Below are 144,179 nucleotides of genomic sequence, written 5' to 3'. Positions count from 1 at the left end.
ACATTTCACAGCTTCCTCCAAAATATGAAGAAGCACAACTGTTTTCAACATTGATAATAATTAATAAATGTTTCTTGAGCAGCAAAAGACTGATTTCTGAAGGATCACGTGACACTGAAGACTGGAGTAATGATGCTGAAAATTCAGCTTTGATCACAGGAATAAATTACATTTGAAAACATATTTTTTGTGCATTTTTGATCAAATATATGCAGCCTTGGTGAGGATAAGAGCCATCCTTAAAAACAATAAAAACCCCAAACCTTTGAACGGTTAGACCTGAACTCAGTAGAGACGTAATAAAGGATTTTCAGCAATACAGAGTTGTGTGTTCGAGTCTCCTCAGGCTGTCTAGGAGTCTAAACACTTGTGTATTTCCCAGATCCAGGGGACGTGCAAATGTCTCATACCAGTCATATCTTAATGACATCACTACAGGTAATTAGTCAAATCTCAGCCTGATAAGACATTTTCATGTCGTGTGTGAAAGAAAAACTTGGTTTCAGCACATGCCTTACAAAGACACCAACCCCGATTAGCATCTGCTCAAGACGACAGCTAAACATCTGCACGGCCCTTGGGAAAAGTCTGTACTCGCGATCCCTGGTGCGCCCTTTGACCCCGGCAGGGGCAGAAGAGAGATCTGCGAAGCTCTTGGCGAGCGTCGTTGCAAAGAAAGAAGTAGAAAAGAGGGTCTAGGAGGGTGTTGAGGCTTGTGAGCCCGTAGCAGATTCGATAGTACAGGTAGAGGGAAACTTCCACTGAACATTGGTCTTTTTCACTCTCCGTAAGAAGCAGGGTGACAAATCTGTAGCCGACAACCAGATGATAAGGAGCAAAAATGACAATGAAGATGACAGTGATGACAACCAGGGTGGCGACGATCCTGCGGCGTTCGTGATCCGGCACAGACGGGGAGTTTCGTAGAGTCAACCCGATTCGGGCCGAGGTGTACCTGAATGTGAATGAGAGGAAAGAAAGGCCAAAAGGTTAAGATGATATAGTTATGATTGTGTTTACATTCCTTTAAAGAGACAGACGTTGTATCTGTGTTTGTCATCTTTGCAATGGCATTTTGCCGGTATGCTGATTCATTCCTGGGGCTGTGTGTGCTGAGACAAGAAGTTTCTAATAAGCTTGCATGGGCAGTGACAAATGAGAGCGTGTGCAATAGAGGTGAGAACCAGTGAGTGACATTTCACCAACTTTACAGGAGGGCCAAAACAAAATATTTCCATTGTTTGATCTGACTTTGATTACTGATTCCAACCTTTTTATTATGAAAAATGTGAACACACATGGACAGTATACTTATTGAAGACTTTTTTTAACATTTATTCAGATTTTTTTTAATTAAATAAATATGATCAATGAGTTGTCAACATATGTTTTTACATTGCTTTAACTCATCAAAATTAGTTAAGCAATTTTCAACTTTTTTATACGTTTTACAAGACTCAACACTTTTTTTTAAAGTCAGTTTAATATAATTTAAGTTGAAATTACTTAAACATCCAAGTTGACTGTACTTAAAATCGAAGGCAGCTTCCTTTTCTTTCTTTTTTTACAGTGCATTAAAGGAGAACTCCGGTCAATTTTAACATTGAGCTCATTTTTTTGTACATTTGGAGTGCTGTCAATACAGAGAACAACGACAAAAATCGGTGTTGCCTACACCGAGTTATTCTATTTTTAAAATTTGCACCCTGTTGACTTCAATGGGGCAAGTACTAAACCTGCTTTTAGCCTCTTAACATCCTTGATGTGTCATTACAAGTGCACAGAAAATGTGAGTGATTCCTTCTGAGTGAACACGAGTGGATCTGACTGCAGTAGATGTGAAAGATATGTATAAAAATTATGTGATTTAAGCCAGTGCAAATACCTTTTTACATCCTGTTTTCGGTTTAAGTCCAAAGTAATCGATTGCCGAGTTCACGCGCATAGGTTTAGTTACCAATGATCACGCGCGTGTGGCGATAACTCGGCAATAAGTTGTAGGCAACACCGATTTTTGTAGTTGTTCTCTGTATTGACAGCACTCCAAATGTACAAAAAAATGAGCTCAATGTTAAAATTGACCAGAGTTCTCCTTTAACCGAATGATACTGAAGTAATGAATTGCATAACTAATTATTATTAACAACTAATTAATAACATTTAGCCATTTAACCAACTTAAAGTAGGCTCCAGAACTGTAGGTTACTAAAATATTGAAGTTATGAAAACATAACAAAAACAATGTGCGTCATAAAGAACGTTATGTTTTTGTACATTAGATAGATCACTATCTCTGATTGGCTGACTTGTAAAGTCTGGTAGAAGTCCATATAAGACTGCAGGACACTGCGATCCGTGTGCTCAGTGGAAGTACGTAAGTCTTTCTTTTCCACAGCAGTGATCCCGGGAGGACATCTGCAAACTTTTTAGGTTCCAAAAAATGATAAAATGATATGATAACCTCTGGTCTCCTGTTTTCCAACTTTAATGCTTGAAAAGCATTTTAAATGCTTGGCCAGACAGTTCATATTTGAACTGTGTACCTTTTGGATCCTCTTTTGTGTAGCGCAGACACTTTTTTTTCTCTGTTTCTCCCTCTGCATCCTTGGTTTTGTTTCAGACCAAGTGTGATGAAAAGGATACAGAAAGTCACTGCGACTAAGTTCAAGCACCATGGTCTTCCTCGCCATCCTTACAAGAGTGTAATACCCATCTGAACTACACAGGCCCATTCTCTCTGGCTGTCTCAATAGCTGCACGTCCAGATTTCCATGAGTTTGTAGTCAGTAATGGATTTTTTTTTACTGCATAGAGGCACTAGAGAGGACCGATACGATCTTCTTCACCGTCATGCCACATGTAGCAGTTTGCTCCTTTGCTGCTTTATTCACAGACTGTCAGGTTGTAGGTGCTCAAATCCCTTGAGTATTATAGACTCGCTCACGTTACTCCATGGAGTCAGCACTTGTTCGAGATCAAAAGTGACTGCTCTGAACAAGGACTGTTTTTGTGCACGTCTCATCATGTTTTTTTTTATGTTCTCGGGGGTCATGGTTTTGGATGTTTTCATTTTCTCCAACATCACTCCAAGAAATTAGCTTAATAATACATCTTCAGGCTGTCTGGCTTACATGTGGTGTCAACCATTTTGACTCATGTGGTATCCAGAGGCTTTACCCACAATACATTTCTCAGTGCCAAAAGAGCGTAAGTGCAGTTACGCCCTTTTAGCACCAATAAAAGCCTTATTAGTATGTTTAAAGTTAATTATTTTGGCTCATAATGAATAACTCCAAAATGATTAAGCACTGAATTGTGTCCTTTGAAAGAGCACATAAAGAGCTTTCAGTTGATATAGCCATTTCACCTAAAATGTCACTTACGCCCCTCTGGTTCTCACCCCTCGAAATCTAGTTTAAAACACGTGCCAAGTTCTTAGAAATGTACTCATGTTGTACTTCATGTTGGTTTCATTTTGTATGAAAAATAATTATACCATTTTTGACAAACGTTTTAAATTAATTATGCTTAAAAGGTTATGTAGTGAAACATAGTAAAAATAGATTTAAAATATAGTAGGGCTGTCAAACTGATTAATCGCATCTAACATAAAAGTTTATGTTTATATAATATGTGTGTTTATGTTTATATACTGGTTGCACCATGAAATAATAATAACAAAAATCAAGAAATTTCAGTCTTTTAATTGTGATCTTTTTTTCTTTATGATGTATTTTCTTTTATTTTTCTTCATGATGTAAATATTAAATATATTTTACAAAATTAAATTAAAAGCATGCTCATATTAGAAGAGGCAGTGTTAGTGTACCTAAGTTAGTTTTATTATACTTTTATTAATATTTTGGAGTTTCTTTCATTTTGTATATTTCTAGTTTTCACGTTAATTTTAGTTTCATTTTTAGAAATTTTGTTGTGTGCTTTTGTCATTTATTTTGAAAATATTAGTTTTAGCACTTCAACTATAATAATAATAATAATATTGTTTTCCATTTCAACTAAAACTTATTTCAGTTTATTGCCAAGGCAACATTTCTAATGTTCGTTTACTCTTATGGTTTTCAACTAATATTTATGTTTTATTTTATTGAACAGAAATAGTTCAGTCATGGCCAAAAGTTTTGGCAGTGTCATACATTTTGTGTTTTGCAAAGATTGCTGCTTCAGTATTTTTACATGTTTCTATGATATAGCCTACTGGAAAACAGTAATAAGCATTTCATAAGTTTGAAAGGCTTTTATTGGCAAAAACGTTCAATTATGCAAAGAGTCAATATTTACAGTGTTGACCCTTCTTCTTCACAACCTCTTGATTCACTCTGGCAGCTTCTAGGCCAAATCCTGTCTGATGGTGATCCACTCGTGCCTTATTGGGAGTAGATCACAATTTGAGGACTTCTGCTTGTCCACAAGTTCTCTTTGGGATTAAATCCAGGGAGTTGCCTAACCACAGATCTAAAAGTTCAATGTAGCCTAATGATCTCCGAGCCGCTTCATTTTAGAAAATGCACGGATATCCACCAAATTGCTCCTGGATCGCTGGGAGAAGTTGCTTTTGTGGAATTTTTGACACCATTCTTTATGTTGGGCAGAACTGTGAGAGAACCCACTCTCTTGGATGAAAAGCAATCACACACAAGGACGGTCTCTCAGGACTCATGGAAGCGTTCACCTTTTCTTCTCAGGAGTCAATCCGTTTCCCATATGTCCCAAACAGTCAGAAGGGGGCTTCATCAGGGAAAATAACTTCACAGTCTTCTGCTGTCCAATTCCTGTACTTTTTGGAGAATTTCAGTCTGTCCTTGGTGTTTTTCTTGGAGAGAAGCGGCTTATTTGCTGGCCTTCTTGACACCAGGCCGTTATCCAAAAGTCTTTCCCTCCCTCTGCAGATGCAGTCACACCACCTCCTGCCAATATTGAGCAGCTCCTGGTGCTTGCTGGACAGTCTGGGACGTCCTGAAGCCTTCTTCACTGCGGTTGAAGTTTTTGATGATGGAAAGTTCTGTGGATGATCTACTAATGACGCACAAATTAAAGAACAGAGACACAGCCTGACCAAAGTAATCTACCAGGAACAGCGCAAATTAGCATCTGGTAAATAATGGCACACATGCCAGTAAATTATAGCACACCTTATAAAACGATTAGTTACAGTTGTTGATTCGGATTGGTCAGTTATAGCTGTGTTTTATTCACGGTAAAACACGGCTATGACCGCTTCACCCAACGGTTCTATGTATCACTCAAGCGGCAACCTCCCCGTCTCTCTCTTGAAACCAACACGATAAACTGCAATTCGTTGACTGGCTGCTTGAGACTGGTGTCAAAAGTGAGTCAAATCTGTATCTCCCCCATGTTAAAATGCCAAATTTTACAGCAGAAAAAAACGTGTTTACAGCCTGGTGTCTTCCACCTTAGAAACATTGCTAAGTTACGTAACATGCTATCTGTTTCTGATGCAGAAAAGTTAGTTCATGCATTCATGACCTCGAGACTAGATTACTGTAATGCTTTATTAGCTGGTTGTCCTGCATCCTCAATAAACAAGCTACAGTTAGTCCAAAATGCCGCCGCTAGAGTTCTTACTAGATCAAGAAAATACGATCATATAACACCAATTCTATCATCTCTACATTGGTTACCTATAAAGTTCCGTATCAATTACAAAGTATTGCTACTGACTTATAAAGCCCTAAATGGTTTAGCTCCCGTGTATTTAACGGAACTTCTATCGCCCTACAATCCATCGCGCTCTTTAAGATCACTAAATTCGAGGCTTCTGGTCGTTCCTAGGATATCTAAGTCCACTAAAGGAGGGATAGCGTTTTCACATTTAGCTCCTAAACTCTGGAATGACCTTCCTGATACTGTTCGAGGCTCAGACTCGCTGTCCCAGTTTAAAACTAGATTAAAGACGCATCTCTTTAGCCAAGCATTCACATAATACTTACCTTTTATACTACAGTTGAATCAGATTGAATGCATTAATATTGCGAACAGCAGCTACGCTAATTATTTCCCATATGCTTTTCTGTTGTTATCTCGGGACGCTAGTCCCGAGGTAAATACAGATCGTCAGCTCCAGTTTGTATCCAGCCTCTCATGGAAACTACAGATTCTGCAACACCGGTGCAGAGACGACTCGGCGCCTGTGAAGAGACGACTCGACGCTGGCGATATGTTTATGCCCTAAATCAATACATGATTAACTAACTGTATTTCTATATGTACATTTCTGAAATGCACTTTCTGTGAAGCTGCTTTGAAACAATATGTATTGTGAAAAGCGCTATACAAATAAATTTGAATTGAATTGAATTGAATATGTGGCTTTGGTCTATACAGCTAATTTTGCCCTTCATGACAACTGTAATGGGGGGTGAATTTTTTTATAACTCATCCGTTTACATTATATTAAGCCTTAAAGTTCTGCATAATTAAGGGTGTCCACTTTTGCGTGGCAGGTGGATTCCCGCTGCAGTGATCATTAGTCATCATTAGCCGTTTGTCTGCTGTTTGTTAGCCATCACGTTACCTCAGCTAATTGTCTGACTGTAAAAAGAAATAAATTCGGGAGTGACGCGCTGCCAAGATGGCGACGGTCGGCCACGCCCACTTTAGGCTTCAAAAACGGTCTTCAGAGACCTACGGGTGACGTCACGGACACTACGTCCATATTTTTATACAGTCTAGTACTACACAACACCCCTAGCAACCACTCTTAGCAACATAAACATATGTTTGTTCTCACTGATATTGTTCTTTGAAGGTTTTAGAGTAGTATTGTTAGAGATCGAGTAAGCGATTGTACCTGCATTTAAGGCCGTGTGCCACCAAACGATTTTTAGCCAGCTGAAAACACTAGCCGCTCTGCTGAAACGCCTATGGTGCTTGAGAGCGCTTTGGCAGCGCAGCATTTTTTTCAGTTGAGACGCTTTGCTTGTTATGATACGGAATATCCACGAATATCATTTCACACATATTTTGTTTCTGTGTTGATTCTATATAAAAATGTCAATACAATGTAACGTATTTTCTCTGGCTCTTGTTTTAAATTATTTTGTTTTGTTATTATGCTTGTTGTTGTCATCTGTTGAAGTTGTACAAGCAGAAAGTGGCGGTTGGTCGGTGTGGTATTAGTCCCGCCCCTCCTCCACTGTGATTGGATGGTTGGGTAAAAAGTGACAGTGAACGCTGCGTTTTACCCAAAGTTGAACATTCTTCAACTCTCGGTGACCTGTAAAAAACGCCGAACCCTCAGCGCTCTTCAGCTTAAAAAAAAAAACGCTAAGTGCCTTGTTACGCTTATGCCGTTTTAAAAACGCGGCACTCCCATTGAAAACAATTGAAAAAAATACGCCAGCCGCATGAAAAAAAACGCTTTGGTGGACACACAGCCTTACAGTAGATATAGCATTTTCCTTCAGCTCAGTCCTATATTCGTAATAAAAAATTCTGTTTGAGTGTTCGCTGCGATATCTTGTCCTTTTAACAGTTAAGGGGCTTTCCCGTGCTCTGACACGCATCATTAGGCGTGTTTCCATTACAGATTTGCGCAAAACTTTTGCGATTTTTTTCTAAATGTCGACAAAAAACTATTGCGAAATGACAGCGTTTCCATTAACCGATGTTATGCGACTAAAACTTCAGTTTTTCCTCTCGCGATAAGTAAATCATTCCAAAAAACATGGCCACTGCACTAACCATTATTTTTAATCGAAGGAGATGTATGTGTGTTTTCCAAGCATTAATGGTAGGGAATTAACGACCCTTATTATACTTGTGAGCGGCACATATGAAGTGTTTCTGGGTGTTTCTCCCTCATATCTGCTTCGAGGTCTTGATTGTGGGATTTATTTGAGGTTTAGAATCCATTATTCCTGTAATTATTTTGTCTTATAAGAGTTTAATAAATAACTCTGTCTCGTATTCTGTCCAAACACACCGCGTCATCTACGTCAGGTGACCTGTAAATGCGCAAAAACTGCTTCCATTGCAGTTTTGCGAAATATTTCTTTTTCGAATTGCCTGAAAAACCACCTCATGCGAGTGTAAAAAAATTTTGCGATAAATGGGAGTTTTTGCGAAAATTACGTGTTTCCAACTTTCCATTAAGCGTATTTTCAATTCACAATTTCAATTTGCGCAATTTTAAGGCTAGGAATGGAAACGCGGCTATTGTCTTGCTTTTCCGTCTCCGTGTTCTCAAGTTTAAGTCCTTTCAATATAAAAGTCTTCTTAACTGAATGACTCACTCATAAAGTATTTTGCCGCCATCTAAAGGCAAAATATTGTAGGCTAACTTCTGTTGCTGGTCAGGGACTGTTTTTTTCCAGCGGAAGGAAGGCATTTAGTGATTTTACTACATGAAAGTTGCCATGATACATATTTTTTTGGCTTTCATATTTGTATTGTGGGGTAACTGGTAACCGTTAAAAAAATATTGTGTACGTAAATCACCTTGCAGGATGCATTTAAATACTCTCCTCCCATTAAGTTTGCATCTGAAATGGTCAGCCGCAAAAATAACCCTGTCCACGCCTTTTCACCAATGTTTTTTCACTGAGTTTCTTTAGTAAAACCTGACAGTAGTTTTTTAACATCAAAAGAGGGTTTGCGCTGGCGCAAGCTGTTAGTAAATCCGGCCCTTAATGTGTTTTTAAATAAATGATTAGATCTGGATCCAATAAGAGCATTATTTCATTGACCCAGCTGCACTGAAACTCCAAAACATGTGCCTTTCACTTACCCTAGTATAGAGCAGGGCATCAGGAACCCTAACGCAACTGTGGCAATTTTGAAGTAAGCGTATCTGGTGCTCACAGGGTACTGCTCCAGACACAGCTCTCTCTGGGGCTCGAACACAGATGGGTACAGGCCAGTCAGGCAGAACAGAAATATCAATGTCCACACTATTACACCGGAAAAGGCTGCCACACGCACTTTCCGTACGCCACGGCTGCTAAGAGGATACACGATCGCTAGACAGCGGTCCAGGGCGATGAGGCAAAGGAAAACGACGCTGGCATAGAGGTTAACGTAGAAAACGTAGCCCACTAGCTGGCAGGTCACAGACCCGTAAGGCCAGCGGTGGTCTCCCTGCAGGTAAAGGATCCACAGAGGCAAGGTGAGGAGCTGGAGAAGATCTGAAAGCAGTAAGTTGAGGATATAAACCAGTTGGCATCCGCCTCCACCAGACCGGCCGAGCTGGTACAGGCCCCAGAGGGACAGCAGGTTGACTGGGAGTCCGATACAGAAGGCAAGGCTGTAGATGTAGGTCAGACCCAATCGGTCATTTGCCAGAGGGATTTGGCAGCTCCCATTGGTCAGGTCTGTGGAGAATTTGGGGGAAGAATTGCTCAAATCTGAAGTGTATATAGCTCAAATAGGTTAACCATACACTCTAAAAAATGCAGGGTTGTTTTAACCCAAATTTGGGTATAATATGGACAAACCAACCGTTGGGTTAAAAATGTAATTTAAAAATGTAACCCAACAGCTGGGTTTGTCAATATTTGACCCAAATTTGGGTTAAAACAACCTTGTATTTTTTTGAGGATATGGAATGCACAATATATCGGCACCATATTGGTAATCCAAAGATATAAGACATTTTTGACATTCATATGAATCAGTATTATTTGATATTGGATATTTAATTGTGCATGCTATTTTTACATTAAAATTTACTTTGTCATGATCTTACATTCAACCTTTGAAAAAAAAAAAAAAAAAAAACTAACAACTGCTTAGTAAATTACTATACCATTCAAAAACTTGTTTTTGTTTTTTTTAAATGAATTAATACTTTTATCCAGCAAGGGCACGTTTAATTGGATCAGATCTGAGGGTAAAGACTTTTACTTTGTTACAAAAGGTTTCTATTCCAAATAAATGAACTTTCTAGAGTCCTGAAAAAAATGCATCACCGTTTCCACAAAACTATGAAGCAGAGCAGCGCAACTGTTTTCAACATTGACAATAATGATAATAATAAATGTTTCTTGAGCAGCAAATCAGCATATTAGAATGATTTCTGAAGGATCATGTGACACTGAAGACTGGAGTAATGATGCTGAAAATTCAGCTTTGATCACAGGAATAAAATTAATTTTAAAATATATTAAAATAGAAAACAGTTATTTTAAATTGTAATAATATTTAACAATTTTAAGTATTTTACTGTATTTTTTTTATCAAATAAATACAGCAAATAAATGCTACAAATGAGATTTAATTAAAAAAACATCTTACCAACCCCAAGCTTTTGATTGGTATGTTGCGATGCTTAATTTAACTTAAAAACTTTATTTTTAATTTATTCAAACAAAACAGTGCCAAATTTGAATGTCAATCATTCATAACATGAAAAATTTATCAGTCTGTATCGGGCAGAATTTTAATAATGTGCATCTCTAGTTGTTTTGTGTGTGTGTATGTGTGTGTGTGTGTGTATGTGTGTGTGTGTGTGTGTGTGTGTTTTATGCAGACGAATGATAACTTACTCAGAATCATGGTTTCTATGGTTGTGACTTATCCATGACATTTGAATCTTCAAACTCTTCATTAAACATGTTGATCCAAACCTCTCCACTCCTCTTAATTTTTCCAGTCACATCTGACAACGATTAAGCAACCTTAGAACAGAAACGTCACATGACATGATAATAATGTTTGCCATGATAATGTTTGCCATCAGATAAAACATTTCAAATATACAACAATCAACAAACTACAGTTCCAGAACCAATGCATCTATTTATTAAAAAAGAAGAAATATCCTCACCTCGATTAGGTCTGGAGAGCGTCTCCTGCATGTCCAGCTCCATGTGCATGAACCTGTATGTGTGTGTATGAATTCGAGTGGAAAAAGTGTCCAACCAGGGGCTTGTCTGGCTTTTTGATCATTTCCCCCAGCAGGAAGCCACTTCTACTGCTTTTGAGCAGCAACATCCTGAAGCCTTTCTCCTTCAGAACAAAAACACCCTCCTGCCTACAGGCCATTATGTGAGGCAGAGATATGAGAGAGTCCAGGCTGTTCTTTCAGACGGAAGGGCCACTGAGAGACAAGCTGTAACACCCTTACATTCGTTTCCATGTCCCCTGTGACACCCCTCTACCCCACGTTTACTGGGCACTGTTTTGATTGGTGTATCGACACACAATGTAAAAAGCAAACAATAGATGTTTTACCAGCCAAAGCACATTTGAGAACAAAGTAATCCTGGGGGTGGCAATTTTGGCCATGTCTGAGTATTTCAGAAACTCTGAACACAGAAGAGCATCTCTGAACACAGAAGAGCATCTCTGAACACAGAAGAGTGTCTCTGAACACAGAAGAGCGTCTCTGAACACAGAAGAACGTCTCTGAACACAGAAGAGCGTCTCTGAACACAGAAGAGCGTCTCTGAACACAGAAGAACGTCTCTGAACACAGAAGAGCGTCTCTGAACACAGAAGAGCGTCTCTGAACACAGAAGAGCGTCTCTGAACACAGAAGAGTGTCTCTGAACACAGAAGAGCGTCTCTGAACACAGAAGAACGTCTCTGAACACAGAAGAGCGTCTCTGAACACAGAAGAGCGTCTCTGAACACAGAAGAGCGTCTCTGAACACAGAAGAACGTCTCTGAACACAGAAGATCGTCTCTGAACACAGAAGAGCGTCTCTGAACACAGAAGAGCGTCTCTGAACACAGAAGAGCGTCTCTGAACACAGAAGAGCGTCTCTGAACACAGAAGAGCGTCTCTGAACACAGAAGAACGTCTCTGAACACAGAAGATCGTCTCTGAACACAGAAGAGCGTCTCTGAACACAGAAGAGCGTCTCTGAACACAGAAGAGCCTCTCTGAACACAGAAGAGCGTCTCTGAACACAGAAGAGCGTCTCTGAACACAGAAGAGCGTCTCTGAACACAGAAGAACGTCTCTGAACACAGAAGAGCGTCTCTGAACACAGAAGAGCGTCTCTGAACACAGAAGAGCGTCTCTGAACACAGAAGAGCGTCTCTGAACACAGAAGAGCGTCTCTGAACACAGAAGAGCCTCTCTGAACACAGAAGAGCGTCTCTGAACACAGAAGAGCGTCTCTGAACACAGAAGAGCGTCTCTGAACACAGAAGAACGTCTCTGAACACAGAAGAGCGTCTCTGAACACAGAAGAGCGTCTCTGAACACAGAAGAGCGTCTCTGAACACAGAAGAGCGTCTCTGAACACAGAAGAGCGTCTCTGAACACACAACATGTCAAACCTTGAAGCAGAGGGACTACATCAGCAGAAGACACACCGGTGACACTCCTGTCCACTGAGAAACTGAGGCTACGATTCACGCGGGACACCAAAACTGGACAATAGAAGATTGGAAAAACGTTGCCTGGTCTAATGATTCTCTATCTCTGCTGCGACATTCAGATTGTAGGGTCAGAATTTGGTGTAAACAACATGAAACTAACTGTGAAACTAAGAACTAGAAACTAATGTACTAACCGTGTACAAGAAAGTGGCTGACGAGTGATATAAAATGATGGTTAAATTGTATTAATTTAAATATGACCAATTTTTAAACATGGCTGTTTGTGTAGTGTGCTATGAATTATTCTGCAGATGTGAACATGTGGTAAATAAATAAGAGCAGGAAAGAATTCATGACCTGAGATAAGAAATACCAGGAAGTGGATTAGAACTGAAACAAGCAAAGATGTTGCCTATTGAACCTTTAATGATGATTAAAAACACATTCACAGTGGGAGAGGGAACAATATCAAGGCTGAACTGAGGATACATCTTGTTGGCTTCTTAATAGGCACTAGATTATGTGTTGAGGATCTGGTGAAGACACCACAGTTAGAATAGCATACACTCTTAGAAAGAAATTGCAACAGTTTTACCTTTAGGGGTACAACAGTTTGTCACTGGGGCAGTACTTGGGACATCTTTGTACCTTATTTTTATTTATTTATAGTAGTACTTTAAGGTGCATTTTGCTACTAATATGCACCTTTTAAGGGAGGAAATATTTTACAAAGATGTCCTTTTAAGGGTACTGCCCCAGAGACAAGCTGTTGTACCCCAAAAGGTACAATTTTTGCACTTTTTTTTTCTGAGAGTGTAGTTTACAGTACAAAGTATATATGCTTTATTATTCCATTTGCATTAGTTTTTTTTTATTAGTAGTGTTTTTTTAGCAGTCACAACCATTAAGTCAGAACTATACTTGTTAATACCTCATCTAATACTGTAAAAACATACACACAATATTGCTAAACATTATTCAGGCATTGCATGTATAACTAACATGTGGCCTACAGTTGGTTGCCACAGTAATGAAACAAGCGTATGTTCACCATGCATGAGACTATCAGAGCATGAATTCTCTGGGAATCAAACCCATGACCTTGGCAAGAATGCATTTATCAGCAGCAGATGTTTCGCCATTTCATCATAACTTGGGAAATCAGATTTCATGTGAAAACCCTAAATGGACCATTGTTGGATAGGAAAATATTTTTGCAAACTGCATGACATTTAATTTAATTTCACCCAGTTTTGCAGTAAGTACATCTAGAACAAGAGCATATCAAAAGCTCAGTTCAGTCCACCTTCCTCTTTTTGATTGACTTCCTGCAACACAAAAGCTTGCAGACATATACTGAGGTCAAAAGAGCGATCGCAGTGAACGCCAGTAGAAATGCCAACACATCTAGGTTGTGGTACGAGTACCAAGGTAAATTATTAGCCTCAGAGCGAAGATGAGCTGCTCCTTTGTGTCTGATGACAAACTCAATCCAAAAAGTGGCACTATCAAGAGGAGACAAGGGCCGATCGCGATGCAACTCTGACAGTTTGCGGATGCTGCTTTGGTACATCAGGTTCTCCAGGACGTCTTTGAGGCCTTCGAGGAATTCTTGCGACGTTAGCGTTGCGACTTGAAGCACTCGAGCCGCACTTCGCACCTGCAGCCGCAGAACGTTGTCAAACTGGTCAAAGAGGATCGGCAAAGCTAAGACAGGGACTCCATGGTAAATAGCTTCATAGATGCCATTGGTGCCGCCATGAGATACAAACATGCGAGTCTTCGGATGGCCCAGGAGATCATTCTGAGGAAACCACTCTAGGAGTAAAGTGTTGTTTCCCAAGGTCGAAGGTCGTTCCCCATGGTACCTCCACACGACTTTCTGAGGGATCGCAGCAAAGGCTGTAGCAATGGCTTCTGTGATCGTTTTAGGGAGAGCACCGACCACAGCTCCCAAAGACATGATAACTACTCCATGCTCTCCAGAGCTCTGCATAAACTCTTCCAGGTCCTCGGGAAGGGCTTGAGCCGGCTGACATTGAAAGCCACCGATGTAGACCACGTTAGGCATGGTGGGTCGTGGAAACTCAAAAACAAAGTCCACTCTCATCAACCAAATGTCAGCAGATTGTTGCATTGAGAGAAGATCAGTGCCAGGCGGGAAGTGGCGCTCAAGCAGTTCGCTGTAAATTGGCACGATTATGTATCGCTCCTGAAGGAGGCTGAACAGATGCCGTATGACATTTTCCGTCCGTTGCATGAAGCTCATTTGGTCGTGGAGCAATGAATTATACATTGGGATGTAGGATGGGGGTGATGGAGCGATTTGCATGTGAGCATCCCCAGTATTTAGCCAGCGTACATTGTAAACCAAGGGAAGGTGGAGGAAATTGGCTAAAAGGACTCCGGTTGGGAACGCCGGGTCTGTTAGAAGCAAGTCAAACTTGGCCTCTCGCAAGCGTTGGACAAGCGCTGCATCATCCAAAATGGTGGAAATCATTTGAAGCGCTGCGTTGTGAAACACCTTTAGTATGTTGGTGATATCTTTCTGTTGTTCAAAGAAACGAACGAAGGGCGACATCCTTTGTAGTGCTAGCGACCTCTCTATCAACATCTTAAAGTAGTCAGGGCCGACGTCTTCGGGCTCCATTGGGCTGACGGTGACGGTGTTGTAGAGAGAGGAATTCTCTTGGATGTACCAACTTTTAGACGAACGCACCACTGTGAGGATATGGCCGCGAGTGTGGAGATTCCTCATAATGACTTGCATGTTCAACCAGTGACTGCCATCCTCAGGCAACACCAGGATATTTCCACCATGACAGCAGGACGACACAAAGAGCAGACAAGTCAGTGCGGAGAGTTGTGTCGACCTCAAATCCATCTTTTAGAAAGCTGTAAATAGAGAGAGAGAGAGAGAGAGAGAGAGAGAGAGAGAGAGAGAGAGAGAGAGAGAGAGAGAGAGAGAGAGAGAGAGAGAGAGAGAGAGAGAGAGAGAGAGAGAGAGAGAGAGAGAGAGAGAGAGAGAGCAAGATGTTTACAATTTTACAGCCAGAGTATTTTCTCCTAAAATAAATAGTTAGACATTTTGCATATACAATAGATAAGGTTGTGATTGAAAAATGGAAATATAAACACTTGTGGAAGGCACAGGTTGGTCTGAATTGTATAAAAATGCTCAAAATGTGCCCCAAAATGTATATAACCTTAATTTATTTTATGCATAGCTTATATAATATTGTATTACACACTTCCCGGCCCAAAAATTGTTGCAAAAACAACATTGTCATCCTGGAATATGGCCATGATCTTCCTAAATGGCTCCTTCCTTCCTTCCTTCCTTCTTCCTTCCTTTGAGTCTAGGGTTAGAAGAACTGTTGCCAAACTGATGGTCAGTGAATAAAACATTATCATATAAGCTATACATCAAATAAATTAAGGCTATACATTTTGGGGCACAATTTGAGCACTTTTATACAATCCAGACCAACTTTAACTTCACATAAGAAATGTTTCATGTCTGAAACCACTTTAAAGTGCAACAAGTTTGACCTTGACCATACAACTTTTCAGAATTTCAGAATATTTACCAACAAGCATCAGGAATGATAAATGAGAGTGCATTAAAAGTAAACAGTCAGAACGAGAGCATGTTTGATCTGTCCTGCATCTACATCACTATACTGGAATTACCTGTTCCTGTTTTCAGATAATACTCCATTTGTTAGCTGGAACAAAGTGTATCGTAATAATCTCCAGATCTTGAGCAAAAGCAAAAACAAAAACTCTGCAGCTGTTCAGTACAAGATACTTGTCTCATCCTTGATGGCCGAGTCCTTACTGTTAGGAACTTCTCTCTTTTGCTTCCTTTCCTAAATCCCATATCCCCTCCAGCTCCTCCCACTGGCTTTCTCTTCCAACCTATCTGCACAGTGGAACTCAAATATGTGCATTCAGCTCAACAACAAACCTCAAACACTCTATTAATCCATGCCAAAAAAAAAAAACATACCATCAAGAGGCCTTTGAACAGGATATATCGAGCCATGTGCCCACAGATCAAGGATTTTAATATCACCTAACACATTATGAAAATATCATCTTTTTAGCACAGTAGTGTTGATCTTTGTTTGAGACATTACCCATATACGTGCTAAACAAGAAAATTCAGGGAGGTTTACTTTACCTTTTGCATGACTCAGCCACTCCCTTCGACGCTCTGGTTGTCTTGTGCAAACACTGCCAAAACAAGCTTTGGATTTCCAAAATGTATACACACACATTAAAGATATGATCACTTCCAACCACACTGTATAAGACAGGCCAAAACGGGCAAAAGGCTGTGTGTTAAACGTTCTTCTCGTGCTCTGTAACATGAGATCTAAAGTGGCCTCTGGTCACAGTTTTGGATTAACTTCCAGACAGAGAGAGCAAAATGTCCTCACTGATTCCCTGTTAGCTTTTGTGTGAACCAATGTTAAACTTTAGGTTCTGGACTGAATAACAAGGCAAAACTGGGGCGCTGCAAAAGGGCTATTAGCACTCAGCTCACACAGAGTTTTGTTTGCCAAAAAACAGCTTGGATCAGTCATTCTTGGAGTGAAATGCATTTAAACACGCACATGCATGTATATATTTAAGAAAAATTTGTTATTTATATATAAAATATTTATATTTATATATACAGCGGGGGAAATAAGTATTGAACACGTCATCATTTTTCTCAGTAAATGTATTTCCAAAGGTACTACTGACATGAAATTTTCACCAGATGTTGGTAACAACCCAAGTAAGCCATACATACAAAGAAACAAACAAAAATAAGTTCAGAAATTAAGTTATGTGAAATAATGTGAAATGACACACACACAAAATAATCTGTTGAACGAACTTAATTAAATTAAGGAAAGGTTTTCCACGAAATTGAATTACATATTTCCAACAAAATCAAATTGGTTTGAAATAATTTGTTGTAATCTTGTTGTATGAATTTAAATTAATTTAGTCATTCCTGCTAGATAAAGTTTTGTCAGGTTAATTTAGTTTTTGTCCCGACTTAAATCACCAACGTTATAATTTTAGTTAATTTGACTCTACAGTCACTTCTAATGATAGACACTACTAGTGTTCAAATGAATTAAAACCATTTTTTACATAAGAATATAATATTACTTGTGCAGGTCAGCGAGAGAGTGCCCACAGCCTGAACACAAGGCTTAATGCACATATAGCGTAATACTGAGCCCACAGGTCACCACTCTTCGGCATAATGGTAACCACAAAATTCAAAAACATTACAGAAAGTCCTCTAAGTTAACATAACTGAACATTAAACACTAACATTAACTAACAACATCTTTCCATTTACTGAAAAACACATAAAATAACACTTTTTCCCTAAATTGACCCTCTTAATGCAGTCCCTTGCAAAGCATGCTGGGAACTACAGATCCACTGCCCAGTTAGATGTCAACAACAATGATTCATGTAGTTTTCACACAAATGAATTAGGTTGATTGAACACAATTAAATTAAGGTGTGACAATATTAAACAATCGTGTTACTTTTGCTTATTTTAATTAATTATTTTAACAAGAGGCCAAAATTCATTTTTTGAGTGACATCCAGTTAAGACGAACAAAACATATTCATGTTGACTCAATTTAAAAAAATTTGGTAAACCAATTTTTTTTTAAATTACATTGATTACATTTAATGAAATTAAGCTGGAATCATTTCTATGAAGGGTTGTGTCGTATATGCTCATTTTAATTAATGAAATTGAACAAGTGAGAGTGCAGGGAAAAAGTATTGAACACATGAAGAAAGGGAGGCGCAAAAAGGCATGGAAAGCCAAGACAACTGCTGAAAACTATTAGTAATTAAAAAGCAATCCAGCCCCCTGTCAGTGGAAATTAATAACAGCTGGTTCAGTCCCAAATGATGGCCTACAAAAAGGTCTCATTGCCAAGGTGTCACACAAGACACATCTCATGATGGGTAAAAGCGAAGAGCTGTCTCAAGACCTTCGCAACCTAATTGTTGCAAAACATAATGATGGCATTGGTTATAGGCGCCATTCTAAGCTTCTGAATGGTCCAGTGAGCACTTTTGGGGCCATGATACGGAAGTGGAAAGACAATAATTTTACCATAAATTTGGCTCGACCAGTGCTCCTCGCAAGATTTCTGATAGAGGAGTGAAAAGAATAATCAGAAGAGTTGTCCAAGAGCCAACACCAAGCTGTATGGTGTTTTTAGGGTAATGTGCACTGCCATTTCTCCTCCAAATATGGTGTGTATTATGGCATCCAAACAGTTCAATTTTGCTCTCATGTGACCACACTGTATTCTCCCAGTATTTCACTGGCTTTTCCAACTGTTGTGCAGCAAACTTTAAATGAGCTTCAACATGCTTTTTTTTCAGTACTGGAGTCTTGCGTGGTGAGCGTGCATACAGGCCATGGCGGTGGAGTGCATTACTTACTGTTTTCTTTGAGACAACAGTACCTGCTATCTGCAGGTCTTTTTGAAGCTCTCCACAAGTGATCCTTGGATCTTGGACAACTCTTCTGATTATTCTTTTCACTCCTCTATCAGAAATCTTGCGAGGAGCACTGGTCGGGGCAAATTTATGGTAAAATTATTGTCTTTCCACTTCCGTATTATGGCCCCAAAAGTGCTCACTGGACCATTCAGAAGCTTAGAATGGCGCCTATAACCAATGCCATCATTATGTTTTGCAACAATTAGGTTGCGAAGGTCTTGAGACAGCTCTTCGCTTTTACCCGTCATGAGATGTGTCTTGTGTGACACCTTGGCAATGAGACCTTTTTGTAGGCCATCATTTGGGACTGAACCAGCTGTTATTCATTTCCACTGACAGGGGGCTGGATTGCTTTTTAATTACTGTAAGTTTTCAGCAGTTGTCTTGGCTTTCCATGCCTTTTTGCACCTCCCTTTCTTCATGTGTTCAATTCTTTTTCCCTGTGTCATTTCACATTTTTACACAACTTAATTTCTGAACTTATTTTTGTTGGTTTCTTTGTATGTATGGCTTACTTGGGTTGTTACAAACATCTGGTGAAAATTTTATGTCAATAGCACCTTTGGAAATATATTTACTGAGAAAAATGATGACGTGTTCAATACTTATTTCCCCCGCTGTATATATACAGTATATAAATGCAAATTTTTCTTAAATATATACATGCATGTGTGTGTATTTATATATACAAAATAATTATACACAGTACACACACATATATTATGTAAACACAAAATTTTATTTTGGATGCGATTATTTGCGATTAATCGTTGCTCAGCACTAATCATAATCTATTTTACATTAAACACTTTTTATTTAAAATGGTCAATTTGTTTTACACCATTACAATTATAACATGATTATAATTGCAACCAACTGCATTATCCTTTTTATCATACTATTTCAAAATAATAAACTGTAATGCAAAATAGCAAAATGAAAATTTTCTTGAATATTTGAGAGCAATACAGTCATAATCAGTCTTGCAGGACTGGTTTGGAGATCTGGATCAGCTACTGCTAAAAACCCAGTCAGCAACATAGAATCGGCCCAAATCCGGCCCACATCTGGTATATGTGGATTCCGCACATGTCTGACACCATGTTGCTGTCTGGGAAGGTTTTACTAATCAAGATCTGCTTGTACATTACAATATTAGAACAACTAATAATGTGTAGTTTCAACTTAAAAAAAGTGTTCATAATCCCTTAAAATGTTAAGCTTAATCAACTTGGATTTTTGAGTCATGTTGTGTTTCTATACCGCTGTAACATCCAAATCCTTCTATAACAATCCCATAACCTATTTCAATCAAAGATTGTCCTTACCTGCTGGTTAAAGATGTTATAAATGGCTTCAGGGTCCTCGGCGGTGTCCGATCCAGTTCAGTCCGGGGTCCGTTTCACTGGGCTTTTGCTTAGTATTAATATCTTAACTATAACAAAGTAAAGATACTTCTAGGAAAAAATCACTCTGAGACTCTTTTAAAAAGTTTTTCGAATCACCAAAAATGGTTTCGTTTTACTTAAAAAGGTTACAGAATAATACAAAGACAATAAATTCAAAAAGGAAAAAATAACAGAAATGCGTATAGGTCTTCACCTCGAATTGCGGCCCCGAGCAACTGGAAACAAAACCTTTTATATGGTTTGATGGGGGGCCGTCTTAAGCATTTAGGGCTGTCCCTTACAATGAAGCAATTCTTAGAAGAATAAAACAATTGATCTGGAATTTTCCATGACCTTAAAGCTGTTATGCAATAAGCATGCGTGTATAGGTTATCTCATCTGCACCACCTACGCTAAAAAGCTTAATATACATTTTGACCGTTACTTGGCCTGCAGGTGTTAAAACCACAGCTCGCTTCTCGCCTCATCTCTAACTGTGGGGAGGCATCTTTCCATCTTCTTGAACTGTGTTAAAGGTCAACTAAGCGGGCATAGCCTTAACACCTGTTGTTCCACTGAACTCACTCAGAGAGATCAAAGAAAACCACAAACACTGTGGTTGCAAAGCAAGCTTGCAACATGCATCTAGCGTTGCAAGCTTCTTTTGCAAGCAATGACACTTAAACTACAAAACGTTATCACAGGGCAAGTTTGCATCGAGCAATTCAAACTTCTCCTGTAAACAGGATATTTCACAATTTGGACATTTAAACTGATTCTCTAACATAACTCCCCTTACAATACTAAGTAATCTTTTATGCAATTTCTCCATCTGTCGGAGAATCCTCATTATTCGTCGACTTTGATATGTCAGCTCGTTCCGTGGATGTTGGGTCCTTCTTCTTCCTCTTCTCTGTTTTCTTAGCTTTATGAAGTTTTCTGGCGTGGTCCTTCTGTAGTTGTGCAACTAAAAGATCGTCCATAGATATTTCAATTTTATCAGTTACTTTTGAGACACTGTCAGTTCCCTTTGAAACATGTAAATCATTTAGGAGAGGTTCCAATTTAAGGGATTTATCAGAAGATTTCATATTAGAATCTAGCAACACAACACCCTCTCTTGAAATCTTATGGTAAAGACCTCTAGTGAATTGTGCTGTTTTTGGTAATCTGTCAAGAGGACAGTTAAACAACACAACAGTACCCCTTTGTACACTTTGGTATTCCTGTTCAACATATAAATCAAATAAATTTCTCTTACGTCTAAACAAAGTTACTTCATAAAAACGATTGTTAGACCATTTAAATTTAGGGTCCTGGTATCTGGGAGCCTCATGGATATAGTTATCATTTTTGTCGTCGCGATTCACACAGAGCCTCATTACCGCCTTTGAGAACCATACCCTCTCTGCCGTCTCCGGTCGGGATTTCGCCCGGGTTAGAAACAGCTCGAAGGTCTCTCCAGCCAACTGGCCTCCGGTCTCCTGGATCAGCACCTGAGGCATCTATAGAATACACGCGATTTATCAATGAACGCCAATCCATAAACACCCGATCCCACAGACATTGTTGTTTGTCTTAATGCAACCCCATCCCAAATTGTGAGTTCTTTACCATCCAGAAATTCTACAATTTGGAAAGTACATTTAGATCTCCCATCGTTTTCAGAGATCGATACCCACTGTCTTCCAGGAATACATAATTGCAACCAAAGGGGGAAGCACATATCGTCTAAATCTATCCATTCCCAATATAATTTCTGAGAAGCCATGTAATTTCAACTCATCTCTTAAACAAAGGCCTTCTCGAACACTCATACTCGTTACAAAATCCCAACTCCTTGTTTCGCCATGGAACCCATTCTGTACAATTTTGTCTCGGTCATTTATACAAAATTCACACCATCTTTGACCGTTAATTAATTCAAAGTACACTCGTCTTATTGATCTCCCACACTCATCACAATTATCTTCACGGAGATTTCTCTCCGTTGTATTCTGAATGTCATGTACGTTTTCGCTAAGTCGTCTGTTCTCCAAAATTTCAATCTGACGTGTCAGCTCCTGAAATTTGGGTAGACATTTAATTAGGACCTACAGATTTAAGATTGTTCCAACAGTCTTTGCAAAGTCTGATCGGCTTTTTCATTTTATTCCATCTATGAAAAAGAATTATAATTCCTAATAACAAAACATTTTCGCTGGGAATAAAAATTCCCAAAGTAAAAATACTCATGGTTAATGCTCCTACCAAGATCCACAACCGGGATTCTTTTCCATGTCGAAATATCAATAATCCAGCAAGATACATTGTTGTTACTGCGATTATTGCTATCTCGCACCATAGGGTAATTTCAGGTTTTTTAATTATTTTCATGGTTATGTCGATTGCCAGTTTACCCCCACTCAATAGATTGAGAGCTACGGCTCCTCGCATTTCCAATAATTTAGACCATCCGTCCGAATTAATCAACATATCACAAACTAGTATCTGTCATGACTTCGGTCTGATCTGCAGTGTTTTTTGTCTTTTCCCTGTGTGTATTGTTGTCTTTTGAGCACATGCGCTTGTTTTGATTGCTTGCCATGTGCTCCGCTGTCATTTTTGTGCATCTCCCCTCCCACTCGTTATCCTTGTTCTCTTCACACCTGTTATCAATTATCCCTCATTATCTCCTCCTATTTTAGATCCGTTTGTGTTCAGTCCTTTGTCAGACTGTTGTTGTGAGTAAGGCTTCTCCTGTGACCATCTCTTCCTTGTCTTGTGTCTTGCTGTGCTTCTTCAGACTCCAAGTGTGGCTTTTGTTTTATATTTTGTTTTTTTGTCCTGCTGTCACTGTCTCCCTCTCACCCTGCCAGGCCTGGTTTCCTAGTCTGCCTGGACGCCCAGGTGTTATCTATTGGAACTTGGAAGAACCACCCCAGACCTTCTCTGTGAGCTCATTCTTCTTCAGCAGGGAACTCAGTGTGACTTGGACGTTGCGTCTAATGACGATTTGATTCATTTCTTTTGTAAAGTGCTCTCCTGGCCCAGAGGACGTTTATTTTGGACTGCCTTTCCTTTCTGTGTTCCTGTTTTTTCCTGGGATTTGAGCGCAAAATAAACTGTTGTTACCTGCAACTGAATCCGTGTTTCTTCCTGACAGTATCAGTTTGCTTAATTTGCCGATCATAAATATTCTTCCAATTTGGAGTGCAGAAATTAACAGGTGCCAACAGAGATTTTGGTTGTAACCATTTAAAAGCATCCATACAAAATAAATAGCAAATTCACTGACCTGCGCAAACGAGCTACTAGAGGTTCCTGGGAAACTCTCAGCCTCGTCGGCGATCCCAATTGAAGTCTCGTTCTTTGTCCCGTTGGATGCCATGTTAATGATTTATCAATTTAGATCTCTGTTGGTCTTACTGGAACAATTCTTGCTCTTAATTTTTCTTAATGAAATAAGTAATTGGTTCCCCTTCTACTTCTTATCTTCAGGAAATGCAGAGTGAAGTTTAACTTTCCTCTATGTCTGACCTACACAGCTGTCTAACCTATATACTCTTGTGACTCCGCCTGTCAGTCACAGGTTTCCGGGCCACCCCCTCTGCATGTTGCTACAGCAACGATTTCTCAGAAAGGGTCCTCTTTTTCTTCAAATGCGAGCCTTGCAAGTTTACCAACTTTTCTAAGACTGCTAACTGATCCATCTTGTCACTTCTCGAACAAATCCGTCTTCCTAAAGCATTACATGAACACTTCACTATAATGAGAATTAACATCAGCCCCAAAATCCCCAATGCACAGTACAAAACATACCATCCCATATCAATTAAGAAGCTGATTATCCATTCCCATATGTCTTTTGTTACGAAATTAACAACGGCTGTCGTTGCGTTAACTACCCCTTGTATTCCTGTTTCAAAAAATACCTTTGGTTCGTCGTACCACCTGGGATGGCTATCTGCTCCAATAATTTCAATACTACGTTTACAAATAGTTCTTTTCATCCAGTCCATACCTAGATAGTAATTATTTTCCATACCCTTACACCACAGCTTCTTCCAACTTTTTCTGGATATTAATTGATCTAAGTCATCCAGAGCAATTGCCTCTAAATTAGCTAACTTTATTGGGCTTTTTCGTTCCAAGTCATATTGGACAAATATATTCTCGTCTATTCTAGCAGGAACATGGAATACCTTCCACTGTAATTTTCTATCTACGGTTCTGATGACTCCGCCTGGCCCATATGACATCTCATAAATGTCGGACAGATTATCTCTAACTAAAGTCCATGGTAATGGCATGATTCCATTAGGCCAGTAACATAATACAGATAACATCTGATTAATAGTTATATAGTCATGTCCACTCGAACATTGTTTGATTAACTCACCACACTCCTTTCCGATTAAGCCCATCATGTCATCATCATGAAAGATTAATTTCATCCTATACTTACCATCCTCTTCTTTCCGTTTGGTCATACCCACTCTTTTCAATAATAATTTCCTTTTTATGCTAAGAATATTACTTGTTCGATTTCCTGTTATCGGATTGGTACCATTCATTAGGTCATTACAATCCATAAGTTCCCCTCTTTTATCGCAGAAACTAGAGTACGAAAAATCATTATAGCCATTTTTGTTATACCGATACTTAGCTTTGTGGTCTCTCTTACTAATCGTTAGCCGGATACATTTATCCATTGCCCTCATTTTTCCTTCGTAATGATTCTTAATATCCTCTTCCGTTTCTAAGGATTCATCAATTACCATTTTGATCAAATATACTTCGGTATCTTTCCGTTTGTTATCTACCTCCCATAGTTCCTTCTTATAATTATATTTAACCCTGGGTAATTTCAGTCTTTTTCGCCATATCCATGGAATGGTCTCATTGAGTTCTAGATAAATTTTTGTTGCGGAAAGTCTCTCAGCTTCTACTAACTCCATCCCGAGTCGATTATCCATACTGGGAGACAACTGGGATTTTAAATAGCGACCGTGAGTTGTACTTAGTAGGACAAATTCCCCTATGGGATTTAAAAGTCTACTAGATTTAATCCATTCCATCACATTCTTTTCCACTGCTTGTTCATATTTTTCCTTATTCAGCACTACACTTCTTCTCTCTCGTCTTATAACAGTCCCTTTATTTTTACATTGACCTATTTTCCACGGATTAAATTTTCTATTCATTTTAAATATCCAACATCCCCCTAGCTCCTCATTAGAGCTAGTTCTACTCGTTGAACCAATGAAATATTTAAGCGTCTCATTTCCGTAATGATCTATAATGTAACTGTTAGTTTCATAGATCTCTACTTCTTTACTGTACCAGCGCTTCATCTTTACTGTGCGCTTAATTTTAACTTTTGGTATTCTAACCAAATAATACAGCACCTCATGGTCCTGATCCTTGTCCTTTAGGTTACCATTTAACCACTTCCAGAAATATTTATCATTTTCTATTTTACTTTTATTCTTTTCCCTTGTAGCGAATACAGTTAAATCAAATCCAGAGACATTTTCTCTGTCTACTTGAACTTGCGCTAATATTACTTGTCCGGTTAATATTTCCCATTGTAATATGTAGCTTACTCGTACTATGGCCAATATAAGTATTCCCAATCCTAATAATAACCATACAATTGTACTTATCCATTTCCAGCGATTTCGTTGCCGTTTCAACCTCCTGATATTTTCTCTTGCTCCCTCCAGCTCTTCAGTCAGGACGTCCAACGACTTCGCCTTCCTCATTTTCCTGTAATTAGAGGTTAGTTCTTAGGCTCTACGAGCCTTTTGGCCCGCCGAAACAGACCTTTCTTTATCACTTTCACTTCAGGTTGTTTCTCATGCAATTCAGCTTCAATTCCCCCGATCCAGTTAAAGTCGGGGTGTGCACAGGTCAACACATTTATTTTTAAATGCATCACTATCTTGAACTGTTTCTCTGGGACTTCTGTTAATTGGTCGTCCCCATAATAGCTCCCCACACAAAAGTTCTGTTCATCAGCTCGCCAAACTTTGTGCTCTTTCATGTCTTTGACTGGTGCTACCTCCAGTTCCACAAAATTCTCTTTCCTTCTTGACTGTCTTTTTTCTTTCGTCACATTTGACCTAGAAAGGGTTCCCCTATAATCCTTATTGTAGTTAGGGCTATCTTCCCATCCACTTTCCTGTGCTAACTCCATGGCTAGAGAACCCCAGGTTCTTACTCACTCCTGGCCTCGCTTGACATAGACCCAGGCTAGTTTCCCCGAAGAGCCTCTTGTCATCTCTACTTCTGGAAAACAGCCGAGTATGGGTACCTGCCACAGCATGAGGCTCCATCTCGTGGATTCCAGATCGGCTAGAGACAAATCGCTCTCACGATCCTTATCCAGTATTTCTCCAACCAACGCTTCCCTCTCTCGCAGCGCTTGGTTTCTAATTTCCCTATCATCGCTGGGGAAAACAGGGATTCTGGTTTCCAGAAAAGCTATTCTCTCATGCTTCCTCATCCCCACCCAGGGGTGTCTGGAAAACCTGGTGACTATTCCCTCTTGGAATAGTCCTATGGGTTTCATAACTCTTATGACTTCCCATACGGACCTGGACGACATTAGTGTCCTGTCCCTAGTGCCACATACCACGCAAGTCCAGCTGTTCCCTCCATCCATGTACAGCTACATCTCTCCGCTGTACCCCCGGACACTCTGTACGAATCAATCCGGAGTTTTGGATGCCTTGGCCAACAATTCCTACATATCAGGATGCCTCCTATCTCAATGTGGCTATGCTCATTGACCAGCCACTCTGCACCCATAGATTTCTTTTCATCTGGGGCAAGAGAGGGCATGGCCACCGCTTTATCACAGATCACACACATGTATGGGCGAACTCGAATCTCCACAGGCGTGGCTTCTTTTCCCATGAAACCCAACACCCGTTGGAGTTCCGGTTCCAACCATAACATGGCTTTCGAACCATGTTGACTATGCTCCACTCTAATCAGACCCCTCCTACTGGTGACCCGAATTATTTCCTCCATTACTACTTCTTAACTAGATCTTTATTTGATTGAATTCCGTTATTTTCTAACTCCACTGTGTTTGATCCAGTTACAGATTTCACCGTGTCTACCGTTCCTAAACCCTGGTAGAATCTCCCTACCTTTTCCGTCTAGAGATTATCACACGGTCTCCAGATTTGAACCTCGGGTTGCTCTTAACCTCCTTTTCTTTTGGTGTCACGTGATCACATCTGTTGAGATGTAGAAGACATTGATCAATTATTGTATTCCATTCCCCGAGTTCCTCATTCTTGCTAAAATACTCTCTCACTTCTCTAATAGCCCTCTCGGCAATCGAATTCGTTTCTGGACGATAAGGGATACTCTTGGTTAGTATTATTTTGTTTTCTTTGCAAAAATCTTCCACGAGCTTCCCACTAATGTTGTGCGCGCCATCTGCTCTAATGGATTCCATTTTTCCTTCCCATTTGATCCATTCTTTTAAACATTCAACTACGTTTTTCTCTAGTGCGGCATGCATTGGCCAAATCATCTTTTTCTTAGAGAAATTGTCGATTGCCAAGAGGAAGTAACAGTTACGTAACTTCGTTTTTGGTCGGAGAGGACCAGCGACGACGACAGAGACCTCTTGACCTCTGTATTCTTTAGGAAGTTCGCTGTCCTTTGCTCCTTTAGCCGTCATAAATTTCCTGCATATTTTTTCATTCCTTTTTTACTTCCCTATACCTCATCCTCCAATTTGGGATGTTTAGATTCCTCAATCTAAGTTCCATTTGTTATCATGTTATAGCTAAGATGGTTTAATTCATTGTGCATTTTTTCAAATAGCTCTGTGACTTCCTGAAGTTTAACCGTCCCTATGAATTTATCAATTTCTCTGTTTCCTTGGGCAGCTTCACTTTCCTGTTTTTTTTTTTTTTTAATTTTTATGGCTGACCTGATGATAGCAGTGTACTGTAACTTTCTGCATAAGCTCATAAATATTTTCCCATTGTTCTTCGTGTGGCATAGGCTTATTATGCGCATTATGGAAACTATTAGCTTTCCAAATTTCAATCTCTTTGTTTAAACCATCTGAGTCACATGTTAGGACAACTTCCTTATGTCCTAATTCTACTGCCTTTTCAAGAGCTTCCTGCACTACAGTGACCTCAGCCAATTGGGCCGTTCCTTGAATTTTCCCTGCTTTGGGAAGTTACTAACTGACCATCCTTTTTTAATCAAATATCCCCATTTTACTCTTCCTGCCTTTTCGCTTCCATCTGTGAAATACTCTGGCAGGTGCTGGTGTCATGGTATTTGGTCATTTTTTCTTTCCTTTTTAGTTTGATCATTTTCCATTCTAACTGATTGTCACTTAGAATCAAGTTCCATTGATCCCATCTTTGGGAATGAATTCTTGCCTGATTCATCACTAGATTCTTTTTCAGCCTGGTTAATTCTCCTGCTTGCGATTATATCTCAATAGGTTGTTCTTTTGCTACTGTTTTAAGCTGCAATAGTCTCTTTGTCACTGCCGCTAGCACTCTCTCTGGCCCATTCTCCTCATACTTCATCATAGCAGGCTCTTGCGTATGAGTTGAGAAGGCTATAGGTGCTTTTCCGTCTCTATTCGATAATGTGAGTGCGACTTCGTCTTCTGCCTCTTTCACTTCAACGATTAATGGAACAGTTTCATCACGTCGTTCCAATTCTCCGCCATTCTTATCAGCTTTAATCTGGCTGACTCCATCTCATCAGTCCACTGCCATTTTCCTTCCTTTGTGCCCTGATATAGCACTTTGGCCTCCCTAGAATACTTGGGAATTAATTCTCTGATGTAATTCAGCGTCCCTAGCAGTGATTGTAGTTGCTTTTTGGATTTCGGAGGACTGGAATTTAACAACTCCTCTAACTTTCTCCTCGTGCTAGTCTATCTGTCAGTTCTTTAATAGTTTCGCCGATTTCTTTTTCAGCTTTGCTATTAATTTTATATTGCCTCTGTGGCGGTGGGATTCCTCTGTGAATTATATGTTCATTATTCGATTGAACTTTCCCACAATCATTTTTTGCTCTTTGAGTAGTAGGGCAAATACTTTTTCAAAAGTATTTCCAGCCCCCCTTTATCTTTCAAATCTGAATCTTTTACAATTCTTTGGATTTCCTCATCTGGATCCACAATCCCTAACTTTCCTATTTTCACTAGGTCATCTGGGCAAAGCAAATTGTCACTTCCTATTACTATGTCTATTTTCTTTTTTCTTCCAAACGCGTTTGTCACTTACACAACCATCAAAATCAATTCTCCATGGTTTTCTGAAGGTTTAATTACACTAATATCGGCCCCTGTATCTACACGGAATGTGGTATCATCGTAAACTTTTGTATAGCCGTTTATCTTTTTCTACTGTTTTTAGTAGGGCCGTCTTTAGGGGGCCCGCTTCTTCCTAGTCTTCCTAGTCTTCAGGATCTGCTCTCTTCTTCTTCTTGGGTTTTTGTTTCCTATAATTTTCATCTCTAACTTCTGTGTTACTTTAGGTTTTTTCAACTTTAACTCTGCCTACCTTAGCAGCCGGTTTGGTCTTTTCTCTGTCTTTTCTCAATCGTGCCCTTTCTTCGTGGCTAAGTTTATCCCATGTTTCGGGACTGATATATGTCCCCCTCTCTTTGCTGTTCTCACCCCTATTCAGGTTGGGTCTCGATCGATCTCTGTACCTGTCACCTTCCCGATTCATGCTTCTACGATAATAATTTTCTCCTAGATTCCTTTTCTGATCGATTTTGGGAGCATGGGGTAGTGCGGGCCTTCTCTCTGGCTCGTGCCGGTTGTACGGCTTCCTTTCACGCTCTGACCTCCGGGTCTGAGTTTTTGATGGATGCTGCTTGTTACTTGGTTTACCTTTTTCTGCCTGAATTAGTTCGGTTCTACGATCATATCTGATCAGGGCTTTTTCTAGCTCCTCTGGTACCGTCTCAGGGCCATATAAGAGGAATTCTCTGGCTCCAGTAAGAGCATTATTCTTCACTCCCCTAAATATGTGTCGCAATAGCCCCTCAACGCCCTTTTGTGCCATTTCCTGGCATGCGGACAGGGCTCCTACAGCGGCCCACTTTTCCTCGAACTGCTTTTGCTCTAACTCCTCTTTATCTGTCGGGATCAATCCTTCTAACGTTTTAGCTAATTTTCTTCCCCCATGAATTCCAAATTCAGCCAAAATATGTGAATCTATGGATTCACCTGTTATTCCCATCTGTTCTCCATAACGAACTATCTCTCTAACCTTTCCTTTTACCGTGGTGTTTTTTAGCTTTGCTTTTTTTAAGCATGCGCATTTCCTGGTCGCGCTTTAAAAGGTACTCCAAGGTGGCTCTAGTTCTTACTGAATTAACTTCTGGTGACTGGGAGGACCGCCCTAAACCACTGGTAATTTTAGGCCTCTGTCCTGGTGTTCCCAGATGCAGAGCTTCCAAGTGCTGATTTAACTCATGCACTTCAGCAGGACAATCCCTTTCTAAATCATACTGATCGTCTGTGTCAATGGTTTCATCTCTGAACCGCAACTGTCGAGGAACCTGTGGCTTTCGAGCGGGGGTATCCGCCCTCGCACTTTCAACCCTATTTGGTACTTGTGATTCTTTATCTGTCGGTTCCTCGCTATCTGAGTCACTAGGTGAATCATCTTCACTATCATTATCACTCTCTGTACCCACATCAGATTAATACTGATCATACCATGAATCACCTACACTTCCTTTGATAATTCTCTCTAGGGCTGCCTTGTTTGTTAGATCTTTTTGTGCTTATATGGCCCTTTTAGCCCTTTGAGTTAATCGGGTGTCTGCAAGAATTTCCTCTGCGTCACCGCCATTGAGCAGACACCAAACCTGGCCACAGGTGATGCCTAGTGCATATTCAGTATCCCACATGTCTCTTTTTTCTAAAAGAGTTTCTTTCTTTCTACTTTTCGCATGAGTGGGTCGGTACGATCCCTTACCTATTCTGAAGGTCTAATAGCTCTTACCGAGCTTTAATTTGGGGGAGGGATTTTCAACCGGGTCTTTTGCACCTCGGGAGGTGACTGTTCGCCTTAATGCTGGCCATTCCGGGTCTTTTCCGCATTCTGGGCCTTCCGCCCTAAGCTCGTTCGCTATATGACCCCGTCCTGTTCTTTGATCTGATCCCCCTACGCCCGCTGCTTCATTTTGATTCACCAGTTTTGCTACGTTTTTTAGCACTGCTGAGTCAGGGTGACAGATCATCCATGTTTTAGGCCAGCTAGTCTGGCTCGCCTTTCTTAACAGTGCAGTTACAAGGTATGCACCTAATTTAACTTCATTAAATCCGAACTCTTCTCCGGATATTATCGGCATGGCTATCACACGATACTTATAATCTCTAGCACAGGCACAGATTTTGTCTATTAAAATGTCTAGGGCTATTAAAGCTTGTAATTCCTCTTCGAGGTCATGGCCATTACCTCTCTTATACCCTATTGCATGTATTACTGGTTTGCCATTCGGTCCTCCTATTTTTTGTAGGAGAATATCTCCAGTATGGAGAGAGGTTTTTCTTCGTTGCATTAACTTGTCTGACTCGTCTTGAAACTTTCGTCCTGCCTGTCTTAAAAAGGCTGCTGCAACGCCATCCTCATGACTGAGATGCTTGTTAGAGGCATTAACCAGAGCGTCTGCCTCTTCTTCAAACTGTAAAGGTCCTGCTTTTAGAACAACTAAATTTGCTCCCTTCGCAAAATATAACCTGAGTGGTCCTTCGACCTCTGCTATGGCTTCTTCATACGGGCTTTCAGGGTCTTCATAGAGTGGTGCGTCAGGTTCGGTAAAATTCGTACCCATCTCTTCTTGAGAGATTATACTAAAAGCTACCGAGCCTTTGTCTGATTCTTCCTCAGAGCCATCTCCAGCTAGGGTGGCCCAACTTTTCGTTGGTATACCTTTTACCTCTTTCCCTACTAAATTAAAGACTCGTACTTTGGGGTTTTCATCATTGCCTCCTTTATTGGAGTAGATGAAGTTTGGAGCCTCTGCTCCTTCCTTTACCCTTAAATTTACCACTGGCGCAGCCTCTCTGACCTCTTGCCAGGGTATATTTCTAACGCCACATTTACACTTAGTAGAGTCAGACCATTCCAACTTTCCTACAGTGTCACTAGCAACTAAATCTATAGTCACCATTCGGTTCTCCATTTTTTTTTTTTCTAAAGTGTTAGGATTCACTTCAAACTTACTATTTTTTACAAGTGTTTGGATTCACTGGCTTTACTTCACTTACACCGAATCTGGTGCTGTTCTTAGATTTATCAGAAGTGCCTGCCCGCACTTCCTTGTGACATGTGTGGCTAAGAAACCAATGCCCACCAACAACACAACCCGAAGGGAGCAGCGTTCGAGCCGTGCTGAAAGCATGCACTGAAAACTTAGACACCCATGTGTTACATACAAGTGATGCAACTCTTCACAAATCTATATGTCCCTTATTTTCTGCAAGTGTTTGGGTTCACTCAAATCCCTTATTTTCTGCAAGTGTTTGGGTTCACTCAATTCCTTATTTTCTGCAAGTGTTTGGGTTCACTCAATCCCTTATTTTCTGCAAGTGTTTGGGTTCACTCAATCCCTTATTTTCTGCAAGTGTTTGGGTTCACTCAAAACCGGTTTCTCTCTCTAGACTAACTCACCCTTCTCTCCTGGGCTTCGAGTTTTTGTCTGTCATAACAGGTCTTCATATGAGCCTGCGCGCGCTGATTTTCACTCAGTTCCCTTGAACTCTGCGAGTGAACTGTGTTCAATCTTAGTTTCTCTGAACTATGAACACCAACAGTGGCCGTGGTATGTGGACTTTGCACCTATACCTGTTATTATTCCTGAACAATTGTCTTTTAATTTCCCCTACTAGCAAAATGCCCCACACGTTTGGGCGCCATGTTGTGTTTCTATACCGCTGTAACATCCAAATCCTTCTATAACAATCCCATAACCTATTTCAATCAAAGATTGTCCTTACCTGCTGGTTAAAGATGTTATAAATGGCTTCAGGGTCCTCGGCGGTGTCCGATCCAGTTCAGTCCGGGGTTCGTTTCACTGGGCTTTTGCTTAGTATTAATATCTTAACTATAACAAAGTAAAGATACTTCTAGGAAAAAATCACTCTGAGACTCTTTTAAAAAGTTTTTCGAATCACCAAAAATGGTTTCGTTTTACTTAAAAAGGTTACAGAATAATACAAAGACAATAAATTCAAAAAGGAAAAAATAACAGAAATGCGTATAGGTCTTCACCTCGAATTGCGGCCCCGAGCAACTGGAAACAAAACCTTTTATATGGTTTGATGGGGGGCCGTCTTAAGCATTTAGGGCTGTCCCTTACAATGAAGCAATTCTTAGAAGAATAAAACAATTGATCTGGAATTTTCCATGACCTTAAAGCTGTTATGCAATAAGCATGCGTGTATAGGTTATCTCATCTGCACCACCTACGCTAAAAAGCTTAATATACATTTTGACCGTTACTTGGCCTGCAGGTGTTAAAACCACAGCTCGCTTCTCGCCTCATCTCTAACTGTGGGGAGGCATCTTTCCATCTTCTTGAACTGTGTTAAAGGTCAACTAAGCGGGCATAGCCTTAACACCTGTTGTTCCACTGAACTCACTCAGAGAGATCAAAGAAAACCACAAACACTGTGGTTGCAAAGCAAGCTTGCAACATGCATCTAGCGTTGCAAGCTTCTTTTGCAAGCAATGACACTTAAACTACAAAACGTTATCACAGGGCAAGTTTGCATCGAGCAATTCAAACTTCTCCTGTAAACAGGATATTTCACAATTTGGACATTTAAACTGATTCTCTAACATAACTCCCCTTACAATACTAAGTAATCTTTTATGCAATTTCTCCATCTGTCGGAGAATCCTCATTATTCGTCGACTTTGATATGTCAGCTCGTTCCGTGGATGTTGGGTCCTTCTTCTTCCTCTTCTCTGTTTTCTTAGCTTTATGAAGTTTTCTGGCGTGGTCCTTCTGTAGTTGTGCAACTAAAAGATCGTCCATAGATATTTCAATTTTATCAGTTACTTTTGAGACACTGTCAGTTCCCTTTGAAACATGTAAATCATTTAGGAGAGGTTCCAATTTAAGGGATTTATCAGAAGATTTCATATTAGAATCTAGCAACACAACAGTCATCACAGCAACAAAAATGCTAAATTTAACTTGTGATAAATAATTGTAAAAATCATTTTATTCAGTGTAAAGAAACTTGCAAAGAGAAAATACAGCTTAAATTGAACTTGCTGAGACAGTCAACAGAAGTCTTGCATCATCCAGACTACAAGTCACCAAATTCCTGCTGCTGGTTTGGGAAATTCCAGGAAGTGCCCCGAAGTATAAGGTCAACCTGAATTGCTAAAATGCATACTGCAAAAACATCAAATGACAAAAATAAAAATAAAAAATCATTTTCTAAAATAGTGCATTTGTCGTTTTCCAACAAAAATACAAAAATACATAAACATCCTAAAAACGAGATAAATTTACCTGATAAACAAATTTGTGCAAATTCTGAGAATACATCTTGAATTATTTTCTTTACCTCATTGTCTAATAGTTGTATCTTGTTTTAAAGCAGGGTTGCCACAAATGCAAATGCAAGCCTTTAAATATGTTTGTCAATTCAGAATTCAATGCAGAAAACAGAAAAACTGGAAGAGATTAAACAGACCTGATTAAATATCCTCTCACTAAAACAAGTCATGTCTTGCACAGCTTCTTCAATGGAGTTTTAGATATTCTGAAGGGAAAACAAAAGCATTGATTAAGAATTATTTTCTGCAGTTACTATTTATTTTATATTGCAACAGGTTTTAAATAGAAACAAAACACATAGTACATTAAGCTAAAAATAATGAAAATATGTTTTCCCTAGAATTTTGTGCATTATAGGCAGAAGACAACAAACAGAAATGACAATAGGCTTGTATTCACCAAGCAGCAAGAGGTTTAACACTGTTACTTGTGTGTTAGCTATGCATTTGTTTGGCAGATTCGCATACTGGCACAGCAAAAAGCACAATTAACTAACAAAATCTATGCAAAAGAAACTTAAAAGCTTGCGAATGTGCATAAGCTTTAAAACACAGAATGGTTTGAAATTTTTTGTAAAACTCTTACTTGTTTCTGCCAACAGGCTAGGCTTGCAGTGTTAAGCTTGAGCAGAAAACTGGTCCATCTGTGCAAAGTTCAAATGTTCAGTGTTAATGTGACCCTCAAAGGGTGAACAGAACTAATATTGTACTTAATGTTTAAAGAACTGGGTGCAACAGTTAATAATGGCTAAGCATAACATTTCATCTTTAAAATTATTTTTAGAACTGAGTGAGACATCAACAACTATTTTCGACACATGAAGAAGTCTTAAACAGTCCAACAAGCTACAAAATCATCAACGCAAACAACTTGTAGATGACTTACCTTGAAAAAGGTACCTCAAACATTCAGTTTAAAATGTCGCTGCTAATGATTGGAATACACTTCAAAAATCTCTGAAGCTTGAATCCATTGTCCCGTTATCCACCTTCAAATTACTATTAGCGAATCTATTGTCTGACCATTGCACATGCTAACCCGACACACACTTTGGCCATTAATACATTTATTTGTACATTCTAATCTACCATGGCTGTCTCTGTTTTTGTTTTGTTTTTATGTTTTTGCATATTCCCCATCCAGCAATGGTCACTTGCTATTTTGCCATTTGCCACCTTTCATTTTGTTCTAAGCTTAGCCACTTTGTACCCGACAACAGTATACGATACGTCCTTATTAGACCTTTACACTTAATTCCTCCATTGACTGTATGGCACAGAGCAACGCCACTTTATCTACCAATCATTTACCTCCATATATTGACACCTTTTGCACTATTTGTATAAATTTGTAAATGTTTGATCTGCTGACCTGCATTCCTATGCTTATTGTGTACTTCTTTGTCTTGTAATTACATGTGTAACTTTATGTTCTTTTGTACCTCAACGCTTTTATCTTGGCTAGGTCGCCATTGTAAATGAGAAAGTGTTCTCAATGTGCTCACCTGGTTAAATAAAGGTAGTAAAACAAAAATGTACAAAAAAATTTAAAAGAGGAGGCAAGCTGCCAAAAGCAACAAAGGCAGATGTAATTGCAGACTATGACTCCAGGCTATGACTCACTTCATGGACTTTATCACAAATCCACAGCTTCCTCTTTCCTCTGTTACTTTCTATAGTTCAAATTACCTGGTACAAAACATTCTGCCTCTGGGAATACTAATGTTATATTTGGAGCTGACTGAGAATATTGTACCTTAATGATTTCTCATATTTTGCAAGCTCCAAAGAGTGCTGCCGTGTCCTGACCTAATAGAAAATTTGCTTAAAAATGAATATAGTGAGTATGTGTGTGCGATTGTGCATAGATATGACTATGTATTTAAGCAATTGATGGTATATAGGAAACAGTGTTAAAAAGGTCACATACAAACAGTAGATGCCAAACCCCCCTGTAGAGAAGTAACCCAGACAGTAACATAGTGTCGGCCTAGATCCGGCCCACATCTGGTACACGTGGATTCCACACGGCCCAGATGTGGGCCGGATCTGGGCCGACACTATGTTGCTGTCTGGGAAACCATATTGAGTTGTTCAAAAAGGTAAAAACATGATTGCCCCGTTGTGCTATTTGAACTTATTTCTTCGCTTCAACTCAGTGAACAGTATTGGATTTTTTGGATTCAAGTTTATAAGGTTTGAAAAATTAAAGTGATCCATTGTCTTGACCAGTGTTGGGGAAAGTTACTTTTCAAAGTAATGCGTTACAATATTGAATTAAAAGTAACTAATTGCATTACTTTTTATTGAAAGTAATGCGTCATGTTATTTTTGCGTTACTTTTTCTTGTTTGTCTTTTAATGACAACAAAAAAAGTTATATTTTTGGCAAATGTAAAGGCCCTTTAACACCAAAGGTGAAATTAATAAGCCTTAGGCTGAAGAAAATGCAAATTCATGCCTGTACAGTAGAGGGCGCAAATAAAACAAACACAAAAGTAATGTTAATTTAAAGTCATTGTTGCTTATTAGTATGGGTGAATTGGATCATCGAAGGTCAGCAGCAAAGACATTGGTTAATAAAGTGAGATTAAATACATAAAGCATATTTGTGTAATTTAACATTTAATTATTGCAGGTTTGTATAATATTCTGAGTTTCGCATTTCACTCAGCGTGAATCTCCAGCGTCTCGACTAAAGGAATTTTTATACTATAAAGAGTATTTTACCCCGAGGTGCAAACGCGAGCTTACATCTGAACTGAATATGATGAAATAGAGCACATTCAACACAATAATGACTATAGAAAACGCGTCTTTGTATTGAGTTGTCCTTGCGAACGACATGCAAAAACAAACAGCGCGATTCTCAACAAAAGATTCTCACGAGATTAGAATCACCCGCAAATATTCATGAACTTACGAGTCACAGTTACCTTGACGAGTCTTTCACTGAATGAACTCACAGAATCCCAAATGTTTCTGAAACCAAATTGAACTGCAAGTATTATGTTTAGAAATGTAGCAAGTTTCGTGCACTTCAGAAACTCAAATTAGCGTAACTGATCGTTCATTTGACTGCATGCAACTTATACTGGGTTACCATATTCATATTCAAAGAATCCTTTACGACATGTCCACACGGCAATGTTATTTGTAGGGCATGAGTCCAAAAACCCGTGTTATAGACCCATGGACCTTTCTGGTACTTTTTGTCAGTTTATGATGCAACACATAGGCTACCTGTATGTTGAATCAAGTTCTCACAGATGACCGCAGTGCCATAGATATGGGAGGAGTGCAGGCACTAAGGTCAAACAGGGGCAGACAGCAAATCTGCCCAAAATCTGATGCTGTGGAACAAGTAAAGCAGGTGTGGCACCATGTGGTGAAGCAGCCTGGAGAGTAGCAAATACAAAAGTGCTCCACTGATTCGAGCTCACTGTTATCACAGCTGAGGCTGTTGAAATATCATGTTTGTTGCTATATGGTAGTGTCGTAGATTTTTCCCTAAACCTAACTATCTGGGTTGTCTCCAATCGACATTCCCTTTCTATTCTACTGGGTTGTCTCCAATCGACATTCCCTATATAGCTACCTAACAAACTAGCAAATGTCCTTTAAATGCTTTAATCACGGCCAGAGGATCTCTCGAGCAGTTCTCAGAGAATCTCCCCCAAGAAGAAGCAAGGCCGGAGGAAATTCCATTGAGAATCCCACCAGCTAAAAAAATACAACAGTTTTTATAGAATAAGGAGGCATGGCAAAAATGTCATACTGCATTACATAATTTCCCCACAATTTGATTGGTTTTTCATAGACAAACCCTTCTGTTACCAGGCAAAGCAAACTTTGTTTTAATGATTACTTTGTTAATCACAAGGTTCAAATTTAGTCATCTGTCTAGTTATTTATACACTCACACGACCAAAGTCAAAGGGGTATGGCAAAAATACAACATCCAAAAACACAGGACAGAACGTTTTAGTACATTGTGTTACTTGTTAGTACAAGTAAGGTTAGATGTTAGAGACATGGTTAGTTTAATACACAGTTTACTATTTTATCTATTAAAAATCTACCACAGTAGCCACTGCAGAGTGAACTGAGAAGATAAGAACAGAATAAAATAAGCTAAGAACTGATTAATTATTGATTCAGCTTTCAGATGAACTCACCAAGCTCTTCTCACAGACAAAAATGTCTTCTGTGTTATGGCTTAACAATTCAACAGAAAGAAATCATGGCTTATTTGAATACAAGAATGAAGAACGTTTCCTTGTTACCCATATATTTTTGCACATGGGTTCCCATCAGGACCTGAAAGGTAATTATGCTTCAGGAAAAGGTCATATTGTAATTTAAAGTAGCTGATATGTAGTTCTGGAGCTTGACAGCCACTGGCTTCATTCGATTTAATGTAAGAAAGTCATACGTGTTCGCAACACCGTTTTTGAATTATTAATTTTCAATAAACTATGGAGGTTGCAATGTAAAGATGACTCTATATGCTGTGAATTGATGTGTATTCCATGTTTTAGTTCTGGAGCTTGACAGCCACAGGCCTAATTCAATGTAATTTTAAAAAAACTATGGACATTGCAATGTAAAGATGATCCTAGATGACTAATGCTGTTATTTCATGTTTACATATTTTGCAAACATTTAATTTTTTCAACTACCCACATTTTTATGGCAAAAAAAATGGACGATTTAGCATTTAGTGTTTGTCCAGACCTGTAAATGATTGAATTTTGTGTCCCTTCATCAATTAATTTCAAGTCTGTTCCATATGCAGTTGATATCTAATACCCATCATGATGGTTCTTGGAATCCAATCCAATATTTTAGTTTAGGCAATGTTCTTTATAAACAATATTTGTTATACCGGTTAAAACTCTCTTCACATCCTGATAGCAATCAATAATAGAAGTGGTCTAAATATTTGAAAAATGTACATATATCTTCTGTGTAAGTCTCAGGTCCAAAAAATGTTCATCCAATCATTGCATTCGGTCCGCATGCAATGATAGGATGTTCTACCTGCCAGTCAACCGATAAATTTGCATACCTCCACGTCGTCAGTGTGTTTTATGCTATGCAGAGTTGTAGACAGACGTCAGTCACTGAGTGCCGCAAACAAACATCAGAAACCTTTTACAGTTCCCCGTGAACCAAAACAATGAGCTTTTACCTGTGACTTTCAACCCAGAGCTGTTTTTGGATTTGGATTTTTTGTTTTGGATTTATGCATTTCAATGCCAACACTACGAAATTGATCCTGCAACAGTCAGGTGGTACAAGTCAGAGCCCTTGAAGTTGTTCACGTTCATAATTATTGTAATGTTATGTGCTTTGAGACATAAAGTAATTTAACGGCGTCTCTCGTGACGCTTTGCAGACTCTGCTCTGGCTGTGGTTGTTCATGTGTTTTGAAGGAGGAGTGTTTTTGGAGACGTGGGATCTTACGCTTTCAATGCTTTAGCCTACCCTACCTTAAATTGTGTTAATGAAATACCTATAAAACATTCATATGAAAAAAATAAATCAAGATTTTTTTTCCTGGGACCTCTGGATATTAATGGACATTTCGGTCTTGCACCAGTTAGTTGAATGGCGCTTTGAGCTTGTCAGCCCCAGTTCTTATTCAATTTTATGTAAAAGTGGAAAACGGCAGCCAAAGCGTGTGTAGATGTTCCTAAGATCATTTCTCAAAATTATTTTTTGTTGATAGAGCATGAAACACAAACCCTTATATTTAATCAGCTTTGACACTTTTTATATTCTATTAATTTCATCATTTACAGATCTGCACAAACAGACATGCACTACAACATCTTTTCCTAATATCAAACCTCCAGTGTCACATATCAATGGCTCAATATAACAGCTTTCCAACTACAGTGAAAATCTCATTAAACAGATATTTTCATAAAGAAAAGAATATGCTAGGTCTTTAATAATTACAACAATCTATAATAAAAATATTGAATGTATTGTGACACTAAACATGCTGTAACACTAAGAATCCCAAATGGGCATTTTCCTTGAGGGAATCCATTGTTCAGAATTCTCCACTTCCTGGATTTTAGCTGTACACCAACAACATCTTAAACTCATTCCCATACAATGCAATGCCAAAGGGCTGATCTCAGGTCAGGTGTGTGTGGGAGAAAGGAAGATCAAAAACTCTGATTACACCCGCAGAACAGCAAGTCTTTGTGTTTTGGACTGACATGACTGATCCGATAAGGACAGAACGCTTTAGAGAATGTATTGTGTAAATGATAATAGAGGTGAGGAAGATGATGGTGCTCTTTAGGTTGGCCTGTTGTTGAACAGAGTGATAGGTGATAGTCTTGCCTTCATCTCCCGTCTGATCTGGCACCATGAGCACGGTCCGCAGAAGAAAGAGTACACACAGTCATTACAGATAGAGTCCTGCGTGAAGAAAACCGGGGTTAAACATAAAAGAACCACAATATAAGATCCTTGACTGTGGAAGAAATACGTATACGTGACTTGACAAAAAGTAATGTGACAAAAAGTAATTTATGACCGAGACAGAGGGGCTCCCCTCAAAGTAGCATGATAAGATGGCTAAGAAATATCTTCATTTGTCCTAACGAAGTGTTAGTTATGGCTAAGAAGTATCTTCATTTGTCCTAGAGAAATAGCCTTGGTAGGGACTATAAGTAGGGACTATAATGAAGGAAGGATGCCCTCTTATGGTCACACTTTGAAATTTCTTGGAATTATGTTTTTGCAGTGTTTGTTTCATAAGCAGATCAATCCAAAAAACACATTAAATAACACTAGTACAACCCACTGAAGGGATGCATGTCTATCCCTAACAGCCTCGCTTTCATTCCCATTAAAAATCAAAGATGGCACATAAGCTCTACAGGCTCAATTGACCTTATTCAGAGCATCGCCACAGCGAGGCTTGTGAGGGACTTACCATGTTTTCAATTGCATCCATCCACTGTGGAAAGCTGTATAAAGCTCCTAGATCACTTAGCAATAATTTCCACAGCTCATATTGTCTGGGGTGTCTACTGAAATTTCTCGTAAAGATATTCCCTTTCGAAAATGAACCATGGTTTTACTACAAAAAAAAATAAAAAAAAAAATAAAAAAAAAAACATGCTTGTTGTAGTTAAACCATGGTAACCAAAAATGAACCATGGTTTTGCTACACTTACCATAGTTTAACCATGGTATTAGTAGTTAAACTTTTTTTTTTACTATAATATTTTACTACACTTTTACTATAATAAAACCATGGTTAATTGTATGGGTTTCAGCAGACCAATCCAAAAACACATAAAAAAAAACAGTAGCCTACAACCCACAGAAGAGATGATATCCCTCACAGACTCAATCTCATTCCCGTAAAAATCAAAGATGGCGCTTCTGTGAAGGCCTATTATGCACGCGCTGTAAAACTCAACTTTTTAAAACTGTGTTTTTGTCTACTGAAAGTTTCGTCAGCTCAACAACGTACGTTATGTTGTTAAACAACAGTACGATCGATTGATCGCACTCGTTCGTTCCCTCACAGCCTCATTTTCATTCCTGTCAAAAATTAAACATGGCGCTACGCTGATTAAGGTCTATTGATTCAGCTTGTAATAACACAAAATGATGCAGTTTCTTTCTAATCTATGCTTTGGTAATCATAAAGTTTCTCTCGTCTTTACCGTGATGCCGTATCGTCGTCGTGTGGACACCCTCATGGAGAGAGTAACAGGAGGAATACACCCGCAGCTGTCCAGGAGAGGGAGACAGAGACATTCTCCATGATCCCTGGCTGTGATGCAGGCGAAGCAAGGGAAACACCACACAGAGAAGCAACCTGCAGAAGACCGAACAATTCAAGTCATTATTCTGCCTAAACAATCTGACTGTGCACCTGCTAAACACACCAGAGAGTTTCTAGAGCACTCAGAGATTGCACCTTTCTAAAAAGCCTTAATTCACTATTTGTTTTACACACACAAACTCACATTCATTGACGTTGTCGCATTCGCAGATGCTGGTGGACCACTGGTCTGATGCTGCAGACACCACTAGTGGCCTGGGTTGTTGAATCACCATCTTGCTTGCCATGATGAATGAGTATCAGATTCAACAACTCTGAAATCCCAGAAAGAAAGAACTATAAAGAATCTAAAGCAGAATTTTAGCAATTAATAAACAGGTGACTTCAAACGTCAGACACTAAAATGTGTTACTTTGTTGCTTCCATATAGGAAATTCTAAATTCCAAATTCTAAAAACAACAACACTTGGCTCAACAGTTGCTCCAGCAGCAGATTTTGTCTTACCTGGGACAGAGGAAACTTCAGCAGAAGACTGACACCTTGTGAAGGCGATGCTGTCATTTATTTAGGGGGAGGGAGGATGTCGGGAATGTCTACACGTAGATTCTCACTCGTTCGTATACGCACATAAAGGATGCTTATCAAAGAACAACTTTCTAGTTGTGCATTCATCAGATCAGAGCATGGTAATAATGAGAAAAATTAGAAAAATGACAAGCATGCAAGAAAAATGGACAAGAAATACGACGTGGTTATCCCTATTGTATTACACTTTGTCCTTTGAAAGTACCTAAACCGGTGCAATGAGGTGAGATAAATGTCACAATCTGTATTTGGATGCAGGAATTTAATATAGTGAAACTACAATCAATTACTGATTAATCATCAGGAACGTTTTATGAAATCATCTTAGTTCTTACAGTAGCCTACTGATTACGTAAAGATAGGCCAGACATCGACTGCCAGAGTACATCATGTCTCTGTGATTTCCCAGTCTTTCGGTGAGTACTTTAAGGTTACAGTAAATAGTAGTGTGCATTTGGATAAAAAACATCTGCTAAATTGCAAATCACTAATAACAGGCGATTCAGGTGCACTGCTTTCTGCTCAGATCAAATCAAATCCAGAGCTCCTTGATGAAATTTCCCAATCTACTTTGGACTGCATTTTGGGTGCCTGAATACACAAACTTTTAAAACCAGGTTTCAAAGTGCAACTTTTTGAAAACGATCCCGACCCCGTTATCGTCTCACCGTAAACTACAAAAAATGTGAATTTGTGAAAACGGTTATGTCATACGCATGTGTGTTCAGTCTATAGACGTATAGTGTTTCTTAACAAAGTGACATCGCCAACTACTAGCTTGGCATGAGCGCTTTTAGTCTTCTTCGCAGATCCATTTGAACGAGGGTCATTTTGACAACGTTGTCATACGCAAAAACATTTCTGTTTTTAGCACTTCTTTGTCAAGTAAACATACCTCAACATAGTGAGCGCTAACAAGACCCATAGACACAAGCAAGAAACCAGCAAAGACAAGGGAAAGGAGCACAATATAAAGGGATCAGAGCACATGAGGATCAGGTGAACTCAATCAAGCAAACAAGGAATAGACAAGGACTAAATAAGGGGGCGTGGAAACGGGAAACTGGAGGACATGGCCAACACAAAGGTGTGTTCGCCATCGACTACAGCTGGAAATTCTTTCTTTCTTTCTTTCTTTCTTTCTTTCTTTCTTTCTTTCTTTCTTTCTTTCTTTCTTTCTTTCTTTCTTTCTTTCTTTCTTTCTTTCTTTCTTTCTTTCTATGTTTGAAACCACAATGAGGAAATCATTTATTTACAGTCCCCCTGTAGTCAATAATTGTATGTCTTAAAACTCATCTTTGATCACCAAAACGACACATTAAATGTTTTTCCTTGGAAAAAAAATGTCTTCATGCCATAAAATAGCTTGATGAATGTAACTCCACACTCTTTCCTCATTTAGTATACGCGGATCGATGAATATGCAAATGAGCCCCGTCTCCACTCACTCACACCAGCTCAGAGATCCACTCGTTGACGATCACACGTTGATCTGATTGGTTACAAGGTAGTTTGTGACGTCAGAAACACCAGCGATTTCAAAGCGTGTTTTTGAGACTGTCTTTGGTTCACTGCAGTTTTAAGGAGAAAATACTCAGCAATGGTGTCGACTTATGAATTTACACATGGTTTGTCTTAAAGCATATTAAAAACACCACATAGACATTCTATGTATCAGACACACAAAAAAACGTATTGGAAGAAGAAGATGAAATGTAAGGAAGTGACTTGTAAAGGTGGTTAGCAAGGAAAAACTCCCAAGGATGTTATATAGATGTAGAGAAAGAAACAGCAGGACCTTAATTAAAAGGCTGGTATGCCAAAAGTTTGACGTCAAGACCCTTTTGTTTGCCTCTGTTACTGCTTTAAACATTTAAATTATGAAATATTTGAGTGCTTTTTGAGTGCATTCTTCCTATTCTTTCTCACAGATAGTTCTCAGTATCAGGGTTATTTTGTCATCACTAACCCTGGGTTAACATATTTTGTTAAGCCTGGAACAAAATTCCTCCCTGAAAATGTAATCACAACCATATCCCTACCAATGAGTTATCCATAAAATCAGAGGGAAATGATTGGTGAATAACGCTGATGTAGAAGCACCTAACCCTGGTTATAAGCCTAAACTTGACAAAACAGTAAAGTTGTCCCTCAAATCAGATTGGTTGATTGGAATGTTGTTCCAGGATCATGTCGGACTGTGGGGAATCAGGTTTTGCATCAGTCTCATTAAGCTGAGCCATTCTCACGTCAGCAGAACTGGTAATCACCTGAAATCTATCGATAAAAAAAAGAAAAGCATGTACCGGACTAACCCGCTCTGTGGAGACGTGATGTGAAGTGATGCTAATCTCGTGTCTCTACGCATGTGTTTGCTCACTGCTGGCTCTATAAAGTCTGAAAACTCAGATTCTCATCGACACTCATTGCTGATCTTCGCCATCGGTCATAACCAGAGCTCAAGTCATCATGGCAACTAAGATGGTGATCCAGCAGCCGAAGCCCCTGGTTTTGGCTCCGGGTTCTGACCAGTGGTCCACCGGCCTCTGCGAATGCGACATACTCCCAGACTGTGAGTGCATTTTCATTGAAATCCCTGCAGACATTTGATTGTCTTTTTCTTTGTACGGTGACTGATCTTCCCCATCTTGCTGGGCAGGTTGCTTTGCGTTCTGGTGCGCCCCATGTTTCGCCTGCATCACGGCCCGAGATCACGGAGAGTGTCTCTGCTTGCCTCTGCTGGACAGTTTCGGCCTCATCCCACCCATCACTATGGCAATGAGAGTGTCTGTCCGACGCACGTACGGCATTGAGGTAATGACTTTACTGGAGTTCACGGCAAAAAAATGCATATCTTAATCAGTTCTGAACTAGTTGCATTCATTTAAGACAGTTGGAGGCGAGACACCCCAGGTGAAGAAACAACAACAACTAATAAATATCACCATACTTCACCAGTTGACTGATTACATTAATAATAGCAAACATTTTTTTTGAATGACAAGTTTTATGAAATTGTATGTTTAAATATGCAAATGAGGCAGTCTAATTAAATATGCACTAATTTGCATACATTTCTAGAACAAAAATCTGAACATTGGATGAAGTCAGGTTCAAAATGTTTAATTTAATTTTTGTTTTTTTGTTTTAAAATTATTGTTTCATTTATTTGAAATAAATGGAAAGGTTTTTATCACTCCACAAATCAGAAAATACTGTCAACAGCCAAAAATAATTACATTTTCACCATTTTTTTTCAGGAATAAAATGTTGTATAAAATCAGGAAAATTATATATGAACACCTATGTAAAAACCTCCATAATATAGATTAGAATAAAACTGTAAAGTTTGGTGTGTTACTGAAGGGGAGATTTCTGGCTCAATGTAGGAGGAAAAACTCATTTTGAGAAAATGGTCTTTAAAGATATATATACTGTAATTGAAATCTAAGGATGCAAATGGATAAAGTGCTCTAAAAAATACAGTTAAAGGTGTATTTTGAATGTTTTCTGTCCACTAGTCTGAAAAAACACTTTGTGAAAAGCCAAAATCTCAAAATTGACAGATGCATGAAAATAACAGTGTTTTTGCCTGTAGTGTCTCACCTTAACTTAAAAAGTGAATTAAAATACTTAAATTAAATGAGCTCATTGAAGTAATGAATGCATAAATGTTTATGACACATGAAGTTTATTTACTTAATCTTAAGGCAACAGGTTTCTTTGCTTTTTTAAGTTAAGTCAACTGATCCCTCATTCTTTGATGTTGGACGTGAAATGTCTCTCTCTCTCTCTCTCTCTCTTTCTATCTCTCTCTCTCAGGACTCTATTTGCAACGACTGCGTGTTGTCCTTCTGCTGCGGGCCGTGCTCTTACTGTCAGATAAGACGTGAGCTGAAGTCTCGCAACCACCCCGTCTCCCTCTTAAGCTTCCGAAAATAAAACACTCCATCATCATCAGTCACTGATTTGTAACTTCAACTCTAAAATGAACTCAGTTCTGACCCCGAGGTGTGGATTTCAGCTGTAGTCTGCTGAGGAATGAAGCCTGAAAACTCTTCTCTACATGATTCTTTCGCTTAATATTCAACAATATTATTGATCTGACTGTAGTGGCACTGTTGGATGAGAACTGAACTCTGTCTGGATGATGACATTGATGGTCTTTACAACAGAACTGAATCAACACTGAACTGACTTCAGATGAACAACTGCTGAAATGCATTATTTTCCTGTTATCTCTGTAAAGCTGCTTTGAAACGATCTGTAAGGACACTTGACTTGACTTAGGGTAACAACTGTATTGATGCTTCGTTAGACTTAATGGAACATCAACTGAGATCATCAGGTGGAATCATAAGGTCCTCCATGTTAATTTTGTTTTAAACTTGCTTTTAGTTATGCTTTTAGTTTAATTTTATAAATATTTTTAATGTATTATGTCATTGTTCATATTGAAATAAAAATAATTGTGATAAAAAACTGCACTTTTTTGTATGTTCTTTTGTTTTAATACACACACGTTGGGTTTTCATTCATGTGTCCCCTAATATATGCTATTAATTAAAATAACCATTTAAATGCACAAAAGTTTGGGATCAGTGAGATAAAAAAAGAAAAGAAAAAGAAATTAATACTTTTATTGAGCAGCGATTAAATTGATCAAAAGGGACAGAAAATACATTTATAATGATTTCTATTTCAAATAAATGTTCTTTTGCAGTTATCTGTCAAAGAACCCTAAAAACTGCATCAAGGTTTCCTCTAAAATATTACGCATCACAAGTGTTTTAATAAGAAATAGACATAGTAATTAGATCATAATAAGAAAGCAGCAAATGATCATATTAGACTGATTTCTGAAGGATCATGACACTGAAGACTGGAGTGATGATGCTGAAAAATCCTTTCTTCCCCCCCCCCCCCCCAATATATTCACATAGAAAACAGTTATTTTAAATTTTAATAATATTACTGTTTTGCTATATTTAAATGCAGCCTTGAGCCGAAGAGATTTTATTTTATAATATTCAAAAATATTAAATAATAATAATAATAATAATAAATCACCCATTTACTAACAATATAGTTAAATGCATTATTAACAATGATCTAACAATGAAAAATTCTAAAGCAAATAAAAATCTTAAATGTTATTTTCAACATTTACCAATCAAAAGTTGTATCTATATTATTAATGGATCTGAGCAAACATAAACTAACAATGAACAGTTGTATTATAGCCTATATTGTTTCATGCACACAAATAAAATACACCATCATGCTAACACACAAGACACAAAAAGAATGCAATAAACACTGATTTAACAACATAAACTGTAATATGAAACCCTAATGCACAAAACTGTAAACAAAAAACAAAGAAGATAATTATTTAAATTAAAAGTCATCAAACATGAAGTATCATTCTGGGAATGTCCTTTTATGGCTTTTCACTGTTGATTTGCTCTTTTTTTTTTACTTCCAAAAACTGTTTAACAGTATTTTACTGTAAATTAAACTAAATATACAGCTACTTCACAGTATAGTAAGGGAACATACTATTAACCATTACTATTAACAGGTTTACTGTTAAGTTAAAATTATAATATTTTTTAGTGCATGTAACTTGGTTATTGGGCTCCCTCTGGTGGCTGTGTGTTTGTGTGTGTGTGTGTGTGTGTGTGTGTGTGTGTGTGTGTGTGTGTGTGTGTGTGTGTGTGTGTGTGTGTGTGTGTGTGTGTGTGTGTGTGTGTGTGTGTGTGTGTGTGTTCGCTTATATTTAATTGCCACATAACACGGCTTAATTCCACTTTTGTCAAACTAAACCCAGATGACTAATAGTAGGCTTAATGCTGTAATTGGGCCCACCGGAAATAAACGAAACTGGAGTTCTTGACTGGCCATCTTGCTATCATGTTTGACCCATCTCTCGTTTTAAGACTGACGTTCTTCATCTCTATCAGTGCATGTATGATCATCTACGTGTCTGCATTGTCCTGTTTATTACCTTAATCTTTAGGACAATGTTAAAAAACTAATAATTAAGGATAATCTTCTATATCTCCTTCATGTGGGCTACCTCAAAAATAAATGTAGGCCGACGTTTGTATGCCTATGCATTTATAGAAACTTTTTCTGGTCTCCTACATTCAGCGCACTGCCAAGTGGCAGGACACACATTTAGAGTACCGGCGTAAGGTAGCAGGAGGTCATTTGGCATATCTACCTTTATTCAAAGTATCCTAACTAATACAATTATTACATAGGCGACTCCTGTACAGACTGTCGCCATGTGCTTTTGGTAACCTTCTATGTGTGGATTACTTGTAAACTTGTGGTTTGCTGCCATCTACTGGTGGAACTAAATAAGTATACAACTGATTTCTCTTTTCTTTCTTTTTTTCTACTTTTTTTTTTACTGCTTTTGTCTTTAAATCATATTTTCAAATTTCACAGTGAAAATTTTTCATTTTTGAAGAGTGTTTAAAGCATCAAATGAACTGCCATTTCATCTGAATGGGAACCCAGCTGCAGTATTATATAAAGATTGATTTTAATGATTGCCAAAAGAATATGTAGGGGGGGGGGGGGGAATGGTGAAGTTAGCACCTTGGAGTGAGACTGAACACCCTAACATGCTAAACTCCGCTCTTAATGTAAATGAAGTTGCTCCTGTTGTAACAGTTGTGGTTTGTATAGGCTAATATTCCATTGTCTGAGATGGCTCCTCTGAGTGTCCCACACCTGCTCCTATTCCACAGCCGATCACCATATGTCAGGATGCGATCACAGTGTGCATATTTGTTCTTCTGTGCTCTTTGGAGTGAAGTGATTCTAAAACCAATCCGGTAAAGTGAAACTCACATTTTAGGGCAGGAGACTTGGATCGCTTGACGCATTTTATAGTAGGCTAATTTTCACAAAGCAGCTGTACAAAGCTGTGAAAGTTCACCCAAAAATGAAAATTCTGTCATCAATTACTCACTATTAAGTCTTTTCAAACCCACAAGTAATCTGTTAATCTTTGAAACACAAATAAAGATATTTGGAACGAAATCTGATAGATTCCTGCCCCTCCATTGAAAGTCTGATCGTTCAAAATGTTCATAAAGAGATCATAAATAAATTAATCGAGTGGTTTAATCAAAGTCTTCTGAAGAGACACAGTCATGTTATTTGTTGAACAGATTTAATTTTATTCACATATTGATAAGTGATATTGACGAAACTGATGAAGCTCTAACGTGATGCGTAACACGAGAATGAACCTCATTGGTTCTTGCTGAAGCTCAAACATGATGCATAACATGTACTGGTCATTACGAACTTTATGAAGACGTGAAGGCACCTTTACATTTACCATATTTGAGTAGCCTACTCTATGTACGTGCGATGATCAAAATCTATATGCCTAAATAAAAAAAATGACTAAATTATATCGGTTCACTATATAAAGCGATTGGGTCTCTTCAGAAGACTGTGATTAAACTGCTCAATTCATTTTACAATCTCTTTATGAACATTTTGAACCGAGTTTTAGATGAATACACTTTACATGGAGAGACGAAATATCTTCATTTGTGTTCTAAAATGAATGAAAGACTTAAGGGTTTGGAATGACATGAGGGTGAGAAATGAATGACAGAATATTCATTTTTGGGTGAACTATCCCTTTAAGTAAAGATTTTTTAGCGGATACTAAAATATAGACTTATGCCATCAGACCGTTTTTATTAAGGCAATAGATTAAGACAATAAACTAATAGACATCACCATACTTCCACCAGATGATTAATCACAGTACAATAAAACAATAGTTTTGTATTACACGTTTTCACATTTTTTTTCTTTAAATATGCAAATGAGGCATTATATAAATAAATATGCATTTGCATACAATTCCAGAACAGAAATCTGAACGTTGGGGATAAAGCCAGGTTCAAAATTCTTGTTTAATTTTTTTCTTAACACATTAGAGTTAAAGGTTTTTACAGAGGAGATTTTGGATTTCTCTTTTCATCCATAAATCAGAAAATGTCAACAAGCTGAGAGAAAAAAAAAATCCACCATCCATTTTTAAAATGTTATATAGCTCAGTTGAATATTATATGGATAAACATTTCAGTAAAAACCTTTATAATATAAAAAGGAGCAAAACTGTAAAGTTTGGTCTAAGAAAGTAAATAATAATAATAATAATAATTTTGATAAAACAGCCTTTAAAGATACGAATTGCAATTGAATTTTACAGATGCAAATCGATAAAAGGAAATAAAATCAACACTTAAATGTGTATTTGGCATGTTTCATTTCCACTAGTCTGAAAGAAGACTTGTTATGGAAACAAAATCTCAAAATTGTGAATTAAAAAACTGGATTTGCCTGTAAATGGAGCAAATACAACGGTGCAGATCTATTGTCACAGAGAAGAATGAGAGTCATTTCATTTGTAACAGTGCAGAATACTGAGAAAAACGAGGAAGTTGTAGGTTGCAAGTTAGGGCCTTCATTTTGCTCGACCGTTGATGAAAGTGACATTTTGTTCACGAACATTCATTTCTCGGGATATCTGACACCAGGAGCAGACACCACAGAAGGTGGAGTAAAGACAGTCATTACAGATCGAGTCCTAGAGAGAGAGAAACACGATAAGTTCTCCAGATTTATAAACAGTATTAGATGTAAGATAGCTAGAACTGGCTTTGAAACAAACCTTTATCCCATAGCGACGGCGCACGGAGACCCGCATGGCCAGTGTTATTGGAGGAACGCATGATCCGAATCCGTCGAGCAGAGGCAGACACAGACACTCGCCGTGCTTGCGGGCCGTCGAACAGGCAAAACAGGGGAAGCACCAAAATGAAAAACAACCTGCAAAAGAACACGACCGTTAGTGATAAGAGGAATCACGAAGTGAAAGAGTCAGCATTGACATCCCACATTTGTTAAACTCTCTGGTACTTTTTTTTGTCAATGAAATGAATGTAGCCTAGCCTACTATATTTTAGTTTGATTACGATTCTTATTTAATATTTTGTATTTTTAGGGGATTTATTTTATACTATATTGTATTTACGCTGTATTTATAATCCACTTTTTGAGCATAGGCCTGAACATTTATTGTCCAACTTAAACTGTTGTAAATCTTGAATGCTTTTTAGAGCACAGACTTAAGTTTGATCTCTTTTCAAAGACGAGGATACTCGTCGAGACGGGCATGCGTGTTTCCGTTCAAGCATAAATAGACGTGAAAAAAACTTAATTCGGTTCCGAATTGAATTCTCTTTCACGTCTTCTTGCACTCTAATGGTTTAAAATCACTTAAATGTTTAAACTGACAGGACCTAAAACATAGCCTAGAAATCGAGACGCACCCTAGCGGCAGCAAAATGTATTTTGCAGCCAGGGTAGTCTAGCAACTCTCCATTGACTTTCGAGCTGTAAAAACCTAAATTGGGTCAGGCCAATCACGTCGCGTATAGAGTAGGCGGGCGGGGCGGGCTTAACATAATGACGACAGAGTTGCGACGGTTCCCTGCTACTTGAAAACAAAGAATGGCGGCTGCTGCTGGAGAACAGTCTTTCGAATCGGCTTTGTCCGCGACTCTGGAGGACTTGGAGTTAGGTTTTTCTTTGAGAAAAGAGCAAAGAACGGCACTTAAGTCATTCTTAAAAAAGGAAGATGTGTTCGTAGTTTTGCCGGCCAGAGTCAAAAGTTGAATCTATCAACTAAGCTCCGCTGTTGGGAAAACGCTCTGGTTGGTTGAAGCGCTGTCCTATTGCGTGCAGAGGGAATTTGAAAGACAGCCGTTTATCCCGCCCCTCGGATTGAGCCGTGTCTATGGAGAGTTGCCAGACCTAACATCTTGATGTAGGTCTGGCTTGCCAGGCTACCTAAAACACGTACACATGATCAACTTTCGCTCTATGATGGTTAAACTTTTCAATTAATCAGAGAATCATGTGCTTTTCGAAGCTTGTTGCCTGGTCTGTACGGATCAACAACCATTCTTGGATGCGCACATCGCAATATCAATGCTAAAACCATATATATAGTGCAGCCCTCACCATGAAATCAAAATTTACAATTCTTATTTTTTTTTATGGAATAATTGGAATATTTATCATAAATGATTCATCCGTGCGTGAGTGCGGGACAATCTGTCACAGAAATAGCAAACGATAATGATCCAACAATCCAATCAGGTCCTGCCCTACGGTTTTTCTAGTTTGAGAAGCAGTTTCACTCGGATATGCATCATATAGGGAAGAAGACTTTTCAGTTTCCTGCTCAGTTTATAAAGAACAACATGCAACAGTAATTACAGTAAAAACTGATTACACATTATCCCTTATTCTGGCACACCTCCGGAGAACCTTTTATACACATATTTCAGTGATGATGTACAATGATGATGTGTCAGCTAGATTTAGCAATACTATTGTATAGTTATAAAGTGACATTCTAGACACACCAAAATCAACAAAACCGAGAGAGAGAGAGAGAGAGAGAGAGAGAGAGAGAGAGAGAGAGAGAGAGAGAGAGACACTCACACTCTGGTACATCCTGACAGCAGTCACAGATTCCAGAGCTCCACTGGTTGGAAGTGTGTGACATGGCAAAGGCCTTTGGCTGTTGAGAAGTCATCCTGCTTATTACCAAATCCTTCTACAGACACAAGAACACAAAGACTTATGAGTGCATACACTGCAACAAAAAAATAAATTAATAATAATAATTTTGAAAAAATATTAATATAATAAAATATATAATATCGAATAATATATAACATTCTTACATACAGATATAAGTCTTGTTTTCTTAAAACAGATCAACATTAAGAGACTTTTTGCTTAAAACTAGAAAAATATCTGCCAGTAGGGTAAGACATACTTTAAACTTTAAGTTTAAACTACTCATTTTTTTTATACGTTTTAAAGTAAAGTCACTTAATTGCAATACGTTTTTCACAAAATAAGACTTGTTATCTCATGTCATGTGCTTCTCAAGTAACTGCGTCTTGATTTAAGAATTTGCTCTGAATTTAAATCTAATTAATTAGTCATTTTTTTGGTGTAAACAAACTTAAACAATGCCATAAAAAACCTTTTTTTTTCAGTGAACAGTTCTTAAAATAAACTTTTTTTCCTCTCAGTATGAAGAACACTTTAATCTTTGGACTACTTTGTGGAATGAAAAGATTTCATGGATGTTTAAGTTTCTTCATGGAACCAGAACCTTTATTTTTTATTAAGAACCATCTATTTTTCATTAGCATCGGCACAAAAGTGATCATTGAAAAACATGTCATATAGTGATCTATCATTTTTAAACAACTGTTGTGTCCCAAGACAAGTTATTCTTGAAAAACTCAGCTAGATATTTAAATAAGTGCATAGTGACACACAGTGTGTAATGGATTATGTAATCACATTCCAAAAAATGACATACTTGTTATTATATTACGTTTTAAAATACTCATAATCAGATTGTAGTTTACAGATTGCATTTTTAGTGATTACACAATTACATAATGTTCACAAAATGGCAGTAAATTATTCATAATTGACTTAATCTCAGTATTGTCTTCCAGTTTTGTGGAATTACACAAGTCAGAGGCCACACTTGATAACAAATAAAATATTTAATCTTTTTTGTGTTTTTATTTTGACTGTTATTATTTGAAAATCGTAAATTTTTATGGATTAAATAATAATAATTTTTTCAGAAGCAAATTTCCTGCAGTTCCTTCACAAACCCCCGTTTGGGAACCCCTGATGTAATAAAATTTAATGCACTTTACATTGTTGATTTTTTTTTTTTGTGCTGTTTTTTTTTTTTTTTTTTTTTTTACATCACTATAGTTCAAGATTACCCTATTCAAATCTACACTGAAAAAAGCAATAAGTTAAATTTACTTCATTTTTCTTTGGCAAGTTTTTGCACGAGTATTTTTAAAGTAAACTTCACATATGGAATTAAGTAAACTCTACTGAAGTTAATGAAAGTAACAAAGGAAATAAGTCATTTTAACTTGGCTAGTAAAAGGTTGAGTAACATCTATTTAGTTGAAGTTTCCGTTGCAATACATTTGATTTCACTCAAAAAATATAACAATGAATTAAACCACACTTTTAAAGTAGGCCCTTTATGCTTTCCTTAGAAACAACTAAGATATACAATAGATATTCTACATAATAAGAGTCAAACATCACGTGAACGCAGAGACCTCAATACTTGATAGACAATACACAATGACGGTAACATTTGATGGATCGTTTTTGTGTTTGAATGTGTTATTTTGAGTGAAAAATTAACTCCAAATGTCACAAAATGGCAAGTTTCTAATCCTAACAACAAGAGCAATGATGAAAATACAGCTGAAAAACAGTGAAAAATCAAATTATTCAAGGCCCAGTGCATGATGGGAACACCAGTATCAGAAAAGTTGAGTAATTTTACTTAATTTTATAATGTTGATATTTACGCTTTCATTTCTACACGCTTGAATTGAGTACTAATTTAGAATTTACCTCGTTTTTTTTTATTCTTCCCTGAAATAACTTTTTCATGTAAATTACATAGTTTTTTCTGTAGTATTTACAACACCACAAAATCATTTTTATCAGTGTATGTGATAAACTAGTGAAGGCTAAAAGTAACGTTAAAAGAAATCTAAAAGTCTGATTATATTACCTAAAATATGCCATGTAATGGATTATATTACTACAGTTTTCACATGCAATTTGTACCAAGTAATCTAAAATTGAGCAATCTCAAAACCAGCTCTTACCTGAGTGCGAGACTAGAGACGAAGGACAGACTTGTGTTCATACACACTCCAAGAGGCAAAATGATGGAGATCCACTGTTACGAGCAGGTATGCATCTCATTTTAAGCGTTTGCTCAAAGTCACTGGTCAGGTTAGTTATGCGTCACACCCGTGACCTTCCACCTGAAAATCCATCATCATGTGGCTTTACTGTGGGCATAGTTTCACCTGAGAGTGAAGACTCTATTGTTTATCTGTTCTCATGTGTTAACATGTGTTCGCATGTGCTGGTTGCATCAATGTGAAGAAAATGCATAAATTATCTGAGTAATAACAGCCATTTTCTATTCTATTCATTATAGAACAACTAGATAGACCAGTTATCAACACCTAAACATCATGTTTCCATTGATTGAGGAATCTGAGAAACAAGTTAATGATATTTAACTGTGTTACAGAGTGTTTAAGTCTTTAGAATAAAGGATATGAATCCTTGTTACTGTTTTTTACTGTTTACTGTTCTGAGATAATACCTTGACTGTTTTTGAACACTGCCTGACTATTGTTCATCAAAACATGTCAGGCATGATACAGTGCTTTGTAATTGTAATTTCACTCAAGAAATTGAACTTTTAGGCCTGGTTTCACAGGCTTAGATTAAGTCAGGATTAGGCCTTAGCTTTTATAAACGTGCCTTAGAACAAAACATTACTGATGTTCATCTCAGGACAAAACAATGGCACTGATCACTTTCAGTTGAAATAACTCAAACATGCATTTCTATAGGCTTAAGTTTCCGTGAAACAGCCCGTGCAAGTCTAACAAGGCATCCGGAGTGGTCTTATCTACATTTTAGGGGGCAGTGCCATCTTAGAGGTCAGGTCCCAAACTTAAAGTATGCAAATTATGGTTGATAATAAATCATTTGACTTGATAGAACATGAATTGCCAGAAACCTCTTGACTATCAAATAAAACGTCTTTCTTTCTTCAGTCGAAAAAGAAATTAAGGTTTCAGTGGAAAACATTCCAGGATTTTTCTCCATATAGTGGACTTCAATGGGGTCCAACGGTTTGAGGGTCCAAATGTGAGTTTCAGTGCAGCTCCAAAGGCTCGACACGATCCCAGCCGAAGAATAAGGGTCTTATCTAGAGAAATGATAGGTCATTTTATAAAAACAAAATATATATATATATAATACTTTTTAACCACAAATGCTCGTCATGCACTAGCTCTGTGATGCGACACACATTAAGTAGGCTAATCAAGTACCGCGGTAGGGTGAAAAACTTAATCCCATTTTCTCCTTCAACTTCAAAATTGTCCGACATTATTACCTTTTATTTATTTAGAAACTCTCTAGGTTGGTAATTCCGCCTATGTCACGCCACATATGTGACCTTTTAATGTGATTACGTAATGCGCGGCGCATCACATAGCTGTGCAAGACGGGTATATTTGGTTAAAAAGATTATTTTTTTTTTTGGTTTGTGTAGATAAGGCCCTTATTCCTCGGCTGGGATCATGTCGAGCCTTTGGAGCTGCGCTGAAACTGACATTTGGACCCTCAAACCGTTGGATTTTTTTTACAGTCTATGGTTGGACCCCATTGAAGAAACTGCAACCAGAGTTGTGCGCGCGGTTACGTGGAGTTTGGGTTGGGGTTTGGGATGAACTAGAAGCCGGTCTCTTTGAATCCATCTTCTACTTTTGCCAAAGTCGCTTGAGGTGTCTTCGCTGATGCGGATAATGGCGGCGAATACACAAACCAGGTGAGCGTGAACGCGCATGACGTCACGCCCAGTCGATTCCGTCCCGAATCCCTCTTATTTATTTTACTGTACAGGATTATAGAGGCAATCGCAGAGATCATAGAAGGGCTCATTCAGCCCATCAGGCAATTGTTTAAGCATGTATGGGTTAGAACAACGGGTATTTTTAACATGAAAAGTTGCGCAATGCACCTTTAAAAAAGGGCAATTATCAGCATGTGCTTAGCGTAATTTCTTTTAATGGAACAGAGCAGGTCAGACTTGTTTTAGTATTACAAGCTAAGCTCCTCTTTCAACAACTAGTGCTCTTTCAGTTTTCCACCCAATCCCTCATCAACCTCGTCACCTTCAATTGTCAGTTGCTCTTGTTCCTGTTGCATGTCCTCAATCTGGCAACCCTTGGTGAGTCTGAGGAGGAGGAGGCGGGAGAAACAACTCTCTCCTATGTTTTGAATTTGGACTGCAGTGCCCATTTCAGCCACTAGCTGTCAACATTACATACTGCACCTCTCAATTTACTTCTAAAGCAAAAAAGATGCGAGTCTTCAATATCAAGGTGAAAAGATGAAGGGCTTTGTCATTGTACTTTTGTCTGATCATCTGAGACGAGCTCCTCATTCCATTCAGATTATTTCAATAACAAATCCAATTTAAGTTTAAGAAATCATTCAATACTTGCAGTTTGTCATAAAAATAATAATAAAAATCAGATCATGACTTTATGAGTCCAGTCTGATATGGTCGAGCTCTTTCTTTCTGCAAAAAGCAGATTTCTCATGTAGTCTAATGTACAGTTCGCAGAGTCACGGCGCACTGGTTCGTGTCGTGGGAGTTAGTTTCCAGAAGAACTTTCAGTTAGTTTGGTGTTGAGAAAAGATGCTTATCGCACTTGGTTTTGGAAGAGGGTCATATGGGTGGAATGTAAGTGTGTGTGTGTGGGCATCAGGTCATGTGCGTGGATGTTTGTGTGTGTGTGCATGTGTGGGTGCCTGTTTGTGCAAGTGTTTTGATGCTTGCATAACCATTGTAAATCCCACGTTGAATTCGAATAATGCTGAGAGAGTAATAGAGGCTTCCAAACAGAAATTTGGTGCAATATAATTGTGCCACTACCATACTAATAAAGGGGAGAATGGGACTCAACCTAACACTTTTTGAATTCATTAATTTCACACATGCCTAGTACACTTATGTGTTTTTGTTTCATTGATACAGTGTATACTTTTTTCTTGATTTTCCCCTGGAAGTGAATGTGACAACATGCCCCATAGGTGGGACACAACAAACTATAATATTTTGTAAAGAAAATACAACTATTAACATTTTCATATAAAATAATGGCATTTTTAATTCTTAAAAATACTTTTTTTTTTTTTTTGAGTTTGAACACACCGGAAAACAGTTAAAAACATAATAATTAATCACTTCTGAACATTGACTCTCAGTCAAAGAATCTCAAATGCTGGCATGTTTTAAACTGTGTGTGTTACAGCCAGCCCCGCGCTATATTGTGCCCCGCTCACCCCTATAGCCTACGAGAACATATCTGAATGCTGTTTTTCTTTCATGTCACAGTATATGAACTCCTGGAGAAGTAGTTTAATGTCAATTAACGTCATTGCACGAGTGATTTCATTTCACCTCAAAGCCGTGACGTCCCCTGTTCCACATTCGACACACACAGTTCAATAAGGGTAGACATGGGGATCCTCCAAATAAACAAATAAAGGCAAGCACCATAAAGCACCTGCAAACACACAACGACAACTCAAACACAAACAAATTTAAGCAGGTTGGCCATTAGTATAGTGAATACACACTCACACTCACACTCATCCTTACCCCCCCAGCATTCACAAAGTCCAGAGCTCCACTTGCCATCGCGTCTCCCTGGGTCAGGTCGGGACTGTACCACTCTCAGGAGATGGGGGATTCTGATCTCTACATAGTGAAAGCAATACCTGAGCTATTTCAATGCTGATACGCAATACCGTTACAAAAATGTATTGTATTAGATTGTTTAAACTGAAACTTAATATCATTTTTACTAATCTGAAATCTTTACTAATCTGAGGTCTTTCAAGACGCCGAATGATATTAAACGCCTTGTTAATCCAGCAGATGTGACACTGAAAAGAGTATATACTACAACATGAATTCTTACCAGCAGCCTGGATGAAAAATGATCACCTGTTGATATGTACACAAACCACAGTCCATCGAATTCGTCATATAAATCAATAATTAAAGGTACACTATAAAAACCAAAACTGCATGTATTTTGCGGAAGAACATTGTTTTGGTTGTGCTTTGGCTCTGCGTGACTGTGCGGATGAATATGATTATACTGCTCATAAAACATTCACTATAGGCTTAAGAGATATAACCAGTTTAAATGGAAAGGATCTCAAGCTGACTAGCTGAAGATATTACTGTATATTTACCCGTTAATACACACAGCACTTCCTTAAAAATAGATTCCAGCACAGCGCTACAACAATCATAATGAAATGAGCCTTCACAATAGATAATGCTTTATAATTAACTCTGTTAGAGAGATACGGTAATTTATCTGTTCAGTAAAATAGTTTACTCCCCTGATGAGTAATAAAAACAACATCATCTTCCATCTATAAACACTTATAATAGGCTTACTAGGGTAAGATAAAAACACATCTCAGAAGAAGGATTGATGACGTATTGACTAATTATTTAAATCTCATGGTTTGCTTTCTTTTTCTTCTACTTTGTGCAGTAAACTATTAACTTCAGCTGTTGACTGAGAAAAGCTACTCCCTTTGTATGCCTAAATATGCTCTGGTCCTTATGAATTTGACTAAAAGTTTAAACAAAACTGTGTATGCTCATAAACATAATTTACTGAACGCTATAATGTTTTCATTCATCAGTTTTAATATATCAATATATTTTATATAAAGCACAGACAATAATATGAGTATTAAATGCAATTAGATAATCAAATGTGTCTATTTCAATGATTATTGTTCTAACCCAGCATCAGGTTAAAAAATGATAATGATAATGTATAATAACAGTATTTCCTTGCAAAATACACTTTTGAAAACAGTAATGTAATATAAATGACAAATAAAAAGAAGACTGTTGGACCAAAGTATTAAATAAACGATAACAATGCACACTCATATAGAGGAGAATTGTGTAACATGTGGCCATTTTTGGTTCCACGGAATCAAGTATAATTCCAAGAAATCTTCGTAGTCATGAAAACAGATATCATATTATCAGATTCTGTGATGCTGATGAGTGAAAATGCAGCAAATTTAAGTGTGATCTTTAGAAAGATCTTAGACCTCAAGAGATTTGCTTTACAGATACAGAAGTAAAAATGTACTTTTTGGTCCAAGTTGAACCTGAGAGGGGCGAGTGCCTTGTTAAAACATGCATGATTCTTCAAATAACGTCTAAATCTGGCCAAAGAAGCCTGTATTGGTATAAAGGCTGCTGTAAACAAAGATGACCAGTGGAGATACAGAACGCTATATCATTGTGATCATAACAAACACACAGTGATAACAGAAAAACATGTTTCAGCAGTTTACATACTTTTATTGTGCTATTTTAAGATTCACTCAAAATGATCACACTTTTAGCATTGTTCGTGATTATACTGCAGTAATTTCATCATAGAGTCTTTAAATGTAAATGTTGGGTATAGATATGAAGCAAATCATCCCAGGAAACTTTACAAAGCTGAGATCACAAAGGAGTTTGAGAATTTGAGTTGCACATGTTCAGAAACCATTTCTTTGAGGCTCCATTTAAATCTGTGTAAAAGAGAAAACAGATTTTTGTATGATGATTAATGGTAATATTTTCCATAACTGCAATTGTTATACTATATTATGTTTAACTTACATTTCTGGCGGTTCCTGCAAATACACCCAACCATTTTGTGGTACTCCTCAATGGTTTTAGGACTGTGTTTCTTTGTACACTGCAGACTATTATGATGATCAACTAAGAAGAGAGATGTGAATATTACATTAAAAAAATGAAATACTTTCGTGGTCTATATTAATACTTTTAGCACACAATGCTTTGGCAAAAAGACTTATTTCTTACTTCTGCAGCCACAAACAGCAGATTGTTTCCAGGATCCCCTCTGTGAACAGACTGTGTGGAGACATGAGGTGACATTAGTCTCACATCAAAAGGATAAACAACCATGATTTCAAAAACCACAACATCATAAGCTTTGTGACTACATTTTTGTGTGTGATTTTAATGGTAAAAGACTGTAAAAAATGCTACGGTGAAAAACTGTTAATAGGCTGACAGAAAGTTTCTGTTCTACATCAGGTGAATAACTGTGATAGGTCTAACCGTACATTTAATGTAATTTTACTGTAGAATAAAGTCATTGTATAATTTACACTACTGTGATTAGCGGTTGTCATTGTATTACAATGGTACAAAACAGATATTAGTACTTTAATAGTTTGGTAAATCAACATTATATCAGATAATAAAATACAATTTTTTACTGTAAATTTAAGTGGCTACTGTATTTTTTTTAAGTGTAATTACAGAATATTAGAGATGTAACTCATTCACTCGAAGGTAATGTTAAAAATATTCATGTGAAAACTAGTGGTGTAAGCAATGTATATTGTTCCAGAAATTACCTGAGTTGTTGCACAAAATTGTGGTCAGAATCAGCAAGGCAAACACCAGACAGATTGGTTTGGACATCTTCACGCTTGCGCTGCTCCAGCTTGGTGAAGGACTCTCTCCTTTTATCCTCTGGTGTAATGATTATCTCCCCTTCCCACTTCACCCCCTTTATACACTCAACTAGTCATGGGGTTTTAGTTTAACAGCATAAATAAGTCTCGACATGTCCATCGTGCATACCACAATTTTACCTGAATGAGAAAGGAGATACTGTTTGTTTGCTTGTAATCTGGCATTACTCAAGAGAAAACATGTTAAATCTGATAAAGTTGATCCTTTCGTGTGGGATTGAATATCTAATATATCAACACTAGAGTTGCTTCAGAGGTCAGAGCATCTCTAGTGTGAATCAGAAGTATAATGCAGATGTACAGTTTATTTGGTCTATATGGCATAGACTATGACATTACCCCATCTAGGATTCAAAAAAAAAATTGTGGCCACACATAAGGGACGAATTGCAAACATTTTCGATGCATACATACTTCTTATCAGCCATGAAACATTGCACTAACCAATATGTTGTTCATATTTAACAGTTTCTCTCTTGTATGCAGCAAACAGAGCAGACAGTGTCTTGATGTAACTCCACAAACCCACTCAAAATCACTGAGATTTTGTTACTCAAATGTATGCGTAGCCAAGTAAAACTTGGACGAAGACTGTTGTTCTTACATGTATAGCACCTATTTTATTTTTGTAAAGTAGCCAAACTTGCCTTCAACTGTGCTTCTTACTAAACAAACCACAAGTTATATTAGTTATTTCGTAAAACAGTGATGAGTAAATATTTACTTACAATAAGCTGAAGACACTGAACTCGTCTACACCAGAGACTGTAGGCCTACTTCTTACGCAGATTACATCTTTATGGGGTGAACAACAAGCTCATGCTGTTGTTTTACAAAGCTGTTTTGGAAAGTATTGTTAGGTATAGTATTACAGTATGGTTTGGGAACATAACTGTACAGCTTAAATCTAAATTGGTGCACCTGGTGTTGACAGCATTGAAAATTGTAGGGCAAGTGGACATCTTAACCTTGCATTGCAATGCATGATAGACGGGGTTCAGGCTTTTTTTAAGCGTATTTGCGAAAGAGGAAATTTTTGCGCGTTCGTCCCAGGCATCTCACAATAACTGATAATATACGTTGTCTAATTTTAGGAGCTTTCTGAACACGCTTTAGTATCAGTGCTCGTCTATTTTGTTTTGTTAATTACCTCGTCATAGTAAACCAATACATGCAGCACAGTTTGAATCTCCTCCATACTTATTATAAATGTGGTGCTCAAAACTGATTACTGTCCGTCGCAGACTGGGAGGAGCAGTTGCGCGCAGTTTACCTTCCCCGTACTTTAGACCGCGGTGTAAACGCAGAAAGCAACCGGTCTGGGGCAAAAATAGTTCCTGGGAAAAAAGTTCCTAGGACAAATTGTTCCGGGTAATTTCGGTGGAAACGCGGCTTATATTACTACTATTGGCTACTAAAACAATACAATGTTGCAAAAAAAAAAACAAAAAAAACGAACAAATTAAGCTAGAACCGTTGCACAACGCGTCTATGAACAACACACACACTGGTTTTGGTTTCCGAATGATCCAGTGTTTTTTCCCCCAAGTTTTTTTTCAGTTGAGTAAACGATTCAGTGACTCATAACGGATCCTGAATATTTTTTCTTTTAACGAATTGATTGCATCAGCATCTACTGTAAGATTGAAAGTAGCCCCTTTCACACATACAGTTTTTACTGGTAAATCACCGGTCACAGATCATGGTTGAACAAGACTTTTTCAAAAAATACGGGTAAACTGGTTCTGGCAATTTACCAGTAAGGCAAGTAAATTACCGCGCTGTGTGAACGCGGAATGAAGATTACCGGTATGATCACGTACAATTTCAGAGCATGCTGACGTAATAAAGTACTTATGGAGGTGACTTGATTACGCCGCGCTGTTTACAGTAAGCTTTTTAATTGTTTTTCTATTTAAACATGCGCAAGATGATCATCTTTGCAGGGTTCGTACTACAAGGTAAAGTACATGCATTTAACTTTTTGAAATATAAGTCCTGGAAAACCCTTGAAAATAGCCATAGGCCTATTTATGAAAAGGTATTGAAAAGTGCTTGAATTATTGAAAGACAATATATGGGAAACTGTTTAATTTTATTGATAAAACAATCTTTTCACACAAAATCAACCTGTCTGATATAGATATAGAGCCATTTTGCATGGCTATGAGCTTGATATTGCTCTTAAAAATATCCAAATATTATGATGCATCTTTCATTCTTCAGGTCAATCACATATTCATGGGAGAAAAAATCAGTTTGAATAAGCAAAGCGATATCTGTGTCATAGTATCCTTTCAGTGGTTAAAGTTACCACAGTCATTGCTTGTGCTACACTTTACTTGTACCATTTTGTTTCATTAGTTTATTTTTGTTTATTTGTTTACCTTTTTTAGAATTTAAAAGATAGTAAAGATATTGTCTGATAAGTGAGATCTCTGATTGTAGTCCCTGAAAACCAAAAAAGTAGTGCTTGAAAAGTCCTGGAATTTCATTTTACAGCTCTGCAGTTGGTTATTATGTGTGTCTCCTGTTTTTAAGAGCAAAAACACATTTTGTTTGATCATCCCCTTATGCCTTTCACTCAGGCATAATTATTTTTTTTTTGCTAAATTGAACAGATAGTGAAATTAAAGCGATTCTCCCCAATGCGGGTGAATGAAGACAATGGATTGCTGTGTGAAAGGGGCAAATGATTCAACTCGCTCCTACTTATACTATGCTTTATGTGTTCTTTTTGTGATGAAAAAGTATATACTTTTGATTGTGCAGCAGAATAGGCAAGCTTTGGGACATTGACTGTTATAGCCTCTATATTGACTGCTCTGTTGCTAGTTATGTGCATTCTGTCATTGTTTAAACTACATGTTAATGATCTTGTCACAGTTAACATCGTCCACATTTACTTTCATTGTTGCAGATTAAACATAGTTTTTTAACACTTTTTATTCATGCATGTAGTCCAACATGCAATGGGTTATGGGCAATATTAGCCATTAGTGTGCATGGATCTGCACTTCGAATTTTAACCGAAAATAGTAAACCATCCGGGTATTGGATACTCATTTAAACATGCTACGATTTGGTTACACTAATTCTAATTTGAATACCTTTTAGGACGGATAGTAGCCTATGCTAATTGGGATGCAGCGTCAGTTTCGTTCATGTTTCATTGTTAAATTAATCAATCTTGTGAAAGAATCTGTTAAATGAACTATTTAACGACACAGTCATAAAGAACGATCCCTTGTTGTCAACTACTGGCTTAAGATGCAACCAGCAGAAAGACTCACTGAACAATAATTATTACTTATGCATAGAGTGACACTGACAGTTAGTCTCAGTTGCAAACATAGAAAAGAGTGATAAAAACAGTGAAAAGTTCTACTGATGTTAGACTCTCAGAAAAAAAGGTACAAAAGCCGTCGCTGTGGCAGTACCTTTTCAAAAGGTACACCTTTGTACCTAAAAAGTGCATTTTAGTCCCTCAAGGGTACATATTGGTACCAAAAGTGTTAGTACCTAAAATGGTAGGCTACATATTAGAACCCTTTTGAAGGGTACTGTCCCAGTGACAGCTTTTGTACCTTTTTTTCTGAGAGTGGTTATATCAACACTCTTGGAATCAAATTCAAGGAATATTGTATAAATAATAGGGGAGTAACAATAAATTGCAATACAAAAATGCAACAATATGTCGTGGGTAGTGACAACTGTGTATAGTTCACACAAAATAAAAATTACAGTGTGGGAAAAAAAATTCCAGTTTTCAGAGATTCAGTACTACATTAAACTACTATATATAATGCTGAATTTAATGTATAGTAATGCAATGGGGGAATATTTGTAGGTCCGGATAAAGCCAAATGTCTTATGTTACCATTCGGCCTACATTATTTTAAAATCGGTGAAAGAGTGCAAGCATTTACGTCTAAAATAATTCTCTATTTTCAGCTTCAGAATCATTTATATTTTTATTCTGGTGTCACTATTGTCCTGTGCATTGGGTTACCAGCACCAAGTCCAAGCCTATAATACCTACAATAACAAATTTGCTATTTTAATCAACAGTACATTTTTTGTTAACCTTTTATCATATGTCTTGGAGTATCGCAATAATATCGTATCGTGATATGTAACGAATCGTGACATGGGTCTCGTATCGTTACACCCCTAATTAAATAACAATGACAGTAGACATCCCAACTAGCAGTCATATGAAGACACGCAAAGCAACTTGCAATGCAGGTTTTTTTTTCTGTTTAGACTTTATTTTTTAAAATAAACATATGGTATCACAATTACTGCATGTTTTTAATAGGCTATTTCACAAAGATAGCTATAGCCACATTTTTACCAGCTTACCCAGCGCTTAGGAAACGGTTAAAATTGACGAATTTCTCATGATCTGTCTGTTTGTTTCTTTTCTCCCCCTTCCTGTATTGTTTTTACAATAAGTAGCCTACAATTGCGTCATGCTAATAAAGAAATCTGAATCATTTTAAGACAAACCGTGAAACATTCTCTAACGTCCAGTGTGGGTTCTCACGTAGGCTATCGTATGTAGGTTAGAGTTGGCGAGCCCACACACGGTGGGCGAACCGTCATTAAGCACCTACACACGGTTGGTGTGTGCGTGTGTTGAAGCTTTCAGGCCCTCCCTCGCAGTGACGCATACAGAAACGATCAAGGAAATCCCCAAGTGAGAGTCAGTGTTGCCAGATTGGGCGGGTTCCCGCCCAATTGGGCGGTTTTGAATTTGATTGTGCGGGTAAAAAAGGGTTTGGGCGGGTGGACAAAATTTGGGCTGGTTTGGGATCAGTTCGGCGGTTTTCAAACATCTACATTTTAAAGTCTAATTGGTTAAAAAACTAAAATAAAGTGTGCATGTAGTCCATAAAATCAGTCATCATGACATTACTGTACACACACGCCCATGCAGAGTCAGCTGGCATTGGTGTTGACATCACCGACGAGCACGCACTTTTAGCCAATCAGCGATCAGCAGGCAGATGCGATTGAGCGCGATAAGTTGTAGCTGTATATTCAAGTGATGGCTAATGCCTCTACTAAGTTGTATGTACACAGTAAAGAGTGAGATAGTGAGCAACTCTAAAAATGTACACGTGGTGGGAGATATCGATGGTGACTATAACTCTGAGAGGAGAGCACAGTTATGTCCATGGTCATGTGCACACTAGCCTAACTGTACCAGACATCGTCAACTTTACACCGTCCAGACTGCACTATACTCGCCCCTGACACCTGCTGAAAAAGGTTTGAATCAACGATGAATCAGTTTTGACTGCTAAATTCTGCGTTATGTTCTGCATTGTGTACTTTCCTAGGGTTAAAGTCATCGGTTCATTTCTTGATTGCCGTTTTGACAGTGTCCATCTGGACATTTTAGTCATATTGGCTAATTCTCCTTAATTATTGCCGTTTTGATCTGTTTTCCTGGTTTTTTTTTTTTTTTTTTTTTTTTTTTTATCATTGTTATTTGTTTTAAGGAGATACAAATTGTGCTTATCAACCTTGAATGACATGGTAATGAAATTATATCATATTATTTTGGCAGTAAAATTTTGGGCGGTTTTTTCTTGTAGTGGGCGGGTTTTGGTGAGCTTTTGGGCTGGAAATCACCGTTCCAATCTGGCAACACTGGTGAGAGTTACGACAGACTATCGGCAACTACCGACTCGCGTTGAACACGGCGTACAAATCAACACAGAAACCAAATACGCGTCAACTGCATCCACACTCCGGACACATCCAAGGTAAGGATACGTTTCGTTGTTTTAAATGTGTATATATTCCATGTTTCGGCTACAACATAATGTAATGTAAGCGAAAGCTTTGTTGTTGACAAGCGTGAACATACTCAAGCTCATCCGGTGCACGCGAACACTTTCTTCGTCACTTGTGGGTTTACAAGGTGTATTTGTAATCCGATTGCTTGATACTAATGTTATAGATTTCATTATTTAGGGCATGTAGGTTAATCGCTTTATTTTTCTCGTTTTTCCCCCTCCCCAGGTGTTGTCAACACCGGATCAGTTTAGGTGGATTGAGAAACATTTGTCGCCTTCGCGGAAGTGCACAGCCAAACCAGCGACTTGTGGTCGTTTTTTATGAATACACCCACCGAAGCACAACAGCAGGAGGTCATGTACGGCATGGCAGAGATGCCCGATCTCATACCACCGACAGGTGCTTTACAACCCAGTCCGATGATCCCGTACGAGCTCGGACAGGCAGGGCGAACCCGACCAGACCTCCTGTCCGCCCCGCGAAGAGGGCAGCGAGCCCCCAAACTCGGGCAGATCGGCCGCTCTACGAGAGGTGTGTGTGATATTAGCCTGTGTTTTATGTTGGCCTGACATGTAGGTAATTATTGGGTGAGATTTTTTTTTTCTTGACCCGAGACCAAAATATCGAAATTAAGTTTTGTTTTTAAAGGGATAGTTCACCCCAAAATGAAAATTCTGCTGTCATTAATACTCACCCCCATGTCTTTCCAAATCTGTAAGACTTTCCTTCATCTTCACAACACAAATTAAGATCTTTTTTATGAAATCTGAGAGATTTCTGTCCCTCTGTGCTTCAAAAAGTTCATAAAGAGATTGTAAAACTAATCCATATGAATTGAGCGGTTTAAGTCCAAATTTTCTGAAGAGACTGAACGCTTTATGATGAAAAGATTGAATTTAGGCTTTTATTCACATATAAACATTCATCAACTCAAACATTTTTTGTGGAAAAGGGAAGCTCAAACATTCCATGAGGTGCGTGAACCAATGAGGTTCATTCTAGACGTTTGAGCTTCTGCAAGAGCCAATGAGGTTTGTTCTTGCGCATCAAGCAGATTCGGTTGAGCTTCTGTTTTAATCAATGTTTAGATGTGAATTAAAGCCTAAATTCAATCTGTTCATTATATAAAGCGATCGAGTCTCGTCAGAAAGTTTTGACTAAACCACTCAATTCACATGGATTAGTTTTACGATCTCTTTATGAACTTATTGAAGCTTCAAAGTGTCAGTTGTGTAGCTGTCAATGGAGGGACAGAAATCTCAGATTTCATCAAAAATATCTTTATTTGTGTTCTGAAGATGAACAAAACTCTTACGGCTTTGGATTGGAACGAATTAATGAAAGAATTAAAATTTTTGGGCGAACTATCCTAAATCTGCAGTGCTGGGGGGAGGCGGCAGGAAAAGTTTTATAAGTTATATTTATCTCCTAAAGCTCTCCAGCTACAGAATTTGGTACAAACTTTTTTTAATCTATTTTAAGATTCCAAACAAATGTTAGATCGAGCCGACATCTTGCAGTCTATGCCAAAATGTTAGATCATGCCAGCATGTCAAAAAATGTCAGATGATCTGATGCCGGATCCTGCCAGAAGATATCAGTATTCTTTTGTCGGGTATCCAAAACCTGTAAACAGCAAGTCTTGTCTGGTTCCCAAAACTGTATTAACAGCCAGGAAGATGAGTGAGAAGGCCAGGGAAGAACAGCTCACAATGTAATGTAATGTAAAAAGAGCAGAAACAGGTGATAATAATGATAAAAAATGAGCAGAGTTTATTGAATAATCTTAGTTGCACGTTTCAATGCTCATCTGACCACTACAAATCCAACAGATGTAATTATACCAGAGTAAAAGCAATGGAAAATGACCGCTTCACAACATCCGTCCTGTGACGTTAAAGACATTCTGTCATCTCTTAGTCATGAAACCACAATCATATGACATAAATGAATAATAATAATAGTCACAAAAAAGAAAACACAAGTAAATGTTGTGTATACATTTTACTTTCTTCAAGTAACAGGTTGTAATTGAGAATTCTTAGATCATTCGCAAGCAACATGTTCCCTTTTCTAGTTATTAAAAATAACTTTGTGGGGAACTTTGTTGAACGCACGTGATAGTCACCACAAAGTCGTAATTACGAGAACAAAACGGAGAAGTTAATGAGATGAGGGTGTCAGTGAGAAAACATGTTGGATGCAATGGTCTGTAAATTTGTTAAAATAAAATATTTTTTGTAAAAAAAATTATTTAGACTACAATAAAACAATTATATTGTACAGTTACGATACAATATACACTGCTGTTTTTTTTTTTTAAGAAGTCTCTTCTGCTCACCAGGCTGCATTTATTTGATTACAAATACAAAAACAACAGTAATATTGTTAAATAATATGACAGTTTAAAAGAACTGTTTTCTATTTTATAGTAAAGTGTAATTTATTCCTGTGATCAAAGCTGAATTTTCAGCATCATTATCCAGTCTTCAGTGTCACATGATCATTCGGAAATCATTATCATATGATGATTTGCTGCTCAAAAAACATTCATTATCAATGTTGAAAACAGATTTTTTAATGAATAGAAAGTTCAAAAGAACTGCATTTATTTGAAATATAATATTTTGTAACATTAGATGTCTTTACTGTAACTTTTGATCAGTTTAACTCATCCTTGATGAATAAAAGTGTTGATTTCTTTTATTTATTTTCCCCGAAAAATAAAATAAATCTTACTGAACTTCTTTCTATTCATCAAAGAATCCTGAAATAAAAATGTAAATAACTGTTTTCAACATTGATAATAATCAGAAATGTTTCTTGAGCAGCAGATCATCATATTAGAATGATTTCTGAAGGATCATGTGACACTGAAGACTGGAGTAATGATGCTGAAAATTCAGCTTTGATTACTGGAATAAATTATACTTCACTATATATTCACATAGAAAACAGCTGTTTAAAATTGTAATAATATTTCACAATATTAGTTTTTTTGTAAATCAAATAAATGCAGCATTGGTGAGCAGAAGAGACTTCTCTTGAAAACATAAAAAATCTCACCGATCCCAAACTTTTGACTGGTAGTGTCAAACGACTCAGTTGGCAGCATCTTCATAAACTGAATAAAAACAAAGCAAAACACACACACACACACACACCCGATGCGCATTCTTTATTCATCACTTTTGTGTGTTTTATGCAAATACAAACTTCCCAGGAGGCCTTGAACTTGTCATATTCACTCGTTTCCACTCTGTTGTCAAATGAAACCTTTCTTCCTTTGCCTTTACAGTGGTTATCGATGACGAGGACTTGGATGATATCATAAACAACAACAGAAGCTTCCCGGCGTCTCAGAGAGTATCACCCGTGGCCTGATGCGTGACTGACTGTGCCAAAGCCAACTCAAATCTCTCTCTCACACACGTTCTCACTCGTCGTCACCTTCACTGTACAAGCTTTTACAGCTTTGAGGTCAAACGAGAGAACCGTGGACTTTACTTCCTGTTCACTTTACGCTTGCTCGTCACTTAACTGATGTCTGGTGTCTTCATTCATGGGGTGAAGATCTTGATGATCTCTAATGCAACAGGGCTATATTTATTACATTTGCACTTTACAGCAGAATATGAAAGCTAACCTCATCAGGTTGGATTACTCATCTCCCAAAGAGGACGTTTTCCAGTGAAACTCTGTTAACGTGTATCGCGTCATTTGGTGTAGACCTGTGGTTACCTTGGTAAACGGGGTCTATTTCGATTTCTATTTCTCTAAATGACATCAGTTAATAGTAAGGAGTTTTTGTTTAGTCACTGTTTCTATGTGCCTGTTCATCTTTTTTGTTTGAATTGAATCGAGTACAATCTTAAATGCATACTGACTGCGACAAACAATCTCATATGTTAGTCAAAACGTCTTAGACTTCTAGATGTTTGCATGGGAATTAATGGACTTTTGTAAATTGTTTTGGGGGAATGCAGTGGAAAAGGAGTTATAAATAAAGTATGCATGAGTAACTTTATTGCCATTGTTAATGTTTTTTTTATTAGAGTTTGATTTGACTTAAAGTCCCCCTGTAGTCAATCATTTTATCCCTTAAAACTCATCAATTACAAGGTAGTTTGTGACGTCAGAAACACCGGCGATTTCAAAGCGTGTTTTTGAGACTGTCTTTGGTTCACTGCAGTTTTAAGGAGAAAATACTCAGCAATGAATTTACACATGATCTGTCTTAAATCATATTAAAAACACCATATATAAACAACATTAAAAGCTGGAATTTCAGCACAGGGGGACTTTAAATGTCAGAACTTTGCAGGCTCGCATGATCTTTTCTTTGATTAAAATTTGCAAAAAGAGTGAAATCTTTTATTTCCAGGTTTACGTTATATTAAAAAAAATATGTGTGTAATGCAGATTCACACTGGGAATTTGATAAAGCAAACTTTATTGAAAATAAGCATGTAAAACAAATACATACAATCTAACTAACACTGACATTATCATGAAACATTTATAAGTAACAGATATTCAGAAGGACTCACGGGTGGTTAAAATCAACACGATGTGGCATTAACACAAGTGACGAGTTAATGTGTTAAGCAAATAACATCAAAGCGATGTTCATGATCGTGCGCGACCATATGAAACACTGCGATTACATAAGAGTGCCTCATATGAGGATTAATAATGTTAGCATTTCAGCTGCTATAGGATAAATACTCCAAAAAACAAGCAGATCTTGAGAATGTCCCGACTCGCACCTGCTCAGTGTGTAGGCTACAGCGCTCCCTAGTGGACACTTGGGAAACGCCAACATGTATGATCCACCATCCAAGACATTTCCTCTACTTTCACACAGAGAAAACAACCTAGTTGTTCACTTGATTGAAAGACTGAGGAGTCAAAGCAGGCTGTGAGTATTTTTACTGGCACTAGATTTCTTCAATCCTCCATTTCAAAAACTCCCAGAGAGCTTGCAAATATATTATCTATTTTTTTATTTGAACTTTTGGACAACTGATTGCCTTTTTTTTATTACGGGACATTATTGTAAACGGCTTTGTTTCTCAGTTTGAGCTGTAGAAGCGTCTCACACGTACTCTTTGTTGCTGCTGCTGCTGGCAGTGCGTGCACAGTTACTTTTGGGATATTTGGACACTTGTTTGCTCCGAGTGCAGGAGGCCGCTAACATGGCTCCACCGAGAACATCGAGAAACGACCCGCCCCAAGCAATGAAAATGGCTGCTCCAAACTCAAACCTAACGTTAAAAGAGAAAGAGAAAAGGCAAGCATTATGACAATGATAAATGATTTGAAATGTGGTGAACTGATCTAGATGATAGTTCGTGAATGTGAAGGAGAGCTGCGCGTTTCTGGATGAACCGAGAATTCTTTTGTTTTAAAGGGGCGGTTGATTATGATTTATGATTATGATTTTCTAACTTTAGTTAGTGTGTAATGTTGCTGTTTGAGCATAAACAAAATCTGCAAAGTCAACGCTCAAAGTTCAAAGCAAAGGGAGATATTAGAAATTGCTTTTTAAGGACTACAACAAACGGCTGGCAGGGACTACACGAGCTTCCTCCCAGGTAAGTGACATCACTAACCCTAAAATTTACATGAACCCCGCCCCCTGAACGCGATTTATAGATTATCATGACATAATATGCTAATCAATGATTAGAAGATAGTTAACTCCACATCAGCTACATAAATTTAAACATAAACAAAAACGTTTTTGAAATTTTCAGGACACAAGCTCTTGAAGCTCCGCCCCCTGTGCTGCGAGCAGCAGCTCATTTGCATTTAAAGGGACAGACACCCTCAAAAAGTGACAACTTTAACACGCTATATAAAAAATATCTGGGGTATATTGAGCTAAATCTTCACATACACACTCTGGGGACATCAGAGACTTATTTTACATCTTGTGAAAAGAGCATTATACCACCCCTTTAAACAGAGATCATGATTCTGAATAAACAACTAATCAAAATAACATGTAATATACTAGAGGTTTTGTATATTACAGCAATGTTAATTGCTGCAGTCTAATTATAAAAGTATTTAATTCATTTGAAGTATTTTTTTAAATCGGTTTGAATGAATGAATGAATGAATGAATGAATAATTCTTCAAATTATCTATCTATCTATCTATCTATCTATCTATCTATCTATCTATCTATCTATCTATCTATCTATCTATCTATCTATCTATCTATTCTTCTTCGAATTATCTATCTATCTATCTATCTATCTATCTATCTATCTATCTATCTATCTATCTATCTATCTATCTATCTATCTATCTATTCTTCTTCGAATTATCTATCTATCTATCTATCTATCTATCTATCTATCTATCTATCTATCTATCTATCTATCTATCTATCTATCTATCTATCATCCGAATTGTGTAGATTTTTATTTTTAGAAAGCATTAAATAACTTTAGTCCAATTTTGCACATTTGTCAGAACAAAAACGGCATATGGTAAGAATGAAAATGTAAATTCACTATCTGACAGTAGGTGGCGCTTATGGAACAACAGAAATATAGTGGGTTAGCAAACTAGCGTTGCGCTAAAAACACTACTTTTACACTTTTATGGGCATTATACTGCGATAATAACTTTTATGGGCATTATACTGCGATAATAATAATCGAAACAGCAAAGACAGTCGATTCCCTTCAGAGATACATGGGGTCTTTCACGATTCTTTTTATAAGAGAACAAGAAGACGACGATAGTAAAGACGACAGAAGAAGACTACAAAAGACGACAGAACAATACGACATAAACAGAGAACATTCATATCAACATGTACTAATTTATCTGCACAAGTAGGCAATGACACAAATTAATAGTATAAAGCAGTCAACTAATTTTTGACACAAATGAAACCTCATATATATTTACTATATAACTGCATTCTCATCCCTGTTCCTGGATTCTCCCCGACAGACACTGCACATTTAGGATGTTTCTGTAATCCAACACACCAAATTCATCTCATAAACACTAGCAGAAGAGCTCTGAGAACTGAAATGGGTGTGTCGGATAAGGGAGACTTTCAGAATGCATGTTTTTGGGTGTCCTCCAGGAACAGAGTTGGGACACTCTGCTCCACAAATTGTGCAAAGTAAAATTCCTTGCGCTCACTTGGTGTTGACTGGAGTGAAGGGGTTGTAGAAAGCTCGGATCACATTGTGGGCGAACCACGAGCAGGCGACCACTGCGCAGAGGGCTGGCGGAACAAAACACACAAAGTGTTTCAAAGAAGAGACAGAAGATCTTTCATTCTTTCATATATCATCAAAGCATTCGCTGCCCTGTTGTCTTTGATGTTCACTGACCCACAGACTGAGCCGAGACTGATGTTATATAAGAAGTGTTTTACTGTAAACTTGCTTCAGTTACTGTGAACAGTCTGTCTCAGTATTTTCTCTCTCTCTCTCTCTCTCTCTCTCTCTCTCTCTCACACACACACACACACACACACTCACATACACTAACCCTACCTCTAAACCTTCCCATCACACACACACACACACACACACACACACACACACACACACACACACACACACACACACACACACACACACACACACTCACAAACACTAACCCTACCCTTAAATCTACCCATCACACACACACACACACACACACACACACACACACACACACTCACAAACACTAACCCGACCCCTAAACCTTCCCATCACACACACACACACACACACACACACACACACACACACACACACACACACACAAACACTAACCCTACCCTTAAATCGACCCATCATCACACACACACACACACACACACACACACACACACACACACACTCACTCACAATCACTAACCCGACCCCTAAACTTTCCCATCACACACACACACACACACACACACACACACACACACACACACACACACACACACACACACAAACACTAACCCTACCCTTAAATCTACCCATCATCACACACACACACACACACACACACACACACACACACACACACACACACACTCACAAACACTAAACCGACCCCTAAACCTTCCCATCACACACACACACACACACACACACACACACACACACACACACACACACACACACACACACACTCACCTCCCACTAGCAGAATGATGCCTCCCGTCACGGCCGTTCGAGACTTGCGCACTTTATCATCCGCTCCACAAGTGGTGCACTTCATGCCCATGCAGGCGACGCCGAGACCACTGATGGACACGATGATGCCCACTATCATCAGCGCGCGGGTCGCTTGCAGATCGCCTGCAGGAGACACACACACGGTGACACACTCAGACATGCATATGGACAAACCACCAGGAAATACCTGACAAATACATCCGTTTAATATCACATTCTTATTATTTATAATATTAAATATAACAAAAAATAAATTAAACTTTACACACATTGTGAGATCATCTTCACAATACCTCAGCCAATTGATATTAAATAAATTAGTTTAATATTATAAATAATAATGTCAATAATAATTTATATTTAACTTTTATAAATAACAACAATAATGACAATGATGTAATGTTATACAATAAATGATAAAAATCCTTAATTTTAAATTATTAATATAATTTATAATATTAAATACAACAAAAATGGACCAAACCACTAGGAAAGAGCTAAATAAATAAATTAAATAAATCAGTTTATTATAAATAATAATAATATCTTAAATACATTTTACTTTACTAAATGATTACTTCGTAAATATTACTAAATATTACTTATAAATAATACATGACCATAATAACATTTATTTAATACATAAATTATAAAAAAATTATAGTACTAATAATATAATATTACATTATTGTTATTTATAATTAAAATTGCCCAAACGACCAAAAAAACAAAACAAAAAAAAAATTCAGTTTAATAATAATATTATTAATAATGTCAATAATAGCTTAATAAATGTTAGTTTAGCATATTACTTGGTAAATATTATAAAAATAATGACAATAATAACTTAATATTAAATAAATGATCAAATTACTTAATATTAAATTATTATTATTTATAGTATTAAATATACCAAAAATTGGCCAAACCATAATAATAATAATAATACTAATAATGACAATAATAACTTAAATACATTTTACTTTAGTAAATTATCACTTTGTAAATGTTATAAATAATAATAATAATAATGACAATAATAACTTAATATTATACATTAAATTATAAAAATCCTTAATATTAAATTATTATTTATAATATTAAATATAACAAACCAACAGGAAATAGATGTAAGTATTCTATATTTTAATATTATAGATTTTATATTGTCGTATTAAATCAATTAAATTCTTGCTAGGCAGTTGCTAAAGTGACAGAGGGTCTGTGGAAATTAAAAATATAGTAAAAATAATAAAATAATGATAATTAGATTAAAATAAACGAGTAAAGCAATAAATTAGGTATAAAAATGTGATTAAAATACAAATCTATTAAATTAAATTTAAATAAATAAAATAAAAATGTATTAATATAAATTCATTTAAATTAGCTTAGAATAAAAAATAAATAATACATATAATACATTACTACAGTGAGTAGAACAAAATATATAATAATGTAACTGAAACTAATTTTAGATGTATAATATTATTTTTTAATGTGTATAAATTGGTGGTTTCTAAAAGACAGATGCCTCATCAGTTTTCGGAGGGGTGTCCTGTCCTTCACACGGGGATCATCATATTTGGGGTTCGTGCAGTGACATCTAAAAGACTGAAAACCCCTGACATGGGCAATTCAGCTGAAAGAGTGAACAAGAACCAGTCTGTGCCAGTGCATTCCTGTACATGTGCACACACACAACCAACCCGAGAGAGAGAGAGAGAGGTGGTGTGTGAGAGGCAGGGCTGCAAGCTGTAGTGAAGCGGAAGAATTATTCCTCTCCTTTATTCATTAAAACACAATAAGGCGTCTCCTGCCAGGCGCAGAACACAGTGAGCTGTGGAATTCAGAGGGTCACTCTTCATCCCCCTGTTTTCTCTCTTGCTCCTCCCTCCATCCTAACTCAACCTGCTGTCAGGTGCAGTTTCGGCTGGTTTCGACTGGAAGCGTCCCGCAGTTTTCTCAGAAATGACCCCTGAGGTTCTGCACAGACCCCTTTCAGTAAATACATCAACTCAAGGAGCGAATCGCATGCAAGAGCTAAATCACATTTTTGAACAGTCGACGTTAATCCGTAGAGTGTTTCTGCACACTGGAACGTGAGGTTGTGGTTTTCCCATCCCAGTCCTCGGGGAATGGAGAATGTTTCTGGAACAGCCCATAAACTGAAACACTCAAGTGAATTAATAAACTCATAACTCATTACTGCTAGTTCGGTGTGGAAATAGAAAAATACTTTGGCAGCTGAACAATGGGTTACAGGCTCACTCTAAAAACATCTTGGGTTATTTTTTTCCTGGGTTGAGCCTTTTGGGTTATTTTTTCAGTATTTGGGTAGTTTTTATGTTACCCAGCTCCTGGGTCAGACATAACAACCCAGTGTGTGGGTAGATCTCGGGTCAGACATAACAACCCATGATTGAGTTATTTATCGCGGGCTTTTAGCGACCTCTTCAGGAGAGAGCAGTGCAGCTCCGTCAAAATACAGGTGTGTGTGTGTGTACATTTTATTAGCCAACATAAATTCGTTATTGTGTTGTATATCGTTTAATTTTATGCAAAGCAACATACAGGGTGTTACAGCGCGATGCGAGTCACCTAAACGAGTGTCGCGTCGCTTTTTTTCTCTTGATGGAAACGCCTGCCTTGCATAAACTTTTATGATTTTATTTAGAAAGATACAGAATATTAATTTGAAGTTAAAATATGTTCTCAGATCTCTACACTGATTGTTTATGGACCGGTTATGGAGTAAGTCGCTGCCTATTTCGGCAACTTGTGAAACGGCGGTCGACGGGTGGAAGTTAAAAGTTCCCGATTACACTTGAATTAGCCTACTTCATTTTAAAATAATTAAAAATGTCTAATATTTGTTAAACACGCTTAAATGTATTAAAATTGATATTTAAGTTAATCTGACATTAATTCATGTATGAAGTTTAAAAAAAAAAGCAACAACAAAAAAGCTATAGTATGATAGTAAAAATGAATAAACAATGCTGGGTTAAATAAACAACCCAATTTTCTGGGTAAAATTAACCCAACATGTGTTCTGTCCTATATTTACCCAAATTGGGTTGTTTTTTTTCAGAGTGCTGCTTTCACCATGGCTACCAGTTACATTACAGGAATACTGTAGATTCCCACTGCCGAGGCCAGCATCCATTAATCAAGCGCTGGCTGGGAATGACACCAGTGTTTATTTGAGTGTGTGTGTGAAGAGTTGGAGACTGGCTTGATATGCCAGAGAATTCCAATAAACACCTACAGTATAGATTTACAGTAAATAAAAGGACAGGCCTCTTGATCAGTATATAATAATAATAATAATAATATTTATTTATATAGCGCCTTTCCATTATCAAGGACCCTTATATACAAGCTATAATGAATCCCATGTGTGATATATTTTGATCATTGGAAATATCTACACTTATATTGATATTTATTCACTTTCAATCACCTGGCTGATTTACATGTGGATCTACAGCACATTATAAGTAACATACAAAACAGATATACTATAAATAGGTAACATTAATCAACATCCTCATTTGCTCACCCTTAAGTTGTTCCAAACCTGTATGAGTTTCTTTCTTCTGCTGAAGAAATGCAAAGATATTTTGAAAAAAAAATGGGTAACCAAACAGTTGATGGACCCCATTGACTTGACTTCCATAATATGGGGGAAAATACTATGGAAGTCAATGGGGTCCATCAAATGTCTAGTTACAGACATTCTTCAAAATATCTTCTTAAGAAATTCAAAAGGAAATTCTAAAGAAATTCATAAAGGTTTAGAACAACTTGAGGGTGAGATTTTTTTTTTTTTTTTTTTGATGAACCATCCTTTTTAGGGGGAGTCAATGTGTGTAAAAATATTGAATAAAAATAAAAATATATGATAAACCTTTTTGCAACTTATCATTTACATTAACTTCGAAAGTATCTGATAATTAAATTATCAAAATAATTTAAGCAAGTTCAACTTGATTTTAAGGGTAAATGACTTGTAGGCTACTGTCAAATTGAGCATAATAAAAAAAATGTTTGGCAGCCACTTCATTTTTTTTAAGTTGAAACAGATGGATTTTTTTTTTTTTCAGTGCGTGTGAGAGACACGCGACCGACAGCTACACACGGGCGGACGGACAGAAAGATAGATAGATGCAAAGAAAAAAACGAGAATAACATGGTTTAACTCACTGTCTAACTGTAGAACGGAGTCGTATATTTTGCACTGAAGCTGTCCGGTGCTCTGAAACGCGCAGGACATCCACAGCCCCTGGTAAGTGGCGACCGCCGTGATGATGCTGTCCCCCACATACGCGGACATCTTCCACTGCGGGAGGACGGTGCCCACGATCAGCCCAATGATGCCCACCAGAGACAGACCGAACCCCAGCAACTGAACGCCCGAGTTTGCCATAGTTTTCACTTCAGTGGCAAGCTGAGCAACAGTTAGTAACACACTCGACTGACTCGGATAATCCTGTCTCCTGTCCCGCACCTGTAACTCTCTGAGGAACCTCTCCGAGGAAACTCAAACTGATGAGGAAAAGCAAGGCTACTCAACTCTCCAAGACGAAAACTGGCAGTCACTAACTCACTCACTCACTCAGCCAGGGGTGTTTGTTTATACCTCGACAGAGAGATGTCAACTAAGTGTTGCGTAAAATACTGATGACGAAGTGTAATCTCGAGGGGGAATGAGGGGGGAACGGGCGCGCGCGCGATGCCCGTGCCTGTCGTGACGTCACGTCACACAGAATCACTCGCATCACTGAAGGTGTTACTCTTCTCTACACATTTCGGGTTTGTTTTCTCTATAACATATTCTCCAATCAAGAGAAGTGTCTCTAATAAGCCCGTTTCCGTCACATAGGAAAGTCATAAGTATGACATAAAAGTCATATATGACATAAAAAGCAAAAGTTGTGAGAAAATACATCAAAACCGTGAAATAAAAAGTCAAAGTTATGGGATCCAAGACAGCAACATACTGTCGGTCGGATCCGGGCCACATCTGGTACATTCAATGTGTAGGCTACCAGATGTGGGCAGGGCTGGACTGGGACAGAAAATCGGCCCTGGCATTTTGGCCCAGACTGGCCCACTACATATGATCATAAACACCACCCATCTTTGCACGCCTTTGAATATGTTTTTGTTTAACTCCTATTCATTAAAACCGCTAATGCCATGTAATGAGTGAGTATAAACGAGTGAGAGTTAACAGATGAAATAAGTACAAAATTGTAATTTATTAATACAGTCGAACTATACTCCACAGTGATGAATCCAAAAAACAAGCTATAAGCTGCAATGACAGTGTTTCTCAAAGGAATTTTGGTAAAACTGTGGTGGGTGGACCTCTACGGGGGTTTGGGGGCATGGTCCCCCTAAGAATTTTTTTTGCATTTTAATGTTAAATTCATCAATCTGGTGCAGTTTGAGGGTTCAAAATTAAAATCTCCAACCCATATTCAGTGTGCAAGTATAACAAAGAAAACAAATCAAACCTCTTTTAATAACAGTGTCTGTCTATATTACACTACTACATAATAATAGTTATAATATTAATCTCATGATAGTAGCCTATATATTGTAAAAAATAATGCACCGAAAAATAAAGAAAACTTTCATAATTAGTTTTGTACTAAACTTGAAAGAGATAAGCACATGATCTTTTATTTTGACGGAAACGGCATCGAGCTTTTATTTTGGCTGAAAACATGGATACAAACGTGACGTGTCTCATTAAACTTCTAGTAAATTGCTGTAATTGTCAACTATGCAGATGTGGAAATAATCTGTAACCGGGTTATGGGTTCCTTCACTCATAGAAAACATTATATATCTTGACACATTTTACAGCGTCAGCTTGAAGGGCCTGTATCTATTTTTCACGCTATTTCTCTGCACATTCCTTGCGTTTCCTCTCCATCTCTCAGACTATTTTGACAGATACACACTTGACACTGCACGCTCACTCAAAGCCCAAAGGGGGAGGTGTTTAATGATGTGATTGGGCCAGCCCAGTGTCAATCAAGATAACAACCAATGGGCCGCTGATCTACGCGTTTCATGGGCCGGTCTGTCAGTGGAAAAAAAAACTAACGCTTACTTTTTTTTGACCAATGCATTACACCGGCACTAACCCAGCGCTGTCAATTAAACAAAACAAAACGAATGGGCCGCCGATGTACGAGTTTTATGGGCCGTCAAAAAAAAAAAAAAAAAAAAAGTATGAGATGTATCGGCCCAAAAGCACGTCGGCCCACCGGGCATTTGCCCGGTATGCCAGATTACCAGTCCAGCCCTGGATGTGGGTCGTATCTGGGCTGACACTATGATGTTGTCTGGGATAAAAAGTCCATTAGCCTATAATTTACCGAAACAAGTTTTTTTTTTTTTTTTTTTTTTTTTTTTTTTTTACATGGCGGAAATAGACCTTTCTCAGCAGCACCATATTTGACTTTTACCAGGAAGTGCAGGAATGAAAGCGAGGCTGTGAAAAAATATCTTAATTTGTGTTCTGAAGATGAACGGTCTTACGGGTTTGGAACAACATGAGGGTGAGTAATTAATGACAGAATAAAAATTTTCTATTCTAAAATAAAACTATCCCTTTAAAACAACAATAACAATTATTATTTTATTATTATTACAGCAATAGATATTTATTATAGCAATAGATATTATAATTATTATTATAGCAATAGATATTTTAGCTAAAATATAGGCTACATGTATTAATATTACTAATGTTTTAAATTACATTGATAAATTCCAGAAACCTTCTTCTTTTTTTCACCTATTGGTGCCTATAAAAAAGCTTCACATCTAGGCCTAATATTTAAAGTCCCCCTGTAGTCAATAATTGTATCCCTTAAAACTCATCTTTGATCACCAAAATTACTATTTAAACTTTTTTTTCCTTGAAAAAAATTTCTTCATGTATTAAAATAGCTTGAATAGCTTTAACTCTACACCCTTGCCTCTTTTAGTATAGGCGGTTCTATGAATATGCAAATGAGCCCCGTCTCCACTCACTCACACCAGCTCAGAGATCCACTCGTTGACGAACACACGTTGATCTGATTGGTTACAAGGTAGTTTGTGACGTCAGAAACACCAGCGATTTCAAAGCGTGTTTTTGAGACTGTCTTTGGTTCACTGCAGTTTTAAGGAGAAAATACTCAGCAATGGTGTTGACTTATGAATTTACACATGATTTGTCTTAAAACATATTAAAAAAACCACATAGACATATAAACAATACGAAAAAGCTGGATTTTCACCACAGGGGGCTTTAATACACTTGCTATTGCCTAATCAGCCCCCAACTTAGATCTGTAAAGTCCCTTTCATGAGGCACGTTTGTCACGTCTAAACACTTCATCAGGTGACCTCTGCACTTCCAGTGAAAGGCCTGGAACACTGTCAACTATTGTGTGCAGGACAAAGTTGGCGTCAATGTTTCAATATTCTCACCAAAGAAAAGAGGAAATACCTTTAACCAGAGAGAAAATAGCGCTGAAGCAATAATGCTGTTGGAAGAGGAAATGGTTTTCACTCCAGAAAATGTCGGTGTAACACCCTGACTTCAATTTTTGTGTTTGATGGTTGTGTGAAGGTTTCTAAACTATAAGACTTAAGTAGGGCTATGCAAGGATTAATCACATCTAAAACAAAAGTTTGTGTTTCCATAATATATGTGTGTGTACAGTGTATAATTATTCATACACACACACACACACACACACATGTACTGTATATATATATATATATATATATATATATATATATATATATATATATATATATATACACAAAATAATTATACACAGCACACACACATATGTGTAACAAACTTTTATTTTGGATGCGATTAATCATTGCACAGCCATACTTTAAAGGGATAGTCAGAAATTAGTTATCATAATTCTGTTGTGTAAGAGAAGGGGAATAAGAGTTGGAAGATAGGAGAAGGATCGGATTTGCTTCAGTAACATCTTGAAATTAGCACACACTCCCCCGGTCACCCCTGGAAACGTGATTTATCTGTCACCCTATTGGCCAGTTCGTGAGCACTGGGCCAAATAGCCTTGACACACAAAAGAAACTTTAACGCTTTTCCGAAGTTCTAGTTCCAGTAAGCAGAAACACTCAGTAAAGGGGGAGCAGACAGTGCTAAATCAGCCCGAAGAAGAACAGAAACCCCTTCATGGCTCCTCTTCTGACTGGCTCCAGGGCTTTTTGTGTGTGTTTGTGAAGATTATAGACAGTGAAAACAGCCGAGATTAAACTGGTGTAAGCCGCCTTAGACGCCCACTGAACCGTTAGCAATAAAACACACAGGCCTCGGGTTTCTCCTCAGAAGCAGTGACTCCACTAATGAGCTTTCCTCATTTCATTATTTCTTACCTCTTTCTTTTACTTCTTATGCAACTAGGTGCCTTTACATGAATGTAGGTAGAGTCCAAACTGATGTAATCTAGGAATTCACTGGTGTTTAAATAAATGCACCTGAAAATAACACTTGATGTTATGTGATATACACTTGATATAACACTATATGTGAATATATTTTAAAATGTCATTTATTCCTGTGGTCAAAGCTGAATTTTCATTACTCTGTGTCACGTGATCTTCAGAAATCATTTTAAATTGCCGATGCTCAAGAAACATTTCTGATTATTATCAGTTGAAAACAGCTGTACTGCTTAATGTGATGCATTTTTTTAAGATTCTTGAACAAACAAATAAATGACAAAAAAACAATGAAATAAAAAATACAATTTACATGCTCTCTCTGTTTTATGAACACTGGATCAAGAAAAAAAAGAAAGAAAAGAAAATAGGTTGTTCAGACTACGCCATGAATAATAATAATAATAAAAAAAACAGTTATTCTTAAAGGTATATTAAATATAATGACCTAAATGCATGTATGTAATAAGAGCACAAAATTAATGATTATAAGCGCCGTGGATGAATTGAAAGAATTTGACAATAACAAAATATATTGTCATGGAAACATATACATATTACTAACAAATGGAAACATTAATTTAGAAAAAAATGAAAGAAAGAAAAAGAAAGAAAGAAAGGAAAGTGGAAAGGAGGAAAAGGAAGGATGGAAGGAGAGAAAGGAAGGAAGGAAGAAAAAAAGAAAAGGACAGATGAATGGAAAGAAATGACAGATAGAAGGAATTAAATGGAAGGAAAGGAAGGATGGACAGAAAGAAACTGAAGGAAAGGAAGAAAGAAAGAAAGAAAGGACGGAAGGAAAAACCGGATGGACAGAAAGAAAGAAAGAAAGAAAGAGAGAAAGAAAGAAAGAAAGAAAGAAAGAAAGAAAGAAAGAAAGAAAGAAAGAAAGAAAGAAAGAAAGAAAGAAAGAAAGAAAGGAAAGGGAGGAAAGAAGGAAGGATAGACGGAAGGAAAAGCTGGATGGACGGAAAGAAACAGAAGGAAAGAAGAAAGGAAAGGGAGGAAAGAAGGAAGGATGGACAGACGGAACACGGAACGAAGGAAAAGCTGGATGGACGGAAAGAAACGGAAGGAAAAGATGGACAGAAGGAAGGAAGGAAAGAAAGAAAGGGAGGAAAGAAGGAAGGGAGGAAGAGAGAGAGAGAGAGAGAGAGAGAGAGAGAGAGAGAGGGTTCTCTGGCGCCCCCTTGAGTCCCTGTGTTGACTGTTCCGTGTGTCTGCTGTGTAATCAGGGATGTGCTCATGGAAAAGGCTGGTCAGGAGTGTAGTTGAAACTGGCATCCAGAAACATGGCCAGTGTTCCCAGTGAAGTGATGATGACAAAGAGCCAGAAGAAGAGCCGATCCAAAACCACAGCGATGTACTGCCAGTCATCTGTCATCTACACACACAACGGGACACGTTTATCTCTCTGACACACCAGGATGTGCTGGCAGTTTATGAATAATCATGAGGATCAGGGACAGACCAAGAGGACGAGCCTCAGATAAAGGTTTCTTTGTGTTTCTGTGAGTATGTGTGGAAGAGAGAGATGGAAGGTGTGTGTGTGTGAGAGAGTGTTTATAGACTTACAGTATCATCCACATCCTGTTTCTTCAATTGTTCAGACATGTAATTGATGGCAGCGATTGCAGATTTGAGATTGGGGGGCAGAATCAGACAATAGTTGTCACTGTTTGAGAACCTCTGCAACTTCACAGTGCTCTCATTATGACTAAAACACACACACACAAATAAAGAATAATTAACCCTATACAAAAGTTCATACATATATTAACACAACACAAATGACAGTAAGTGGATTATTAAAATATATGACAATTATCATTAAAGTCCCCCTGTAGTGAATATTTCTCATCTTTGGTCACCAAAACAACAAATTTAAACTTCATGCCTTAAAATATCTTGAATGTAACTCTACACCGTTGCCTCATTTAGTATATGTGGTTCTATGAATATGCAAATGAGCCCCGCCTCCACTCACTCACTCAGCTCAGAGATCCACTCGTTGACGATCACACGTTGATCTGATTGGTTACAAGGTAGTTTGTGACGTCAGAAACACCAGCGATTTCAAAGCGTGTTTTTGAGACTGTCTTTGGTTCACTGCAGTTTTAAGGAGAAAATACTCAGCAGTGGTGTCGACTTATGAATTTACACGATTTGTCTTAAAGCATATTAAAAACACCACAAAGACTTATAAACAACATTAAAAGCTTGATTCTCACCACAAGGGGACTTTAAAAGGTGCTTATAAATTGTGTTTTACTGCACACAATTGCCTTATGTCCTTTTACAGTCTTGATTTTGTTTTGGGTTTTTATGGTTGAATGTTCAACAAAATTTTGCAGCTCCTCTCTTTCCAGTCTGTCAGTAATGCTCTGTTTAGTTCCTGTCTCTATGAAGCCCCTCCTTCTGAAAAGCGCAGTGTGCTCTGATTGGTCGGCTGGAGCAGTGTGTTGTGATTGGTCAACCGCTTCGAGCGTATTTGTGAAATGCCACGCCCCTTACCATAACCGCGAGTTTCAACACACTACTAACTAACTCAACCAGGCCTCATCCCTTTATTCTGCGTATGCCTTGGGCGGGAATTATTTAAATGAGGAATATTGTGATTGTTATATTGCTCATAATTCTCAAGCTTGCACTAAGATTTCAGTTGGCTGATAATTTAAGGTCTCGTCTGCAGGACAAGTCATGCACTAAATTTAATATTTGATGGTAATAAATGACTAAGTATGAGAAATAGTGCTAAGTATGCATCACTAATATAGCGTGTTGTACAGTAGCGTGAGAGCATTGCAGAGCTCAGGATTGTGTTGCTCGGTGCTATAGTGGGAATGAGTCTGTCATACAGGGCAGAATGAATGAGAGCTGTGCTGTGTCTGGGACTGACCTCTCCTCTCTCACATTCCCATTCTTTCAAGGGTGAGTTTTTTCCAACAGGGATTATAGAGAGCACCACACGTCCGGCACATGACATGCACGGTCAATGAGATGCACACTGGTATAGACAGGAACTCATACGGGCGTTTGTTTCCACACACTGTATATGTGGTGTATGTGCTTTTGCTGTAAGCACACTAGTGCTAAGTAGGGCTGCACAATATATCGAAATGTCACAAATGTACATATATCGCGATATTGCTAACTGGGGTCATGAACAGAAGACAAAGAGCAAATCACTCACTGCTCTTGGATGAATTACTTGTGTAGCTTTAATAATAACCAGTATATATTTAATTCATACAGTGAAAACTAAGCAGTGTTTTATTTTTACATTTGATTATTCAGTTTCTGTTGTTACATAAACCTAATGTATGATAACCTGAACCCCGTGGTTTACACTGATGTTTCAGTAAAACACTGATGTTCACTCTCAGAAGTTGTAGGGATGTTTTCTTGTCACAAGAAGAATTTGAAACACGTATGTAGGTTATATAATTTTAAATATATTTTAAAGATCATTTTTAAGCATTATCGTATCGCATATCGAATATCGCATTATTTAATGAGTTATCGCATATCGCATTTTTCTTCAATATCGTGCAGCCTTACACCGAATTATACAAATACACGTCCTGACATGATTACATACACATATCTTTACGCTACACAAACAATGCACATCAATTCAACACAGATTCAAACTCCACACTGTTGCACTGAGAACTCTTCCATCTGTTTCTTCAGACAGTTAAATGAACATATCAGTGAACACTAGTTCATCAGAGCAACAAGCTAAGTCTCGCTTTTACCAAGCATTTTAGGCTGCCTTCAAATTCATTTGATCCTGATGAGACGAGCATGTTTTTGCATTCAAAAACAGCCAGGAATGGAAATGAGTGTTCTCGAAGAGTGTTTTAATATGCTAAAAGTCTCATGTTGGCCGCATGCTAAAAGCACCATTTTTTTTTTTTTTTAATTTTTTAAAACTACCTCAACAACATTAATGAATATATAACTACTCTGTTGCTGGACAACTAGTTTTCAGAAGAATGAACCGCTTCGACCCGACCCATGTTACAGGTCTCTTTTCTGCAGTATATTTGCATCATGGACACAAGTACCACCTTGATTACTAGGAACTATTAAAGCCCCCCTGTGGTGAGAACCAAGCTTTTAATGTTGTTTATATGTCTTTGTGGTGTTTTTAATATGATTTAAGTCTAACCATATGCAAATTCATAAGTCGACATCATTGCTGAGTATTTTCTCCTTAAAACTGCAGTGAACCAAAGACAGACTCAAAAACACGCTTTGAAATCGCTGGTGTTTCTGACGTCACAAACTACCTTGCAACCAATCACTTCAACGTGTGGGCGGGCTTTAGCATATCATTAACTATGATCACTCTGAAGCAGGGGAGTCTCAAGAGAAGACAGGTTGTCCCGGTATATTTTTCGGGTGATATTAAAAATCGGGTAGATTTAGCAATACAGCGGGTGAATTATCAATATGATGTATATTACGATGTTATGATGAACTATAAGCCTTTCAAGGATGCGGATTGTTAGAAGGCAGGCTGCCATAGACTTGAAGAGCGGAAGAAGAACTGAAAATATAAATATATGCCAATTCAAAATATGAATAAGTAGGCCTACTATAATAGTGAATACATAATACTAAAATACCACTTTTAAGGACTCAGGAGGAGAAAACTCACCTTTTTTACACATGCTTTTTAGCATGGTTGAATTGGATCATTGAAAGTCAACAGCATGGTTGAATTGGATCATTGAAAGTCAACAGCAAAGACATTGTTAATAAAGTGAGCTAAATACATAAAGTATTTTTGTTTTTAACAAGAAGCAATGAGAAATACATTTGCAGCTCTGCTTGCAAAATATCACAATACAAATCAACATTTTCAAAAGCAGTTAACCTCCTAAAATTAGTCTGTATTGCTTTCATACCAGTTGCGAATCAGGTCTCCAAACACCTGTTTTCAGGCAGGCCTGCGCTCATTAAACATTCTTCACACCAAGCAAACTCAGACATCAGACACACTTAAAGGGCTGGTTGATTATGATTTCACTTTTCTAACTTTAGTTAGTGTGTAATGTTGCTGTTTGAGCATAAACAACATCTGCAAAGTTACGACGCTCAAAGTTCAAAGTAAAGGGAGATATTTGCTTTTAAAGAAATCGCTTTTAAAGGACTACAACAAACTAGCCTGATGTCGTCATACTCAGATTCTAGTCAGAATGCGAGTCTGATACTGCTCCATTGGGCTGTGATTATGGGGCGTGTTTCAACCGAACCAGGAAATAAAATGCCTCTGCACTCAATTGGACAGACCTACAACCAATCAGAGCAACGGAGTAAGTGACATATGTTCTTCATTCATCTTTGCAATCGACAAATGCCTTGACAAATACCTCCTCTTTTAAAATGAATGCGCTGTCGATATCTTCTATAACAGACGCGATGGCGGAATCAACACATGATCGATGTTTTTATAAACAAAGTTCGGGAGGAGCACGTTCAAATAATCAATCCAATCAACTTATCATCAAACAATTACCATGTCTACCCTATGAGCATGAGAGGAAGCATATATTTATTCACTCTGTCAACTCACCTAACATTCCTTGACAGTTTTCAGCATCCCTCCACTCACTCTTGGCTTGTTCTTCCACAGCCTGGAATACGGGGGGAGTACTTTGGGTTCGGGTCGAATACCGAGCCCGAGCCCTCTCCTCGGACAGCACGCCAAATATGCATTTATTCTATCTGACTTATTTGTAAGTGTGAACTCGTGAAATCTCAATTCTCCAGCGGCAGTCATTTTTGTTGTAAACGAATTCAACCCAAGCGCTCGGTGACGTAGATGATTACGTTACTGTTGATCATCTGTCCATCATCGTATAAAGCCCGCCCTGACAATTTGATTGGTCCGAACAGCTTTTGTTCGTGCATAATAGCTCCACAACGGATCAAGTCCAGACCGAACTTCCCGACCTAAAAATGTTGTGGGCGGGGCTAAGTTCAGCTGGCAACCAGGCTAACAACAAACGGCTGGAAGAGACTACACGACATTCCTCCCGGGTTAGTGACATCACTAACCCTAAAATTTACATAAACCCCGCCCATGAATTTATAGATTATCATGACAGAATATGCTAATCAATGAATAGAAGATAACTACACATAAGCTACATAAATTCATCAACTAACCATACAGAAACGCCTTGTTGCTTCTATATGTTGTCACTTCTTCTTGAGTCTCTTCATCATTGTCTGACTCCGGTTTGAACATAAAAGGCTAAAAGTTTTGAAATTTCCAGTGCATGTCTGTGTGAGGTAAAAGGACACAAGCTGTTGAAGCTCCGCCCCCCGTGTGCCGGGAGCAGCAGCTCATTTGCATTTAAAGGGACAGACACAAAAACTGTGCGTTTTTGCTCACCCTCAAAAAGTGACAACTTTAACATGCTATATAAAAATATCTGTGGGGTATTTTAAGCTAAAACTTCACATATACACTCTGGAGACATCAGATACTTATTTTACATCTTGTGGAAAAAGATACCACCCATTTAAATCGCTAGTGACAAAACGCCATAAGCAAGAAATTTGGGTTATTTAGGCCTTAGGGTTGCTCCAAATTTTGGATAGAAAGTACCACCTGCTAATAACAATGGATTGTCACTTATGAACAAATAAACCCAAACCCAAATAAAAATTAACTTTCCTTGAAATCACTTTTCTAATCCGGTAGCCCTCAAGACGGCGGCATTTCTTGAAGGACTTGTGAGCTTAGCACGATAATAAAGCTGTAGCAGAGACCACCTGTTAGACTAGCTAAAGAGAGGGCACCACATTATAACAGCGAGACGAGCCTTTCTCAAACAGATGAGGAGGGGAACAGACAGTTTGTTATGTCTATTACAGACAGACGGAGACCCTTTCTCTTCTGCACGCTCTACACGTTTACAGAGAAAACCCATCCATCTGTCTATCCTCCCATTCATCCATTTATGTGCATCCTCGACCCTCGGCCTCCCCTGCTGTTCTTGTGTGCATTTCACTCTAATGCCTCAGCTCAACAAGAGCTTAGGTTCTGGCGACTCTAGAGGGGTGACTGGGCTTAACTGGGCTGAGATCAAATGCCCTTGGATTGAGAGGACGAACAGCCAGCACAGAGACTTTCATCATCCGTCCGCCCTGATCCGCGTTTATGAGTTGCTTAAAAACCAGCAGATTATGGTACAAGCACATTATACTCTTGTTATTGATTTGGCATCTAAGTGTGTTTTTGTGTAAGTGAGTGTTCATGCACTGTGAACATGAACTGTGTCTATCAAGAGTGTGCAATGGGTATATATAGTCTATGATACTATCGTAATTGTTGTTTTAACGATGTGCAATCAGATATTATTGAGTATGACCCTCACTTTGCAAACACCAAACACAAACACCCAAGACAGTGCATACACTGCATGATGTAGCCTTTTACTCCATAAAAATGTGTATTGAGTAGTCTTTTAGGCTATATTTATGATATATTTAAGCAATCACACAAAGAGTGCCATTCCCCCTCCCCCCAAAATATTGTACCAGCAGACTACAAATGCGATATTGATTTTATACTACAGTTTAATAAACAAAAAGTTAGAATTAAGTGACTTACATTATAGGCACAATAGTTTTGCCCTATTTCACCGACAAAAATAGCCCCAAATAAAGCCACAGCAGAACTGTTTTGCGTCTCTGAGTCAAACACAGCTGTGTTTTGTTACTGAATGAATCATTCCATTTGAACAAATCAGTTGAGTGAATGATTCAATGACTGACTCAATAAGAAAGTCAAATGCTTCGTTCCTGGAATGATCAGCCGTTTCAACAAATCGGTTTAATTAATGACTCGATTCACTCATTAACAGTGACTTTCCACCATATAATAAATTATACAGAGGCTACATTTAATTAGGTAAGAAAAATGGCCCTTATAAAGGTAAAAATGCAGATAAAAGGTAAAAAACAATTTAAACTTATGTGAAATTTTATTTTCTGTCACTGTTGCGAACTAACCACCGCACAGAATATTAAGAAGTAAGCTGTTAATGGTAGACCTAAACCTGCCAAGGTACAAACAGAATAAACATACTCAGCAAAATATTGAGATATCATTTTTTGTCAATATCACACCCCCCCCTAAGAGTTGGTTTGAGCATCTGCAGTCAGAAATATTTAACAATACATTAAAAAAAAAAATGTAAATAGGCAAACTACTGAGTCTTTTATATAATAAACCAGAAAATACCATTTACGGAACTGAGAATTCCATTTTAGTAAAAAATAAATAAATAAAAATAATAATTGAATAAAAACGATCCGAATGACGTTTGCTTCCATTAACGGTTCTTGCACGTTCTTTCTTCCGCTTGTGCGGAATATTCTACTAAAAATAGTCAAACAAGGTTTTCAGCAAAACTTTTGCAACTTCATCACAGCTACTGAATCTACAGTGTGAAACCTACAGTACAGCGCAACAAGTGTAGTCCAATTTCAGGACAAATGACTGTTAAAGATGGTACACTTTAGAGAAACAAAAACATACAGCTGGACTGATGTAGTCGGATTCCTGGACAAATGACTCTTTTTAGCGAATCAAAAACATAGAGAGCGGCCAGTGTAGTCTGATTCACGAACAAGATGAGTTGGTTCGATTTAGTGAATCAAAAAAATATACTGCACACAATGAGTGTAGTTTGATTACAGAATGAGTCAGCTCTTTTTGGTGAATCAAACACAGCTTTCAAGTAACTGTGACACTTAGATTAGAGAAGTTACTGACCGGCAGTTCATATGGCAACGTGTGTAGTTAAAGCACACATTATGCGGTATGTCATTAGTATTTTATAAATACTAATGCACAATTTCCACATTTTAGTTCAGTTAAAAAGGGCCAATTATAGGATCACTTTCATGCTCTAAAATGTCTATGACAAGTTATATAAGTCAAAAGTAAAAAAGTTAAATTCTCTCATCATTTGGCAATGAAATTGCATTGCAAGCGCAAAGACACACATTGCAAATGCTACAGCAAGATGCAGATTATTTCCACGATGTTGGTTTATGTTCCTGCTGTGCTTCTGTTCTTGTTTTGGCTGTGAAGTTGTTAGCCTTCCAAATTGATCCAGTGCAATACGTGAGAGGAAATCAGATATCAGAGGCACTTGTTTCATTGATTGTCTCTCCACCAGTCTTAAACAGTCTTAACAACAGCTAATATTTCTGACATTTTCGAGATGGGAAGTGCGAGACCGGCTTCACTCACAAGCTGCTGGCGGAGATTTAAACATTCAAGCTATAAGATCTTTTCCCACTGCTTTATGCCTCATGAATAACATTCCTCCAATGACCTGAATTCCACATTTAACTCTTTTCCTCTTAAAATGCTCCGGCTTTCCGTGTTTTCACTTTTATATGGTAGGGGGCGCTATTAGGGATCTTCTGAAAGAGCACTGAATCTCCAGATCAAAACACAGGCAAAAAGGAGCATAAACAAGAGATAAAAGCATTGCTAATGCACATTGTAATCTTTGAAAAGCAAAACGCGATTTTATCAACTTTTGTTCAAAATGTTGCTGTTTGTTTTTAATGAAACTCACCCACATTTTTTTAAGTGTTGATAAAAAAAAGAATGCATGAAGCTAGAATAAAACTTTTTTCGTTGTTTACAAGCAGAGGCTCTGTTTTTCCTTTGATATTTTGCATGTTCAGATATTCAACAAAATATTCTGGGGACAACCTGTCACTCACATGAGATTAATATGATTTAAGACAAACCATGTGCAAATTCATAAGTCGACACCATTGCTGAGTATTTTCTCTTTAAAACTGCAGTGAACCAAAGACAGTCTCAAAAACACGCTTTGAAATCGCTGGTGTTTCTGACGTCACAAACTACCTTGTAACCAATCAGATCAACGTGTGATCGTCAACGAGTGGATCTCTGAGCTGAGTGAGTGAGTGGAGGCGGGGCTCATTTACATATTCAATGAGGCAAGGGTGTAGAGTTACATTCAAGCTATTTTAAGGCATGAAGACTTTTTTTTCAATTAAACATTTATTTTATGATCAAAGATGAGTTTTAAGCGATAAAATTATTGACTACTGGGGGACTTCAAAAGTTTTAGAGGACACAGATTGTTACATACAGATGCAGCTTATTTTGTGTCTGAAATACCAGCCTGGTTTTAACTAAAATGTTGAACACTTACCTTCCTCTCCATGGCATTACCAGCTCTGGGTTGATCTTTCGGATGAAATATTCACCTCCAGGTCTGAGGCCTTGGTCCAAACAACCCAGTGGGACGTTTTCTTTTGTCTCGTCCTTCAACGGTTCCTCAGTTTGGGGCCTGAGCACACCCAAGTAACGAGGGAGCAAGTTGATGAACACCTGCAGAATGTTAGATGACAGGATATGCTTTCAGGTTTAAGTAATTTAATGGAATAATGTAAAGAAGCTGCTCTTTGAATCAAGATGCGTCACCTTTCGCACCCATACGGGCATGTGGTGTGTGCTGGGAGTCCTGTGGTGGAGGTTCAGGACCACCACGCTTAGGATGACTGAGAACGTCACCAGGATCATGGTGAACATCACGTATTTCACGATGATAGGAATGCCAAGTGATGTTTCTGGGACTTTGTCAGCCAACAACAGCATGAAAACAGTGAGAGCAATGAGGACTGAGATGGATAGAGTCATCTTCTCACCTGAGGGAGAGGTCAGAAATCACGTCTTATACTGTATATACGGGCATATCTTAGGCCATTGAGCCTCTGTATAGGGAAACGCACAAACTGTTATTTAATGCATGGAGGCAAATTAAAAAATTAGGCAGACAAAAGACAAAAAGGTATTTTTTCTGTTAACGTAAATGATAAAAAACATTTCTGTTAGTTGAAATAAAGGTGAAATAAAGTAAATATTAGATGAAAAACTAAACGAAAATGAGAAATGTTGCCTTAAAATTATCAATTGGAAATAAATAAAAGCTAAAAATAAATCTAAAACTGAAATAAAAATCAATGAAATTACAAAAAAATTAAACCAAAATCAACATGGAAATATAAAAATAAAAGTTATTTCAAAATATGAATAAAATGATAATAAAACTAAAATAACACTGCAAAAGAAGATTTTTTTTGTCATCCACATTTTGTATAGGCCTACACTTAAATACTTTTTGAGTCTTGTAAAAAAAAACTACCATTCAAAGGCTTGGGGAAAGTGAGTTTTTTTTAAAGACATCAATACTTTTATAATTAGTAAAGACATTTATAATGCTCCAAAATAATTGTACTTCAAATAACTGCCATTCATTTGAACTTTCAATTCATCAAAGAATCCTTAAAATAAATGTATCAACAGTTTTCAGAAAAATATGAAGTAGCACAACTATTTTTAACATTGATGAAATGTTTCTTGAGTATCAATCATCATATTAGAATGATTTCTGAAGGATCATGTGACACTGAAGACTGGAGTAATGATGCTGAAAATTCAGCTTTAATCACAGGAATAAATTACATTTTAAAGGAGCATTGCGCAACATTTCATGTTAAAAATACCCGTTTTTCTAACCCATACATGCTTAAACAATTGCCTGATGGGCTGAATGAGCCCTTCTCTGATCACTGCGATTGCCTCTATAATCCTGTACAGTAAAATAAATAAGAGGGATTCGGGTCAGAATTTGAGACTGGGCGTGACGTCATGCGAGTTCAGTTGCAGTGTTGCAGTTTCGCTTGTCGCCAGAGGGGGCATAGTTCTGCAAAAACTCAGAGACTTGCGCAATGCACCTTTAAGATCTATTACAATAGAAAAACAGCTATTTTGAATTGCTAAAATATTTCACAATACTACTGTTTTTACAGTATTTTGATCAAATAAATTCAGCATTGGTGAGCAGAAGAGAAAACATTAATTAAAACGTTCCAACTTTTGAATGGTAGTGTTTTTTAAATAGTCAGCATGTTTCAAAAAACATAAAACAGTCATGGTATTGATTTTCTAATTAAAGATGGGCACCTGCGCCAGGTGGCAGGTAGAAGACAAATATGGCCAGCACACTGGTGAGGATGCAGGGCACGATGATGTTGATGATGTAGAACAGAGGCTTCCTCTCGATGATCAGGTAGAAGGTGATGTCCTCGTACAGGTCCTCCTGGACGATCTTCCTGCTGGGCTTGTGACAAATCTGCCACTCGCCGTTCTCTTAGGGAAGAGAGAGGACTAGTGAGAGAAAAAGAGATAGAAGGAAGGAGAGAGTGTGCCATGTGCAGAGTTGCTACATTGCTTGGCAACCGCAAACTATTATTATAAATGCACATATTTACTTGCATTCTTGCGTCATTTATGATGTTGGACAGGAAGTTGTCACATTTAAGAGGAAGTACACTAACCAGTGAAGGCATTCTCATCAATGACTATCTCATGGAGCTCGTTGCCATCTTCATCTAGACCGTACTGAAGGTCCACTTCTGAGGAGTCATACGTGTAGGAACGAAACACCATTGTGCAGTTCTGCCAGTCGAATGGAAAGTATGCAACCTATAGAGCACAACTTTAAACTACTGTGAAATGAACGAGCGAGTACAATACAATAATAACAGTTAAAGCTACAGTGTTTTGTTAGGCTATACTGGTCGAAACTCTTTTCACATCCTGAAAGCATTCAATAGCAGAAGTGGTCTAAATATTAAAAACTGTACATATATCTTCTGTGGAAGTCTCAGATACAAAAAATGTTCGTCCAATCATTGCATTCGGAATGAGGATAGATAGGATGTCAACATATTTATTTCCATACCTCTGCGCACCTGCTCTCACAGACATCAGAGTGTTTTATGAGGCTATCCAGAGCTGTAGACAGACGTCAGTCACTGAGCGCCACAAACAAACAGCAGTCGCCTTTTACAGTTCCTCCTGAGCCAAAACAACGAGCTTATACTGCGTTCACGCCATAACTACTGTAGTTAAAAGAGATGACAACTCGTGACGTTCTACCCGGATTTATACCTTTCAATGGCAACACTATCAACGCCGAAATGAATCTGTAGCAGTCAGGTGTTACAACTAGAGCTCTGTAAGTTGTTTATGTTCAATATTATTGTAATGTTTTGAGACATGAGGTTATTTAAGCGTCAAAACACATATATCTGGTTTCCAGAGGGCGACAGGTTCTGCCACAATTATGACTTTTTTTCCTTTATATATATTCCTTTATAATTCAGAATTGCGTGATATAAAGTCACAATTGCGAGTTATAAAGCCAGAATTACAAGATATAAAGTCCAATTCTAAGGAAAAAAAGCATGTTTACATCTCACAATTCTGACTTTATAGCATGCAATTGGTAGATGTAAAGTCAGAATTGCATGATATAAAGTTGCAATTGTGTGTTATAAAGTCTTTTCTTTTTTTCCCCTTATAATTATAACTTTATAACTCGCAATTGCAAGTTTATATCTCACAATTCTCAGAAAAAATGTTAGAAGTGCGTGATATAAAGTCGCAATTGCATGTTATAAAGTCAGAATTGTGATATTTAAATTCACAATGGCAAGAAAAAAACTCAAGAGATGTAAACACTTTTTTTTTATTCTCTGGCGGAAACAAGCTTCCTTAGAAAGCTACATTACTGCTTTTGTAAATAAACTAACAAGCTTCATTATTACATACAGACGCATGCAGGTAATTCACACTTACGATCTCTCCCTCGTGATCATCATATGAAAATGGTCTGCGGTGTAAAAAGACTTGCAGTGTAAACTTAGCCTTAATGTCGTGACGCTTTGCAGACTCTGCTCTGGCTGTGATATCGGATACCAGTCGCGTCTAAAGTGAATGTAAACAGGCGTTCATGCGTTTTGAAGGAGGCGTGGCTTTTTGAGACACTCTGAAGAGAGGCTGGGATCTTCTGCTTTCAAAGCTAGCTTGCTATTACTAGCCTCTGAAACTGCACACCCTAGCTTTAGCCATTTCAATCAGTGATATGCCAACAGTCAATGTTCAAGGTTCAGTACAAGTTAAACTAACAATAGTTTCTTTGATTCTGTCAAAAATGTATGACATGCATTCATTCAATGGAAGTCTACTTCAACTGATCCCAGAACATTCCTCTAATGTGTGAACACTAAGACGTTTACATGTACCTCTATGGAGCAGGAGCTGCGGTAGATGGCAGGCGGATACCAGGAGACGGTCCCATCACTCCTCACCAGCACGTTCACATACAGAGCCACATCAAACTGACCATCATTACTGTTAAACACAGCGAGAACATCGCACAGTCCATGTGCCCTCAGCAGTTTAGATGCTTTAGTGTCATTTAAACCAAATACCTATTTGATTTTGGCTTCTTAGGATTTAGCAAGTTCCTAAACAATTATTAAATTGCACTGCAAAAATGTACTCTTGTCAAGTATAAATATCTAAACAGTGTTGATAGATTTTTTTCCATTCATATTAACAAAGAAAGAAATTGTGGCAGGGGCCATGTTACAAATCATGCTTTTTAAAAGGAAAAAATGTTGTCAGTGTGGCGTTATATGAGGATGTTCTCACTTGTTGATTAGGTAGATGTCTGGACGCCACACTTTTATTGGAGGAATTCGCACAACGTCAATACTGTCGTAGTCCTCAGGATTCCAGGATAACCTGTAGTCGATCCATTCCTGGAAAACAGAGAGAGATGCATACATGCAAACTGCTTATATAGGCACACTACCATTCAAAAGTCTCTTATTCTCATTAAGGCTGCATTTATTTGATCAAAAATGCAGGAAAAACTGTAATATTGTGAAATATTATTACAATTTAAAATGGCTGTTTTCCTATGAGATAATATATAATAAAATGTAATTTATTCCTATTATTTTCAGCATCATTACTCCAGTCTTCAGTGTCACATGATCCTTCAGAAATCATTCTAATATGATGATTTGCTGCTCGAGAAACATTTATGATCAATTATCAATGTTGAAAACAGTTGTTGTGAAAACCGTGATACAACCATAAACACTGAAAGTTCAAACAAACAGTTTTTATTTGAAATATATATTTTGAAAACAATGTAAAAGTTACTGTAACTTTTGACTTAATGCATCCTTGCTGAACATTAATTTCGTTTTGTTTTTCTCAAATCTTACTGACTCCAAACTTTTGAACGGTAGTGTATATTAAGTTTAATGGTATGTCAATGAGGATATCTCATTTATATATGAGGATATTCCCTTGTCCCTTACATTTTGACAGATAATTTTGGGAACAAATTTATCCCCAAACCATATCCTCTTAGCTAAGTAAACATTCTCTCTCTCACACACACACACACACACACACACCGAGCACCACGAGCACACTTATTTGCTCTACATCAGAAGAAAGCACATGAGACAGTTTTAAAAAAAGAAAAGAAAATCCAGGAATTACTTGCATATATAAAAAGTGACAAGTCAATTTAGCCGTAAAATAACCAGCGGTTAGAAGGGGTGAGATAAACGCTCTGCCTCTCACCATATTCATGAACACGTTTGTTGTCATCTCTTCATTCTTCTCGTTCTGCGAGACAGGAGAGATAGAGACATTAGTGTGTGTCGAGTGTGTCATGCTGTCAGTCCTCCATATGAAAGCTAATGCTGCATGCATGACTGGAAAGCTGGAGCGCTAATGTTCCTCGAATGTCAGGGAAATGTTTCTGAACCAGTGGGTCTGAGGCACAAAAATCACCCAACACAAACTGTGTGAGCGATGACCGAGAGAGAGAGATAGAAATGCATTGGGAAAAAAAGAAGGAATAAAGAGAGGATCAGATGTGTGTGTGTGTGTGTGTGTGTGTTATGTGTGCCATACCAAGCTGATGAGCTGTACTAAAGTCATTCCCACTCGGACCATCACTCGCTCATCCCAGGTCCGCGCCGGTCGCACCTTCAGGTTGTAATCCTGAAACAAATCCTCCAGTAGCCTCCGTTCAGCCTCGGACGCCCCTGGACACACACACAAACATATGCTTGTTTTATTTTAGCATGTGATTAACTCCTTTCCTCTCTGTGTTTCTTAACCAAAATAAGCCCAGCACTGAACTCTCCTCAGTCATTAAAGGGTTTTCTGAGACACTTCAGCATGCAGAGAGTCACTGGCCTCAGCGCCGCTTGCTTTGTCTTCTTATTACAAGGTCAAATGTGCAGAAGCAGTCAGTTCATCAAAGCACATAACTGACACACAATGGTGACATATACACCTGTTACTATCCTCAATGACGTCTATTCTGAAAAACTAAAAAAAACTTTTTTTTTTTCATGTTTTATAATACATTTTAATATATATACACGGATGAGATGAGAAAGAAAACGCACGTGTAACAGTATAATGGATCTGTGCGTCACGTCTTAAAGTGGTCCAAATTATGAGATCATTATTAATAATATTAAATTGATCGATCGTTAACAAATATAACAACAACAAATATATTAAATAAATAAAAAAATTCAGTTGTACACACATATGTAGTGAATATACAAAATGTATTATCATACGTATTTTTTAATAACAAATATTAAGAAGAATGCCCACTGTTATAAACACACACACATATACACATACACACAGTACATATACATACATTCTGTAATTTTATACTATGTTTAAAAAGTCAGTAAATGTTTTTGAAAGGAATTTATTCAGCTAGAATGTGTTCCATTGATCAAAAGAAAAAGCAAATACTTTTACATTTCAAATAAATGCTGTTGTTTTGACCTTCTTATCCATCAAAGAATCCTAAAAATGTATTTTCAACATTGATAATAATCATAAATGTTTCTCGAGCAGCAAATCATCATATTAGAATGATTTATGAAGGATCATGTGACACTGAAGAGTGAAGACTGGAGTAATGATGCTAAAAATACAGCTTTGACCACAGGAATAAATGATTTTTAAAAAATATTCAAATAGAAAACTGTTATTTTAAACTGTAATATTATTTAAAAATATTACTGTTTTTACTGTATTTAATAAATGCAGCCCTGGTGAGGAAAAGAGACTTCTTTCAAAAACATTAAAAAAAAAAAAACCTCATGGGCCCCGAACCTTTAAAGGGTCGTGTAATAGTTTCAACACAAATGCTCTTTTCCCATAACAAAAGGACACACACCTCCCGATCTGTGTTACCTGTGAGGGTCAGAAGCCAGCAGCTCCACAGGACCCAAAGCAGAGTCTTCATTTTAAGCACAAGCTGTATATCCAGAGTTTGGTCCCTTCACCACTGCCACCGCGTACACACACACCTCAACAAACTCGCTCAAACTCACATATCCCGCTCCGCAGTCTCTGCGCTCGCACTAACCGACAGCCCGATGTGATTCTGGTCATTTCGATGCCGGCTGCAGGGCCGAACCTTTCCGACAAACCCCTGAAATGGTCACCTGATAATTTTTCTCCTCCCTGCAACCTGACTTGTGAAATGCAGTATCCGTGATTGGTCGGGAGGCCAAAGAATTATGGGAGGGAGAAAAGAATGTGTTTGGAATCTGTGGCAGCCCTGATCAGGCACCTGTTGATGGTGGGTGTGTGTGTGTGTGTGTGTGTGTGTGTGTGTGTGTGTGTGTGTGTGTGTGTGTGTGTGTGTGTGTGTGTGTGTGTGTGTGTGTGTGTGTGTGTGTGTGTGTGTGTGTGTGTGTGTGTGTGTGTGTGTGTGTGTGTGTGTGTGTGTGTGTGTGTGTGTGTGTGTGTGTGTCTGTGGCAGAGGGGATATTTTTGTGGGAGAACAAAGGGAAGAGGTGGGCACGACTGTTCCTTTCCGGAGGGTGAGATAGGACATAATTGAACATACTCTCATGCACACACGTACTGTTACACTGCTCGCATTCTCTGGGGAATGGGGACTTCCCTTTCACACTTGTTCTCAATATAGCCCAATATGTAATTATACACTAACTCTAGTAAGTACCTTTTGCCATTTTTACAAGTTAATTAAAGTTTACAAGATGCCATTTTATGCCCTTTTACAGTCTTGATTTAGTTTTTGGGCTCTATTAGAAGAGGTTTTCATGCTTAAATGTTTAAAAACATTGTATTTTTTCCCATATTCTCCATTGTTGCAGCTCCTCTCTTCCCAGTCTGTCAGTAACACTCTGTTTAGTTCCTGTCTCTGAAGCCCCTCCTTCTGAAAAGCACAGTGTGCTCTGATTGGTCGGCTGTACCAGTGTGTTGTGTTGTGATTGGTCAAGCGATTCGAGTGTGTTTGGGAAATGTCCCGCCTCTTTCCATAACCGCCATTTTCAACACACTACTAACTAAATGGCGATTCGCGCGGGACTAATATTATCACAGGACCTCGGTGTTCGGCGAAATATAGTAGGTCATTTGCGGGGGAATTTTTGCTTTACAAATCACAGACATGGCCGATTCGCACAGGATTAAGATCACAGTCAATTACAAATGACTAGAGGTCACCAGGTAATACTTATCCCGTGTGAAAAGAGCTTAACTCAACCAGGCCTCATCCCTTTATTCTGCGTATGCCTTGGGCAGGAATTATCTAAATGAGGAATATTGTGACATGTTTGTTCCTGGAAGAAAACTCAAGACTACAATGGAGGCGTTTCAGGGAGTTCAGAAACAGTGACACTGATATAGAGAAGAACTTTGTGCATCGTAACTTTGCAGGCCTTTTTCATTCTCAAACTCCAACATTACACACTAAAGAAAGTTGAACATGTAAAAAAGTATAACCCTTTTGAGGGTAATTTTGTCATGACCATCTTGGAAGGTAATCAGGTTTGACAGAAATCACTCAAAAAAAGATCTGGGTTACACACACAAACATTTCACCCTAAAAAATGCTGGGTTGTTTCAACCCATGTTTGGGTCAAATATGGACAAACCCAACCATTAGTATACATTTTTTTATTAATGTTTTAACCCAACGGTTGAGTTGGTCCATATTTGACCCAAACAACCCAGCATTTTTTAGAGTGTTTATAAGCCTTTTTTAAGATTAATACATTTCAATTAATAGTAAAAATTTCATTAAATTGAATTGATTAATCCTTACATATTATTCATATTTTGAATTAAGAATTGTAAATGAGTTAAAAAAATATTTTTTTTGTATACATCTTAATGGAAGAAGGGAATGGACAATTTAGAAGATTTATACAAAATGTTTTATTAAGATCCATTCTTAATTCATAATTTGAATAATATTTAAGGATTATTCAGTTCAATTTGAAGGAATTTTACTATTAATTAAAATGCTATTATATTATATTACAATTTTAACCCATATAATGTATTGTTGGCTGTTGCCACAAATATACCCGTGCAACTTATGACTGGTTTTGTGATCCAGCAGGGTCACATTTTAGTGATAACAGACATTGCAGCAAAGGCTGTTTATTGATTTAGACCACAGTCAACATGCTTTAGACAACTGTTGTAAGCCAAACAGGCTGTAAATTAAACTCAGACAAGTGCAACACAAGCCACACAAACAATCTCCTCAGAAAAAATAAAACATAATAGTTGTAAAAACATATTTTACCAACATATTGCTAATCTAGACAAGTACAGTACTAAAAAGTGTGTCCATATTCTTAATGAATATTAGCTGGTTCTTTAAAATGAATAGAAATTAATTCAATATTCAGGGGTTGACTTGATAGGTAGTGTAGAACATACTGTATTGTTCATGCCTACCCTAGTACACAAACTATACATACACACACACATACACACACACACACACAAATATATACATATATGTTTTTTCACCGTAATTCCTAAAGTTAATATAATCTGACTGAGGAATTTTAGACAAGTAAATATTTTAACTGTGGTCAATTGTAAATTAACTTGTGCTTATTTAACTTTATTAAAAAAAATATTATTTAATTCTGCAATTTGCCTTCATTAGCGATTATCATCCATTTGATTACACAGATATAATTAAACTAAACTGAGCTAGACAATGACATCTCTGAATTCAATAATGAAATGCCTTTAACTGAAAATTGAATGTTTAATCTTATTATTATACATTACTGACACTCTATCCTCCAATTTGATACTGTTAAGTGCTTTGACACAATCTGTATTGTTAAAAGGACTATATAAATAAAGGTGACTTGACTTCATGTCGATCCAGTGAGCATTGTTATCGCGTGTGATGCACGCACGTTTGCGTTTAAATCTGTTCATCAAATAACATTAATGTATTAACCAGCATTTATGCTTTTGAACAAGTGCACTACCTCAGGGCATTTTTGTTCATGTAAAATATACCTCATTGTCATGTTCTAGACTTGTTATATTTAGCTTTACATAAAAAATAAAAAAAACCTTAATATTGTGGCAGTTTTTTTCTCCGTGGTATTGAAAATGGTATCGAATATCGATATTTTTAAAGGTATCGTATCGAAGTTAGAAATTCTAGTATTGTGACAACACACACACACACACACATATATATATATGTGTGTTTGTGTGTGTGTGTGTGTGTGTGTGTGTGTGTGTGTGTGTGTGTGTGTGTGTGTGTGTGATTCCTCTATGTATTTGATTTACCCCGCCTCTGACTCTCATTTAAAATCACGTTATTGATATATTATTTGCAATCAAAATGTTGAGATAGATATACAGATATTAGTGAGGACATTGCATAGACTTCAACTGATTTTATATCAGGGTAATGATATTATCTATTGCCTAACCAAAGCCCTACCCCTAAACCTTCCCTTCAATATAACTGTACAGAAGTACAGCCAAACTTTCCAAAACTATGGAAAGTTTAAAGGGCACTTTCCATAGACATAATGATTTTTAAACTGTACAAACTATATATTTTATCCTCTAAACCCTACCCATTAGAAAAAAACTTTCTTTCTTTATTCAAAAAATTAATAAAAAATTGTTACATTTTTATAAAAACATCTCTTAGTGTGATTTATAAGCTGTTTTCATCATGGGGACCAAAAAAAAATGTCCCCACAAGGACAAGGATTTCAGATATGGCCATCTTTGTGGAGACATTTTGTCTCCATAACGTAGGGTTTACCTGAGCTACACACACACACACACACACACACACACACACACACACACACACACACACACACACACACACACACACACACACACACGGTGCAAGAAACAGTTTTTGTATTCTCTGAAAAAAAAAAAGAGCAGATTTCCTGATCACCTTTGCTCTTTATTCATCACATAAAAACGTTCTTTAAAAACATCATGACTAGAACCGCCTTCACACACTTAAGAGCACACATCACACTGGGTATCAAAAAATGTCTTGCACACCATGCATAGATGCATGTAGACTACATTCTCAGAAAAAAAGGTATAAAAGCCGTCACTGGGGCGGCACCCTTTCTAAAGGTAACCCTTTGTACCATATTTACCCCTAAAGGGTACATATTATTGTCTTAAAAATACATGATAGTTCCTATAAAGTATACATATTAGTATCTAAACTGTGCATATTAGTACCATTTGACAGGGTGCCGCCGCAGTGACCACTTTTATTCTGTAAAAAGTAGTATCATTTATTTGATTAAAAATACAGTAAAGTTTGAGAAACAGTAATATTGAGAAATATTATTACACTTAATGTTTTCTATTTGAATATATTTAAAAACATTATTTATTCCTGTGATCAAAGAATACATTTTCAGCATCACTACTCCAGTCTTCAGTGTCACATGATCCTTCAGAAATCATTCTAATATGATGATTTGCTGCTCAAGAAACATTTCTGATTATCAATGCTAAGACGTAATTGTATAAAACCCTACTGAACTCGGCAATAATAAAGCTGTTTAGACGCATCCATCCATTGTCTTAATGGAAATATTCTGTGAATGAATTGCTGTGCTCTTTTTGTAACAGTAAAAGACCATAAATATGCACTGAACGGTGTCTAACACATCACATGCCAATGTTTATGAGGATCAAGGTGTGAGAGAATGACAGATTTAGGGGAAGGGGTCAGTGGGAGTGGCATTGAAGCTGGCATAAGTGAAAATGGCCAGCGTCCCAACGGTGGTAAAAACCACAAAGATCCAGAGAAAGAGTCGATCAACCACCATGGCAACATACTGCCAGTCCTCCTTCAACTGAGAGACAGACAGAAAGAGGAAAAGAAGAGAGAAAGTAGAGAAGGGGAGAAAAATTAGATGGAAAACAGTGAGAACGAAGGGAAGGTAAAGATTTCGAGAGCTCTGAAGCAGGAAAAGTAAACCTATGGTTCTGGTTGTGATTGTAAATGACTTACAGCCTCGTAGTCTTTCTCGGCCTGCAGTTGCTCTGCGATGTAAGTGATGGCCTCCACGGCTGCCTTGAGCTCTGGAGGAAGACTGAGGAAATGACTCGGCCCGTCAATGAACTTCCTCAGGTCAGTGCATTGACCATCAGGCTGGAACCTGCAACACAGGAGCAAAGTCACTGCACACTGCAACCAGTGTTGGGGATTAGCATTACAAGTAGCACACGTTTATGAAAAGATTTCTTTTTTCAAAGAACTAGTAAAGTAATACCCTGGAAATCCAGAGTTCTCGCGAGAGCACAAGTTGAATTTGCTCAGCGAGTTTACTCTGGCGTCGAGTAATGATGCTCATTAAATATGCCCTTGTAGCCGAGCTGCACCAATCACATCGGGTTATCTGATATAGGCGGGCCAGAGGCGAGCTAAACAGAAGACGACAGCGCTGTGACGTCGAAGTCATTAGTAAACATTGCAAGATGGCTATGGATGAACACCAGTTGTTCGAAACGGCTTTGGCCGCTACAATGAACGAATTAGACTTGGCTTTTTATCTAAAAGAGGAACAGAAGACGGCGCTCGAATCGTTCCTTTGCAAGAAGGACGTTTTTGCTGTTTTGCCGACCAGATACGGCAAGAGTCTAATCTACCAGTTAGCGCCGCTGGTAGCTAAGCGTATGGGGCTTGTTGTGATTGGTCGTAGTGTTATCCAATTGCGTGCAGTGAGATTTTCAAATGCATGCTTGGTGCCGCCCCTCGAGCTGGCCGATTTTCATTAGTCGATGCCAGACCATTAATCTTTCAGATTTAGGTCTGGATTTCCAGACTAGTAAAGTAATGCATTACTTTTAAATTTACATCAAAGTTACTTTTTCAAAAAAGTTACGCAAATGTATTGACTGACAGCTTTCCTGTCTCCATGTTGAGAGAAATCGTGAGTACACTGTAAGTGGAGGCGTTGTGTGTGAACATGAGATGGTTATTGTAGTTCTAGACTGAATGTGAGCATTTACTCATCTCACTTGCACTAAACAGATTCAGTATTCCTCAAAATGTACAAAAACAGTGAAATGCAAACTCAGATTACACAAACCTGCAATAATTAAATGTTAAATAAAACAAATGAACTTTATGCATTTAATCTCACTTTATTAACCAATGTCTTTGCTGCTGACCTTCGATGATCCAATTCAGCCATACAAATAAGCTAAAACGACTTTAGATAAACATCCAATTTGTGTTTTTTTGCTGAAGTAAGTGTTGAACTTTCTTCTTTTGTGATCCAGAACAGCAGAACAGCTGAAAGGTTTGTTTGAGCAGCGCCCTGTTCTGTAAAATATCACTTTTGGTGTGAAAATGCCAAAAATATAACTTTTTTTTGTTATTACAAAACAAGCAAGAAAGTAACGCAACACATAAAAAGTTCCTAAGTAATGTAATTAGTTACTTTTTTAGGGAGTGACACAATATTGTAACATTACTTTTAAAAGTAACTTTCCACAACACTGACTGCAACACTGATTTATTCAATTCGGGGCAGGCTTGGCATTATTTTATGTGTGCACTGCCCAGAAACATGCTCTATATAAACATACACACACTGATGAGAATGCTGAACATTGGACATTGCAAGCACAAGGTCCTGTTGAACATACTTACTGTAAATACATCCTTCTACTTCAGGGTAGTGAGTTACCTTCAAATGTTTGTACAAACATACCAGAAATGTTCTGTTACATATAAACCATATTCATATGCCACTAGTAACACCAAGGTCATGGGTTTCAGTCCCAGTAAATGCATGAACTGTTAAAATATATACTTTGAATGCAATGCAAGTAGCATTTGGATAAAAGCATCTGCCAAATGCATGTAACATAAAATGTGACTTTATTGTTTGTGGTAAAACATGCTTAAACTGAAAGGGATAGCGGTAGCCCAATAGACTATATTTTGTTATCCATATAATGGAAGTCAATAGGAACTGAAACTGTTTGGTTACTGACAGTAACTCAGGTTTGGAATGACCAAATGATTTTCATTTTTCTGCGTGGACTATTCCTTTAAATATCTTCTTATTTTCTGAAGGGCACAGTGCCCGGTTGCATAAAGCACCTTAAGTGTAATTTTCCCTTAAGTTCGCCCTTATGTTTCCCTTAAACCTAAGGGTGTTGCAGAAAAAAACCCTTAAGTGTTACTTAAGGGTTTCTTTAAGTGAAACGTCATAAACACTTAGAATTTCCCTTAAATGCTGTTTTTTCACTTAAATAATCCCTTAAAAAGCGTTAAGTGTTGCATAAAACCCCTTAACGGTCATTTCCCTAAGTATAACTTAAGGTTTGGAAATCGTAACCTTAAGAGTAACGCGGACAAAAATAAGACGACATGGCTGAATTTATGGAACCAGCTGAAGATCATTATGTGCCAAGAAGAATTTTTAGGGATAGGGAGAACCATTTGGACCATTTTAGCGATGAAAAATTGTTGCAAGAATACCGATTTGATCGACGCGCAATATTTGCGCAATACATTGCTAACAAACTAGAGAGCGACCTTGACCATGTCACACATCGCAACCACTCTTTACCTGCGGTGTTACAAATGCTTAGCACTGCGGGTTTTTTTTTTTTTTTTTGCAACTGGGAGTTTTCAGTAGTGGGATATGTTTTACATGTGCATAAATCGGCTACCATTCAATAAATGTAGGCTACAATTAGTGTGTATCGGATTTTCAGGTGATATTCTCAATTCATTCAGTTAACGACGCTCTGAGGTAAAGTGTTCAGACTGCAGACTTATAGCAACGATTATATTTAATTGTACAGTACAGTCATAACATAACGCACAGACATTATCTTAATTCCATAATGTCCTTAAACATAACAATATTGCTGGCCATAAACTGAGAAAGTGCGCGTCCGGTGTGTGATACAGTTGTCCTAGACACGACGCGCGTTTTAGTGTTTTGCGTATCTATGGCAACAACAGACTTTTATAACGTGAATCCAGGATCGCTGTCGTGAAACACTTAAATGTTTCCCTTACCTAAGAGAACCGTTTAAGAGATTATATGCAACACCCTTAAGTTATTCTCTTAGGTAAGGGGAAATCGCCCCTTAAGTATCACACTTAAGGGAAAAACTTAAGGTGCTTTATGCAACCGGGCACTGACCTCAGTAAATTTGTATCAGGAATTTTTTAACACAGAGTGAAACCTCAGGCAGCAAGTCTAAACGGTGGATCTGATTACTTTGTCCTTGAGAAAAGGGTTTAAAGCCTAAGAATGCATTGGGTTGTGCACCATTCCTGCTGTGTGTGTGTGTGTGTGTGTCCACATAATCCCACATCAGAAAAAGAGGCAGTTTCTCAAAACTCCCGTGTCAAGGTGACCCGTACCAATGAGGACTGACTGACTAACGTATAAAAACTTCATATAAAGTGATCGTGTTTCTTCAGAAAATTTGGACTAAACCGCTCAGTTCATATGGATTAGTTTTACCATCTCTTTATGAACTTTTTGAAGAGTCAAAGTGTCAGTTGCGTAGCTGTTATTAGAGGGATCGGAGAGATTTCAGATTTCATCAAAAAGATCTTCATTTGTGTTCCGACGATGAACGAAAGTCTTACGGGTTTGGAACGACAAGTAATGAATGACAGAATTTTCATTTTTTTGGTGAACTATCACTTTAACTCATTCATTTAATCACTCATTCACTTACTGTCATACTTATTTTTTCATTTAAAACCCTCACTCAATCATTCAGTCAGTCACTCTGAGTCATAATCTTTCTCTTTTTTCTCCCCAAATCTGTTTTATGCTGATGGTGTAACCACCCACCCATGAAATCCTTCCAATGTGCTGATGAAATGCTTATCACCGCTGATGTGTTGCATTCCTCTTTTGAGAATCTGTTCACTAACATCTGTTTCATTATGAATCCCCTCTCTTTCTTTCTCTCCCACTGCTCCTCATCAATTTTCCAGATATTCACCTCCCCATCCCACCACAAGGAGTCAGTGTGACTCTTCATTCCTCACCGTTCTCGACTGTGTTTGTGTATTCAGGTGCTGGAACAGGAGCTCATTGCAGGTAGTCTGTGGTTCCCCAGTGAGCTTCAGTGACCCGAGAGGAACCCCATTAGACTGAGACATACGTCAATGCCGGGCGGAGAGACCAGCAGATCGGGAGAAGAGAGCAGAGGAAAGCTTTAACCCAGCAGAGGAGTGTGTTTAACATCTAGCATGTACCTTCATTTAGAGCCTGGAACAGCATTAACATGATCACATTTACGCGTTTTATCCAATGCAACTTAAGCCTTATTTGCTCGGGATAAGTATTACCTGGTGACCTCTAGTCCTTTGTAATAATTGCGGAGGTTGTCTGTGATCTTAATCCCGTGCGAATCGGCCATGTCTGATTTGTAAAGTAAAAATTCCCCCGCAAATGACCGACCATATTCCGCCGAACACCGAGGTCCTGTGATAATATTAGTCCCGTGCGAATCGGCATCTCTGTGATTTGGCGGGGTCGTATATCATTTTTTCAAGGGTTTTGTTTCCTGTGTGCATTTTATCCATCTTTCGTGAAGAATGGAGTGTTTTGATAGTATTTTGGGTGCTGGGTCATATCGCTATACACCATACAACTATACAATTTGCAGAAAGATAAAGCTGAAAACCATGATTAGATGGAGATGAATGTCATGTATAGCAGCATGCGGGTAAGGAACATTCTTCTGTTTATGATATATCATACAGCTAGACCAATAATGACAAGACATTTCCAAGCAATAGCCTATTGACATCACATCCGGGAGATAAGTCAGTAAATTCGAGTAAAATCACAGGCTTATCCCGTGCGAATGCGCCACACGAAATTCAGATGTGGTTGGGTAATTTCTAAATCACCAGGGGGGTCCACAGATAGTACTAAATCAGTGCGAATAGGGCTTTACATTGCATTCCAAGGTACACATTTTTTACATTCTTATCAGTTCTTGCTTTCCCTGGGAATCGAACCCATGACCTTAGTGTTGCAAGTGCCAACGCTCTACTGTTTGAGCTACAGGAAAGCTCACAGAAGATGATAAAACATAAATAAAAAAATATAGCATATTGTTAAGATTGTTAAAAAAAAAAAACTCATTAAATTTTCTTTTCTTTTTTTCTCTAAATCAAAAGCAGTAGCTACAATCAGATGCATATCCAGAATGGCACGCCTCAATCTGATTTACTGGCTTCTGCACAACTTTCTGGAGTCAGTGAGCACAATATTTCATCAGTTATTCGGGGAAGAACATCACCAGAAGGCTAAAATGAGCGAGGAAGAACTAAATCACTGGATTTTTCAAAGTTTGCAAGGTTCATGGCACTGAATCTTTCAGTGAAATAATTAGTATATTTCATTTAGGAAAAAACAGAAGTTCTGAACGAAGTCTAAAATGAATTTTCCACAAATGTCTTTGATGTCATCAGTATAACTGATGTACGGCAGCATTATTTGACTGCAATATCGTGCCAGTCTAATATTGTGGAATGGTGGAGTTCAGATTTACACTACCATTTAAAAGTTTGGAGTCAGTATGATTTTGTTTTTGAAATAAATTACATCTTTTATTCAACAAGGATGCATTCAATTGATCAAAAGTGACAGTAAAGATAATATGTCAAAGATTTTGATTTCAATGAATTCTGTTCTATTAAATATTTAGGAAGCACAACTGTTTCCAACATTCATAATGATAAGAAATGTTTCTTGAGCAGCAAATCATCATATTAGAATGATTTCTGAAGGATCATGTGACACTGAAGACTGGAGTAATGATGCTGAAAATTCAGCTTTTCATCACAGGAATAAATCACATTTTAAAATATTTTAAAATAGAAAACAGTTATTTTAAGTTGTAATAATATTTCACAATATTACTGAAATCCTCACTATTAAAAAGAAATCCACAAATCTCACATTAAAAAGCAAACTGTGGTCCCATGGTTGCAGCATACGTTTTACATATCTTGACCTGATTAAGTCAGATGGCAATAATCAAAGTCTGGCTAGTGGCTGCACCAGACTAGCAGAGTATTAAATTAATGAAAGAAAAGGTCAAAGGCATCCTCAGCCAGTCTTGGAGATTTGTTCTTCTTTCATCCTCCCTCCTCTCTTTGTACATCGACAGACACAGATGACTAATCAGGAAAGACTAATTTGACTAAACCATGGTGGCAATGCTGCCAAAACACGCTATAAAACCAATTAAAAAGCAAGATACCACTGCCTCATCGAATTTCTCTTCCTCATCTTTACTCTCTCTCACACTCTGTCCTGTCTCGATTTCTCCTCCCTCCTCTCTTGAGCCTGATGCAGGCCAGGTCTAATGTGTCAGAGCCCATTTGTGCTGATCGTTATTATTTTACTGATGATTTCTTCCCTTTTTTCACACCACCCACATACACATACACCCCAGATACACACAGAGAAATTCCCTGGTTGAGATGATTTAAAGTGTGTGAGAGAGAGTAAAGGATTAATCAAACCCTAAAGCGTTCAGCCATGCGCTCTCTCTCTCTCTCTCTCTCTCTCTCTCTCTCTCTCTCTCTCTCTCACACACTCACACACACACACACACTAGTGAAAATCTCTATTTAGCATTTTTATAATTAAACAGGCTACATTTTTTGCATGAACTCCAAGGAAACAAGAACATCTGACCGTCTGTATAAAAGAGTCACATGATCAATGTTACAAATTTAGTTATGTGATTCCCCAGCTAACAAAGACATGTTCTAAGAATGTTTTGCTAACGTTCACAATAAGTTATAAAAACATTATTTTTCAATGTTCTCTGAACATCCAGTTTTTTCTTGGTCATGCGAATGTAAAGGGAACATTCCAGTTACTAATTTAGCAAACAGAAAATGGTACATTTAAGAATGTTTAGAGAACATTATAAAGTACTGTCACAAGTATTACTTTTAAAAAAAAAAAGTTAGAAGAACATTCAACTATGAGCGATGCATAATGTTTTTGTGTGAAAGTTTTGAGAACATTATTAAAAACCAGATAACTTTCGTTAAAAAAGTTACTAGAATAATGTTGGCTCATAACTTTGAGAGAATCTTGCCAGAACGTCTGAGAACGTTAACCTGTTAAAGGGACACTAGGTAACTTTTTAACCTTAACTGAACAGCTTCGGAGTCATTGGAATGGTTATATTACTCATTTCGGGTTGAATGGTGGTGGTTTCGCACCCCCCTGGTGCCCGAGAGCGGAAAAAACTCACTTGCAACTTTGGGGACGCGGGTCGGTGTCAGGAAGTCTCGCGTGATATCAGGTCTCGCGATGTAACGAATTGCTTGACGGCACTGCACACGTACACGCCCCCATTCAAACACCGGCGGGCTAGCTATAAGCAAAGGGCAACGATAGACTGAGTTATGGCTGAGGCTGAGCCTGTAAAAAAGAAGCAGAAAGCTAGAAAATCTTTGTCGGAGGACCAACGAAAGAGGAAACGGGAGACTGACCGAGCAAGAAGTCAGACTCGAGTAAATATATCGGACCGGCTTTTTCAGAATGGTGAGAACTGAGAGAAACAGAAGCCTGCAAAACGGATGCTGATCCTGCTGTTGCACTTGTAAGTTAAGTATCTTTGGAATAAACTGTGTTTAATATTTAAATTTCAAGTCATTGCGACCTCAGGATGTTTGCTATTGTCTGTAAAGGTTTTTTATTATGATCGCTGTCTGTTAGGGGCTTACTAGTACGCTAGATACTATCATTCTGATGTTAGCATTGTCATAGCAAACACGTTTGATTTCTGTAGTTGTGTGGCCGTTCCTCTGTCGGTTTTATTTGTGTAACTTAAACTTTTATTTTATGTCACTAAGTCAACGCGTCTGATAGTAGGCAATATCAGACGCGCAAAATGTTGCACATATCATGATCGAGCTAGAAAAAACGTTCTGATGTTTTCTTAGACAAGCAAAGGTGAACCATCATTCTACCAGATGAACTTATAGACCTTGCTAATATAACTTTAGACAAATATTAGCCTCCGATATATATTTTTTTATGCTCATGCCCATTCTCCCAAAAACAAACAAACAAACACGAAAGCAGTAGTTCGCCTCGTTCATATCGTTCGTTCCCGGTAAAAATACTAGTATGCATGACAACACAATAAAAAAAAAAATCGCCATCAGTTGGAAAGAAAGTATTGCTTTACTTGCCTCGGTAGACATAACTGGTTTTGAAATAGCCGGTTCCTCTGCTCAGCTAGGTTGACAGCTGATCAGCTGGGTTGCTCGTGGCGAGGGGGGAGGGACAACAGTTCGTTTTTACGACAGAGTGTTTGAAAGCATTATACTACCAGACACTAGGGGGAGCTCGTAGAGAAAAAAACACTCAGACTTGCAAAATGCCCCTTTAACTGGGCAGTGACTTAGATATAGTGCAAAAATTAAAATAGTTCATTTTTACAAAAAATTTCTTTGTTTGGTTTAGATTTTTGAGTCCCAGTTTTTTAATGTCTTGGGTCTTTAAAGGTGCCTCCAAAATAATCATAATGAATCCTTATATAGATTCATTACTGCATACATAATATACTCTCCACCTGTGCTCAAGTGGTGACACTTATCTCAAGAAAGCAGCCAATTCATTCATTCTCACTGACCCGTTTGACCCATGACCCTAATGATCTGAGACCTTCTGATAACCCCAGAGGCTCACCTGTGGGGTTTGGGGAAGAGGAAGTTGGTGTTATTGGGCTTGCGGATGAAGTACTCATCTGCCACTCTGCTGATGGCTTGGATGTTCTCCTTTTTGGAAGGTTTCTCGAGAAACAGAGGGGTTTCTACTTTAGGTCGCAGCATCCCCAGGTATGGAGGCAACATGTGGATGAAGATCTAGAAGAAATGCACAGTTAGAATCTTATTAGATACACAGCTGCAGTAAAAACATGCCCATTAAAGTTCACTTTCAAAAAAAAAAATTGCTGATAATTTACTCACACCGATGTCATCCAAGATATCCATGTCTTTCTTTCTTCAGTCGAAAAGAAATTAAGGTTTTTAAGGAAAACTTTCCAGGATTCTTCTACACAGAATGGACTTCAATGGCAACCAACTATACCAATGTTCAAAGAAGGTTCAAATGTCCGTCTCAATGCAGCTTCAAAGTCTCTACACGATCCCAGTTGAGAAATAAGGGTCTTATCTAGCGAAACGATCGGTCATTTAAAAAAAAAAAAAAAAAAAAATTACATATATATATACTTTTAACCACAAATGCCCGTCTTGTACCATCTCTGAGATGCGGCACGTATTACGTCATCACGTTGGAAAGGTCACGAAAAAAAAAAGATAATAATCATAAATTAAAACAAAGATTTCGGACAATTTTGAAATTGGAGGAGAAAATGAGATGGAATTTTTCGCCCTTCCCTACCTTTTTGAACCGGAGTACACAGACAAATAACTTAAATAGATGATGTGACGCGTGACCTTTCCAACGTGATGATGCAATACGTGTTGCATCTCAGAGATGGTACACAACGAGCATTTGTGGTTAAAAAGTATATATATATATATATATATATATATATATATATATATATATATATATATATATATATATATATATATATATATATATATATATATATATATATATATATTTATTTTTAGGAAATGACCGATCGTTTCGCTAGATAAGACTCTTATTTCTCGACTGGGATCGTGTAGAGACTTTGAAGCTGCATTGAGACGGACATTTGAACCTTCAAATCGTTGGTTGCCATTGAAGTCCATTATATGGAGAAAAATCCTGGAATGTTTTCCTCAAAAACCTTAATTTCTTTTTGACTGAAGAAAGAAAGACATGGATATCTTGGATGACATCGGGGTGAGAAAATTATCTGCAAAAATTTGAAAGTGATCCGCAAAGGCCCCTCCTGCAGTGCAAGTCCAATGGATTTTTATTATATATAATAAAAAATATATATATATTTATTATATATGTCAGGCAGCAATGAAAATTTAGGGTTTGAAAATTAAAGTCTGCATGAAACGGAAGTGGAAAAGACGCTTACGGCTGTCTGCCGGAAGCTAATTATTTTAGTCGATAAAGTTTTAAATATGGATATTTTTACTTCAGAAGGCCTTTATGAGGATTGATGCGCTTTGATGGACTTCCAAAAAATATATACCCATTGACACCCATTACAACGCTTGGATGAGCCAGGACATTTTTTTAAATAACTCCGATTATATTCGTATGAAAGAAGAATGTCATATACACCTAGGATGGCTTCAGGGTGAGTAATTCGTGGGCTAATTTACATTTTTGCGTGAACTATCCCTTTAATTAAAAGCACTACAGTGCTTCTTAAAACTGAGTGTTGAGTTGTGTAGAGATGGCTGAGTCCTCACTTCCTCTGCATGACTTCACAAAGGATCTAAAAGAAAGAGACAGACTGCATTCGCCCAGCACATCATCTTTCAGCCTTGCATCACGAGCTATTTTCACATGGCCTTGCTGTTACGAGTGAATGTCCTGCAAAACTGAACTGAATCTGAATAAAGAAATGCTGCAATATATAATCTTTAGAAATACATGTAGGGTTGTGCTTGAGATGGGTGTGAATAGAAGGTGTAAAAGGATCGCTGTGGTGTGATGGAGAAGCCGTGACTCTAATCATTTTAAATAATGTCGAGCTTACAGCCATCGATAAAGGTTAATAGTCTAACATAATGGGCTGATTTTTGAACAGATGCTTTTATTTTGCTGCACAGTCTGTTTGCTAAACTGAATTTCCTATTTTTAGCCTTTATCTATTCAACATTTTTATCCTTTTTTCATAAGTTTGTAATTGGCCGACAGGGTTGTTTTGGAGTGTCCGGGAATAAAAGAAAATGCTAAATGGAAATGTTTTCTGCATCTGTCATTTTAACAATGTAGCCCTCAAATTTGTTGAAAGCCGCTGACTCCACAAAAGTTTCACAAAAGGGTGTGCATCTCATTACAAAAGCAGGCTGATTTTGTGTTTCGCTAATGGTTACTTAACTCTCAACCAAAAATTGAAAAACATTTCTAGTCCAAGAAAGACTTTAAAGATACACTATGGAACTTTTTTTTTGTTCAAAATTAACAAAATGTAAATAATGAGTCAATACATCATCAATCCTTCTCCCAAAATTTGTTTTTGTCTTACCCTGATTCACAATGGAACGCCTATTATAAGTGTTTATATGTCTAGACTGGGGATGGTTTTTGCAGGAAACCGCGAACATCCGTCACTGGCGTGTGTGTGTCTCGTCACATCGGTAAATATAGAGAAGTTGCTCCGCCTATTTTGACGAGTGTCTGGTGTGAGACTGACAGAGTTTAGTTTCACAATGAGAGAGAAAGGTTGACATTGAGCAGTTAAATCTTCATCCTCCAAGAATCACTCGTTTTAAACAAACGCCGAACAGAGGAGAGTCTGCTGGAGAAAAGAGAACGAGACAGAGCTCGTAATAAAACAAGAATCAACATTGGCTTGGCTTTTTGGAGATGGCAAGAACTGAAGGAAAAAAAATTTGTAAAAGCGACGCAGAGATGATGGTGTTTTTAATACTCATCATGTGAGTAAAGTATTTTATTGAACAGATAAATTACCATATGTATATCTCTAACAGAGTTAATTATAAAGCATTATCTATTGTGAAGGCTCATTTCATTATGATTGTTGTAGCGCTGTGCTGGAATTTATTTTCAAGGAAGTGCTGTGTGTATTAACGGGTAAAGATACAGTAATATCTTCAGCTAGTGTCGGAAAGTCTTTTATTTCCTGTCGTTTTATTTTGAAACTGTAGTGACGTCATTTTCTTTCCGAGCGCATCACATCCTCATTCCCAACTCCGCATTCTGTGGGATGGTGGCTCTCGTGTGCGTAACCTAAGCGAAAGTAAGTTTTCATCCTGCACTAAGATGTAAATATTGCCATCGGACTTGTTTAGATGTTGTCTACTTTCACCTGTTTTCCTGTTAAGTATCTTATATGCATGGTTTTGATACTTTCGTGTGTATTTCTTTAGTTAATAGGTATCACGTGACTGTTATAAGCCGTGTTAGACTGGAGATTGTTTCCTTTACATTATTTCAGCCTTAAGCTGTATTCTCGAGTGCTATATTTAATTTCTTATGCCCTTTAGTCCTACCGATAAATGGTGTTTAGCCTCTGTGTCGCCATCAGACGCACCTAGAGTGTAGTTCGGCACTCCCTGGCCATGCGCCCCTCACGTGCTGGGCGCATGAGGTGCAGTTGCGCCCGCTTCCACTAGAGGGAAGCGAAGACCACCAAATCCATTTAGTATCTCTAAATTGCCTCATTAACCTTTGTATGCCTGTATATCAGTTGTTTATGACTCTTTTCGGGTTATTTGACCAAATTAATATATTTAGTATTTTGATTCAATGTTTATTATTGTATTGGATATTACTTTATACTTTTGTACATTGTGATTAATATTATTTTATTCTTTGTTTCTTTTATAGACCACACACACATACACATTCATTTGTACAACAATGCCTGTACCCAAACTTCAATAATAAAGTTTGCTGGAATAATTTCTCCGTGCCCTTCTCTCTGACCGGAGCCCTGTCAAAGGAAACTGTCAGACCAGTATCATCCCCTTCAGAGTGTCCCACTCTATCACATGGTCCTTCGAGCCGGATCTGACAGCTTTCTGGAGACAATATGGAGCCAGGACAACCATCTGCAGATCCAGCAGTGCGTTCTCGACCCCAGCGGGAGATACAGTTACCAGCATCTCTTGCAAACTTTGAAGTTGGGTACACACCGAGAGTCACAGTACTTCCTTCCAATGAAGCTGAGGAACTCGGAGCAGCAGCCCCAGCTCACGACATTCCAATCCCTGATCCACTTTCACTGCCATTTGTGAGAGCAGAGTCATGTCGATCCTTGGTATCTTCTCATCGTAGCAGACCGAGATCTCGAGCTAGTGCTGCATCATCAACCAAGAGGTCCGTTGCAGAAGGGCTATCCGAGCTACAGAGTGCCATGTTGGAGGAACAGGTCAAGCGGATGGAATTAGCAGAAGTGCAGCGGCAGATTATGGAGCAGACGCTAGTGGACGAGCAGTGTACTCTTCTAGACAAAGAAGCCAGAGACGCCCTCAATGTGAAGGAGGAACTTCTCAGAGAACAAGAACGGCAGAGACGTCGACTGGAGGAGAAAGCAGAGATGGCATACAAGAGTAAAGAGGCTATCACTAGGCATCAGATGTTGCGACGGCGACTGAAAGAGAAAGAGATGGAATTGGCGCAAGCAGCTCTTATCACGTCTTTCCTGAAGGAAGAAGGAATTAAGAGTCCCAGTTCCTCCAGGCCCCTCAGTGAATGTGAGTACAACCAAAGGTCCTCATCAGAAGCTCAACCTCTCCTACTCCACTCACAAGGTGGACATGGACTGCTCCATTCTACTCCATCTATTCATGTTCTGCCACCAGTCTCCAGTGCAGTCATTAGTCCACCTGTCTCGACCAGTCTTCCATCAGTCCAGCCCGCTCCACAAGTGAGTGCTTATACTACTACTAGTATAATAGCCCAGCCGCAGCCTACGCATATTACCATGATTCCTCCTCCTGCAATCATCAACCCAGCTTCGCAGTCGGCTCCCAGACCAGCTGTGAGTGCCGTTACCTCACGTGCTCCGCCACTGTCAGTAGAAACAGTATATGGCCCCACTTCGCCAGCCACAGATGGTCTATAGCCAAGCCCAGGTCCAATATGTGCCTCCACCTGTTACACCTCTACAGCCAGTGCTATCAGCTGCTAACACGCTGTCCTATCCTTACCCCGCCATGCCACCTTTGCCACGACAGGGCACAGCGCCTCTAGATTACAGGGCAGCGCCGGGTACAGACCTCATGGAGCTTCTAGTTGCCACATCATATGGCCTTCCTAGACCTACTCTACCTCACTTCACCTCAGGTAAAGAGTCAGACTTTGCCCTGCTCAAGATGGCTTTGGACAATCTGCTCAATACACATGCTCACCTCACAGAGCAGTTCAAATATCAAGTCCTCCTCGATCACTTGAAGCTGCCAAGCGCCTACAAGCTAGCCCAAGCCTACATGTACCATCCAAAGCCGTACACCTCAGCCCTCCAGGCTCTCCAAGATAAATATGGGCAACCGCGTCAGCTCGTGCAAAGCGAGCTGGGTGCCATCTTAAACTCACCTCACGTAAGATCTGGAGATCCAGAGGCATTTGACAACTTTGCCCTATCAGTACAAGGTCTACTTGGCATGCTCCGCTCTCTCGAGGGTGAGAATGGCTACGAACTGCGATGCGGCTCCCACGTCGACAGGCTGCTCAGCAAACTGCCTACTAACTATCGAGACGCGTTTGTGGAGTACAGCATAAACCGAGGCATTCTGAGGACCGGCACTGATCAGACTTACACGCTTGAAGATTTCTCTGTTTGGCTTCAGTTAAAGTCACAAGCAAAGCGCATTTCATCTCGAGCAGCTCTGATGTTCCAAGACCAGTCTAAGCTGTTAAGGGCCAAAGGAAATCCCAGGGTCCTTCATCCAACGTGTTTTATAACACTGAGAGCCAAGCTAAGGTAGCCCCTCCAGATCCTGCTCGCAGCACAAAGTCACCCAAAGTTAAACCCAGTGTAAAGCCTTACTGCCCGTACTGCGATGCCCGTGAGCATTACCTCAGCTTATGCCCCAAATTCAAAACGCTCACTCCATCAGAGATTTCCACCTGGATTAAAGACAGAGGCTGTTGGAGGTGTGGCAGGAACCATAAACCTGAGGCATGTACTCTCAAGAAGCCTTGCCAAGTGTGCAAAGAGCAACACCTGACCGTGCTTCACGAAGTGTGTTCCCAAGAGGCTAAGAAAGTGTTAATGGTCAGTGCTGCTCCCAACACCATATACGTTGACCGTCCTAGTCGTCCGCAGAGAGTCATGTTGAAGCTAGTTAAGGTGCGCCTGTACAATGCCGAGCACTCTCTGGAAGGTTTCGCTATTTTGGACGACGGATCAGAGAGAACCCTCATCCTTCCCTCAGCAGTTCGGCATCTCCATTTAGCCAAAGAGCCTGAAAGCTTGCCTTTGCGTACTGTCCGCCATGAGGTGATCCACCTACAAGGAGCCGCTGTCTCGTTCGACATCTCCCCAGCTCATTCTCCCAAACAAAGGTACCACATCTTTCATGCCTTCACTGCTGGTGAGCTGAGCCTGTCTGAGCATAGCTATCCTGTCAAGTCACTCATGCGCAGATACTCCCACCTGCAAGGTCTTCCTCTGCCGAAGGTTGACAAGGTCTAGCCGCTTCTACTAATAGGCTCTGACTTTCCACATCTGCTGCTTCCCAAACAACCGGTCCGAGCAGGTCCTCCTGGGAGTCCTGTAGCTGTGTGTACTGCTCTTGGTTGGACATTGCAAGGCCCCGCCAACCTCAACCTTACTGGTGAGCACTCTCACTGCTACTTCACCATGTCTCCTAACTCAGAGCTGCAGCGGCATGTTGAACGACTGTGGGAAGTTGACATAACCCCGTATGCCAACGCCAAGACTGTGACCCGCTCCAAAGAAGATCAGCAGGCCCTAGAACTGCTGGAACAGCGCACAGTCAAGGTAGAAGTGGATGGAGTAACAAGGTATGCTACTCCACTACTGAGGCGCAAAGCTAGCCTCACACTCTGGGCTCCAAAGCACACATTGCTCCCACAGCTACGGAGCACAGAACGCCGTCTAGCCAAAGACACTGCTCTAGCCAACACCTACTGTCAAGAAATACAGAAACTTGAACAGTTGGGCTACGCCAAACCTCTACCTTCTGACACAGTAGACAGCTCCACAGAGTCCTGGTATCTGCCGCACCACGTTGTCCACCACAACGGTAAGGCGAGGATTGTCTACAACTGTTCCTACCAGCACAACGGTCAAAGTCTCAACAGCCAACTGTTGCCCAGTCCGACCTTAGGTCCTACTCTCCTCGGTGTACTTCTTCGGTTCCGAGAACACAGTGTGGCTATCAGTGGTGACATCAAAGCGATGTTTCATCAAGTTCGCCTGCTACCAGAAGACAAGCCCCTTCTCCGTTTTCTCTGGAGAGGTATGAAGAGGGAGGAGGAACCAACGGTGTATGAGTGGCAAGTTTTGCCATTCGGGACGACATGCAGTCCCTGCTGTGCCACATACGCCCTTCAGCGGCATGTGAAGGATAACAGCAGCGGTCATGAGGACATCCTACACCTTGTGGAGACTGCCTTCTACGTCGACAACTGTTTGACCAGTGTGACGAACGCTGATGAAGCCAAGACCATTATCAACCGGATGCGTAAACTGCTCTCAGCTGGAGGCTTTGACATCAGTGGCCCATCGGGAGAGTGGTGAAGACCTGTTCTGGTTCGGATGGACGAGTCAGGACAGCTGAAGTCAAGATCAAGGGACAGACCTACCTACGGCCAGTCGTGCGCCTTGTGCGGCTGCCAGCCTGGGAGGATGAAGACGACACCAACTAAGTAGACTTTCCTTTGGGATTCAAATTTATTGCTAAATTTGGGGGCGGCTATGTCGGAAAGTCTTTTATTTCCTGTCATTTTATTTTGAAACTGTAGTGACGTCATTTTCTTTCCGAGCGCATCACATCCTCATTCCCGACTCCGCATTCTGTGGGATGGTGGCTCTCGTGTGCGTAACCTAAGCGAAAGTAAGTTTTCATCCTGCACTAAGATGTAAATATTGCCATCGGACTTGTTTAGATGTTGTCTACTTTCACCTGTTTTCCTGTTAAGTATCTTATATGCATGGTTTTGATACTTTCGTGTGTATTTCTTTAGTTAATAGGTATCACGTGACTGTTATAAGCCGTGTTAGACTGGAGATTGTTTCCTTTACATTATTTCAGCCTTAAGCTGTATTCTCGAGTGCTATATTTAATTTCTTATGCCCTTTAGTCCTACCGATAAATGGTGTTTAGCCTCTGTGTCGCCGTCAGACGCACCTAGAGTGTAGTTCGGCACTCCCTGGCCATGCGCCCCTCACGTGCTGGGCGCATGAAGTGCAGTTGCGCCCGCTTCCACTAGAGGGAAGCGAAGACCACCAAATCCATTTAGTATCTCTAAATTGCCTCATTAACCTTTGTATGCCTGTATATCAGTTGTTTATGACTCTTTTCGGGTTATTTGACCAAATTAATATTAATACCAGGAGTAAACCTTCTCTGACACTTTGACTGGAGGTCTCCTGTACTGACCTTGCGCACCCAGAGAGGCATTTGGTGTGTGTTGGGGGAACGATGGTGAAGATTGAGCACCACAACACTGAGGATGACGGAGCAGGTGACCAGGATCATGGTGAACATCAGGTAGTTGACGATAATGGGAACACCCAGAGATGTTTCTGGAACCTTGTTGGCCAGCAGAAGCAGGAAGACAGTTAAAGTCAGCAGTACGTTGATTGAAAGACCCATCTTCTCCCCTGAAAAGAAAAGAGAGCTCCTCTTGATCTACTCGTGCATACACAAGACATACTTAAACAGAGTCTTAAAGTGCTTTTTTGTGATTAGGTTAATTGTACTATATAATGGAATTAATAGACCTGACTGTATAAGCAGCGCAATAGGCTGGTACTAATGATCCCTTCATTATTTGTTACACTCTTAACTGGTAGAACTGAAAGATTGATCTTGTTGTAGCAGGAGCTTATCCATGCAGGTAAAAGATCTACTTATAATGTACAATAATTGGACATTCATTCGTTCAAGGTCAATAACACCTCGACCATTAGAGTTTTTCCACCCGCATTTTAACAACAGCCCGATCATGCAGGTTTGCTCTTTACAACAGCAGAGTATGAGATTCAACTTCTTGTCCAAGCTCTTGTCATCTCAAGACTGGACTAGTGGCAGAGGTGGAAAGAGTAATAAAATATTCTACTCAAGTAAAAGTACTATTACTACAATTTTTTTTTACTTAAGTACAAGTAAAAGTACCGGTCGAAAAATCTACTCAAGTAAAAGTAAAAAGTAGCTCATTTAAAATGTACTCAGAGTAAAAGTAACTGAGTTACTTTTTTAACAGCGGGGGTGGGTTGGGGAGTCCCCCGAGTAGGGTTGTAAAGGTATGAGATTTTCACAGTATGATAACCGACTAATATAATGGTATTAAACAATTATTAAATATAAAAACTGTATTATTAAATTAGGGTTATTATTATCATCAGTTAAAATGACAGTTACAGTAAATGGGATGAAAACAGTATTTTTGGAAACATTTGTTTTGTTTATTAAAATTTCAATAAAACATGTCTAATCAACTAATTTCAATAAATGATTATGAATTTGATTAAAGGAGTAGTTCACTTTAAAATGAAACCAGCCCATGATTTACTCACCCTCAAGCCATGTATATGACATTCTTCTTTCAGACGAAATTCAGAATTATATTAAGTCAAGTCACCTTCATTTATACAGCGCTTTAACAATATAGATTGTTTCAAAGCAGCTTTACAGAGATAATAGGATATTACAGTAACAGAGAGTGTTTTGGCTTTACAGCCGCTCTAGAATAAAGTTATTGTCCAGCTAAAGTTAGTTTTTGATTCATTCATTTTTGACTGATTCATTCGTTGCGAAAAGCAAATTAGTTATTAACTTAGGGGCCGCTAACACGACAGCACTTTAACAGAAAACAGAAAACTTTAATGTGTTCTGGCCGTTCATTTGCACGACAACAGTGTTTGGAGCTCGAGAATGTAAACCTTGAAATAGGTTACAAGGTGCAAGCTTTAAACAAATTTGAAAAACACTATCATCTCTGTGTAAACTTCAAAAACGTGAATCTGTGAAAACGCTGACGGCGTGCACATGCGTATTACGTGCATGCACATGCGTGTGCATGCGAGTAGTCTTTCTTTACAAATTTACCTCACCAAATTACTTGTCTGGCCTGCATAATACAAAAAAAATATTTGTCGCTTCCGCGTATCCATGCGAACTGGAATCATTTTGATAATGTTTTATCTGTACAGAGGTGAAGGAAGCCTCTGATATTAATAAACACCCTGACGCTTCCTAGCTTGATAATGGCTGTGGATTGCAACCATCAGTTTGAAGCTCATAAAAGTGCATCTATCCATCATAAAAGTGCATCCATCCATCCATCCATCATAAAAGTGATCCACACGGCAACGGGGGGTTAATAAAGGCCTTCTGAAACAAAACGTTGAGTTTGTGTAAGAAAGATATTCATATTTAAATCTTTATGAAGTAAAATAACTAGCTTCCGGCCAAACGAACATATGTATTCGACTTAAATCTAAAGCGCAACTTATGCGAGTAATGCGACGTACTGCTGAAATTTATGCTACGCCAGGACGCACTACACTACTTCTGACGTCATGAGTTGCATAAGATCCGTTTTAGGTGTAAGTAGACTGCGTATGGCGTACTTTTTTGAGCTTTAAACTGATGGTTGCAATCCACTGCCATTATAAAGTGTTTATTAATATAACTCCGATTGTATTCGTCTGAAAGAACAAAGAAGAAAGTTATATAGCCTACACCTAGGATGGTTTCAGGGCTGATAAATCATGGGGTAATTTTCATTTTCATTTTAACTACTCATTTAACAACTTATTTTTTATCATTAATAATTTATTAAAATGTTCAAGAACAATAGACTTCTATGAAATGTATTTAATTCAGAAAAATCCTTTTTGTTTTTTATGATTTAAAACAAATATATTATCCAAAACGGTGGTAATCAAATAAAAGTTTAACACATTTTTTCATCCTTTTATTTTTTGGCAAAGTGCTGCAAAACAGATTTACTCAATTAAACCATGGACAAAAATCCTTAAATAATGTTTAAATAATCTGTATTATTATTGTTGTTGTTAATATTATTATGAGAAGTACATTCTATTGTAGGCCCACAACAGTTATGTCATCATTTCTTCGTAGTTAAACCAAACTTTTATTTTGATGTGTTATAATGAAGTCCTGTTTCAGAGTGTAGGCTATTTGACAAGGTTTTTCTCAAAGGTCATGGAGATGTTCATGTTTTCATGTTCTCATATTGTTTGTGAGATGCTGAAAACACTATTAGCGCGTCGCGTACTTGAGTATGTAGTAGACGAAACGGCTCGTCTCATTTGCACTGATTCACACAGACACGCAGATTATACATTTATATAGCAGTCTCTTGTGCTTTAATATATAGACTACAGACCATGTCGCAATTTGATTTATTGTAGGCTACAGCTTTACTTTCATGTGTTCATGTGTTTCATGGATGGTGTTCCCGAACACGTTCTATGTGTTTCCTTCTTTTGCAGCCAATTTTTTGCGTCCACAATTTTTGCAAAATGAATAGGCTATGCTCAAGCCTCGAGGACAACCACGCGTTCGTTTTTCTATATCCAAAGTATCCCCATACTTACCAGGGGTTCGCCTCACGTGTGTGTGTAAAGAATCTGTATTGTCCGTCTCCATATTTTTTGTGGTTTTTACGTGTCTGTTCTCCCGCCCGTCAATCAATCAATGCTGAGCACGAGCGCGCGCGCTGTTTTAACCATAGTAGGCTTATGCTAGTTCATTTTTTTAATAATGTTTTTTTTTTTTTACTCAGTAACGCATATGTTTTAAAATGTAGCGAATTACAATACTTTAAACAAAACATACTTAAGTAAAAGTAAAATTACAGATTTTAAAAACTACTTAAAAAAGTAGAAATACACAAAAAAACTACTCAATTACAGTAACGCGAGTAAATGTAATTCGTTACTTTCCACCTCTGACTAGTGGACGTCTAGTCTTCAACCAGCCTAAAGTCACGGTCACACTAGACTTTGAGCACGAGACACTGCAACGATCATGATTTGACGTCAAGCTCTGAAGTGTTGTTTTTATAAACATGAATTCAACATATACCAAATAGTAATACACTCAAAATGTAAAAAAAAATATACAATCTACTCGACTTTACAGCAAAAATATTATTCTAATAATTCAGCCAAGGGGTCACGCCGAGACATATTGTTCTTCTACTCGTCTCTACGTGATGCGAATTCGCAGCTCAGAGTTCACCAAACTTGAACTTTGGAACGCAGCGAAATGTGAAGCTTTTTTTTTTTTGCATTCGCATGCGTTTGCGGTCAGCTTTTGATAGAAACTTGCCGCTTAAAATAACGCATTTATCGATTAAATTGTTTCACATTGACTAGTGACTGTTAAAAAATGTATTTGTTATTGAACCATTTATTCAAGAGAATGTAGTATGATGCTTCTGAAATAAAAGTCAGAAAGATGTGATGAATTGTTTTTGTAAATATGACTCATCTTATACATCATGTACAGTCTGTATAAGTGTACGAATTTGTTTTGCTCCTCTCTTTGGATAAAAGCTTCTACTAAATGCATAGCCTAAATGTAAATGTATTGATGTGCATTAATTTGTTAACCAATTTTAACCAATCAAAGTTAACCTTTTTTAACCAATCCTGGCACCAGTTTTGAAATAGAAAAAAAAAAAAAAAACAGAGCAAAGACTTTTTACCTGCATCAGGTGGTAAATAGAAGTTAAAGATGGCAATGATGGTGATGAGGATACAGGGCACGACGATGTTAACCACGTAATACATGGGCTTCCTCTCGATGATCAGGTAGAAGGTGATGTCCTCATACAGGTCCTCTCGCATATTCTTCTGAGAAACTTTATGACGAATGTGCCATTCTCCACTCTCTGGGATGACAGAAGATGTGATGATGAGAAAAACAAACTGGTGTTTGTCTCTGTGTGTAGGTGTAGTGTTCAAACAATACAATGACATTATACAACATTGCCATTTTGAGTGCAATCAACCAGTCATTAGGTGATTTTTTTTTTTAAATATAACATTTTTCAAGTATTAAGTGTATTAAAACATCCCATTAAAGAGGAGCTATTATACTACTTAACATGCTCAACTTTCTTTAGTGTGTAATGTTGCTGTTTAAGCAAGAAAATGGTTTGCAAAGTTGCAAAGCAAAGGCAGTTCTTCTCCATATCAGTGTCACTGTTTCTGAACTCCCTGAAACGCCTCCATTGTAGTCTTGAGTTTTCTTCCAGGAATGAACACGTTACAATATTCCTCATTTAAATAATTCCTGCCCAAGGCATACGCAGAATAAAGGGATGAGGTCTGGTTGAGTTAGTTAGTAGTGTGTTGAAACCAAGCAGAAACCTGCCTGTCTCTCTCTTGAATCCCGGAAGAGACTTAAACTGCAATTCATCGACTGGCCACTAGAGACCGGCTGCAAAAGAGTCAATCCCATAGACCCCATGTTAAAATGCCCAACTTTACAGCAGAAAAAATTATGTTTACAGTCTGGTACAAAAAGTGGTATTGGTCTTTATAGCTAATTTTGCCCTTCATGGTAACTGTGAGGGGGAGGGATTTTTTTTATAACGCATCCGTTTCAATTATATTAAAGGGGGTAGTTCACCCAAAAATAAAAATTAGCCCATGATTTACTCACCCTGAAGCCATCCTAGGTGTATATGAAATTCTTCTTTCAGACGAATACAATCGGAGTTGTATTAAAAATCGTCCTGGCTCTTCCAAGCTTGATAATGGGAGTGAATGGCTTTCTGTCTTTGGAAGTCCATCAAAGCGCATCTATTCATGATTAAAGAGCTCCACGGCTCTGCGGGGGCTAATAAAGGTCTTCTCTCCCATTATCAAGCTTGGAAGAGTCAGGACAATTTTTAATATAACTCCGATTGTATTTGTCTGAAAGAAGAATGTCATATTATTCTAGGAGGATGGCTTCAGGGTGAGAAAATCATGGGCTAATTTAAATTTTTGGGTGAACTATCCCTTTAATCCCTAAAGTTCTGCATAATTAAGGGCGTGGCCACTTGAGTGACAGATGGATTGCCACTGCTGTGACTACTAGCCGTTTGTCTGCTGTCTGTTAGCAGTCACGTCACCTCAGCTAATCCGCCTGGAAAACATGCTGGAAGCGGTTGACCAATCACAACACACTGGTATAGCTGACCAATCAGAGCACACTGCGCTTTTCAGAAGGAGGGGCTTCATAGAGACAGGAACTAAACAGAGCGTTACTGACAGACTGGGAAGAGAGGAGCTGCAACAATGGAGAATATGGGAAAAATAATGTGTTTTCTGAACATTCAAGCATTGACAAAAACAAAATCAAGATTTTGTAACAGGGCATAATAGGTCCTCTTTAAAAGTATAAAACCTTAACATGACATTTCACTTCAAAGGCTGAAATAAGGTATAAAACTAGATGGGTTCAAGACAATCTTTCACATTGGCTTGAAAAAGCTTTGTCTGAATGTTTAAAAGGTTGTTGTGCATTGTGACAGTGTTAGAGCGCCATTACCGCTGAAGCCTGTGTCCAAGATTATCTCTCGGATTTCATTTCCATTCTTATCAAGGCCAGGCTGCAGATCCACTTCTGAGGAATCATACGTATAAGATTGGAAAACCATGGTGCAATTTTGCCAGTCAAAAGGAAAGTATGTCACCTGCAGATGGAGAATGTGATTTGTGCATGTTAGTGTGTGTGCGCGTCTGGCTGACGAGCATCTTCCTTTAATCATCTCTCTTTCTGATTTCACACATGCAAAGACCAGACAGAACATCATCAAACGCAGCCAAACTAGAGCGAGGCCAAACAAAAGCAGCAATACAAATGAGGAGGGGGAAAAGTTCACAAAACAAGTACAAAAGTGAGAGAGATTGCCACTTATATGAGGTAAAACAAGAAATTCACCTCAGCAGTGTACAACTGTAATATATTCATAGTGCAGTTGTGCTGAGTATAAACACTTGTGATTTAATGCGTCATTAAACGTCTTATGTTTCGGCACATCATTTACATTATTTAAAGGTCTCATCCATAACTTACTCTTATTACTACAGGTGCTGAACATTCATCAAGAACAAGAACTAAAAAATGAGTGCTAAAAAAAAAAAAACATGAAAGTACCATCACCTATAATTTAAATGCACATCTTGAATTGTTATGCCATGCTGTTAATGTTTCACAGCACTGATTTAAACAATTAAAACATTATGGAGCACTTGATGTTTTTATTGGTCCATTATGCAGAACAGAATGTCTGTTGAGTTGCAGAATTTACCTTCACTCCGCAAGAACTCCTGAAAAGAGCAGGTGGAGTCCACGTCACACGGCCATTACTGTAGGCCTGAACGTGGACCTGTAGAGCTACATCGAACACGCCGTCATTACTGCACACACAGACAGAAGTTTAAGCGCAGATAAACTTGCATAGCTACTACAAACCTAAACCTCCACATTGAGGCAATTTGAATGGTACCACTATAACGTTTTCCCCCTGAAAGTCCACATTGACAATATCAGATTCAAAATTAGAGTTTCTTTGGGTTTGCTTACACCGGGGGGTATTCCAGAAAGTAGGTTATGTGACTTACCTGGTTAAGATTACTCAGAGCAAGCGGATAACCTCAACTTTCAGTTCCAAAACCTGAGGTAACTTTCAGGGTATGCAAGTATTGCATCAACTTATTTTCTATCAATAGCTGCGTTTCCATTACCCTTCAAATTGCGCAAATTGAAATTGAAAATAGGCCCAATGGAAACAATTTCGCAAAAACTCACATATATCGCAAAAAAGTTTTTACGCTCGCATGAGGAGGTTTTTCAGGCAAATGCAATGGAAACAGTTTTTGCGCATTTACAAGTCACCTGGCGTAGATGATGCGGTGTGTTTGGACAGATGACGAGACAGTTCTCCATTAAACTCATAAAATACAAGAGTATTACGGGAATACTGGATTCTAAACAACAAAGAAATGCCACAATTTATCAAGACCTCGAAGCAGATATGAGGGAGAAACATCCAGAAACACCTCATATGTGGCACTCACAAGTACAAGTCTTTCCTTGTCATTAATGCTTGGATAACATGCCACGACTCCTTTCATTAAAAATAATGGCATTCATTAAACCTACTAACATCCATCGCCATGATTTTTGGAATGACTTCTCGCGAGAGGGAAAAAATTACGTTTCAGTCGCATAACATCGGTTAATGGAAACAAGCGTCATTTCGCAATAGTTTTTTATCGACATTTAGAAAATATCGCAAACGTTTTTCGCAAATCTGTAATGGAAACGCAGCTAGTGATGTGGTCCCTGCATTATGTCTTAGGTAGTCTGTAATGTGACACACGCATCGGAGGTTTCTCTGAGTGCAGATACTGGCCTGCAGTCATACACAATCTTAAAGGTTTACACACACACACAAAAAAAAAACACCTTGTCCCAGGTGCTGGGAAAAGGCACTGGCCCTTGTTCATCTTGTGTGTTGTTTATTGTCTTTGAATAAGGTAAGATTTACAATGAATAATGGCTCACATTTCAGTCAAGCTATCATATGACTAGGGTACAAAGTGTATGTACCATTTTTTTTTTCCTTTTTGGAGGTCGACAGGCAATTATCATTGTCAGCTTAGAGTTATTGACATGTCATTGTCCAATTATGTTTTTTTATGATATATTGTATGAGTGTCTCACAATAAGTAAGAGTAATACCTACAATTAAGATGGATTGACCATTTGAGCCCTTAAACCGTACGGCACTGGTGTATAATCCTCATAGGACACAAAACAGGCATTTAAAACTCCCCATCTATTGCGGTAATGGTGCTGTGGGACTCCAAGATCTCCCTCATTGAACAGCCATTTGCGTGCGTGTGTGTGTGAGTGTGTGTGAACGCTGGACCAGAGAGGCTTATAGCAGACAGCAGTGTTGTTTAATTGGCTATAAAGCAGAGATGAATGAAGGAGGCAGGATATTTACACCAGCAGTGATGAGGGTCTACCTGGGCATTACAACGAGAGTGTGTGAGAAAGGAACAGATAGAGAGAGAAAGTAATGTGTGTGCATGCATCTCTCGACAAGCTTCACAAGCGCTTTGATCATTTCTTTGTTATTTTTGCTGTTCTTGCAGAAACTCAACAAAGACTCTCTAAGATAATGTGCCTGACACTAGGCTTTCTGAGATAATATGTGAAGCACCACACACACACACACACACACACACACACACACACAACTTACTTGTTGATGAGAACAATATCAGGAAGCCACACTTTTGAAGACGGGATACGCAACACATCAAATCCCCCGTAATCTTTCGGGTTCCAGGAGAGGCGATAATCGTTCCACTCCTGCAAGAGCACAAAAGGTGTGTGTGTTCATGTACAGATAGATGAGGGTCATTGCTGAAATTATAAGTACAACCAGTTCATCATTTAATCAAATGATCTGGCTTGTGTCATTAACTATACCAAATGCAATATCTCTGCACATTTTTCAATACATATTATTAACGGCATTTGCATAATCTTTCATTTTGCATTCAAAGTTATGCTATATTGATCCAAGTTATTATTGTCAGAGTTTGTCTTGTGAGGCAACGTGGTAATTTCAGTCCACTAAATTGTCATGACAGATGATAGATAACCTTTCCTCGATGCAAATAAAGCTTTATGAATTTGAATTGCGCTTCAAGACGTTATTTCTCAAAATGACACACAGGAGTCGAAAGAAATCGTGCTGACTTACCAAGTTCATAATAACAACAGTGTTCATCTCCTCGTCTTTCATGTTCTAGAACACAAAAGATATGAAACAGAACAAATAACAATTAATTAATTCAATTAGTGAATGCACATGTGTTTAGAGTTTCAAAATGAGTGTTTCTTTGGGTTTTACAATTACAATTTACAATATCTAGAGTGCCTGGCTGTGATTGTATGAGTGTGATGTTGCTTTTATACAACAGTACAATAAAAAAGTTGTTAATATTGAGCAAATCGCATTTTAGACACAATACGGCCAGTTATTTAGTTTATTTTTACTCTACCAATGACAACAGTATCAAAGAAATATCTTGGAACGCCGCTTCCCGAACTGGCGGCTCTATAAAATGAACTCAGGAATCAATTTATGAAAAACTCAATTTAAACACTATGCTATATTGGGCAAGATAAATCATTTTTAAAAAATGTGAGACATTTCTCTATCCTTACCTCCATAGCAGGAGCTCTTGTGAATGAACTGTAAAAAACACTGTAACCATCTAGCACTATATACTTATTTATGGACACTTAATATTCACCAATATTATTGATCTGCATGCAGTGACACCATTATATGAGAACTGAACTGAGCTGGACGATAGCATTACTGTTTTCTACAGAGCGGCTGTATATGAAGACTTCAGATGCAAAAGCCTCTAAGTGCCATCTGAAAATTTCTTCAAGAATGATCATTTTTATCAAGCTTGTATGTTTATGTTCAGTTATTTCACTTAAATTACCTATTAATTGTCATTAAAGTGAAGTTACTGAACCTAAATATACGAGCTTGATAAAAATGCTCATTTTAGAAGAAAATTTCAGATGGCACTTAAAGGCTTTTGCATCTGAAGTCTTCATATAAATATATATAAATGAACTAAATAAATAACTTTTTTACAACAGAGATGAACCGAATGAATCAACAACAGAATGAATCACTTAACTTACTTAAGCTGGACTATGGCAATATTTTCTTCTAGATCTGCTGTCCAGCAGAAACAAACTTTGTTGCATTATTTTTCTGTTATCACTGTAAAGTTGCTATGAAACAATCTGTATTGTAAAAAGCGTGTCAATTGGCGTGTTTCCTTGACGGTTGATACACAAATGGGGGAGTTTAGAAGAAAAACACTGAGCATTTCTATAATGAAGAATCCGCAAATTCTCTGCTACTGAGATGTGTTTAAAGCCAACACAAATAATGGGAACATTGGCTCCAATGGGAGAAGGGGGTGATGGGAAATGATTAGCAGACAAGGGAAAGACCTGAGACTCAATGTTAGATCAGTACACAGTCCTGAATGCTATTTAAAACTAGCGAAGGAATGTCAGCTGTCAGTACAGAGCACAGACAGTGGGGGGGAAGGGTCAACACACACACTCATATAGACATTGTATATACACACTTCATATGATTAATATGCATGCAATGCCTTAAATGTCCAGGCTGATTAAGAGTGATACATGAATAATATCTCAATATACATCTTGTTTTGGACACACAGTTGTTTGTTCGAGCAAAATCCACGTGAAATCTCTGTTCACGAAGCCTGTAATGTTCCTTTCTGTTCGGAATAATAAAAACAAAACATTGATAAGAAAGTGCAAATGCAAATCTGTGTGTGCACTGTTATCCGAGACCGGGTTATTAAATCCCTGTGTTTCACATACCAAATTCACACACTGAACAGCTGAACCAACCATCAGACCTTCTTCAAACCAGCTTTTATCATGGGCCTGCAAAGAATGAGAGAGGTTTTCCTTTGGCTAATTTATCCTAACGTTTTGTAAAGCGGTCATATTATATGATTTCATTTTTATGAGGATCGTAACCAGTCATATTTTTTCCACACTCTGCGAGACTTAAACGGTCTGCTTTTTGCTGATGTGCCTTTAAGGAAATACATGTGAAAATGTTTTTGACTCACAACTTATGATGAACAGGGTTTCTGACGGTTTTATGAATGTACATTTAAGACTTTTTAAAGACCTTTTTAAGAGAAAGAAAATTTAAGGAATAAATTAAAGGGAACACGATACATCAATCTGTCCTCTAAATGTAAAGGTCTAAGGAGAAACACAATGAGTTGCATCAATCCATCTTCCTCAATTATTTTTGTCTCCTTTTCCAGTGCAAATGTCTAAAGATTCTTAAATCAAGATACATTTACTGGAGATACCAAATGTGTGAGTTTATGATTAAAACAAGAACAAATATCTGCCAATGGGCTCAGAAAAAGAAAAAACTTAATTCAAAGGGAGGTTTTCATAACTCATTGATAGATATTTGTTCTTGTTAACATTTTTAAGACCTAATTTTCATCACAAACATGTATCTTGATTTAAAGATGTTTAGATATTTGTATTGGAAAACTGGACAAAAATATTGAGGAGGATAACAATTTTTTGCAATGTATGCAAAATTTCATGCCATGACTTTATGAATTTAAGACGTTCTGCTCTCACTTAATTTGTGTAAGGTCGAATTAAGACGTTTTAAGACCCACAGAAACCCTGGATAAAATGACAAGCTTTTCAGTCATCACCACTTTTCTGCCCATTCAACTACTACTACTAATCATAATCATTATTAACTTTATTTGTATAGCACCTTTCATTTAAGAAATTCAGATTAAAGTGCTTCTCAATAAAAAAAAGCACTAAAATAAGTACCAATTAATTCTTTCTTTTTTTAAATACAAGTATTCTAACCATTAAGATGAGAGATGAGACCCCCTTTATTTTCCCTGCTCAGTTAAAACAGCCAAATCTGGTTGGCTGGTCTGAGCTGGTTTAAGTTAGATGCAGCTGGTTTAATCTGGTCAAACTGGTGTCCAAATGTTTGGTCAGCTGGACTCCCAGTCTAAGACCAGCCTGACCATCTGAAGAAGTTGGCAAAACCCCTCTAAAACCAGTCTGCTAATGAAAGACCAGCTTAGGCTGGTATTCCCAGCAGGGTTAATAATAAAATTAATGATAATATAAAGCAACAATGGCACGTGCCCATTAAGTTAAATAAATGTGTGTGAGTGTCTCATACCAGGCTGACGAATGCTGAAAGGGTCATGCCTATCCTCACGACGACCCTTTCCTCTGGGCTCCTTGCAGGCCGGACTTTAACGTTGTATGAAGAAAACAGTTTCTTCATCAGCTTACCTTCTGATTCTGATGCACCTAGGAGAGATGATGTCTTTCAGGTAAATAGAGCAGTACAACTCTCTTCTACCCTTCAGTCTTCAATCACTGTAATACTTATGAGTTCTGACAGACACATCACTGTCCTGCACTGACTAGGTTTCGCAACTGTCTTGATAAGGTCGGGTATGTAAAATCTTTGAAGTGACTCCCATGATAATTGTGACGATCTATAGTGACGTAAAAGTCGCTTGAATCCCGATTTGACTGTTCAGATTGCGGTCGCATTGCAAAACATCTCACTTGAATCGGATTTAGTACCACATATGGAAGTGGCCCAAATCAGATCGGAAAAGATGAGATTCAATGTGGTTTTTGCCGTTCACACTGTCATGACAAAAACAGATCAGAGTCACATGAGCAAATAAATCAGATTTGGGCAACAATTACCAGCAATCTGAACCTAGCCTGTGTGTACGTTTACATGACAACTATATGCTTAAAACTGAGAAGTTTTCCTTTGTTTTCCGCGAACAGACGACACCATTGTAAAAATTATCTTCATTCACACGGATCTGCGAAAACGACCAAAAAACGCCTTTTTCTGCTGCCAGGGCGTTAGATGGTGATGAAACACAGTAGATTAAACGTGTAATTCGCACGTGCATGACGTCATCGGTTTCCCAGATTCACGTTTTTATCGTTTAGACCGTTTTCAAAAACTTGCACTTTGAAATCGTTTTCAAAAGTTTGCGTTTTCAGCCACCCAAAACGCCGTTGTCGTGTAAATGAACGGCCAAAACGCATCAAAAGTTTTTTGTTTTTAGTTGAAAACGGTGTTGTCTTGTGCATAAGGCAGTTTACAACCTAATCTTTGAGCAAAGCAAAGTGAGTGTAATGATGGATGGATGGATTTGAGCTCAGAACATTAAGGCGAACAGATAAGAGCTTCACCAATAGCCTTGGGTTTTCACAGTTTTGAGGGTGCCTGTTTACTCCACCGCCCCGGCCATCTCTGAGGTTTATATGCATCATGTCTGCTGTTTTTTTCCCTCAGCTTTCGAAGGTTGGGCGCATTTATAAGCGGGCCTTCTAGGGGCGCCACATTCATCAAGTGTCGCCAGCTCGAGCCCCCCAGAATACGAACTGACAGTAACAAACGACGCGCGTCACCTTCATTACCAGCGGCTGCTGCTCGGAGCATATGCACACACATTCACATGATTTTGACGGACTTTTTCTGCGAGTAATAACTTCAAGTGGCTTTTATTGAGAAAAGAAACCCCAACGCTGTACTGACACTGCATGGAAATGAGAAATCTTTTTTTCTTTTCTTGTGCGAGCGTTTATATTGTGAAATAAATGAGGCCTTGCAGAGTATATGCCATCTGCTGCCCAGCAGTCCCATTGAAAGCTTCCCTACAATAATTACCACAATTAACCTCTCCGAAACACCTTTAAATCAACTTTTAATTTAAAGAGTTCCTGGTGAAAGTCTGACTCGAGGTTAATTTACAGTTTTCCCAGGGGTATTCATAAAACTGGTAATCTTGAACAAATGTCCCTTTTATTTTAATCACTTTGGTACTATTTTCACAAGTGGTAAATTCTCCTACCTGACTCTCATGCTTTCTGTTGTATATGTTTTCTTTAATTACTGTGACATGCCATTGGGAACATTTGGTTTAAGCACAGAAACATCAATTTATGGATCTTAATGACCAGTCAACCCAATAGGAAACAATGCGAGATCAAATCACCCTTAGGGTGTTTCTGGGTGAAAAATACTACAGAACTAGAGTATTGTAGGCTACAGACATCGTATAAGAAATACACTTATGTAATTTCTATGCGATGTGTTATCAATTGAACATATGAGACCACCATGAGGTTTTGTGCCAATTCTGAAAGTAGATTTGTTAAAGGCGTAATAATTGTACAATATAATGCTATTATGGTTCGCTATAGACTGCAGACATATTGCATTCCTGACAATGACTGACGTGATACTGCAGTTGACCTTTTCACACTGGGTGTTATATTAATTTGGCAGCCTCTGTCATACAGTAGTAAGACGTCTGTTTATTTATATATTATGGTATACTGTACTCTTTGACCAAACCATGACATATGTCTACATCAAATGATGTGTTAAATAACCATTGAGATAATTCGGATTAATCTGTAGGCTACAATTAACGAGAACAGGTCAAAATACAGGCTTTATCTCATAATTGGAAACGTAGACTGCGATTGTGAGAATTGGGTTAATTAAAAACATGTGGGTTAATGTTAGAAATGACTAAAATTAACGTTTTAATGATATTTTTCAAACCCCTCTGGTGTTTTAGGACCTCAGAACTCCGATTTACTATGATGTTACTTTTTAAGTTTACTGGGAAATGGGGATTTACACGGGTGAAAACACAACGCACACACTCAGTTTGGAAACTTCAACTCAACTTACCTGCCATTGCGCTCAGGCCACAGAGGCAGCAGGAGACAATAAACCAGTCCTGGGCCTTCATGGCGATTCACCAAATGAAACCACAGGGATATCTTCATAGAAAGTCAACGTGAGGGTCCATTCGTGTTTTTCCCAGCACAAGTCAGACCGCTGTTGCTGTGCTCGGGTTACAGGCGCGCGGCCGTATGCGCGCACTCACGGAGCATGAGCGCACGCTCCCAGACTGAACGTCAGCTAACAAAATAGTATTTCAGAGAACTTATTTTTGTAACTTTTTTTTTCATAATTTCACATTTTAGTTTTCTTATTTGAAACTTATAAACTGCATGGCGTTAGCTACTTCTGCAATTAAGATTAATGTAAATGTAAATGCAGTTAAATTTATGCTTCATCGATGTAGCATCTGTGTAAAAATGAGCCACTGAAACTGTTGCTACTGCACTGTTTTTGAAATGTAAAGATGACATAAGGTAGGCCTGAATTCACAAAATGTTTTTCTAATACAAATCCATATCCTCGCTCAGACTGAAAGAGCACATGCATGGTTAACTCTATGTGTGTGACATTAAAATTCATGACCATTTCAAATTATTTCCTGCCTTACAAAGAGGCTGAGCACTCATGTAACCCACCCTACTTAAGGTAGTCACTGAGTCTTCCCCCAAACGTGCTCTTTAAATAAGGCAAACTGATGTGTTTGAATCCACGCCAGCATATTTATTCAGTTCTGGGGTGCTTTTGGCGCAAGACGAGGTGTAGCATTAATGCGCAGTACTTTTATGTAATTCATCAGAGCTGTTAAAAAGAATTATGCAGCCTTATCCCACCAATTAGATTAAAGGATGAGATTTATTCCGCTGCTCTCGAGTGTTGACACTTTGATGGGCCTTTTGAAATCAGAGGTCAGGGCAGGGACGTCGTTAGGCCTATTTTAGGGGGGCTGAAGCTACCCCAAAATGTTCCTAAGCCCCCCTAAATCAAAATAGGAACAACAATAACAATTCGATTTATCAATAACCGTATCCTCATTCATATTTAGACGGAACAAATGATATATACAGCTATAAAAAATAGCCGAAAAGTCGGAAGTTGGACTGAAGTACAAAGAGTCGTTGTGCTATAAAGATGATGCACCGCACCGTCTCGTTGCATTGGTGTGAACTGTGGCAGCTTTCAGAGCGTTGCAGACCGGAGCGCTGCAAGAAACTGGAGGATTCATCTCGTCTCGTCGTTACTCTAGTCTGAAGTTGAACTTGCTATGCACCCCTCCCCCCCTCATCACGGTAAAACACAATGAAACGTGCATCACTCTACTTTCGTTTTCAATAACGTAATTCTCTTCAGGGAAAACCAATCAAGGCAAACATCGAACATATCGAAAACAAGGACTCGACAATACCGCTTTTTTTTTTCTTTTTTGAAGGGAGAAAGTGAGAGAGAATTGTAGCCCATCCGGACAAACGCCCTGATTAAAACCATTTTTAATATAAAAATAAAAAAACTAGGGAATCACCGAAAACGTGAGGAAGATTCTGTTTTATTTCATTTAAGTGGCGATTGATGGCCCTATAATGTAGGCTACTGACGGTCATAGATAGCCTATCTATGCCCACGATAACAAAGTTGCGCTGTTGAGGCTCGCGCTTTTATTTATAACATAGGCTATAGTTAAGAAACAATATATAGCCTAGGCTACACACGACCAGAGAGCTGTTTTCCTGAATGCCATCAAGATTGAAACCGAGACTGATTTCATAACAGTTCAATAAACAAATAATTAAAATTAAGTCACTTACATGCAATGACTGTTTTTGTTCTGTTTCAGCATCAGCGAAAATAGTTCCAAACAACAGAACAATAGCGCATCTCACAGCAAACTCAGCCGTGTTTCATTAATGAATGATTCAGCGTTTTGAACGAATTTATTGAGTCAAAGATTCAATTATCCATTCATAAACTGCCTCATTCTGAATAAATCAGCCTTTTGAACGAATCGTTTGAATGAATGACTCAATGACTCGCTCATTAAGACTGTCGCCTGCCGCCTCCTACTGGCGGTTTAGTTTCATAAAGTATCATTCTTTTCAACATTCCTTATTTGTATATTCAAAAATATTTAAAATAATCTCATTTAATACAGTTATAATTTTTCAATGTAAATTATTTAATTTGATTGGTATAACTAACAGCCTAGTGTCTTATTATTTTAATTGAATATATTGATCAAATTTAAGAATTTGAAATGAAAGATGGAGCAAACATTTAATAAAATTAGGGAAAAATGCCCTTTATAAAGGAGTGTTTTCAAACAGTGATGTAATGAAACATTGACAATTTAAGTTTGAAGGGAGTAAAGCCTCTGTTTGGGCTATTAAGGATATGTAATTTTGCCAAAAGAAGAACTTTTATTTTAAATAAATGTTCATTTTAAATCAGCCTTCAGTGTGATATGTTACCATATTATCATGCTTAACACTGAGAATTTGAATAATTGTAATGTGATGATCAGATGCAGATATCTAAATCAGAGAATATAGGCGGTTTGCGGGTGGATTATTTATTTTTAATAGTGGATTCGGGTGACTCAAAGACTGCACCAGATTAATGTATTTATCTTTAAAATGTACAAAATTTTCTTCCGGGGGGGCATGCCCCCGGACCCCCCTAGAGGTACCAAGCTACACCAACAAAAATAGTGTGAGAAACACACCAGGCTATATGATGATATACAAAAAATACAAATTTAATTAACTTATTATTAAAATACATTATTAGGATTTTACCACGTCCGCCTCGTTTTGAACCAGGAAAAACCCTGTAAAGTGTACCCTGGGGGCTAAGCCCCCCCTTTCTTCTAATTCTAGTGACGTCCCTGGGTCAGGGGATTGCTGAAGTTTTTCCTCCGCGGTTAGCAGGATAAAAGATGGAAACAGCTCTTTTTGGAAAGCCTGCTTTTTGCGTGGGAACGAAGCGAAAGACTCTTGGAACACATGCCACCCGTCTCCCGTTCATCCTCACTTCCCGTCCAGCCGTAATGGCGCCGTCCCACCATATTCACTGTTTGGTCCTCTGCCAATTTAATCATTATAGAAGTCAACTTAACAACCCATAACTAATGCTGACTCGCCTGTATAATTCTATTGAGACGACGAACGCTGGCACTTACCTGAGCGCCAATTAATACGCTTTACTTTAAACGAGGGCATTGAATTATACGTTCATCTGAATGGCTGTTGTTGTCACAGAGCGTTTACACACTCACAAGCAGAGAATAAAACAAACGACACTTTGGTTTTACAATCATACAAATATATTAGTTTTATTCAATAATGTTTAATAATACGTCTCCCATAGACTTATAGAAATAGATATAGATTCTATTGCAAATACGGGGCTGAGAGTTTATGCAGAATAGAGTATTAAGAGTAACAGTGAGTTAAATACTAAAACAGGAATCATCCTCCTCACCTTTTTTTTTTTCTCATTTTAATTGTTAATGTGTCCAGTAAATATTGGTACATGCATGACTGTATTGGGTTGTTCCTTCCAATATTGCAAAATACCACAGATGTGCCGTTTCCGTCCAAGTGGTCCAGTTGCACGAAGCCAAAGTTCGAGCGATTCTGTTGAGTCTGTCCGGGTGGTTATTGGTTCCTGTAGCTATAAAAATTAAAAATAGTGTCATCGTGGCTTTGACTGGAAGACCTTTGCTTTGTCTCGGTTTGGAAGACAAGAGAAAAACGAATATGGTTTATTTTCCTTTCTTTTGGAAGACTTCCTTACAATAACTTGGATAATCCATGCAGAACATACAAAATTTATGGGATTCCTTCGATATAAAGCAGACTCTCATTGTCCATAAGCACATCTCCGACTTGAACTGATGTGAGGTGGGCATGTTAACATGCACACACTTCAACGGTGACGGCAACAAACCAGCAGTCAGTTTTGTTGCAGGAGATCCCAAACAGTGTCCATTGAGGGTTTAAGATCATGACCTCTGTTGACCTTTAGATCAGGAATCAACATTCAGCACGCAGACCAAGAGTTCGGGCCCATCGCCATTGGTCACCAATTGTCTTTTTGATCTTCCCAAAGTGAGCTTAAATGGGACTGTTTGCATCACAAGGTTGAATGGCAACAACTCATATCCACACTGTTTCACTGATTTATACCAAGCAAACACAAATAAAAGTGACAACGACCTTTTGTTTTCAGGGACACAAAAACTGAAGGAACAAACAGACAGTAAAACACTGACATATTGGTTCATGATTCATATGTTTCAAAGTGTCACATGTTTAGGACCACAGACAGATGGAACGAAGAAGGGACTTAAAAAAATAACTGATCATATATATATATATATTAATATTATAAAATTATAATAAAATATTTATAATGATTTTCTTAAAATATTACATACTCAATTCAAAATAAGTTATAATACCTATTTTATAAAACTAAAAGTTGAACTGCTTTTCATCCTGTGAGATGGGGGAAGCCAAGGTTCGAGTTTTTATAGATTAGACAGTAAAAACTGTTACATTGG

The 144,179-nt window shown here is 38.1% G+C and overlaps 9 protein-coding genes across 18 annotated transcripts in view; 2 read left to right on the top strand and 7 right to left on the bottom strand.

Annotated features, from left to right (window-relative positions):
• Positions 1-10,912, bottom strand: part of LOC308680797 (putative G-protein coupled receptor 132) — a 12,586-nt gene extending 1,674 nt beyond the window's left edge. Inside the window, exons 1-4 of the mRNA XM_081349139.1 lie at positions 10,805-10,912; positions 10,524-10,655; positions 8,768-9,350; positions 1-955 (exon numbers count right to left, since the gene is read on the bottom strand). The exon at positions 1-955 is cut by the window's left edge and continues 1,674 nt beyond it. Of these exons, the coding sequence (XP_081205265.1) occupies positions 559-955; positions 8,768-9,350; positions 10,524-10,533 (990 nt within the window). The 5' untranslated portion in view covers positions 10,534-10,655; positions 10,805-10,912 and the 3' untranslated portion in view covers positions 1-558. The remainder of the gene's footprint in view (positions 956-8,767; positions 9,351-10,523; positions 10,656-10,804) is intronic.
• Positions 10,913-12,695: 1,783 nt separating this feature from the next.
• Positions 12,696-20,471, bottom strand: ugt5g1 (UDP glucuronosyltransferase 5 family, polypeptide G1). 3 transcript variants are annotated; one of them, XM_081348936.1, is made up of 3 exons: positions 20,184-20,471; positions 16,496-16,548; positions 12,696-15,204 (listed from the first exon to the last, which is right to left on the bottom strand). In XM_081348936.1, exon 3 carries the CDS (start codon positions 15,191-15,193, stop codon positions 13,607-13,609), a length of 1,587 nt encoding a protein of 528 aa, XP_081205062.1. In that variant the 5' UTR covers positions 15,194-15,204; positions 16,496-16,548; positions 20,184-20,471; the 3' UTR covers positions 12,696-13,606. The 3 variants fall into 3 exon arrangements, with proteins under 3 accessions (XP_081205062.1, XP_081205061.1, XP_081205063.1); XM_081348935.1 differs by lacking the exons at positions 16,496-16,548; positions 20,184-20,471 and adding an exon at positions 16,003-16,188; XM_081348937.1 differs by lacking the exon at positions 16,496-16,548 and having other exon boundaries at positions 12,893-15,204; positions 20,184-20,366.
• Positions 20,472-34,459: 13,988 nt separating this feature from the next.
• On the bottom strand, positions 34,460-44,226 carry ponzr4 (plac8 onzin related protein 4). Of its 5 annotated transcripts, none has more exons than XR_014029630.1 (8): positions 44,125-44,175; positions 43,149-43,300; positions 42,828-42,957; positions 42,522-42,676; positions 41,182-41,259; positions 35,406-35,463; positions 34,957-35,025; positions 34,460-34,652 (listed from the first exon to the last, which is right to left on the bottom strand). XR_014029630.1 is itself a non-coding variant. In XM_081358768.1 (5 exons), the coding sequence occupies exons 3-5, from the start codon at positions 42,928-42,930 to the stop codon at positions 41,137-41,139; spliced, it is 381 nt and encodes a 126-aa protein (XP_081214894.1). In that variant the 5' UTR covers positions 42,931-42,957; positions 43,149-43,300; positions 44,125-44,175; the 3' UTR covers positions 40,337-41,136. The 5 variants fall into 5 exon arrangements, 3 of the variants coding, with proteins under 3 accessions (XP_081214894.1, XP_081214895.1, XP_081214896.1); XR_014029631.1 differs by having other exon boundaries at positions 34,464-34,652; positions 43,149-43,281; XM_081358768.1 differs by lacking the exons at positions 34,460-34,652; positions 34,957-35,025; positions 35,406-35,463 and having other exon boundaries at positions 40,337-41,259.
• Positions 44,227-45,698: 1,472 nt separating this feature from the next.
• On the top strand, positions 45,699-47,171 carry ponzr3 (plac8 onzin related protein 3; the record flags this gene model as incomplete). The annotated part of the gene is made up of 3 exons (XM_081390263.1): positions 45,699-45,801; positions 45,889-46,043; positions 47,052-47,171. The coding sequence occupies 3 exons, from the start codon at positions 45,699-45,701 to the stop codon at positions 47,169-47,171; spliced, it is 378 nt and encodes a 125-aa protein (XP_081246389.1).
• A 4,561-nt stretch (positions 47,172-51,732) lies between these two features.
• On the bottom strand, positions 51,733-67,230 carry ponzr5 (plac8 onzin related protein 5). 3 transcript variants are annotated; one of them, XM_081358772.1, is made up of 6 exons: positions 67,077-67,230; positions 63,293-63,402; positions 62,445-62,684; positions 61,882-61,932; positions 61,675-61,776; positions 60,677-61,583 (listed from the first exon to the last, which is right to left on the bottom strand). In XM_081358772.1, the coding sequence occupies exons 3-6, from the start codon at positions 62,509-62,511 to the stop codon at positions 61,516-61,518; spliced, it is 288 nt and encodes a 95-aa protein (XP_081214898.1). In that variant the 5' UTR covers positions 62,512-62,684; positions 63,293-63,402; positions 67,077-67,230; the 3' UTR covers positions 60,677-61,515. The 3 variants fall into 3 exon arrangements, with proteins under 3 accessions (XP_081214897.1, XP_081214898.1, XP_081214899.1); XM_081358773.1 differs by having other exon boundaries at positions 62,445-62,613; positions 67,077-67,222; XM_081358771.1 differs by lacking the exons at positions 60,677-61,583; positions 61,675-61,776; positions 61,882-61,932; positions 62,445-62,684; positions 67,077-67,230 and adding exons at positions 51,733-51,861; positions 51,946-52,103; positions 53,787-53,901 and having other exon boundaries at positions 63,293-63,374.
• Positions 67,231-68,228: 998 nt separating this feature from the next.
• On the top strand, positions 68,229-72,402 carry LOC308686790 (uncharacterized protein). Its single transcript, XM_081358774.1, has 3 exons — positions 68,229-68,341; positions 68,601-68,906; positions 71,674-72,402. Exons 2-3 carry the CDS (start codon positions 68,696-68,698, stop codon positions 71,757-71,759), a joined length of 297 nt encoding a protein of 98 aa, XP_081214900.1. The 5' UTR covers positions 68,229-68,341; positions 68,601-68,695; the 3' UTR covers positions 71,760-72,402.
• A 399-nt stretch (positions 72,403-72,801) lies between these two features.
• cldn7a (claudin 7a) lies at positions 72,802-81,221 on the bottom strand. Its single transcript, XM_081359964.1, has 4 exons — positions 80,780-81,221; positions 76,529-76,693; positions 75,549-75,633; positions 72,802-73,642 (listed from the first exon to the last, which is right to left on the bottom strand). The coding sequence occupies exons 1-4, from the start codon at positions 81,000-81,002 to the stop codon at positions 73,474-73,476; spliced, it is 642 nt and encodes a 213-aa protein (XP_081216090.1). The 5' UTR covers positions 81,003-81,221; the 3' UTR covers positions 72,802-73,473.
• Positions 81,222-86,312: 5,091 nt separating this feature from the next.
• Positions 86,313-102,458, bottom strand: chrnb1l (cholinergic receptor, nicotinic, beta 1 (muscle) like; the record flags this gene model as incomplete). The annotated part of the gene is made up of 11 exons (XM_081390251.1): positions 86,313-86,453; positions 86,645-86,786; positions 95,302-95,480; positions 95,574-95,797; positions 97,116-97,301; positions 97,490-97,637; positions 99,242-99,350; positions 99,654-99,763; positions 100,605-100,649; positions 100,941-101,074; positions 102,398-102,458. 11 exons carry the CDS (start codon positions 102,456-102,458, stop codon positions 86,313-86,315), a joined length of 1,479 nt encoding a protein of 492 aa, XP_081246377.1.
• A 3,820-nt stretch (positions 102,459-106,278) lies between these two features.
• On the bottom strand, positions 106,279-139,841 carry chrnb1 (cholinergic receptor, nicotinic, beta 1 (muscle)). Of its 2 annotated transcripts, XM_081359747.1 has the most exons (12): positions 139,628-139,788; positions 137,066-137,199; positions 135,697-135,762; positions 134,009-134,053; positions 133,502-133,611; positions 131,537-131,645; positions 130,774-130,918; positions 128,939-129,124; positions 124,636-124,859; positions 116,084-116,259; positions 107,371-107,518; positions 106,279-107,212 (listed from the first exon to the last, which is right to left on the bottom strand). In XM_081359747.1, the coding sequence occupies exons 1-12, from the start codon at positions 139,686-139,688 to the stop codon at positions 107,072-107,074; spliced, it is 1,545 nt and encodes a 514-aa protein (XP_081215873.1). In that variant the 5' UTR covers positions 139,689-139,788; the 3' UTR covers positions 106,279-107,071. The 2 variants fall into 2 exon arrangements, with proteins under 2 accessions (XP_081215873.1, XP_081215874.1); XM_081359748.1 differs by lacking the exon at positions 135,697-135,762 and having other exon boundaries at positions 139,628-139,841.
• Positions 139,842-144,179: the final 4,338 nt, after the last annotated feature.

This window comes from Scardinius erythrophthalmus, assembly GCF_964197995.2.
Source record: "Scardinius erythrophthalmus genome assembly, chromosome: 2".
NCBI lineage: Eukaryota > Metazoa > Chordata > Actinopteri > Cypriniformes > Leuciscidae > Scardinius > Scardinius erythrophthalmus.
The sequence above is the reverse complement of the archived record's forward strand: the minus strand, read 5'-3'. Positions and strand labels throughout refer to the sequence as shown.

Excerpts from the sequence above, each read along its gene's own strand:
- ponzr5 (XM_081358771.1), bottom strand. The coding sequence starts at position 53,880 with ATGACTTCTCAACAGCCAAAGGCCTTTGCCATGTCACACACTTCCAAC. Across the intron at positions 52,104-53,786 it reads CTGTCAGGATGTACCAGAGT|GTTGTTTTTCATTTTGGTGC; the intron begins GTGAGTGTCTCT and ends GTTCTTTTGCAG. Across the intron at positions 51,862-51,945 it reads GCCGTCGCTATGGGATAAAG|GACTCGATCTGTAATGACTG; the intron begins GTTTGTTTCAAA and ends CTCTCTCTCTAG.
- ponzr4 (XM_081358769.1), bottom strand. The coding sequence starts at position 42,930 with ATGGCAAGCAAGATGGTGATTCAACAACCCAGGCCACTAGTGGTGTCT. Across the intron at positions 42,677-42,827 it reads ATGCGACAACGTCAATGAAT|GTTGCTTCTCTGTGTGGTGT; the intron begins GTGAGTTTGTGT and ends GGTCTTCTGCAG. Across the intron at positions 41,260-42,521 it reads GACGACGATACGGCATCACG|GACTCTATCTGTAATGACTG; the intron begins GTAAAGACGAGA and ends TTCTTCACGCAG.
- ugt5g1 (XM_081348936.1), bottom strand. The coding sequence starts at position 15,193 with ATGGATTTGAGGTCGACACAACTCTCCGCACTGACTTGTCTGCTCTTT.
- LOC308686790 (XM_081358774.1), top strand. The coding sequence starts at position 68,696 with ATGAATACACCCACCGAAGCACAACAGCAGGAGGTCATGTACGGCATG. Across the intron at positions 68,907-71,673 it reads GATCGGCCGCTCTACGAGAG|TGGTTATCGATGACGAGGAC; the intron begins GTGTGTGTGATA and ends TTGCCTTTACAG.
- cldn7a (XM_081359964.1), bottom strand. The coding sequence starts at position 81,002 with ATGGCAAACTCGGGCGTTCAGTTGCTGGGGTTCGGTCTGTCTCTGGTG. Across the intron at positions 76,694-80,779 it reads CTCCGTTCTACAGTTAGACA|GCGATCTGCAAGCGACCCGC; the intron begins GTGAGTTAAACC and ends TGTCTCCTGCAG. Across the intron at positions 73,643-75,548 it reads TTCACTCCAGTCAACACCAA|GTTTGAGTTTGGAGCAGCCA; the intron begins GTGAGCGCAAGG and ends TTTTAACGTTAG.
- chrnb1 (XM_081359747.1), bottom strand. The coding sequence starts at position 139,688 with ATGAAGGCCCAGGACTGGTTTATTGTCTCCTGCTGCCTCTGTGGCCTG. Across the intron at positions 137,200-139,627 it reads TGGCCTGAGCGCAATGGCAG|GTGCATCAGAATCAGAAGGT; the intron begins GTAAGTTGAGTT and ends CATCTCTCCTAG. Across the intron at positions 116,260-124,635 it reads TGCCTCTCTGGGTGCGCAAG|ATCTTCATCCACATGTTGCC; the intron begins GTCAGTACAGGA and ends CATTTCTTCTAG.